Consider the following 136,340-nt stretch of genomic DNA (forward strand, 5'->3'; position numbering starts at 1 on the left):
AAGTGTGCGTGTTGGTGTGGAAGTTCTGCCCGTACCTGGATGTCCTCTCTGCTGAGCCGGCTGCTGTTGAGCTGGAAGGCCTCCGGCTGGTCCCACGTCCCCTGCCCGCTCTCCGGGTTGTAGAAGTAGCCGTGGCCGTCCTTGAGCACGTGTCTCACCCACGCGCTCTCAATGCCTCCTGGAGCTGCGGCCAAGACACGCGCATGAGAGACGCCACACAGCAGGAAGTACTTTCACTCTCTAGAATTTTGTTATACAGCATATTAGTATTATTATGAGGACGAGGAGAAGGAGAATGAGGAGAAGTATTGCTAGTAGTATTGTTTGTATTATTATTAGACATGCTGGACTGTGAATTACCTGAGGTAGTATTGAAGTTTTGTTTCTGGGCCAGTTGGCCCTGGTAGGCGTCGGCACATTCTGACAGCACCCCTCGGAGACCCGCGCCCGGCGCCTGCAGAGCCTGCAGGGTATTCTGGGAGTCCCCCCGCGCCACCTCTCTGTTGATGTCCGCCACCGCCCCGGCCACTGTCGCCAAGGAGACAAACAAGCAACGCTCTCAACCAGACAGAAAAGTAATCGGTTTGATTATGTTAATATCATAGAATACAATAGTAGTCTTATTGTGGGAGTTTTGTGTGTGTTAAGGTGAAAGGTTGTGTTCGCAAACAAGCAGTTTGGTTTGGCGTACAGGTGAGAGCGTCCACTTCATTTTGATTGGCTGTGTGTATGGCCTCTTGGATCTGGTCCAACCACAGGACTGAAGACTCATCCCCAGAGCTCTAGAACCACACAGTACACAGTCAGTCTAGACTACAGTCACACACAGTTCACAGTCTAGACTACAGTCACACAGACTACAGTCACACACAGTACACAGTCAGTCTAGACTACAGTCAAACAGAATAGAGTCACACACAGTTCACAGTCAGTCTATTCTAGTCTACATTCCACAGAAAAGCAATCGGCAGAGGCTACTAGCGAAAATATAAAACGTACATATATGCTTGCACACACACAAAGCAGTACCATTTCCTCTCTGTCCAGGTGTAAGACCTGTAGGAGTGTGGGGGTTCAAACACTATTGTTAGTGTTTCACCAAAACATCCTCACACGCATGTTGCTGACTGAACTTGTTCCAGAACAACCAGAAAGGAAGACCAAGACCCAAAGAGATTCCATTCCCTCCCAACCCCCCCAAAAAAAGAGTCCATGTTAAAACGGCTCACGTCAGACTTGTTCAGGAACCGGTCTGGGCTGCGTTTCCCGAAAGTGTCCTAAGCCTAAGTTGAGCGTAGAATCCATCGTACGACGAATCTTAGTTTTACGGGCCGTTCCCAAAGACATCGTAGCTAAAGTGTCTCTTGAAAATTCGTAGCTATTGAAAGCGCATAGATTAGCCTACGCCTTACGAGCATGTTTGGGAAACGCAAGTAAGAAATATCGATGGTTTCGTTTTTTCGCTCGATCGTTGCTACGATCCATCGTTATCGGGAAACGCAGCCCTGATCTGGTTCAGGGCAGGCGTGATGGTTGAAGGGGCAGGTGTGATGGTGGAGGAGGAGGGTGGGGGGTTACCTTGCAGAGCTGCAGCTTGGTGCTCAGCAGCAGGTCGTGGTAGTGTCTGGCCGTGGGGGGGTTGACGGCCTGCAGCTGGGCTGTAGGGAGGAGCAGGGCGGCCAGGGTCTGGAGAGGGTCGCCCGAGTTCAGCGCCTCGTTGATCTCCGCGATGGCTATGATGCCTGGAGAAACAAAAGGGAGAAAGTGGTGTCGTTAGAACGGACTATATCTATTTTACTTTGGTGTTTATATATATTTAGCAAATGTTTTCATGTCGTAACAATATCTGAGGGGATATTAAAGAAATACGGAATCGATTTCCAACTAGAATTGTGGTCTCATTGGAGTTTGCACATGAGGTCAAAGTTCAGCCCAGTCTCCATGCAGGCGCCCTCTACAGTCTGCCGGCGGTACTCACGTTCGTGCTCCTCGTGCACCTGGAGGTTGACCTTGTCGATGCTCTTCTGGACGTCGTTCCAGGTGAGGAACTCCTGTCCCTGGGCCAGCCCCTCGGCTCGGAGCCTGATGAGGGTGTCAGCGTACCTGGGGGAGGGGAGGGAGGGGAGGAGGAAGTTGAGGGAGAGGACCACACACACACACACCGGGCAAAAACCCTAACGCTGTTCGTGACAACCCCTGTGGGGGGCTGTTGATGGGTGCTCCTGTAAGGAAGCGGGGGTGGTTGTGTGTGTGTGTGTGTGTGTGTGTGTGTGTGGGGTCTTGCCTGTGCAGGTTGTCCTGGTCCATGTTGCTGAAGCCCAAGGGGGAGTCACACAGCTGCTCGGTGACAGCCTGGGGGTCCTTGGTGTCCAACACCTCGTTCAGCACCGCCACCGCCGACAGCATCTCCACGGCGACGCACAGCTCCGCGTGGCTCAGCCCCGCCTGCTGAAAACCCGAGGGAAGGGGGGGGTCACCGACCTGTACGTGCCGGGATCAGATATGGCACATGGCACATACATGCGTGTGTGTGTGTCAGTACCCTGGTGCCCTGGATCTGCAGGCTGAAGAGCTCGCCCTGGTACAGGTTGGCAGCGCTCTGGTACACGACGGGCAGCCGCGCCTCGGGGTTCAGCAGCTCCTCGGCCGTCTCCTCCGCGTTGCCGCGGCGAATGGCCGCGTTGATGGCGTCCACGGCCGCCAGCTCTGGAGCGGGGACGGCATCACGCGGCGGGTCAGGAGAGTCATCCACAACAACAACAACAACAACAACAACGACGACAACGACGACGACGGGAATTCCCGGGACAAAATGGCGGGGCTCACTTCTTCTCTCTGCCTCGGCGTAGTCGTTACAGGAGCTGACCAGCCTCTGGATCTCCTCCCTGTCCATCGTCGCGGCTCCTCCAGAGTCCTACACACCGGGGTGAAACATCTCCCTTAGTTTCCTGGCCCAGCCTATGGAGATCCACACTATATGTGCCGCACACAACCAACATGGTGCGTCCGTCTGAAGACTGCGCAGTCGGGGTCTTTGGATGTATTCATTTAGCAGAGACCATCATCCGATGCGACGTGGGGAGAGATTTGAACCCGCGATCTGCTGTCAAACAGCTCTAACCGCCGAGCTGTACCCTCCCCGCCCTTCTACGGTGGGTCACCTGGGTCTTGTGCTGGCGGTGGGAGGAGAGGTGCTCCAGGTACCAGCGGGCATGGGCCTCCTGCACCCCCAGCAGCGCCAGGGCCGGCAGACGGAGAGCGGCCAGGAGCGACGCCTCGTCCCCGGCAGAGACCGCCTCGTTCACCTGCCTCACCGCTGCCTGGCCTGGAGGCCGGGGGAGGGAGGGAGGGGGGAGATCAGAGGGTTAAAGGAGACCCGTTTTAAGAGCAGTTTTATTTGTCATTTTCCTACCCAATTCATTCCATACATCCTAGTTCATTGGATCCATCCGAGTTCGATGGAACATCAACGGTTACTTTCTCTTTAAGGAGGGACAGTAGTGACGGTGTGCGTCTGTGGTTTCTCACTGTTGACGAAGTCCACGCTGGCCTGGATCTCCTGCTGGGTCAGCAGCTCCTCGTACACATCCCTCTCCTCCGACGCCACGGACGAGCGCTGGGGGAGGCAGGACGGATGACGGGCGGGATGACAGGAGGGAGGGACACGCATGCAATTAGGCGGACGGCTTTGGTGCGCCCGTTTGTCCAGCAGGCTTTTTTCTAGCTTGCTGTCGGATGTCTGCATTGCACCTCGCTAGCTACATTAATGGACAATGTGCTGACTGGTGCAGAGGCATCGCGCCAGTCATGTTTTCCTAAAGCCAGCCGGAGTATGGGAGGTTAGGAGGAGGGATGCCAGTAGGGGTGTGTGTGTGTGTGTGTGTGTGTGTGTGTGTGTGTGTGTGTGTGTGAGTGAGTGTGTGTGTGTGAGAGCGAGAGAGACAGGGAAGGGGGGTACCAGAGGTGCAGAAGGAGTTAAGCTAATGCAGCAGCTACAGGAATGTTATGGGGACTCTCTGAGCTAAACGCTAAAGTGCCAACAACCAGATCTCAGTATTCTTCACACTGAATTCTGACCAGTGAAGCAATGACTTGCCAAGACATACTGATCCCAAGTCAGTTGTACTAAAGGCTGTGTGAGGTAACTCTTGACCCTGTGCCTACAGACATCCAGCCTTGCTATCCAGCCTTCCTATTCAAGCCCCGCCCTCCCTCCCCCCAGGAGGTGTTAGCTCCCTCACCCTGCCCGAGGCCTGGTCCTCCTTTCTGGCCTTGGCCTGGCTGAGGGTGTCCTGGTAGTCCTGGGCCAGGCTGTCCATGGTGTTCCTCAGCAGGGCGTTGGGGTTCCTCAGGGCCCCCATGGTCCCCTCGGCCTCGCCGCGCTCCACCGCCTCGTTGATGGCAAACACGGCGGCGTGCACTGGAGGAGGGCGGGGCAGGAGAGAAGAGGGGCGGGGCGGGAGAGGGGCAGGGCAGGGTTCGTGAGAGGTTAGCGCTAGCATCGGTTTTAAGGTCGATTGTAATACAAACTCAGCTGAAGTCAACAGGTTGGTTTAGGTGCAGTTCTATGAGGCATGTGTGAAGCCCTCGGTGACACTGCTTGTAAAAAATGGCTGTACAAATACACATTTTGATTTGATTAAAAGTCATAGCAGCCCTGCTTCATGGGGTCAGCATGTATGTGTCGTTACAAATTGGTATCAGTCCACTACTACTACTTTGCTTGGCAGTTGTGCCCCCTCTGCCCAGCTCCAGTATCACCGTTGGCAAACTGACCACAGCGCCGGATAGGCTCGTACTCACGGGCAGCCTCGTCCACAGAGAGCTCGTTGGCCAGGATGCCCCCGATCTTACTGAAGGTGGGCATCTGGATGCCGTACTTCTCCAGCTCCTTCCTCATGTTGTTGATCTCCTCCTCTGGGGAGGGGGCGAGGCGAGAGAACATGTCAGTGGGAGGGGGGGGGGGGGGGATGGATGAGGGGGACCGCATGTGGATGAGTCTGGTGACAAGAGTTCGTCAGAGGGCTTGGTTCTTACCTGTGAAGGCCACTTTACCCAGCAGATCCTGGATCTGTGGCGCGATGCCCAGCTTGTACAGATATAAGCTGAAATGGAGCGGGACAGGAGTTTGTGGTCAGAGGTCACGGTGGACGTTAGCACAGAGTTGTGTCGTCCTACAACAGAGGGCAAACTACAGGAGTGAAAGGACCCCGTCTCCCGCCCTCCTTGACAGTATCTCACCACGCCGAGGCTGCGGTTCAATATGCTAGGCTTCGTCCGCACGCTCGTGGTGAAGAAGCCCATCAACTGCCCCGACATCGCCACAAGAGGGCAGCCCCGTGCTCGGATACGACTCTTAAAAACGGAGACCTGTTTCAAGTCCACCCTGACACGCACGCAGGCGGTTGGAAACGGCATTAAACTTTCATCTTCCCGCCATCTCCCTGATAGAGTGGCTGTAAATTATAGATAGCGCTAGCTGCGTTCCATCAGCCATTCTGAATGAGGGGAGACCCATTTGACCCGTCGGTGCGTGTTTAGGTGTGCGTGTAGGTGTGTTTAGGTGTGTGCGTGTGTTTGTTTGTATGTGTGTGTGCATAAACAAGGACACCTGTGTCTCTCTCTGATCAGTGACTCCTCTGGGTGGTGCTAGCTGTGCTGACAGAGCGAAGTTAAAAAGGCTGAAGACATTTGACCCCTGTTACTCAGCCATGGAGCCCAGGAAGGCTTCATTTCACTTCCACTGTGAACTGGAGCAAAGGACAAAAAAAAAACTGCTCTCTCCTCCTCTCACACTCCACACACGCACACACACACACGCGTATCAGAAGCACCAGCCGATATCACAAAATGGAAAGTGGAACGACTGGGATTTTGCAGTGTGCCTCTTTTCGGACGTCCGTCGGGTCGAACACAAAAGAGCAGCGTTGGTCCTTGCTGGCTCTCTTTGTGTTGACGCTCCTCAGAGCTACCCTCTATCCCCCGCCCGCCCGCCCGCCAGGAAGGAAGAGCACGTGTGTGTGTGCGCGCCCGGCCAGGGAAGGAAGCCGCCACTCGCGGGCCTGACCAAACACTACGGAGCGCCGTGGAAACAAGACTATAGGAGGGCCTCAACTGTTTCGCTCTGTCGCTACAAAGGCGGCCTGGCCCCGGACGCTGGAAACGGGGCCGATTCGTTTGCGCCGCTCGTTTTTAAATAAACAGGAAGGCGTCATTGCGGGGCTGGCATCCTTGGGGTGGATACTGGTTCTGCGCTTTGTCCGCTACAGAGCCGAGGACGTGAGGACATACTGATTGGCTGGTGCTCTGAGGATGAGTAAATCAGTGCTTAAGAGGCACAGAGATAACGGTCCAATCAGAAGTTGCTAAACCTGTGACTGAACCTTGCAAAACTATATAGGGAACAACACAGGGCTTCTCAGTGCCATAACTCAGTGGCTTATCTATCCATCTATTTATCATCCGTCTATCACTTTCATCTATCACTTCCATCTGTCAACTGTTGTAGCTGAGGGCCAACTTTGAACTCTGCGTTGCTTGTGTTAGCATAGGAAAGAGAGCGCCTGGATTCTGCTACAGGTGTGACCAGGCCGACAGGGAGTGTCCCCCACAGGGGCTCTGCTCTGGGACACGTCAGCCTCGACTTAAGAAGCAAACGATTGTACGTTATTGCTCCTCCCAAGGTTTCTTCCATTTTTTTTTTCTCCTGTTGAGAGTTTTTTGGGAGTTTTTCCTTGTCTTCCTTGAGGGTTTCGGTTGGTTGAGGGGCAGTTCTATGGGCATATGTGAAGCCCTCTGTGACATGCTTGCGTGTAAAAAGGGCTATACAAATAAATTTGATTTGATTTTGATTTGAAGCAAACGCACTCCGCGCTCGAGTTCAGCTGAACGTGTTTCAGTTCCCCTTTCAGACCACTGAGCCCACATGGCTATTAAAGGTGTTTTGCTTCCCGGCTCGAAACCGGGACAGTGGACATTTGAAAGCCATGAACCGAATGCTGCACAGTGAGATGGAAAAAAAGCGAGCGAGACAGAGAGAAGGGTAAACTCAGACTATAAGGGCCATCTGGCTTCCTTCTGGGGGACTGATGCTGTGGAGGGACTATGTTGTGAGTGTGACATCATGCCGGAACCCTCCGGCGGAGCACAGACAGCTCTGTATCACCCGCTCCGGCAGTATAGATAGCAGCTGCCTGTTGACAGGAAATGACTCAGAGCAGGCAGGAAGTTACCCATCAGCAGGCAGGAAGTTACCCATCTGTCCAAGAGGGGCGGGGTTTGTCTGGGACGATACAAGAGTGTAGATAACGTACAATCGCGAAAGCATGACCGTGTTTTGTAACAGCAAAGTGACTGAAGCATCCCAAATTATTTCTTAAGGCGCAAACGGTCCTTTAAAAGCATCACATGCCGATTTCGCTTCAGATTGTCTTTCTAAATACGACTTCCTTGGCAATCTTTCCAATATTACTGTTGTGTTGTGTTATGTGTTTATTGTATCTATGTACTGTTTGTGTTTGAGAGGCTCTGAACAGACTGTGGCAACACGTCTCCTTGGAAAAGGACTGTAAAGACTCTATTTTTTGAGTCCCGTGTAGTTTTGAGGCCAATGGGGCAGGTAATCCAAGGCTTAATGTTGATACATCAAGGACTCCTATAATTACCAGCCAGAAGTGATTCTCTGCCAAAGCACTGGGGGAACGAGGGATGGAAATACAGCAGGTTTGCCCGACTGTGAGGAGCGTTCTGGCTGCGGATCGAGTCGATAAATCTTTTCAGTTCTCTCTCTCTCTCTGGCTCTCTTACCTGAGCGCGTGTATGCAGTATACCACCTTGGGCATGTTTTTGCGATCATACACGTCAGTCGTTTCGGGATAAAATATCTGAAAGTAGAAACCAGAGCGGGCATTAGTCATCCTTCTTTTCTCAGAGCCCGCCGAGGGTCTTTAATGTGCTGGAACAAACGTGAAAAAGAGTCGTCTCTCTCATCCTGACTGGAAGTACATCTAAATGATTTACTTAGGCCTAGCTAACTAGACAGCAGCAATGTAAGAACTATGATTCTTCTTTCTTCTTCTTCTCCAGCCCAAAAATCAGACACTGAGGTCAGCGGTTGAAATCTTGACACCACAATCCCCCACCCCTGCAAGCGTTTATGTCACTTGTATGTTCTATTAAGAGTTGTCTTTAAAAATGTTGTTGCTTTTGTGGTAAAGTAACTCCTGTGAAAGTTCATGCGCCCCTATGTGCACGCGCACACACACACACACACACACTTACAAGCAATGACAGAACCTCGGGTCACTAAGGTGCTGAGAGCTTAAGTTGTGAGAGAAAACTTGGGGTCGAATTTGGGCACGCATGATGTGACATTGTTACATTTACATTTAGTCATTTAGCAGACGCTCTTATCCAGAGCGACTTACAGTAAGTACAGGGACATTTCCCCCGAGGCAAGTAGGGTGAAGTGCCTTGCCCAAGGACACAACGTCATTTTGCACGGCCGGGAATCGAACTGGCAACCTTCAGATTACTAGCCCGATTCCTTAACCGCTCAGCCACCTGACTCCCTTGTTGCCCTCGGGTCTTTGCTATTCCTGATTCTTCTTTTTTTATACACCTGAATGCAGTCAACACATTTTTGGGAGTTTTGGTTTGTGTGAAAACGTTGACAGCAATAACATAGTCCCCATGTGAACGTGAACAAAATCCCAAATTGAGTTGACAAGGTAAAGACAGGTCCCATTGCATCGCAGTAACAATTGGGTGTTGATGATGATTGTACGCTAGCGTTTCCCCATCCATGTTAAACTCCCGAGGGAACATCCTTTGTAAGTGCTTAACTTAACTGGCTTGGTGAAAGTAATCAAAAAGAGTGTGTGTTTTACGTTTGGAAGACAGGTGTGGCACCTTTATTACACACACTACTGATAAGATTATACCAGGAAAGGACAAGGGCCCTCATTTGACTTGAATACAGTTGTAAAAACAACGCAACAATGCATATTTATGGGTTGTAATCCATAAGGTTAATGGTGTGTTGGGGAACAGTATGTATGTGTGTTTGCGCGTGTGTGTGTCTACCGCATGTATCCGTTAGCCTTACCTTGGGCAGGCCTACTGACTCCATAGCTCTGAGCCACTGCACTGTGTTGTCGGTGTGTCTGAAGTGGAGGCCTGTGCGCTGGAGGCAAACAGACGTATTAGATCCTGGCACTCACACACACACAATCAGTAAAGGCACTCACAGATCACGATGGCAAGCGTCAAGCTCGTTACAGTGCATTGTGTGGCAGCAACAGATGTGGTGGAGAAAACATTCGATGAAAATGTCATTACAGTACCTACTGCCTTTTCTTTTAGAAAGGAGAAGAAAAAAGTCTAACGGGGCGACAAAGCGCGCACACACACACACGCGCGCGCGTGTGCAAGTGTATTTTAACAGCTGCTGGTTGTAACTTCATGGGTCCAACACCCCACTCCCCCCACCCCCGACTCTATCTCTCTCTCTCAGGGGGAGAAGTCGACAGGATGCAGGGATGTCTGCGATGAATCGGGGATTACTGGCTTCCTGTCTGACACCATGGAGGTGTGGAGGAGACGAGGGGGAGAGCAGGGGGAGGGGAAAGGGCCGAGTCTGAGGGAAAACATGCTTCAGTGAAGTGACACAGCGTTCCTAATCGAAGCCTTGACGAGACGCAAGTTAAACCAAAAACAAACCAAATAGAAAAAAGTCATCTCAGATTCCATACCCCTCGGCTTCAACTGTGAAGCTCCAGTGAGCACTTGGAGTGCATGGCGATCGGAAGCTCCCAGCCGTGAAAAATGAGTTTTAGAGACGCACCTTGTAGCGGGCCTGGTCTCGGTCGTAGATCCTCTTCTCGGAGACCGTCTTGGGGGCGAAGAACTTGGCCAGTTTGCCCAGGTAGACCCCGTTCCTCAGCCCCTCCTCCAGCTCTGTGGTGGGGGGCAGGTCCTCCTCCAGACACGCCTCCATCCACCTGGGGGGGGGGGGGGGGGGCGACAGCACAGACCTCAGGGCAGGTCTAGGACGGGAGGCGTTCTTGTAGGGTTACAGTACCTGGGTTAGGGATCTCTCAACATCTAGCGTGACCTTCTCGTTGGGGGGGGGGGGAGACGGCTGACCAATCAGTTACATCAGTTAAAACTAAAAGGTCACGCTCCCAAACTACACCCCAAACTTTGGACCGGCTCCTTTTTAGTCTCCGAGCTAACTTTCCACTCAATAGCAAGGCGGTTGCCGTGGATACGGTGGGTTATAAACAAACAGAACCTTGGTCTGTTGATCACCTCGCAAGGCCTGAGACGAGAGAGCGGCGGCATGCAAGTCTTATCGGACGCCCACGTTGGGTCCTTGGCTGGTCAATATTGGCTTCACTGTCCCTGTACAAAACAGCATGACATCTAGATCTCGTGTTATGAGGTTGTGGTCGACTGGATAGCCTGCTTTATGGCAGTTCCATTATCTATGAATGCATTTTTCGGTTTTTATATTGTTTATGCGTTCATATCTAATTCAACAACCGTAAGCAGCTGAATGAAGAAGACCCAACACCTAACAATTCGCCTAGCGCCTAACCCTCCAGAATGCCTGCTTGACTGTCAGGGGTAAGGGCAGGGCCTAGGCATCATGTAGCTGCCCAGTGGGCCACTGGGCTGGCTACTGAAGAGATTGTGAGCAAAGCACGTTCAATGGTTAAATCGGACTGGGGTGCATGTTGCATGTGAACAAAAGCCATGAATTATTGCCGACCGTGTCCATGACTGTACGCATCATCCTTCCTGTTGCCTTGCAGTGCTGAAGGATTAGGCCAGCGTACACGAGTGAGTGAGTGAGTGAGTGAGAGTGTGTGTGTGTGTAGAGGGGGGGGGGGGGGGGGGCAAGTGGCTGAGTTTGTCCTCTGGGACTACAGTACAAGGCCAACTTACACACCTGGTACACAGGGAACATTTCACATTCACACAAGACCTGCAGAGGACAGGGACTAGCTAACTAGCTTCTGAGTAAAGAAAGACCGACACAGAGAGAAGTGTTCGAGCAGTTAATAAGACACAGGGGGGTTCATATCTGGAGGACTAAGTGGCTGTGTTTGTTTCCAGGCCTAGAAATTCACACGAGCGCTATGACGACTGGAGCGAAAACCTCAAATTTAGCACCAGTTTCACACCGTATGGCGCGAGCTAGCACCCGGTTCCTGGTGTAATGTCTCACTGCTTTTCATCAAGTCAAACAGTGACTCGATTAACACGGGACTAATGATGCAACGCAAGGACAACCCAACTACACGACCATCAGCAGACACAGGATCAGGGTAGGGAATGTCCTTGTACATGTCTGGACATTCATTCGGCCTGGTGGTCAAAAGCAGGTCTATTGACTACTAGCCTAGTTCAGTAGCCTGGTAAACAAGATATGTACGCCATTTTTCCACTGCTTTATGGAGATTCACTCTCTGAGCAGTAGGACGGGGAAGTAGGCCTCACGTTTCCTTACCATGTGACTTGCATTCCACTTGTTCTTCATCTCTTTCATGGAAGGGGGGGGGGGGAGTGACCTTCCCTCCTGTGAGTGTGTCATACTCCTGTCTAAACACCCCCCACACACACACCCTTGTTTGTGCTAATAAGAGATGTGTGGAGGATGGGGGGGGGGGGGGGCACAGCAGACGTGACACTGTCTAAACAGGCATCAGCATGCTCCAACTATCAACCAACACACCCGCACAACACACACCGTCCCCCTCCATCAACACAAACCCATTTGGTAGGCTAACCACAACAAACGGCAAGGAGAGCCGGTAAAGTCAGGTCAGGTCTTCACACCAGTCTCTGCTCCACTTCGCCGCCACGGTTTTGTTGTGGTTGATGTCATTCTCTTTTCTTTTTGCATTGTCACAATGATTCTTACCTTGCTGCTGTGGCCCGAGATATTGGCTTCTACTCTACTATCAAAGGCCCGGGGAACGACTTGAAACGTGGATGGATAGGAAGCGCCCTCCTGCTTTCGGCCCTGGTCCTCCACACGGCCTAACGAAGAACTGCTAGCACAGAGGGGATCAATGGGATTTCTTGACTTCACTCTGACATCATGGTGGGATTCAGCCTAGTGGACAAAAGGCTGGGTATAGCAGCCGACTGTGTTGCTGCAGGCATTTAGGGGGCTTGTGATATTGAAGGGGAACACGCAAGCAGGATGAACAACACAGAAAGAATGAGAGGGAGGGAGGGAAACAATATTCATGGTAGAAGGGACAAGAATAACCGTGCCTCTTACCCGGGCTAAAAATGAAAGAAAACAAAAGAGAAACTGGAAAATGAAGTTTAGAACCAAACACATGCAGGTCTATTTTGGCTGAATCAAGACTTTATAGGGGGACAGCCACCGGGATCAGCTAGACACAGTGAAATCTGATCCCAAACGGCCTTCATGATATGCATGGCCAGTCACGAGTCCCCAAGGAAATCAAGTTACCTTGTGGTTCAGGAACTAAGTGAAAAAAGCCCTGGCTTTGGGTCTTTTTCCATGTTTATGTGTCCAGCTACCATTACACAGAGTTGTCAAGCCTTCACAAATCTCAAATGAACGTCTTAAAGTAAACGGCGTCGGTGACGTTAGCGAAGGACAACGGTTCTTTCGGGAGAGTAGAGCGCTTGTGTCCCGAGTCCCTCGGGTGTGTCGGGCGGACGCACTCGAGCGCCGACGCGACATTAACCGGAGGCCCTGGGAGCGGGTCGCGGCCACGCCGCCTGCCCGTACACCGACCGGGAGGAGGAGAGCCCCAACCAGCATGGAGCTCGCCAAAGGCTGACTAAACCAGGACTCTGAATAGGGAGGTTGTGAGTGGGGAGTCTGTGTAGGAGTTTGAAGGTGAGGTAAGCGGAATGTCGTCACAGTGCCTGCCTGATGACCCTGAACACTTTGGCGTTGCAGACTGGCCGGTCGGACACAAGGGAGAGCACCCACATGTCTGCTTTTGGAAACGGCTGATGTCGAAACAAAAAGGAGAGAAAGACCCTTAGAGGGGCGGTGAGAGAGAGAGAGAGAGAGAGAGAGAGAGAGAGAGAGAGAGAGAGAGAGAGAGAGAGAGAGAGAGAGAGAGAGAGAGAGAGAGAGAGAGAGAGAGAGAGAGAGAGAGAGAGAGAGAGAGAGCTCCAAGTGGGTCTCCCTCTGAAGGTCCACTTCCTGCAGTTGAACAATGTGGCAGGGTTGCAACAGTCTGATGGTCCACAACCACCGCAGCCCTGTTTACAGCCCCCCCACCAGGCCTTCCTGTCATTGTCAAACCTTGAGCCAGGCCAAACCATTATGTGGGCCACAGGGAGCCTGGAAATCTCTGGCCCACACCAGCAGTATATTAGGAAACATGTTACACCGTTTAGCAAAGTGCCACTGCAGGCTGTTAGATTTGGATTGTGAGATTTTGAACGATTAGCAAAACTGCTTCGTGGCAATTACAGTTTTTATGACGGAAATCTGATTCAACTACCTAAAGCAGGAAACTGTTGCGTGATACAGAGCTGTGTCAAAAGAAACCGGTGAAAAAAAAATCAGTGGGAAAAAAAAGAAGGAAATGATTCCCTATCTGAAAAGAAAAAAAAAAAACGGACTGTTTACTCAACGCTGCAGGTACAAAGTCTCCAAAGTTAAGACCACAGACCGTGTGTGTGTGTGTGTGTGTGTGTGTGTGTGTGTGTGAGTGAGTGAGTGAGTGAGTGAGTGAGTGAGTGAGTGAGTGAGTGAGTGAGAGAGAGAGAGAGAGAGAGAGAGAGAGAGAGTAATTGACGGGTGTGTGTGTCGTCCAGATGACGGGTAAAAAGTCTGCATCATGGCACACGCCATGCGGCCACCAGCATCCCCCGTCGCTGCCCTGAGACACACAACCCCTACGGTCGCTCCAGCCAGCATACGGCTTTCAGTCAGCCTCTGCAGTCAGGGCAGTGAACCAGGGTTGTGCGAGGAGCAGATTACCACCATGTACAATCATGGAGAACATCCCATGTACAAAGACAAAAAGACACTTGCGTTCCTAAAAAACACTTAAGCGGTTTCTCTCGAGGTGTACTCCAACCTGCCGTTTACCGGTGACACTTCCTGACTCCTGACTCTGAGAGCAGAGCGGGGTTAGGCTGTGCGGGCCCTAATCCTATGCCCTCTCTCGAAATTAGAAGCTAGCGCTGTAATCTAGAGCTGTAATCTTAATCCCAGATGACAGGCTTCCCAGAATAGAGGCGCTCGGCAACAGGCTGAGGAGAAACGGGAAGTTGGGTTGTACTGGGAGGAAACAACACAGGAAGTGAGGTGTGTGTGTGTGTGTGTTTGGCAAGACTGGTGTGTGGGGGAGGGTCGGTGGCCAGTGTGTGTACTGGTAAGGGGTTGAAAAGATGGTCGGTATGAGGTTAACCAGAAACTAAAGGGGGTTCACCACATTGACTTGACACATATTACTTTCTGTGACAGCCTCCTATAGCACTCGCAGTATCGTCAGAAAGATGCAAGTATCACGCAGACCGCTGTGAATTGCAAAAAAGAGGATCTTAGCGATGATCGTAACAAGGCGTCATGGAGAGTGAATCCACTAGAACTGCCTCACAAATAACGCATGGTGTGACACTGTTCTGTGAAGCATAGCCTTGATGGTTATACAGTCTCCGGGTGATAAAACTACAGTCATAGTCTTTTAACATAGTAAAGTCCAAACTGGTCAGTGGAGAAAGGCTAACTTAATGGCTTTTAGCTGCGGAGGGATCAGAGATGTGGAGGCATACAAGATCTCGGTGAACTTTGACCTCAAGACCCACCGCTCCCCTACATCCCCAGGGAGTTAACCATGGTACAGATAGAGCACGCTTGCTAGATGAGGTTTGCGATTACTCTTTGATGCACGAAGCTGCAGAAAGGGGTGGGGCGGTCCCAGGCACGGCACGCCAAAACGCACTTCCTGTCAGGTGACGCGGCGCATTCGCGGGGACAACAGGACGTGGCGACGGGTGAGCTTAAGGACTCAAAGTGAAAGCAGAGAGGTTTCAGGCTCACGGCCTGAAACGAAACCGCGAATCCGTTTGAAAAACAGGTTCACTGCAAGTTTCCCCCCCACTCGCAGACCTATCCATCATGCTCTTCCAGCTTCTCCTCCCCTCCCTCCTGTCTCTCCCTCTCTGCACCCTCTCATCCTCCTCCACACACACACACACACACACACACACCCCCAGACCTTCCCCCGACCTCCCCTGCCTCCCAGCCCTGTGTGGTGGAGCCCGGCCTTACCGCTTGGCCTCCTCCAGGTGACACAGGTACTCGTAGGCGATGTTCTGCCGGCGCCTCTCGTCCATCTCCTCGGCCGAGAGCCTCTCGTCATCCTGGATGGCTGGCGGGGAGAAAGAAAGCAAGCATGGGAACCAGGCGAATGACTGTCAACGGGTTTGGATGGATCGCAGGAGATTGGGGTTTTCACTGGTTGGTGTCAACAATGCTGTGGTCTGATTGGGCGGATGCGGGGACCGTCGGGCAATCGGACTACTGTGGCGCCGACTGTGGCACAACGCGTTGCAGACATAACAGAAGTGAGGGATGTCTTCATAGGGGGTCATGTTGGTTGCGGCTGAACTATCTCAAAAGGTTCAAGCTGAGCACATGCTCAGTTCTGCGTCTGTGGGGTTCACCAGCACTTTTGAACATTATGGACGTATTAGAAAGTGTCACTGTGATATGGAACCACGCAAAACCACTTTCTAGCTTCCTCCCAAACAAACCAGTCTCAAACTCTGGGGGTCTATCCTTCTGCATTTGACTCCCCTAGCCCTGGGTGAAGGTGCAGAGTACGTCGACATATCAGCGCTAAGGGTAGACCCGTATCTGTCGATGCTGCATGGGAAAGAAATCTGGTTCCCTGTCTGACAAGTGACTTCTGCAGAGTTGACCTTTTACGAGATGACTAATGAGGTTCATTCCCCCTGGCTCTCCACCACCCCCTTAATCCAATTAGATCCCTTTACTTCTGGCTGAGTGGAGCCCTAGTCCTGGTTTTGGTACAGCCCCAGGAGTCGAATCCAGCATACCTTGAGGCCAAGTGGCAGTGTGTATGGTATGTTGGGGTCCGGGTCTATGTGAGTTAATGAACACACACACAAACACCAACATTTTTAGAGGCTTCCTAGTGAGCTTACAGATCATTAGCAGCAATGAAGAGCTAAACTATAGACTGATTGATCAACACAATCCTCGGTGACTGGAGCGTGGGTCAGGCTACCGTTATTCCCTCACTAGTCTAGACTATATTGACTTCAAGATGAGCTCTTAGGACAGCCAGGCTCTTAGACACAGCTCTTTCTGTGAAGGTCCACTTCAATACGTGATAAGACAAGATTCTTGCTGACACGGTGCCTCACTGTTCAATGGGCGGAACCTTAATCCACTTCCCTGGTGTGCCGAGTCACCTGTTTACACTCTGGTCAGCCATGCCGGCCTAACAAATCCCTGCAGACTTAATTAAGGCACATCAGTTCTGTCATATGCGAGTCAGGGACTCTGTGGCCAACTCCAGTGACCCGCTCTCACTGGAAGGGTACAACCAGGGTGACACGCGAGAAGCTCTGACAGCTGCAATACCACAGACGCCACCACAACTCTACTTCTCACCAGGTACTATGGCTGGACATGATGTAGGCTAGGCCTGAAGGGCTGAAAGAGTCACTGCCACACACACACCGCACGACACACACGTTCTGTGACAGGCAGAGACAGTCCACGATACACACAAACACACATTCCCCTCACACACACAGGCATAATCCGTGACAAACACACACTCACAGTTCCAGACACACACAGACTGTCCAACTCAGGGCTCTCCGTCCCCAGGCTGGTGTGTCCGTCAGCCTGAAGGCCGCTGGCCCAGCTGTGCGACCGAAGAGGACGTGAGTGTGTAAACACTCAGCCCAGAGGCGTGGGATCCCCAGCACAGCCATTGGACACACTCCACACTGACTCACAGACACATACTTCCTGAAAGGCCCGCACAGCCAGAGCTATGGACGAGGTCTATATTTAATCTGGTGGACTAGCTGTCAGAGCATGGCTGGATGTGATTTGTGAGCTCCATGTTGACGTGGTCCTTTGTTTAGGGGATGCATTTGAGTGAACCCCAGGCTACAGGGAGCAACAAATCAAGTTAGACTATGCAAATGTCTAATGAAGGACTCCATAACCTGAGGTTGCGCTAGCATAATTAGGTTAGCAGTTGAAATGTTTTAGGGAAGGGATAAACCTCAGAGTTGCTCTACTCCCTGGTAAGGAGGTTTAGGGTGGATAAGGCCAGCATTGCCTCTCATTGGAGTTTTAAAAGCACTTATCAGCACCATAAGACAATCCTGCCAATAACAAACAATCCATTTCCAATGTACTAAACAGACACACACCAATACCTAGGTCCCATGGAGAAAGGCAGGCTTCATGTTCAACCAGTAAACATTGTCTCTCACTCTGACAAGGTTGAGAAATGTGGAGATTTGGCAGAGATTTACACTTTGGATCCAAATGCATCTCTTTGTCAAACAATACCATACTGCTGAAGAAGCTAAAGGCAATCGATTGATTATAGACTGCACTTTGAAAGCACACCATTGCAATTCGAGACACTTTAACGATATATTGACTCGAATTCCTGGGATAGCCTCACGCTGAAGTCAGGTGTGCAGTTCTTAACGAAGGTTACAGACAAAGTTAATGGTTAACATCACAGAAAGGTTCGTTGATCTGTCAACTATGTGAAACAGAGACTGTCACACGGCACTCGACGGGCAGAAAGGTATTAAATATGTATTTCTTGAAAGCAAATATTATGTGGCCTAATTAATTCGGCTATGGGACTAATCATATATTTTAACATCCGTGTTAGTGTTATGGCATTCTAGCACAATCCACGGATAACTCAACACACAATGAAATCATCCTGAGATGCAATGTCAGTTTAAGAATTTTTAGAAGCCGTAACATTGATAATTATGTTGGCCTTCTAGTTATATGGAAGATGCTCGAACACCTGTGGCTGGTTTGACATTACGCTACACACTGTGCGCCTGCTTGTTACCTGCGCTTCCTAACAGACCACGTCTATTTTCCATACAATATATGAAACATACAGGCTAGCCTACCATGTGTGATACTTACATCCATAATGTGGCTTGAGAGAATTTGCGTTGTCTTCATAGTACATCCTGGCTTGGTTCAACTAAAGCTATGTCCTAATGAGAATCGCAACTAACTTAGCAGCAAACCATATGCGTGCGCGTTTAGTATAATATGTTTAGCTGAATTTAAAGAAAGTTTCCGGAACGAGGTTAGAAAAGAACTTTTTAAAGTTAATGTTCGACCAAAAGCACCATATGTCTCATGTCAATGCCAAAGCATATGCCACCTTATCTCGACTCATGACGGAAAACGTCCTCTTGTCAACTTGCTCCAGTCTATGTACTGGATCTGTCACTGTGCGCTGCGCTCTGATCAGGAACAGCAGAACCATTATCAACCCTTACACCACCTGGTGGTCACTTCACCTGGTACAGTGAACCAAATCAATGGGCATCTGAAGAGGGAGAGGAGTAGCCTATCTTCACATGCGATAGGCTCTATGCAAGAGGTTGTAATAGTACATTTTGGGCCTGCTAGTACGTGTAGTATACGTTTATAGGAACAGATAGGCCGACTAACAAGTTCGCCTGGACTAGATAAGACAAATCTGCTGCCCCACAATGCAGTGTCTTGATACTGGTACTGATTCATATTTTTTGTTGGAGCCTTTGGAAAGCCTCATATGGTCCCTAAATGTAAGTAGGCCTATTAGCTAGAAGTGCGATATTTACAGGGCATTATGTCATTGATGGTTTGGTTAAGGCTACAGTTCTGCCGCGGCATCACTATTGAAACTAGAGAGGGTACAATTTCTGGGGAAATTGTAGGGTGTGCTTGCTTGCGTCGGTTGCACAGGGGTCTGTATATTTTATATAAAAATGCATAGGGCCTACTTATTATTTATAAAGATTACATAGATTTAAAAGCATCTTTTTTTTGCTGCTTATTTACAACTCAAAATACGAGTGAAGTGTAGAATGAAATATGATGTCTTCTCATTTCCCCTGCAAGAGGCAGCCTCATAGCTGAATCAAAACGAATACATTTGGCAGACCGGTGTAAAAATTGACCTAATCTCTATGACTTAAACGTCCTTTTAACCCTTGTGTTATCTTCGGGTCATTCTGACCCATCAGTCATTGTGACCCACCGTCGTATTGCGACAAATTTACCTCATACAAAAACAAAGTGAAGCATTTTCTTTTAACTGTCGGGCTGTGTCAGACCCCCCACATTGGAATGGTTAAAAGAAAATTATTTGTATTTGTTTTTGTATTGGGTAAAATTGGGTAAACACAACGATGGTTCGTTATGAACCTTTGGGTCATGTGACCCGAAGGCAGCACGAGGGTTAAGTTTTCCCTTCTCGTGATATTTTCAGGCATTTAGCCTACTCATATTGCATTCATTCATTAATAAAGAACCCCCTTTGAAGATTATTCTACGACGTTACCCGCAGAAGATAGACTCGCGATTCAAACAGTACCATCTGCTAACTGAAAATATGCCCCCAAAAACGTAAATAAGCTTGACGTTTATTTAGTGGAAAATCGCTCCTTCATAAAAAGCTCACTGGTAGCGATCATTGTCAGTAACAACGCAAAATGCGATATAGCCCTGTGTGGAGAAGCTGCCCCTGTAAATTCTACTACAGTACTAGACTACTGCTGTGTTCGTCTTGGTAGCGATTGCGTTGGTTGAATTCGATTTAACGTTCCGTTGTACGGTTTAGGCTGAAATGAATTATTTTCATGAACAGATTGACAAAGTTTAGGCTGTGGCAATGAAGTTCAGGTTAGTAGTCAGATAGTTTCACCTATTGAAAGACTTTTGGTTTAAGTAAGGGGAGTGCCGAACATGTTCTGTCGCCGTTTGACTTCCTACAGCTGTGTCGATGTTTTTGTAGTGTCTCGCGTAGGCTACAGCGTTGCAGTGAGCAACACTGGTTTGAAACCACAGGTAATGATAATTTCACCCACAAATCATTTACTTGTAATGTAATGTCATAATAAATCCTACAACGAAAATGTATTTGTGAGGAATGTTTATTTTAATGATTGAAAACAGATGCATCATAGACCACTGTAGTATGTGTTGCCCGGGTAACAGAGGCTAATGTCATGCTAATGCCTCAGTGAAATAGTAGACTACTGTACCGTTTCCGAAAGTAGATGTGGGCCTACTTCCTTAATAATATCAGCTAATATTGTACATTACATTTTACAATTGTGTTTCACATCACAAAGTAAAATAAGTAAATAGTTATCACCCTGGCCTCTTTGCTTGTGGCGTTTCTGCAGCTGCCTTGCAGTAAAGCTATAGTTAGCCTAGCTATCCCCCAAGTTAACAGATGCGAAACGAATGTTCTGCTACAGGTAGTCACGCGTGTTTTCGTGACGTTAGTGACGTAGTGACGTTAGTAACGTCAGTGACTGTGGCTAGCAAATTAGCCACCGTTAGCTTCACTTTTCGCCACAAAAACTTAATTTCCACTTAAACCATGCAACGGAACGTAAATAAAAATACAAGCAACTCAATCGCTACCAAGACGAAACTTTTGACACCTAGGTTGTCTATGTAGGCCAAATATTGACAAAGATTTAGGGGGGCAAAAATAAATAATAACTAGAAACGGCTGTTCCTGCGAAACAGCAGTGAGAATGCTGAAAACCTGAATGGGGATAGCTGACCATGCTAAAAAAGCTGAAAAGTGAAAATTTAGTAGAAAGTTATAAGCTGAAGCTTTAACCCTCGTGCTGCCTTCGGGTCACATGACCCAAAGGTTCATAACGAACCATTGTTGTGTTTACCCAATTTTACCCAATACAAAAACAAATTAAAATAATTTTCTTTTAACCTTTGCAATGTGGGGGGTCTGAGACAGCCCAACGGTTAAAAGAAAATGCTTCACTTTGTCTTTGTATGCGGTAAATCTGTCGCAATACGACGGTGGGTCACAATGACTGATGGGTCAGAATGACCCGAAGATAACACAAGGGTTAAAGCAACCGAAAGGTATTTTTGAAAGGGGCTGGAGCAGCATTCCAACAATGATTTGAAAGGATTTACCATTACTTTTAAAGGGAGAATAATTTGCACAAAAACCTTAATATTTTAAAAAGTATAAAAGTGAAAAATGAGAAAATACCCGCAAGCTGAAATGAATTTCAAAAATGTGTGAGTCACACAAAAGAGGCAGTGTGGAAGCTGAACTGCATCATCTTAACAAAGCTAAGAGCTAAAATAGCCTACAATGTGGGAGAAGCTGAAAGCTGAACTGTTAAACAGAAGAAGAAGTAGGCTAGCTAGTCGTAACAAGAATATTATCGTTTTAACAGATTAAATTATAGTTGGGATAGTATTAGCAGTAGCAGATGTAGCCTATGCGTTTACTCGGCTTTCTTAGTTGGATTCAATGTGTTGATGGAATGAAACATACAGCAGTAGAGCCGATACAGGAAGACACGGCGACACTTTGTTGCAGAAGGATGTTGGTGCAAGTTTTGTCCGTGGAGCATACAACGATTAACTACTTCAGCATACTTTCAGCTAGAGACACCATTCAACCTTTAAAATGTTCACAAGACATTCAGCTATTCCCAAATGATTCATCTTTTTCAAATATTCAACCAATTTTGAATTATGACAGTTTGAAATACATTAAAATGTTTGCTCCTTCTTGATTTTTATGAATGAGCAGCCAGCAGAGTGGCACACTCTGCTGGCTGCTCTTTTTCTGATATTCAACTAATTTGTCTAACGTTCATATAGTTTAACTTACAGAAACAAGTTATACCTTAAAATGTAGGAAGAATTGTCCTCTTTCAGCCAATGTAACTACTAAAGAGCTCACATTTACAGAATTTCAGCTATGAGCCTTGAAGCGAGAGCAGCCTTTCAAATTCTCTCACTAACTTCAATGGAGAGGTGAGTAAAATCAGTCAGAGAAAGCAAGAAGGAACAAGATTTTGAAACTGCCGATAGAGTCGTATTTCTGACCGCACAGACATATAAAGGACATATCTGGTTTCGGCAGAGTCTTGGGTCTCGGAAAATATCCTTATATTTTGGATTGGACGTATAGTTTTGCGTCTAGGTCAACTTGTTTGAGGTGTGGATGCTAGGTAAATGTTCGTTTTTCTCTCTGCCTAGCTCGTTAGCTATCACAGCTGCGCCATCACCGTGGCAACCAAACAAACACGCACCAGGAAAGCAAAAGGAACAAGTTTTTGAAACTTCAGGTAGAGTCGTATTTCTGACTGCACAGACATATAAAGAATATCTCTGGTTTCGGCAGAGTCTTGGGTCTCGGAAAATATCCTTAGATTTTGGATTGGACGTACAGTTTTGCGTCTAGGTTAACTTGTTTGAGGTGTGGATTGTAGCTACATTTCTGTTATTCTCTGCCCTCAGCGCTTTAGCAATCATAGCTACACCATCACCGTGGCATCGACAGACACGCACCACTCAGTCTCTCACACAGGTGATTGGTACGTTTACTTGACCATGAGAAACACGATTACTAGCAATTGTCGGTTTATGCCAATAATATGATTACTCCGTTTACATGTGTAATTAGTTATGCGATTACTCAATAAACACGTCTACATGAGGCCAAAAAACGGCGGAAGAACTAAGAAGTTGAAAAACAATAGTGAGAATGCTGAACAGCATTCTCACAATAATAAATATATCTGTAAGAGAACAAAGGTTGTGCTCTCGCCGAAGGCTTGAGCACACCCAATTAACCGGGAGGGTGCAGGTCAGTGGGTCAGTGGTAGAGCATTTGATAGACGTTTGCAGATCAAGGTCGCAGGCTCAAAATCTCCCCTCCTGTGCTGTAGGATAAAAGCGTCAGCTAAATAAATGGAGAAAAAGTTAGTGGGCTAGTCTCACGTATTTCATTATGCAGTGGAGTTTTTCGAACAACTCCTATTGCTGCATGCATGTGAGAGTAGGGGAAATGCCGCCTGAGATGTCTACTGAAAGGAGTTTATTTAGCCTATCTGTTAAGTCGGAAAACATTGAGCTTTCGTTTACAGTTATTTTGCAATGCAGAAAATGTTTTTGGATAAACGACACTAGGTGGCAGTAGTACGCTTATACATTCTTGTGTCCCCTTTATTTCGTCCGCTGCAGTCCCACAACCAAAACTCAAGAAACTGGAATTTGGTGCTGGACAATTTTTAGTTATTGAAGTAGACAACAGTTTCGTTTCCCTTAGATATGCCGTCCGTAAAGAATCTACTATTGAGTTACGATGCCATTAATGAACAGAGGACGTTCTCGGAGGGAGATTGTATAACAGGGAGAGTCACTTTACAATTAGAAAAAGAGACCAAGATTCAAAGCCTTTGTATTAAAGCTAAATGCGATGCAAATGTACGTTGGACAGAAAAACGTAATGACAAAACCCACAGCTATACTTCGCACGAAAGATTTTATAAGCTTAAAGATTTCATGATTCAAGAAACTTCGAATGGTAAGGACTATCTGTTGACGCAATCAACCAGGGCGTATCTTGGGTTGTGCCATAGCCTGTGCAGTAAATATGCTGGAAATATAATATATGTCTATGAAACACAATTGTCATGTAAATGCACAGTATTAAAATAACTGAGATTGTGTGAACGTTTACCACTGCTAGCCTACAAGCAAAGAGTATGACTTAGTATAGTTAGTAGGCTATAGAGTATGTCTTCGCCTATATATTTCGAGGTCAGATCGGAACTATAGGTTATGCGAAGCCACATAGGCTTTCATGGAAAGTTTGGGTGTGTGCGAGTTGTTGTGACTGCCAATACTCAACATCGAGCCTCTGCTCATTTTAATACAAAACTATCAAGTCAAATATGTAGCCTACTATCGGATGTACGTTATTTACCTCGATAGTGACCGGAAAAAGAAAACGGGTGTTATCCGGCAAACGGAAAATGCGAGGGGTCATCATCATGCAGCAAGAATCAGTAGGCCTATTAGGCTATTCGTCAACAAGATAAGCTTGTTGGACTTGTTGGAATTCTGTCTATTACTTACTGTCAGGCAAATCATGCAACACCTGCCTGCAATATATTTCCTCATAACGTTTGTTTCACAGAGAATGTGATTCCCCGTGGAACTCATGTCTTTCCGTTTAGCCTCCGAATACCCATGGGGTGAGTAGAAAAGTGAGAAGGGATCAGGACAATTGTCACTTACAGTGATCATAAGTATCATCACATTAATCTAAACCTGATTGGAGGCATTTACACTTGTTTTCCTTAAACCTTGAACGACCAAGCTATAACGACTGTCACCGTTTTTATATTATTTTTTAACAGAAGCATACCATCATCATTCAGAGGTCGCCATGGGAAAGTAGTACACATGCTAGAAACTGTACTGAGCAGAAGTTGGAAGATGGACTGCACAGAAACTCAGGAATTAAACTTTGTCTCCAAGTCTAACATGAATTATACTGGCCCACTCATGGTATGTGCATTATAGTCAAAGGCCTATTAATAACCCCAATGTGTCTTTAAAAACACCAAAAATATTTTAGTGTGTTTATGAAGATGAGTGGATCTTTGGGCTGTAGTATTTTCTGTAAATTGTAAATAGTCTTACTAATAATGTTGTCCATGCACACCTCCTGAAGTCTCCTCAGGTTCTTGCAATAGAAAAGGACTTCACCTTCTCCTCAGGAAAAATCAACATGGACGTCCACGTCGAAAAGATGGGTTTTACACTAGGTAACACATTCTACATCTCCAGAGTTTACGTTGAATATCTGTAGTTATTATTTATTTGCATGGGCAATGCAAATAGAATGCGGACACAGTTCCATCACGGATATGTACCAACATACACTAAAACGACAAATACAGACTTCTATTTCACATGTCCCAGATCATCAATTCATTCAAATGATTCCTTTGCTGCAGGTGAAGTGGTACATGTCCGTGCCAACATTGACAATTCTTCTTCCAAAGAACTTACACCCAAATTCAGCCTGACTCAGACAGTGGTGTTCAAGGCTCAAGGCTCCAGGAATGTTAATAAGAATACAATCTTTAAAGCTGTTGGGGACTGCATCTCTGGAAACACCCAACAGACTGTTAATGTGGCTTTGAAGATTCCTGATGACCAACCTCCGACCATTCTAAATTGTAGCAACATCACAGTAGAGTACAAGCTAAAGGTAAGTTGCACTTGGTAGGGGTCTTTAGGAGTTCATTTCCATGATCCATATATCAATAGATATCAGAGAACTCATACAAAGATAACTAATGTACTGTATTTTTGTGTTTGTTTCGATTTGGTTTATAGGTGTATTTGGATATCAGTTTTCACCGAGATCCAGAGGTGAAGTTTCCCATGGTTCTCATACCTGTTGACTACCAAGCTAACATGGGTGGAGCAATGGGGCTCAACCCATCTGGGGTCCCAATCTACAGTGACTTCTCCACCCTTGCTCTATTTGGACCACACACTCAACCACAACAATCCCCTTACCCATTGGCCCCCACATCTCATTCACCACGTAAAGTCATTCATCCACCCCCTGCCCCCATGTATAACCCTACCCCGTATGCTCCAGTGTACAACCCTACCCCAACTGCCCCCATGTTCAACCCTACCCCAACTGGCCCCATGTTCAACCCTACCCCAACTGCCCCCATGTTCAACCCTACCCCAACTGCCCCCATGTTCAACCCTACCCCAACTGCCCCCATGTTCAACCCTACCCCAACTGCCCCCATGTTCAACCCTACCCCAACTGCCCCCATGTTCAACCCTACCCCAACTGGCCCCATGTTCAACCCTACCCCAACTGGCCCCATGTACTCTTCCCCATATGAGGCTTCAAATCTGGAGCTACCCCCTTCTTATTCCTCCCTTTTCACTCCGTCTACACCTCAGTCAGATCCCCCGAGCTACAGTGACGCCAAATAGACTTCTGAACCACCTCAAAAATGTCTCCAACACACACACACCTCAGTGTTGTGACTGTGTCAGTTTCAACAGATGTCATGAAGAAGTTACATTCTAAGTATGCCTTACTGACGAGCTTACCATCTAACCCATAGAGTCAAATAACTGTAATTCCATTGGTATTGGCATCATTTGGTTAATGTTAACCCTTGTGCTGCCTTCGGGTCACATGACCCAAAGGTTCATAATGAACCATCATTGTGTTTACCCAATTTTACCCAATACAAAAACAAATAAAAATAATTTTCTTTTAACCTTTGCAATGTGGGGGGTCTGAGACAGCCCAACGGTTAAAAGAAAATGCTTCACTTTGTTTTTGTATGCGGTAAAGTTGTCGCAATACGACGGTGGGTCACAATGACTGATGGGTCAGAATGACCCGAAGATAACACAAGGGTTAAAACACTGTTTAGTTTCCCATCTTCCTTTAAACATCGGGGAATAGTTTGGGTTGTTTGGCCAATATTAAAACCCCTACACTCATTAGAAGTTACATTCTAAATATGCCTTACTGAAGAGCTGGCCAGTAGAATGTGCGGCAGCTTTGCAGTTTACTGGCTTCACTAGGTACTGTACAGTCTGTGTCAAATGTATATGTTAACAATACTAACAGGTAAAACATTTCAAGAAAAATTTACTATTTGTTTTCCTAACAACTAACATAAGTCTACCTTCGATCTTAGTAAACAAAACAAACCAAAAAGGATTTGTTGCACTGCAGTCAAACAAAAGCAATTAATGGGCTACATTGTTATTTTCACTGAAATGTGCCTTAACTGTTCAACAAATCTGACATGGTAGTGTAGCATGGAAGGAGACATGACCGATGATGTGCAAATGTTCAATATCACCCAGGGGATCATGTTGCATGTGCGTTTGTATGTAAATACAATTTTTCAATGCAAAGAGAAAGGTAGCTGATAAATATCAGTCCCCACCAACACCGTGTGATGTTTCATTTCAGCTACCAAAAGAACATCTGTGGGCTTTTGTGTGGTCATTTGTGACCTTGTTTGTAAAAACGTCTGTCCAAATACATTGTTTTGATCATTGTTATCTTTATTACAATAAAATAAAGCAACGTAGGCCTGTAGATTCCTCGTGAGATTTTTTTGCTTTACACCCACTGAGAAAAACATCACATGAAAGACCAGGCTCTTAAAACTGTCGCATTCTTCTCCTTTTCATGGGTGTCTGTTTTTCACATTCAGATGGAAGCGCTGTTTTCCCCTCTTCACAGGTTTATGTACTTCAGATCTCATTGGTATTCCATGTAGCGGGAGCACTATACTCTTCTCTTTGTTCCAAATAGACATTCTGTCCACAAACAACCCATGACCTAGATGGTCCGGTTGTGGTGTGATGGTTTGAAGCCATGTAGCTATACCCCCCACATAGCCAGTCATCTGCAAGGATCTCGTTGTACTAGGAATGGTTTCTGGACTACACAAATTATCAAGCCCAATTAAACATTCTGAAGCAGTTGCATGGCTGTCTTTTATCGTTAGGAATTATTTGTCTATGCCATTTGCATTTAAATCTAGCTCCACAGATTGGAGGATGGGATGGGGTATGCATAGTTCTGTCCACACGCCCACTTGTGCAGTAATAGACAGGTTGTTGCCAAGAGACCACAGACTCCTGCTAGAACGACCATGGGGAACAGGTTGCAGAATTTCCCACTTACTCTTTTTCTATTCGTTGTTTTCCACGGTAAGAACTTTTTGGTGATGTGGTGTTGTTTTGCTATTTCGTCATATCAGATACTTAATCGTCTGTTTTAGAAATGTAACTTTTGTAACTTTAAACTGCTTGTTTAGCTGGTTAGAGTAGCTATTCGAGCTAGCTAACTAGCTAGCATTGGACCTTTAGCGAAACATGAAGACAATACCCCCCTCTGACTGTCTGCATTATAGTGTAGAATATTTACATCCCAAGATAGATAGCTAGCTAGCTAGCCAACTAGCCTAAATCAGTTAATAAGACCAAACTAAAAGGTAGATAACCTCTAGCCAACTTTCGAATTATAATTATGTAACTGAACAAAGGCAAGCTAACTAGCCTTGTTTCTGAAAAACTTCTATTCAAGTTCTATTTTTAACTCCTCATGCCACCCTCTCTCCTGCTACAGGAGTGACTGGCTTCAGCATCAGAAACGAGCTGCTGGGCAAGTGTGTGCAGGTCCAGGATGGGCGTCCCCGAGGTGGCAGAGTAGTTCTGGAGGAGTGTAGCCCAGCCTCCCCCCTCCAGGAGTGGCAGTGGCTCCCCGAGACCCAAGCCCTCAGCAGTGTCTACACCGGGGACTGTCTGACCGCCCTGCGGGTCCAGCAGCATGAGAGTGTCCGACTGCAAGGCTGCAGCAGATCTGGGGTCTATTCTGGGGTGGATGGGGGGGTTGCTGGTGGGGAGAAAGAGGAAGACGACAAGGATGTTCAGTCGTGGATGTGCACCAAAAAGGGCCATCTTGCCCTTCAGGGGAAGGGGCTCCACTTGAGTGTGAGGCAGGACTCCAGCAAGATCTTTCTCTCCAAGGAACGAGGACAGGTCAGCAAGTGGAGGTTCGTGGGAAACGGCACAGGGTGTAATGAGAGGGGCGACGGCCATCGTCACCACCACCACCATCATCACGTTGTGGCGTCCTCGCTTATTGAGCGCTCACTGGGTGTGTCTACCTCATCCAACCAGTCTCAGCCAGGTAAAAACCTTCGTCTAGGGTCCCTGTGACAACATTTTGAAAGCTTGAACATTGTAGTCAATAGTGGGCATTCCGGCTCTTTTTCGTGTGCCGGCTCGTATGGCTCAGCTCACTAAAAAGAGCCGGCTCTTTTGGCTCCCTAACGGCTCTTTAAAAAATACATGTTTTAACTATGAATTTGACTATGATAGGTGTGAAAACAATTTGATTAAATTATGAAATGAAATCATACTCGACCGTAACCACATATCTTTAAAAATGCATTGATTTGTCATGGCTCTCCTCCGAGTTTTGACTACTCTCTGACTGTGTGAGTTGGCTCGGCCCTCCCTCATGCAGGATTGACAGGGATGACAGCGATGATCGTGTGCGCCTTTAAGCGTACAAGTATTTTTTCGTTGTTCTTTGAATTAGTCAATTATTTTAAATACAATTAAAATTCATTATTTCATAATCATTTAGTTGTTATAGGCTGTATTAATCTATTAAAAATAGAGTCGGCTCTTCAGATATGCGAGCCAGCTCCCGACGTTCACCTTCAAGAGCCGGCTCTTAGAGCCGGATCGTTCGCGAACGACCCATCACTAGTAGTCAATGTTTCGTAAATGAACTGAACACCGTCCCCCTAAGCGCCATACACCTTTAATCCATGTGTGTTTATTTAAGGATGGTAAGTAAACGTTTTGAATGTGCACAAATAAACAAAAGTGGTGCATACTCCCATGTTTTTCTAAGACAAGCTTTCCTACCTGTTTCCTGTACCAGGGGGATCTGACCAGAACACCACAGATCCATGGTCAGAGCGGTTGCCAAGGCCACAGAGCACAGCGGTGCCCGAGGAACCCTCCATAATGTACTTCAGTATGGACTATGGTAAACTGGGAATCTTCGTGTCTTAATTAAGGCTATCTTGGCATACAATTAGTGAGTACCACTGGATTTAGGAATGTGGACCAGATGTTGAATTAAGGAGAAGAAAATCGGTGCCTGTCTTTCTGTGCATCTGTCACAAGGTGGCGGCAGGGCCACAGCAAACACAAGCAAAGCTAGGAGTTTGTGTTGTGAGGGTGTGTTCATGTCAGACAACAACATGTGTGTGTGTGCGTGTGTGTGTGTGTGTGGTCGACAGGGATGGGCTGGAAGGTGACAATGCTCGTGCTGAGCTCCTTGGCCCTGGTGCTGGGAGCGTTGATTCTCATCCTCAACGTCCACCACAACAGGTGAGACGGCATGCACTGGCCCCCCCACAGACCCGAGAGGAACCATCCGAGGTTCACTCGAAGGTTCACACGATGGCTCGCCAGCGAAAAACACTTGAGAAGACCCTTCATGCTGCTGTGTGTCCCCATGTCCCCAGGAGGAGGAAGGTGGTGTGCGTGTTGAAATCCTACACCCCTGCGGGGGAACTCAGTCCGCCGGGGTCACCCGTGCCCAGCGAGAGGGCCCCCCTCACCCGGAACGCCCTTCGCCCCCCTCGCTCTCCCACCCCGCAGCGCGGCGAGATCCTGATCGAGTGGAAGGACGGCACCGTCACGCCCCTGTTTGAGAGCTGCCTCGTCGAGTGAGGCCGTGTGTGCGCGTTTGTGTGTCCCTGTATGCGATGGACAGGCAGGGACGAGAGTCATAGAAAGAGAAAGAAAGATTAGGAACCCGAGAACGCTTCATTACATGGTACCGACGACTCCCTCCGTATTTCATCACTTAATACTAAAAAGCATGTGAAGGTTTGTCGATCGTATCACATCTCCAGCAGGCCTGCTTTTCACCCAGTGTAACCCAGATGGAATTTCAGCAATGCCCGTAGGCTAGCTCCCTCTGAAGGATGTTGCCAGGCCGAGATGAAAGGTTTCAAAGGGGGGGCCAGAGAATACTGACGGACCTGAGTGATTTACAGTGAACCACACAACCCAGATGGGCTGCATTAGCGTGCTGCACCTTGAAGCTACTGAGACCTGTAGCCAAGGGCTCTGCAGTCCAGGACCCCAAAAATGTGGATGCCGAATTGGTAAACAACAAAAGGCAGCGATAACGGTGCAAGCAGTTACACTGGAGATGTACGTCAGTTCAGTGTGTGGAGACGGGATCGCGTTGGGGTTACGCTAATGTTGTCTTTAGAGACGCTTAGTTATGTTAATGATACTCAAGAATGTAGCTTCTAAAGCCTTTTTGACTCAAATGGAAGCTTTTGAAATGGATAACTTACTAACGACTTGCATATCATAGGAAATGCTGATCAACGGAGGAATCTATTGTAATTGCTGAATACCAGATGCACTTTCTTAGTACTAATGTAGATTTCTTGTCGACACAGTTTACGGTGCTTTTAAAAAAAGTCATGCTTTATTAAATAATTATTTGTTGTTATGAGTTATTTTCATCATCCACCTGGAGAAGTGTACGATGTTGCAAAAACTTCAATAAACGAAGTAGTGTGCACAAAATGCTTCTGTGTATTTTGGCCACTGTGCGTAAATCGATGCTCTGTCACATGACTTCTCTATATCAGGTTAGTTCCAGTTAAGAGTGGTGCAGCTTTTACCGCCATTCCCTTAGTGGGGCATTAACCCTCGTGCTGCCTTCGGGTCACATGACCCAAAGGTTCATAACGAACCATCGTTGTGTTTACCCAATTTTACCCAATACAAAAACAAATTAAAATAATTTTATTTTAACCTTTGCAATGTGGGGGGTCTGAGACAGCCCAACGGTTAAAAGAAAATGCTTCACTTTGTCTTTGTATGCGGTAAATCTGTTGCAATACGACGGTGGGTCACACACATACAAAAACAAAGTGAAGCATTTTCTTTTAACCGTCGGGCTGTCTCAGACCCTCCACATTGCGAAGGTTAAAAGAAAATGATTTTTATTTGTTTTTGTATTGGGTAAAATTGGGTAAACACAACGATGGTTCGTTATGAACCTTTGGGTCATGTGACCCGAAGGCAGCACAAGGGTTAAAGGAGCTGTAGGTTACGGACACAGTCAGGCTGAGGATGAGGTTTAATGAACCGGATATTTTCCAACGGCACATAAGCTCTCTGCGGGAGTTGTATGTTTACAGTTAGTTTGAGGGAGCAGGAAGTAATGTACAGACTATGTCCTGTTTTATATCTCAGCTTGATACATACCCTAAGGGTGTACAGATCTAAAGATGTACTGTACAGTGTGTAGACTGTATAACAGGACACAAGTGGTAAACAGCATTTGCTCTATATGTTTGAGTTTACTGCCCATCTATAAACTTTCTCTGGCCAGCCTCCCCTTTGACTCATGCTGTGAATGTGTGTGTATGCAGGAGGGCTGTACGGGTTGGCACGTCGTAAAACATCACTGGTGATACCGACACACCAGCTCCCCTCTCCATGACAACCACTCTTTACCGTGTGTTCCTGCCACATTTTCAGGAAGGCCTAAACGCTAAAACTTGGTTCATTTAACTCTGCAATTACATTTAAAGTCCCTGTAAAGCAGGACTGAAAATGAGTTTTAAGTTCATCACACCACAGAAGAATGTGTTGTTAACTACCCATCCAAATTCGAATGGAAAAAAAACACTGACAAGTATGTTAAATTAGGCTTTGAAATCATGACAAAATCAGCAGTCTTTTCTGCTTGATACTGGGGGGGGCGTGTCGCCTGAAGGAGCTGAAGCTCCGCCCCCTCAAATTGACTGAATTTAGCAACAACAGCAACAACTAGCTAAATCAATTGCAGATATCAGAACAGACTTACCTGCAGTCTCTGAGTGTTTTGTGTTAATTACTTTGTCTTTGCATCGTAACAGCTAAGTAACAGAATGCAGGTTATATAAACCTTCTGTGACGTGGATAGGTGGCTGTGAGATAGATAGATTGGGTTTTGCCTCGCCTAAACAAAACTTGAGCAAAAAAAAAAGGGGGGAGAAACTGTTCAACGGTCTAACTCCACATTTCAGTGCGACAAAGTTTTAGAGCTTTCCACATGCGTTCAGCAACTCATTTCACAAGTATATAATGTACTGAGAAGCAAATCATGGAATTTGCTTTACAGCATCTTTAATTCCCTGTATCACATCCACTAATACTGTCCATTGTCATTTGGACTTGTCACGGTTGTCAGAGGTTAGGCGATGATTATGTTTTTGTGTCACTCTCAGCCCACACCCAGTGTTGTTAATGTTGTTAGAATGTTGTGTCATAGTGAGAGGTGTGTCCTGGGCATGTGAATAAGGTGTGTGTGTGTGTGTGTGTGGTGAAACTCTGGGGTATGGGGGGGATTCGTTCCGTGTGATGTAGGGAAGGATAGGATATGCAAAGCTAGCAATAACCAGCTTTGTGCAGAAGGTGAGCGTGCATCATCGGTTTCCCATTGAGTAGGTGTTAGAGGAACAAGTGCATCCTAATACCCATTCTACCATACCATTTAGTGTGCCAGAAAAATATTTTGCATATCCAAATACATTGTGTGTGAAATGCAGGATGTCCCAAAAAAATACCAGGATTTCCTTTTGCATCCATCAAATGCAATGTGCATGCAGCATGCTTCTCTGTTTTTTTCTTACCCACAATCCTCTGAACCAGAGCCATGTGAAGATCCTCTTGGACCTGTCCAAACAGTAAAAGTAACAACAGAACTATCCCGGTATGCTTTCTGACAGCATGTGTGTCTCCTCACCTCTATGTTTTGATTGTATCTGTGTTTTGTCTCCCAGGTGAAAGATTTCGCACTAAACATTTTGCAACCAAAACGTACACCTTTTGTCTCACAAACTGACAAAATAAGCGGGTCAAAGTTCAAGGCGCAACTTTATGACAAAGTAGGATGTCGTCATTGTATGCATACTCCATGCAAGAGTATGTTATTTGGTGGTGGACAGTGTCTCAGCCTGACTGTGACACTGTCTGACCCGGACCAGTTTCCCAGCACAAGTTGCCATAGTAACTGAGCGTGAGCCATGTTGAATTTGTTTTTAGGAACTGAACCAACTGATTATGAGTCAGACTAACTGAAACATGCCTAGAAAAATAAACTCGCTTGACTCACACTGGAATCTGAAATCGTCCCCATTTTAAAAACTGCCTAACCAAAGACTTGTATTGAACTTTAAGACTAGCAGTGTGAACATGTTTGTTAAATAAGACAGCATTCAGGCATTTAATTTCGTCCTTCCCATAGGGAACATCTACACAAGTGATCGATGTCAAGGAACACAGTTATTTCAAAGTCAGGGAACGTTTTTGAAGGGGGACGTTTTTGTAGTTATCTTGACGATGTCAAGATCTCAAAGTGTATAAGGAGCTGTGCATGTGAAGGTCATGGAACCCATGGACCAGCCAGTCCACCTTCAATTTTATCTCCATGCCTGCCACAAGGATGTTACAATCCCCTGAGAAGGATGCTCTCTGATAAACACACAATTGCTTCGACAATTTCCTCAATTTTCCTAAATGCTTTCTAGGTTTGGTCAAACATCCAGAAGTGCCTTTTCCTCCTGATCGTTTCCTCTCTTATCTCCTAGCTCCCGTCTCAGACGGTCTGGTTCTTGAAGAGCAGTCATCACACTATCGTGCTGCCAGATCTACATAGACACTGACAGATACTAGACAGTTCCATACCTGTCTAATATGTGGGAAGTTTCTGTGAGGAAAAAGTTTAGACTTTGTCCCTTCTTATACGAGAATGTGGATTAAGATCTACATTGTTAATTGATCTTGGAGTACCTGGACTGATATAAACATAAGACTATTTGTCAACCCAAATTTGCTATTTAGTTCTGCCAAACTAAACACATCAACATCATGACAGGCAAAACCTCATTTTCACCCCATCCACCATATGGATTCTTCAAAGCACCTGAAACTGATCATGGACATGTTATTCATCCCCTTTGTTAGGGAGAAACTACCCGGTAAGAAACTACCCGGTATGAACAAGAACAGACAGGACCGAATACTCTGCCAGGTCAATCCTATCCAAGGGAGTTCTGGGAAGAGAGATCTGACCGGTTTTAGAACAGGTACACATGATCAGACCTGCATTGTGGTGGAGTGTTAATCTCCATAACAGAACTGTAAAGCGTCTCCATTTGATAAACTAACATGATGTGATGATATGAGTGGAGCTTAAACCCCTTCACACCTTAACTGCATACCCAATTCAACATCATCTGTTACAAATCACCCACAACAGGGCGCAAAAAGGATACCTGATTAAGCACTGCAGTATCGACTCTCCCTAAAACTATTTTGAAGACACTCCCATCTGATCCCGATTCCCAGAAAATTCCGGGAAAAGGTCAACTCGACGTTCATCTTCCTGACAGACCCATTTCATCCATGGGCTGGAGGCAGCTTCTGTAGTGAACGCTGTATCTTCAGAGGCAGTTTGCAACAGGGGTCCCAGGGAAGACTGTGTGACTCAAGCTCTGGGGTCCTCTCAGGCTACACAAATGACACTGGGAGAGCCTTCTGTCTGTCCCTGGCTGACCTCAGTCCAGATCACTGCACAGATGTGAAAGAAACAATATGACAAAGGAACCAATTTGGACTAAATTGTGCGGCGTTTATCTGTAAACAAAATCTGGAACAAAAAGTATTCACAATTAAATAGGGAACAGCAGTAGGTATCATGTCCCCTGTTTATCAGCCATGTTCACATGGCAAATCCTGGATTGACAGATCGTGCAACCCTATACAGCTATCAGTGGGTTCCTGGAGATTCCCAACCATTTCCAGGAAAGCAGTGTAATGCGTTAGGTAAGCTGGTGGAAGGAGCTTCCGACACCACGCTGTAACATGTTTACTTGTAAATCAAGCATAGAAGGTGACAGGCAGCCAAATGAATGGTTGAGAGCAATCCTCAGGCTACAACAGGAACAGACAGGTCTGAAGGACGGACCAGCCCCGTTGTATAAAGGGATTTTATTCAGAGACAATGGCAGCTATACAGCCTTATAATAAACGGAATATGCAAATAAAAGTTATAGTGTGGGATGTGGAGTGCTGAATCATTCAGCAAATAGAACAGATTATTTTTTCACTGAAAGTTAATTCCTGAAATCAGTCAAGAGAGCTTTGGGGGGTTTTACAAGCTACCACACAAGACACCACCCACACAAGTAAAGGTATGAAAAGCTGTACTATTGCCAGACAACACTTAATGATAAGTGTGAGGGGAATAAAGTTCATTTAGTGTCAGGTCAGGTCAACCCACTTTCTTTTGCTGCTCTTTCCTTTTCAAACAACCCCCCCCCCCCTCCAAAAAAAAGATGAAAAAGAAGTTAACAATTGACGTTGATCACACCATATCCTAAAAATGCAGTGTTGTTGTATTACATGTGGGTATCTTAATAGGCTGAAGCAGGGAATTACTGCTACTAGTGTCAGAACATTTGAACGACAACAGATGTGAAGATAAATAGGACAATAATTCATCAAATGGGTGTGGTACAGTTAACATAGGACGAGGAGAGGGCGCGACCTGACATACACATTGTAACTGAATGAGAGGCACGACAATGTCACAGCGATACCACTGAACGGCCCGGCCCAACCCAACTAGTGGGCTACACCTCACACGTTTAGGTCCTCCCCGCCCAACAATCAATAGCCGACCACCTGAATTCACTTCATCAATTAGTGATGATGAGTCCGCGTCACAGTGTTTTGCAAACTCCATGTGCTCCACAATAAATACAAATCCCTAAAAACATGGGTCTTTTGTATGTTTGTATAATCAAGAATAAAACACTAATGAAAAAACAACTGAAAATGTTTTCCCTCAAAATGCTGCCTTCGAGAGAAAGATTTCGGTCCAAGCACCTTTTGGAGAAATGTAGCTGTTTCCTCCAAACCATGCCGTCTTTGTTGTTGTTTTTTGTTGTATTTTAGGTTCACGGCGTTGCCTTTCATATCCGTCTTATCGTTGTTTTTGTCGGAATAGAGTATAAAAGTAATACATTAAGAACGCATAGAAGATAACAAGCCTGCTGCTAAGTCATCATGAACCAACGACATGTATAGAACTGTTACTGTAATGATTTTATAACAGCTGGTATAAACAGTCAGGCTTTCAAAATAGTTTACTGCAGTGACATGGGGATGTGTATTGAGACTAATTTTGTAGGTATGATTTGTGAACAGGTTCTAAATACCTGTGTGACCTGTGGATACACAATGTGTAAGTGAGATGTGTAAGTGATTTAAAAAAATTCTGTCTACATTTCAAACGCTATGAGTGGGTACAGGAATGCAATGTTCCCTAATAAAAAGTTGAGCACCCAGTTAAGAACAGGAAACGCAACGCCCCCCCCACACACACACACACACACACACACTAACACACACACACACTAACACACCACCGTCGCAAAAAAATTGCATGGCCATGACATTTACACAACAATAACAAGGTTTATTATGGCAGGATAATACAGATCTCCTCAGACTGATACGTTCCTCTAGGTCCATCCAGGCAGGTCATGAGTAGTTTAGGATTTCATTTAGTCATTTAGCAGACGCTCTTATCCAGAGCGATTTACAGTAAGTACAGGGACATTCCCCCTAAGGCACTTCGTCACAAGGCACAATGTCATTTTGCACGGCCAAGAATCGAACCGGCAAACCTTCTGATTAATAGCCCGATTCCCTAACCGCTCAGCCATCTGACCCCCGGAGGATTACATTTTGTTAGACACAGTGTGTTGATTCTCATATAAGATACTACAAGCTAAATCAAAACTAAATTAAAACGTCATGCATTTCATGCTCAAGCCCAACATTGAACAGATAACCAAAGGACTGCTAGATAATATACAAGCATAGTCATCAATCATCTCAAATTAAATATTAATCAGTGAATATCAAAAATACAGAGTAGTCTGCTCAGTCCAAGGAGAATGTAGAGGAGAATGCTGTGAAATCAAATCCTCAAAGCTTTAAGTATAATAAGCAAAGAAAAAAAAAATCTGATCAGGATACACATGTACATCTATAAATAAAACTAAATTAGAGAAACAACCATGTAAAAAAAAAGGTAAAAAATACAATACTGTCCAAATAAGAGATACTAAAATACAAACGTTCATTCTTTTTAAGAATTAATGTAATTCTGTGTTGGTAAAGGTTTGATGCTGTCTTCTTATGTTCGAGTGACTACGACACTGCAGTTGCCTTTGAAGTTGTGCTGAACTGTGTGTGTGTGTGTGTGTGTGTGTGTTTGGAGGAAGGATTATCATGACTCATTCCATTTCCTTGGAAGAACCTTTCGACTGGTCGTTGCTGGAGGAGACGTTGGTCAGTTTCACCCTTTCGTCGGACATCCTGGCCTTGTCGCGGACCTCACCTTCCTGATGAAATCCAACCATAAACTGGTAGACCATCACTCCAAAGATGGTACCGAGGAACGGAGCGAAGATCGGGACCAGGAACCAGTAGTCATGAGCACTGAAGGAAAACGCAAAGAAAGGTATCAATGAGTGTGCCTAACAACGAACGCAGATAGGATAAGACAGACGTTAGAGGACAGAGAGGCTCTTTGTGTCCGATAGTAGCGTTGGCTGACTGACCTGAAGACCTCCGAGCCCCAGCCTGCTATGGCGGTGAAGAGGCGGGGGCCCAGGTCCCTGGCGGGGTTGACGGCGTAGCCCGAGTTGAGGCCCATGGACAGGCCGATGACCAGCACCACAAAGCCCACAGTGAAAGCTTCCAGACCCGGGGGGATGGGGTTGTTGTAGGGGTCCACGATGGCCAGGATACACACGATCAGCGCCGCGGTGCCAATCATCTTGAGACAGAGATCGTTTGAACATGATGCTTATGAACTTTATTCACTAGCTACCATAGTGATATCACTAATGGTACGAGTAGAATATACCGTACGCTGTATATCGTTCCAAATGTTTTTAAGATGCTTTTTTCGATATACCTGGTCAAAGAAGCCATTGACGAGAGTCAGGTGTTTGCCAGGGTACGTAGCGAAGATACCAGCCGTAGCGTTATCTCCAGTTACGGCAAGAACTCCTTTGAAGTCCCACAGAGCATCTGGGAGAGAAAACACACAAATAGTTCAGACATGACAGGGTTTTGTTTAGGCCATGACCACACCCGAGCAAGACTCCAACTCACAGATAATTCAGTTCCCCACGTAAAAAATATCTGTTTAAGGCACAGCTCGGCCCTCACCGTAGTACAGGCCGAAGATAACCCCTGAGCCTAGGAAAGCGCCGAGCGTTTGGAAGGCGAAGTACACTGGGAACTTGATCCAGCGCTCTCTCCCCAGCAGGCAGAGGGCAAAGGTCACCGCCGGGTTCAGATGGCCTCCTAGAAAATGCACAATGACAGGATGTCACCACAAAGGTATCTCAACCAATATGAATACATACAACCACAAAAAATCGACATGATTCTTTGTTTACACTATATTTAGTTGTGTTGGTGAATTGGCAAAACATAAGGATAGCAACCACACCTAATAAAATATGAAATATTTGAGACTGATACAAATACTAGTAGATTACGTTGGTTTTATCTTATTCCGACTGGTAATGTTTTACTAGAATGTTCCTACCTGATACCTGCCCACAGACAAGGATCCCCAGGGTGGCAGCGAAGCCGAACGCAAAGTTGACGGTGAGGAACAACCCGTGAGATCCCCCGCTAAGCACCAGCTGGGCCACGGCACCACAACCAAACATCTGGGGGAGGGAGAGACAACATGAGAAGGCTAAATCCAACCCCCATGTACACCACCACAAGCCCAGACATTTACACCTGGAAGACGGGATGAAATTCAGATGGAAAACAGATGTGGTTCAAAGACTTCAATGTTTCAATACTGAATGAGGTGAACTGCAGCGGAGAGACACGTTTTAGGACATCCCTGAAGGTCATGTCTAGACTGAGGAGATGGGACACGGCTGTTGCAAGAGATAGTCAAAGCTGGAATTGCTTGAACTGAGCTCCATTGTTGCATAAACTTCCTCGCTGCAACATGTACTAGGAACTATAAAATGTCCCTATATATTGACATCTCTCTCTCTCTCTCTCTCTCTCTCTGTCTGGCCCTTTCTGTCCAACTTTCTCCCTCCTTCTCTCTCTTCCTCTTTCCTTCTCACTGCCTCCTTCTCTCTGTCTCGCTCCCTCTTTCCCTGGTCACATTATGTCCACCAACACAAATGATCCCTTTGTCGACAGGTCCAACATCCCCACAGTGACCCCCAGAGACAAAGAGAGACTGTTGGCTCACCTTGGACCACACACACATGCAAGCACGCACATGCAGTTGTGAACACACACTGGCAGCAACACACACACGCCCACAATTTTCAACATACCACAGCGACATGCTGTGCCCAAATTGATGATGTGGTTTCCTGAGTGCTTACAGACAGCCGAACACCGAAAAATCTGGTCTCCACGAATGCTGGTGGGGTTTTGGAAGGTGTCGCTTGTGAAAAGCATACAGTAAACTCTCCTTTCCCCCCCTCTCTCCAATTATCTTTTTTGTTCACCTTTTTTTCCTTTCGTTCTTTTAACGGGGCCAAGGTGGGGCCAGTGTTTAATCAGAGGGACACATTAAAAAACCTGGGGACCAGGTACATTTTTCCAGGGGTACTGGCCCCTGTAGGCCCCTGTGTAGAACCACCACTGTCTGTGCTCCCCTCCTGTGAGTCACCTGACGGTTCTCTCATTAGTCTACAATCCGAGGAAAACAAAGAGGAGGAACTATCAGAGAAAGACACATCCCGTTGAGGTGGGGGGGGGGGGGGGGGTTGGGTAGCGGGGGGTAGGGGGAAGTACAATACGAGGTATGCAAGGTACTTCATGAGCCATTATTGGGTTGTTCCTGTCCTTCCTGTTGTTTCCGTCCACATGGAACATATCTGTTAAATTAATCTCAGTGCCCTAGCCAGAAAAGCCAAACATCACAAACATGCCATATCATCTCTGACACTAAAGTAACTGCTTTGAAACGGGTATGGTGTACCAGCTGATGATTGGCAACATGATAGTGAGTGTTAGTGGGTTTGTCGGGCCAGGATCAGGCTTGGGTGGTAAGACAGTAATCCAAAACGGATAACCCTAATGCAGTATGTACTCGGAAACACCATGTTAAACCCAGAGGTGTCAGCCAGCAAGATCATTAGGATAATAGACTACCGAGTCATCCCAGCTGAAACGGTGAAAGTAATCCCAAGGTTTTATATTGGTCCGATTGTCTTGAAGCTACTTTCAATATTATCCCTCATTTACATTTAGTCATTTAGCAGATGCTCTTATCTTCTTATTTCCACAATAAGTCATCCATAGCCAGTAGACAGGAAGAGACAGGAAGTCCCAACATGTAGGGCGGTGTCTCTGCGGAACCCGGTCAAGGATTGTTTACTTAAATTGGTTTTTGTTTGTTTACTTGTATATCTTGGTGGACAGCCAGGTGTCTGGATTTCTTTATTTTAGTGATAGAGGGGAAAGTAACTTCACCTACAGAGTCGGTCATCCTCACCAGGAGATAATGGTCTGGACAAACTTGGGCTGTAATTCAGCTGAACATTTGGATACGTTTTTCAGAAGTTCAAATTCAAGTTCAATTGAAAGTTCAATTTCCATTTTATGTCATACTGTAGGTCTGAAAATACTCTAAAGTGTGGGGTGTAACAGAAAAATATAACTAGCACCAACCTGACAATGACATGAACTGAAGCATATAGAATATGATTTGTTCATAATTATGAGCAAACACACAAAAACTGACTTACTTAGAGGCCAAAATAGAACTCATGCCTGCATTATACGAGGGGTTATATATATTAGTTATACGGGTTGCGATGTGAGTCATGTATCCTGGAATAAAGTACAATCTATTATGTGTTTCTTATGTCAACAAATGGATGAAACATCATTCACAATTGCCCTTTCACTAAATTGTTCTCTCAATACTCCCTGTCAATATTATACTTTGACACACTTGAGAGTATACAACTATTACCTCCAAAGATTTACTGCAAACATTCTCACACCATTCAAATATGGAGGCTATGCTTACACTGGCAGTGTAACCTGTATCGTAATGCACACAGAACCCTAACCCTAATAGTGCTCAGCCTTCGCACACACACACACACACACACACACACACACACACACACACACACACAGCAGTCAGAACTACTGACTTATTTTGTAGTAAATGCCACTATAGCCATGTGTTGCATGCTGGAATGTGCAAGAGGCTGCACCGGTGGGTTCTGAACAAGGGAAGTGAAGTGAAGAGAGACAGAACATGTGGAGATCGCTCTTACCACCAGGATGAGCGTGCCCAGACACTCGGCCAGGGCCTGGCGAAGGAGCAGGTTGCGGATCTGGAAGGACTGAGACAACTTCTCCAGGTAAAGCTTCTGTCTTCCCATGATGTCGAATTGCTCAGCGAGTCCCTAGGAATATATGGGAGTATCTATGCGACAGCAGTGAGCTGCGAGTGATAGCGATCAAGTAGTAGGTATGTATGTTCCTTCCCGAGCCGAGGGGGCTGTGGTGTCTGATGCAGCGGCCATCCTCCTCTTATAGAGCCCCAACCTGTCTGTCAGTCACCGGTAAAACCAGCCTCCTCGAAACCAACCACCCCACCCTGTCGGCCAAGCCCAGCTGTCCCTCCCTCTCTCTCTCTAGGTGCCCTCCAGAACATATCCTCCTTTTCTGTCTCTGTGAGAAGGAAGTATTTAGTAGTTTATTCAGTTGAAATGACAGATATCGAATCTCCCCGGAAGAGCCCTGTCACCATCTCTCTCACTTTCTCTCCCTCTTCAGGATCAGACCCGTTCCCCAATTTCTTTCTTTGTTCTATGTGTGAAATGTTATCACCCTTTAATTCTTGCTTTGTTTGCTTTGAATGGAGTAGAAGTCACATTACCACATTAAAAACTCCCCCCAACCCAGTTGTATGGAAATATTTTTATGGTTATTGTTTTTATTCCCTCAAGATTTTTCTGTCTTTCGTTTCAACGTCTTGGGACATTCTACCTTTTGTTACGGCGCTGCCACCGTCAAATCGCAGTGTTCTCTTTGTCATTGTGTTTGTGTACAGGTATTCAAATACTAAGAAGAAACCAACAGCATTGTGTTAAAACAATAGCAATATCATCTATTACTGTGTCTCCGTGTTATCAGTGTTACATCAGATATTGGGAATGAAGTTAGACTGAGGAGTCACACCAGGGAATGCATCCCATCTTCCTAACAATTGCTCAAGTCATCCAACTTGATCAAAACTGTCTTCCGTAGTTCTTAGGAAGAGAAGTGCACAAAATCAGCAACCTGTGAAAGTATGTATTTTTCCATGAAACCATTACTCAATTTCCTCTATTCCAGCTCAGTCTTGCCCAGCCCAAGCCCAGCCCGTTTTAGGAAGCACAGACCAGATTGGTCTTTCATAGGGGCAGGGCACTGACAAATCCACACAGGTCAACAGAGGTGACCACAAATGCCAAGGGCAAGGGAGCACTAGCAAACGTCCAAAGCTGATTTTCGACCCCCTAAAGGTTATGAAACAAGCATTCAGGACATCCACAAAGATGCTCGGTTTCCAGAACACCCTGTACACTCATAAACCCACCATATCTTCAATCTTCAATGATGTTGAATGTGTCCAATGTATTTGTCCTTTCTTTAAACGATTCACCTGCAACCTGTTTTAAACTTGATTTATCAGCGTTCATGCGAGCGTCTGATTTGTGTATTAGTGTATCCCAGATGTGCAGGGGGTATTTCTTTCTAAGGTCTGCAGATGGAATGCTGGATGCAGATGGAATGCAGATGGGTGAGGCGCTAATCAACAGTTCTCAAAAGATCTGGCTGGAAGCCCAGCCCCCGCTGTGACACTTACATCGGCAATTTGAGTTACTGGCTGCTGTGTAAACTGGCTGCTGTGTAAAAAACAACAGGGCAGTGCAATTTGTTCGGAACAAAGTGTTCATTCGGTGGTTTGGGACACCAAATCTCCTGTTTGGCTGTTACTCCATGTTCGGGAGAGATCTTCAGGCATGCAAGTTCACCTGATGTGCTTTAGGCTAGCAGTGAGTCAGTCCAGGACACTGGTAAACAACCTGGGAATAGACGCTGGGTTTTGCAGTGGGAAAACATTTGTGGGATCTGAATGGTTGTGATTGGAGATTAAACATTAGATTAGATTAGTCTATTAGAATTTGCTCGGATTAATTTTGTGGCACATTCCAGGATTACCTTTTATCAGAATACAAATTATATGGAATTTATTCCAACTAGTAACATAATCCATTGGATTACCATTTATATTGATCTAATCTGATATCTTTTGATTAGCCTACTTCAGTTGGCTGTTTATTTTGTGTATATGTTCTTGTTGCAGGGGTCAGATGGCTGAGCGTTTAGGGAGTCGGGTTATTAATCAGAAAGTTGCAGATTCGATTCCCAATCATGCAAAATTACGTCGTGTCCTTGGGCAACTTCACCCTACTTGCCTCGGGGAGAACGTCCCTGTACTTACCTTAAATCGCTCTGGATAAGAGCGTCTGCCAAATTTAAATGCTGTTTTATGCAATCTGGCCACCTGAGAAGAGCAATTTATTTTGATATAGCCTACAGTCGTTTGGCTACTTTTAGGCTAATAGGCCGACTACATAAAATCCGTTACTACGCGACTGTAGCAGGCAAAATTGAGGAAGAGAGACAACGTAAGCTAGTGTGCAGCGGCCAGCACACATATTTATGGGTAATAGAAAACACGCGTACATTTATTGAGCACAGAATAGATTTTTTGAGTACAGTAATGTGTGTGAGGACATGGACAACAGTGCCCCTTTGGAATCTTAAAATGTTGAAAACTTGGGAGGATTTTGTCAACGAAAATCTTTAACATAAGAATGACGGTGAGCACTTCCAAAATATGTACTACTGTAGCTACTACTACAGTACATAAGAAATTATGCATGTAGATAGCTACACAGGTTTTAATCGGCTTCTGAAATTTTAGTGTACTGAGCATGTTAATTAAATGACACCATAATGGCTGGCCAGATCTGTAGACCGTAACCAAACCAAACCAATGTAGGATGTAACACACTAAGAACGCAAGGATACAAGAATAGACTAGGTAAATTGACCAATTCGTAATATACAATAATGCATTTGTATCCATTTTGCACCTGTATGGTGTTCAAGCCTGCACACTTCAGATGCAGCATCAGTGTTTGTTTTAGTCTGTCTTAGGAGGCAATGGACTCATACTTGCACACTCACACACAGATGTATGTAAACAGTTTAATCGTTTTGTTTGTTTCACAGGGTCTGCGGCAGGGTGAATTCCCAGGCTTTCAAGGAGTGGAGTGGAGTCTAGTGGAGTGGATTAACTTTGAAATAGAAACATCTCAGTGCGCCAGGAGGCACAGATCTGTCTGCCTTGAGGAGTGAACTGAGGAGACATAGTCAATCTTAGGCACACAGACCAGCCATGAAGATGGAAATTTGAAAGTTTGAGGCCCTGGGAAAGCAATGAAGGTCTTGAGACAGTAAAACCTGAAAAAAAGGAAGCCAACTTTTGAACAGCTTACTACTTGGCCAGGAAAATCAGGCCCTTTTCTGATCACGAGCCATCATTTGTTTTACATTTATTCATTTAGCAGAATTTTACAAATAAAATCCTTCTAAACGTTTGGCATTGTGTTTCTTTGGGGTCAAATCGACCCTGAACATACAGTAACACACGTTACTATCCTTGATAATAAATATAGTTTGCCTTTCCAAATAACAAAAACTTGTACTTAAATAATATAAAGCTATCAAAACTTAACAAAAATCGGACAAAAGAATGAAGGAATAGCTGCAGCTGTTAAAGTAAGCTCACAATTTCTTCAAATTGGCAGAGTGCTAGGTTGTTGGTTTGCCGGTTGTTTTCGTAGAGTTAATGCTGTCTAGACTGCACTTGTGCAGAACTTCACAAAAGCCTCTGTAGATGATAAGACAACACTGAGACTAATGCACAAGAGTTTATTAGAATGTGTGGAGAGTCCTGAATGTCTGTGTGATCTTGGGCTTGCACATGATACAACGGACCAAGCACCCTGTCACGGAAGCTTCGGAAACTTCACCAATTTGTAAACAAGATGAGACGTGAAGAAATGTGTGTAGGGCAATTTAACAGTTTCAGTTCTAGGAAAATCTCTCTAAGAACATGTGATTGAGAACTGGTCATACAGGTTGTTCCAAATGCAGTTACAAAAGTTAACTGACAAAATAACCTACCTTTAAAATACCAACAATACAACTATATAAAACAGGTTCCTGTGAAACCATTTCCCTTAAACCTTATTTACCCGGCACTGAGTATCTGAGCATCTTTCCCCTCAGTACGCCTACTAAACACTGTGTACAAACAGTGTACACATTAAAAATATACCCCCCCTGCTGGTCACCAAACAAATGGCCTATACCAACAGTTGACCAAGTCCTTGGTCAAATCAATACTTATATATCTTACCTCTATGGCAATAAGTGTTATTTAATGATATATGTATTCAAGAAGTATTTAATGAGATGTTATTAGACACCAACATGGCCAAAGATCACATGGTTAGAGGCATGCATCTACACAAGTGTGCAGTATTTTCATACTGTTGGGTAGGTTACATATCGTTTCAATTGTCTTCATTATACAAAATTGGAGACCAAGTCTTATATAGATAAGGGATCAAGTCTGCCTGTCTGTGGTGGTATATCAATACCACCCTTACAAATATGGAATTGTGTCAGTGGTCCACACAGAGAAGCAAGGTTTACGTATGCTAGTGCACATCTAGTGAACATGTACATGCACACGTATGCTTGCATCTGTTTATCAGCGGCTGGGTAAGGCATAGCTCCTAAGTCTACACCATCCATTTTTCTGTCCTGGCATCCACTGACTTGACCAGGCCCTTTCCCATGACTCGGAAGTCCTCCAACATGGCCTCGACGTTGGGTACGCTATGGGCCTCGTCCCCGCTCACCTCCACGTGGCGAGCGGCTATCTGGGAAGTCTGGGAGAGGTGTTTATATTGGAGGGTTGGCAAAGAGAGAAAGACAAAGAACGGAAGGAAGGAGAAAGTTCAAGACAAATGTAATAAGAATCAAATCATAGAATTCCAAAGCTGATGTCATAAATGTCTCAAGTCTATCATCTATACTACCTTGAATGGCTGGGGGCTGAAGGCTTTTGGTTTCCACAGGACCGCGATCACAGTGCCGCCATAGGGGTCACAGAAGAACAGAGCCAAGTCCCCAAATGCGTCCTAGGAGAGATTCAGGAGTATGAATGGTGGCCGTCAGGTCCTTAAAATGACCATTACTCCTTTGTATTCCTCCTAGACCAGGAATACTGGTGCCTGATACATGTTTTGGCCATGTAATATTCTAATTAGCATATGTGCTCGATAGATAAGTGATTACAAGTACAATTATATATTAAAGCAATTGGTTACAACTTACAAGCATATTTATGCGAAAAATAAGTACAATTTCCCTTAAGTAATTGCATATTTCTCCTTTCTCATATCGTTTTGCCTAATGTTGGTGTGTTCTTTAAATTCCAATAAAGATTACATTTATTAGAACTGTGTGGTACTGTAAAATTTGATAAAACAGGGCTGCCACGTGAAGGTTCAGTACCGCTAATACCTTTTATTTTTTTGTGTTTTATTTTTAATATATATATTTTTTTATAGTGCATTTTTTGTTTCCTCATTTTCTGGTTTATTATACTTTTTTGCACTGTGACCTTCACTAGATTTACTATTAGTCGTCATACTCTTCCTCCCATAGAGGTTGATTATAGTGATTCTCACAATTCCCAACTTGACATGGTCAACAAGCAGGCAAGCTTCCGCCAACACTGCTGCCTTGGTCCCATGGTCCTCTATGACATTCCTTGCTTGATGTGGGAGCAGAAACACATTTGCACAGGACTGGATGGTTGATTCACCATTCTCAAGTTTCAGGACTGCAGTCTGTTTTCCAACACAAAAAATGCGGGAAGTTGTATCACATCCTGTGACGTCGTTTACATCTCTAGTTCACCTTAAAGATAAAACCTTACTCACAACATCATGTATTCCATAAGTATGTAATCATGTCAGTGCAATTTAGACAAGCCCAATGGATTCATAGATGAGGTGGGGTTAGACACCAAGATTACTTGGCTCGGTCAAATAATGAAGGAGTCAGGATATTTTAAAGGCTTCCTGCCCATCTTGGACGCCATCTTGAAAATTACACCTTTCTAGTGGTCAAACTTTGGTGAACTTTTAGTATGTTATTAAGGACACAATACTACAAAAAACAGCTGAGAAACATTTCGTTGGAATTTTTTTAGGGTTAGGTGTTTGTTTTTTCCATATATGCAGTCGCCTATACTGCAAGAGACACATCTAGATGATAAAGAGCATCTAGCAGCTAAGGCATAATTGGATTGGTCAGATTTTCTTTTCCTCTTTCGCAACTTGCAGCAGAGGGTTTTGCGGCCATTATCATTAATAATAATACTCCATTCAAACAGATAAAAAGTGATAAAGACCATCTTGGCAGATATGTTTACATTAATGGATCTCATTACCATAGGCATTTTTCCCACTCATCTTATCTCTACAAGTTCTACATTTTCTGACCAACATGCATAATTTGAGGACTTTTACTGCTTGATGGACCCTCTAATGGATAAATGGCCTTTTAGAAATATATTTCAGACCAGGCAGATCAGGGCATTAGCTGCCACCTAGATGTTTGGCAAGCTTTAAACTCTACAAAGAGGGATTTCACTTTTTACACTGCACCGCATCAATGCCACACTAGAATGTACTACTTTGTTGTTAAGGTACTCCTGCGTGGCATCCTGTAAGGTGGGTAATATCCTGGTTTCGGACCGTGCTGCACTATTTTTAAATATTACCTAGCAGTAGTGAGCGCATTTGTGTCTTGCTGAGTGTACATCGTGACTGTCATCTTACCTGTAAGTAATCAGACTTTGTTTAATTTATTGTGTTTAGCTAAAACGTAGACTCATGGGCAGAGCTTAAGGGGATAGCCGCTAAATAGGTCAATAAGTAGCTAAGTAGCTAACTAGCGATCGAGTTTCTGGGTACTTGCCGCCAAGCGAAACCGGGCTTTGTTGACATTATTTGGGTCGTTGATAGTAGTTGGTTAAATAGCTCCTGGCATCTGTACTCAAGCCAGAGCGCATCTGTGTCTTGCTGAGTGTACATCGTGACTGTCATCTTACCTGTAATTAATCTGACTTGGTTTCATTTATTGTGTTTAGCTAAAACTTAGTCTCACGGGCAGAGCTTAAGGGGATAGCAGCTAAATAGGTTAATGAGTAGCTAACTAGCGATCGAGTTTCTGCGTACTTGCCGCCATGCGAGACCGGGCTTTGTTGACATTATTTGGGTCGTTGATAGTAGTTGGTTAACCCTCGTGCTGCCTTCGGGTCACATGACCCAAAGGTTCATAATGAACCATCGTTGTGTTTACCCAATTTTACCCAATACAAAAACAAATTAAAATAATTTTCTTTTAACCTTTGCAATGTGGGGGGTCTGAGACAGCCTAGCTGTTAAAAGAAAATGCTTCACTTTGTCTTTGTATGCAGTAAATCTGTCGCAATACGACGGTGGGTCACAATGACTGATGGGTCAGAATGACCCGAAGATAACACAAGGGTTAAATAGCTCCTGGCATCTGTACTCAAGCCAGAGCGCATTTGTGTCTTGCTGAGTGTACATTGTGACTGTCATCTTACCTGTAAGTAATCAGACTTTGTTTCATTTATTGTGTTTAGCTAGGATCGAGGCCTGCCTCACAGACATCTCCACCTGGATGACCAAGCACCACCTCCAACTGAACCTCGCCAAAACAGAACTTATCATCCCGGCCAAACCCTCCATCTCCCACGATCTCTCAATCACCCTGGGATTTGCGACGGTGACCCCTTCATCCTCTGCCAGGAACCTCAGGGTTACCATGGATGACGAGCTCTCCCTCACAGCCCACATTGCTGCAGTCTCCCGGTCGTGTAGATTGACCCTCTACAACATCCGGAAGATCAGGAGATACCTGTCTGAGCATTCCACCCAGCTGCTAGTCCAAGCACTTGTCCTCTCAAAGTTGGACTACTGCAACTCGCTGCTCGCCGGTCTCCCAGCATGCGCAACCCGCCCTCTCCAGAGGATTCAGAACAGAGCAGCCCGCCTGGTCTTCAATCTACCCAGACGCTCCCATGTTACCCCGCTCCTCATCTCACTCCACTGGCTTCCCATCACGGCCCGTATCAGATTCAAGACCCTGGTACTGACCTTCCGTGCGGTGAACGGGACTGCACCCGACTACATCAAGTCTCTCCTCCAGCCTTACACCCCCACCCGCCACCTACGGTCTTCTTCTGACAACCGTCTGGTGGTCCCACCGCTCAAGAACGCCCGGTCCCAGCACAAGCTCTTCTCCTGTCTGGCCCCCCAATGGTAGAATCAACTCCCCACCTCCAACAGAGACACTGACTGTCTCCCCACCTTCAAGAAAAGGCTCAAGACGCACTTGTTCCGGTAGTACAACAGTACTTAGGAATGATTTGCTGGACCTGATGTTAGTTTCCTCCAGGATCACAATGACTCTTATTGAGAGACTTGTTGCTCTTGTTGGTTAGATGTAACTGATTTAAAATTCTTGTACTCGCTGTGAAATATATTATTGTTGCTTGCTTTTCTACAGGTACACTCTTGAGGTTCATGTTGTTTAATTGTAACTTGTTTAACTACATGCTCTTATGGTTCTTCCCTTTGGCACTTATTTGTTTTTTCACAATGTATGCTTCATGTTTTGGCTGCCCGCAATGTTTGGGGCTATCTCGTTGTTATGATCAGTGACCTATGCACTTTTGTAAAGCTCTCTCTTGGAAGTCGCTTTGGATAAAAGCGTCTGCTAAATGAATAAATGTAATGTAGCAGTACAAGAAGCACCACGACAAATTAAGAGGTGGCATTTTAATGCCATCTACCATCTCTTTTTTTTTTTCTTCCTTTCCATAAATTCTACAGCAACAACTAACCCATCCCTCGCATGGGAAACCTGCAAAGCATATATTAGAGGGCTCATAATATCATACTCATATAAACAAAGCAGAGGCGAGGGTGCAAGACAGAAAATCCTTGAACAAGATTTACATTTAGTCATTTAGCAGACGCTCTTATCCAGAGCGACTTACAGTAAGTACAGGAACATTCCCCCGAGGCAAGTAGGGTAAAATGCCTTGCCCACGGACACAACGTAATTTTGCACGGCCGGGAATCGAACTGGCAACCTTCCGATTAATAGCCCGATTCCCTAACCGCTCAGCCCTCTGACACAACGGATTCCGCAATACTTGAGAGAATATTTAATATCAGGACGTCGTTATATTTGTTATTACAAAAAGCTAATATGAACCTTCTCTATTCTAAACAGAAATTGTATGGGCATGGTAGTAAACCCAGTAAATACCTGCCGCAACATGAGTCTCCAAGAGGGTCAAGCACCGGGTCAGGACGGCATAAGCTCCAAATTACACAAAGAATTCCATCATGTCCTAATAGACCCCCTCTACGACATGATGCCTGCTTCTCTTAGACAGGCAGACATCGAGCTGATCCTTAAGAAGGGGAAAGATCTAGAAGATTGTGGATCCTACAGGCCCACAGCATTGCTTAATTCTAAAATACTCACTCAGGCTAGAATGGGTCCAACCAACTGATTCATGCAGACTTATTAAAAAAGGTCCAGCAATAACATCCGAAGGCTTTTAAATTGATATTTCTCAAAAATAAATAACCTCAATACACTGATTATATCACTAGACAGGGAGAAGGCCTATGACCACATAGAGTGGCCTTATTTATTCAATGAAATTTGGGCTGGTGGGTAAATTCTTGAGATGGGTGCAGTTATATCATCAGCCTTTCGCTGCTGTTATAGCTAATAGGTTCAGATCCAAGAGTTGTCTTCTGGGCAGGAGCACCCTGCATGTCTGACACCTCTCACCACTGTGGTTTACTCTGTTGAGCCCCTGGCAGAGGCAATAAAAGGTGCAAATCTTGTGATTACTGACCCAACAAATGAAAGACATTGCCATGTCATCCATTGAATACAGTTCTGCTACTAAATCCAATTGTATTTGGAAAAGATTGGACGCCACATTGGAAATATCCTGGATATAAATCTGGATCTTGATCCCTGTACACTTATTGTAGGACTTGCTACTGTAAGGATAATAAAAACACAAAATAAAGACTGTTTGCCTACAGTTCCATACAGATATGCCTAAATGATCTATACCAAGTAGCCTGCACATACTTTGTATCTATGCAGCTGTTTATTTGACCCACTTTCTCTCTCTCTCACTCTCATCCATTTCTCATTCTTCTCTGAGGTGTAAGACAGGTGGATATTATGGTCTTTGTTCAACTTGCCTGGACTTTGTTGCTGTGTTGTGTCACTATTTTTTCAGTTTGGGATTGTACTCTTAAAGTCCTTGTAAAGCAGAACTGAAAACTAGTTTTAAGTTCATCACACCACAGAAGAATGTGTTGTTAAGTACCCATCCAAATTCCCCCCCAAAAAACTGACAAATATGTTGAATTAGGCTTTGAAATCGTGAGAAAATCAGCAGTCTTCTCTGCTTGATACTGGGGGGGCGTGTCACCTGAAATGAGCTGAAGCTCTGCCCCCTTGAATTTAGCAACAACAGCAACAACTAGCTAAATCAATTGCAGATATCAGAACCGACCTACCTGCAGTCTCTGAGTTTTATGTGTTAATGACTTTGTCTTTGCATCGTACCAGCTGAGTAACAGAATGCAGGTTATATAAACCGTCTGTGATCTGACGTAGATAGGTGGCTGTGATGTAGATAGGTTGGGTTTCGCCCCGCCTAAACAAAACCTGAGCTGAAAACGGGTGAGAAACTGTTCAATGGTCTAACTCTAATGTGCTTCCCAGCATCTTTAGACACACACACACACACACACACTCACTCTGAGCTCGGCCAGGTAGCAGCTGACGGGGTTGAAGTCGATGACCGGCATGGCCCCTCCGGGTCGGTGGGTTTTGCCTGACAGGGTTCCCCGGCTGAAGGTGGTGCTGGGCAAGTCCACTGCCTGGCTGAGCAGGGGAACCTGCTTGGGGTTCAGGTGGATCAGGACGTCATAGGCGTCCAACGGTGGGCGGATGGCCACCTACACACACGCACACATTTGGAATGACGCTCTCAAAGTGACTCATGGTTTTGGCAGCGCTTCTGTTGAGGCGTCGCGTCGGGGCGCGGTCTTCGGAAGCGCCGTTGGGTGCCGCCTACCTTGACGTCTTGCACCTGACCCGCATCCATCAGCTGGGGCTCCAGGACCTTGAGGCTCTCGGCGGCCACCATCACCACGCGCTGCAGCATCTGATCGCACAAGACACACACACACACTCATCAGACACACACACACACCGCTCTACTACACACACACACACACCTCAGCTCCCCCGTTCATGCCAACTCGAGTCCTGACGGGATTGGGATTTATTTGGAACGACAAGCTTACGTTGCCAAGTTTCTGACGCACAACATGGAACCACAGCTCCACCCTAATTGAAAGCGAATGGCATTAAACGGCTGTTGTGGCGTTGCCAAGCCTCCCAAATTCCTGGGTGTAGGCAAAAATACTTCCTTGTTAAAGTCCTCGAGGGTACAAAGAGTTTGGGATTTAGATTGATGCATCAAGTCCACCTAGATTTGGTCAGTCGCTAAAGGCAATCCTACACGCTAGGACTAGACTTAACCAGCAGTGCCAAGATACACTTTGACAGAGTGCCAAGTTGGCACTGCCAACGGTGTTTTGCTTTGGCTACAACTTCAATTAACTGCTTAAATATCCCTCTTATTTTGAATAGGACTTGCCTAATTTGGCCTTGTATGATTTGAATCGATACCTTTAGGGACTAATAAAGAACGTTCTTTTGTTTTGTTTTCTGTAGTGCTCTACCACCGTTTTGCAGAAAGAATGGAGTATTGAAGTGTTCCCACGCAGGTAAGAATGACAAAAAGTAGTACATGTTCAAGGTCATGTACGCGGCCATGGGAGAAACATGAAAAGGAGGAACGCCGGTCTCCACTTAACGAATACGCGAGGCGTCTTCCTTACGCATGGCCAACATGGCCCCGACGACGAACCGCCTTTCACCTCCGTAAAAAAAAAAAAAAAAAAAAAAAAACGAAAGGTTTGCCATTTCGTCGTTCCGTCCTCGCCGAAGATACCCACATTCTGTGGGTCACGTGGTCTTGACGTGGTTAGTGGGAGTCGGTCAGTGACAGGAGTGGCCGCTGTGGCTGCGCAGCCCTTTATAAATCCCCTTGGTCCTGACACAGGGTTCCAGTGTTGATCCAGGAGCTGAGGCAGGGAAGCAGGAAGTTTATCTGGGTCAGTAGCACCATGCTGGGCAGCGGTCGCCACCTTCCACTCCTCCTCTGGGTCACTGTGATGGTGGTCAGCGTGCTGGGACACGCTGGCGACCTCAAGTCAAGGTCTCTGACCGGTTTTGCTTTGGCGGAAGAACGACAGCTGGTAAGGATTTGTGTGATGCAATGACCGGTGTGTGTGTGTGTGTGTGTGTGTGGGAAGGTGTTTGTTGTGAATAAAGTGACGCCTTTATTTGGGCCTCATTTCACAGATCAACGACCTACAAGGGGTTTTGGAGAGATTGAAAAACAAGCGCTTTCTGCCTCACGCGAAGAAACACAGCCTGTTGCCCATGGTAAGTGAGTCACACTGGCGATCTGGGGAAAAAAATAAAGACGTCGATACATTTTGCATCATCGCAAAAACGGGTGAATTCAGACGGCTTTGTTTGTCAAGTCCATGGTAAGAGAGCCTTGGTGTCCCCAGTGTGACGCAGGAGAGCAGTGTGCGCTGAGGAAAGGAGCCCGGATCGGGAAGCTGTGTGACTGTCAACAGCCGAGAGCCTGCAGCTCCTTCATGCTGCGCTGCCTGTGACGGGACCTGCCGTGTGGTTGATTACCGTTGGCTTTTGCCACTTCAAAATGGCCTCAAAACCTGGGAATGGGCGAGGACTGGGGATGGGTGTAACACCACCACGCCTGGAACTTAATAGCGATTATCGTATCCATATGTCCTTAATGGCAGTTGCTAAATGATGTGTTATTGTGATTGTTGTGATTAAAGCCATATTTACACTGCTGTTTGCTGTGAATATGCATTCTAACCTGTACAGATGGGGCCTGCTTGGTCCAGATGGACAACTTCCTGTCTTTGGGCGTGGCTAAAAACATGACGGGCAGGGACTCCCTGGAGGCCATGAAGTCGTTCTTGATCTCAGTGTAGTCAGCCGCTACGGGGCAAAGCACAGAACGAACGGGTTAACAGCTCTACGTTCGGGTGTGTGAACGGGTTTTCGATGCACGTGTGCGTTTGTTGTGCGTGCGTGTGCCTGTGCATTTACCAGTTAGCTGGTTGTTTAGGTTTACTACAAGGGGGTTGTTCCTCCAGTCGAAGGAGGAGAGCAGATGGAGGAAACGAAGGAAGCCCACCTGAGGAGAACTGAGAGAGGGGGCGGGAGAGAAAGAAAAAGAAAGGAAAGTGCAAAAAAAAAAAAATTACAATGGAATTCCATGGGAGGGAGGGAGGGAGGTTAGAGGGAGGTAGGTTAGAGGGAGAGAGGGGAGGGAGGGAGGTTAGAGGGAGGGGCGGGAGCGTTACCCAGGAGGCGCGAAGGGGGCGGGCTGCAGGAAGAGCGACGCCACCAGCAGATCCACCGTGTCCTCTGAGATGTCATCGCTGAAGAGCTGAGCCCCCAGCCACCGCTTGGCCAGACGACACGCCGCCCCAAAACATGGGTGCTGCTGCTGGAGCCTGTCTCCCCCACACACACACACACACACACACACACACACACACACACACACACACAGACACATTATGTTTGGGAACCAGATCCGAAACAGGGAAACAAGAGGCTTCATGTTAGTTGACAGCCTAAGGGGGTTTATCCCGGCTCCATTAAGCCACAACTACAGGACCCGGTGTGGAGGGTGAAAGCCTGTAGCCCTCACCCGTGCAGGGTGCTGGTCAGGAGGGGTTTGTGGATGGTCTCCATCTCCAGGGCCTGGGCCTCCTCGTTGTCCCTGACCACCAGCAGTCCCTCCGGGCTCACACTCTCCCTCAGCACCTGGGGCTCGCGGTGGTACGCCACCTGGATACGGAACAGCAAGCCATTCTGTGGAGGACAGAAGAAAAAAAATGAAAAAACACAACAAAAAAAAAAGGAAAAACCGGAGACGAGGGCTAAACCCGTTGACGCCCGGTAAACAAGCCGGCGGCGGGGGGGGGGGGGGCGTGGTTCCTACCTTCCAGACGTCCAGGTGGGTGGGGGCGGGCCGGCAGACGTAGCGCTGCTGCGCGCTCAGCAGCTCCCCCAGCTGCACGTGGAAGGCGGCCTTGATGTGGCGGAGGGCCTGCCTGTCGTGGGGCCACTTCCCGCTGCCCTCCATGTGACAGATCACTGAGGAGAGGGGGGGGACAGTCACTAGGAGAGCCCCTGACTCCCAGCGCGCACTCTGGAAGAGGCGTAACTCTCGCTTGGACGGACAGGCGCTCACACGATCACACACACTGACTCTCTGTGTCTCTCTCTGTCTCTCTCTGTCTCTCTCTCTCTCTGTCTGTGTCTCTCTCTGTGTCTCTCTCTGTGTCTCTCTCTGTGTCTCTCTCTGTGTCTCTCTCTGTGTCTCTCTCTGTGTCTCTCTCTGTGTCTCTCTGTCTCAGTACCTTTGATCGGGGTGATGTAGGCTGGACACGGCTTGCCTTCCTGAGGCAGTAGGGATTTGGTCAGCTTGTCTTTGTCGAAGACGGAGTAGTCCAGCACCAGGGGCGTGGGGGGGAACACCTGTGTGTGGGAGGGAGGAAGGGAGGGGGTTAGACAACATCACTCCTGCAAAGATACAATGACCTGAACACCCAAATAACTGGTGGGTCATTGCAGCACGTTGTCAATGGGGTTGGGTCAGAGGATGTCAGGGTAGAGAGAGAGAGTGTGTGTGGAGGACTACCTGGGTGTAGCGGAGCGCGGGGTGTGCTCCCTGGACTGAGGTGATGGACAGAGGAAGTCCTCCCAGAGCCCAGAGTTTCCTGCTCAGGTCGTCATACACCTGGACAACCTTCAGACTCTCCTCATCCCCTGTGCTGCACACCTGGAAGTCACACACACACACGTTATCAACTTTTAATATGAAATCCAATCAGATGACGCATTGGCGCCCTCTTCTGGGGAAACCGAAAAACCCCAAACTTAGCAATACCTCGCGTCCCACTTTGATGACATCATCCAGCATCCCACCTACGTAGCGCACGCACGACTCAGGTATGTCAGCATGCCTTAGGATAGGAGGAACATGTGTGTGTGGGGGGGGGGGAAATACAGTTACCATGTTATTGTTTGGATAAAGACAGAATGCATGTCTACCAACCCCCCCCCCTCCAGGTACGTACAGCTGCAGCAGGTGTGTGATGACCTGCCGGGGGACCAGCCTCTTCTGCCAGGTGCTCTCCCCCTCCCACAGGACAGCCTCGGTGATGGCCCCGTCCTGGAAGCGACGCAGCTCGGAGCGAGGGCCCCACAGCTGCCGGAACTCCACAGCCTGCCACACACACACACACACACACACACACACAAGAAGTGTACACACACACAAGAAGTGTACACACACACAAAGTGTACACACACACAAAGTGTACACACACACAAAGTGTACACACACACACAGAGACAAGCTTGAAGTTTCGAGCCGGCACGACTACACCATCGTCCATACCAAACACATTGGCCAGATCATATTGTGCCAGGTGAACCCCAATTGAATGTATCTCTGTTTTTTAAGCTCTTGGGGCAATAAAGGTTTTTTTTCCCATTCACACAGGCAGGGGGAGGGAGAAGGGAGGTTACCTGGGGGCTGTCTGCTGAGGGGCCTCTCTCCAGCACGGAGGCGGCGTGCTCTGGGACCAGCAGCAGGCCGAAGGACAGCGGAGGCTGGGTCTTGTGTTTCGGTGCTTCGCTGTCCACCGACCACTGCCATTGAAAAGCAATCGGTTGCTACTCAATTTCAAAAATTCTCGGACAGGCCATTTTGAAACCATACATTTGTGTATTTGTCGTGTATTGTTGTAAAAATCGGCCTCCCTTCAGGCGGTTTTGTCAGTGGAATTGTGCGCGTGCTCACCTCGGGGTCTGGGGAGAGCGAGTGGGTGAGGAGGTGGATCCTTTGCCCGAGCCCTCGTTGCAGGAGGGACAGGATAAAAGGGAGCGCAGTCTGGATGTAGTTTCCGCCGTGGTCCATGAGCTCCCCGAGGAGGTTCATCTTCTTACAGCTGGACTGCAGCTTGACCAGCTCACACAGCCTGGACACCCACACAGGGTTAGGGAGGGGAGAGACACAGGGAGGCGAAACCTTTTTAAAAGCCACTGCTGAGAGTGTAGACCCTTCACAAGAATTTGTGTTTATTTTCACAAATAATATATTTAATTGTGCTTGTTCGAAGATCTCTGGCACAATGGTGCATGATGAATTATCGAAATATCTACAGCACTTTTTCACCTCAATGCGGCATAGACGACAACAACAAAGATCACTTAAATAATAATGTTACTTGTTAAACAAACAAACATTAAATGACAGAATGACAGGCGATTCTGAACACCATTCCATTTTTACTGACGCAATTAGTGGTCACTCATCCCTGAATTTGTGCCTTTTGAGCTTATATGTAACTAGCAGCCTAGTGCCCATCCCCGAACAGTACTACTGAAGCATTATGGATGAAGTTGTGTGTACGTGAGTGGATCCAAGATTCGGAAAATGTGAGAGACTGAGGGGGGGGGGGTCTTACTGGAACACGTGGTCCGCGGTTCTGATCATGGGTTTAGGGGTCATCAGCAGAGCGTGGAACCCGTCCACCGTAGGGTCGTCCCAGAACTGCAGCGAAAGCGTCGCCTCGTGCTGTACCTGACAGCCAGAGAGAGCAAAACAGACCAATCAGGAAGCCTGTTGCCACCAACCGGCCGATAGAACGGCGTCTTCGATTGGGCCGCTCACTTGTTTATAGGTGAAGGTGGTCATGTCGGCGCACATGTTGAGGTGGCCTGAGGGGTCGACGAACACGACGTGGAAGGCACTGTGGAAGTCTGATAAAGACGGCTGGGGAGGGAGAGACGCGATGAGACGGGAAGAGGAGAACAAAAGTATGCCCGTGACATTTTAAAACTTAAAAAAAAGATTTGACTCACCGCTGTTGAATCCGGGTCTTTGGCCAGGGTGATTCCATTCACTGTGAGATCGGTGGAGGCTAAGGAATGACAGGGGTCGAGGTTCAACACCGGAAACTTCGGCAAAACAGTTCAGATATACAAAAATTCGAATGATCTGTGACGTGTTCAATAGTCATGCAACAGATTGAGGAAACCAGCCCTCATTACCCAGGAAGTGCAGGCTGTTTCGAAGCAGCTGATAGGCTGTCATGGTGTTACTGATTCTGTGCGTGGAGAGAAGATAGGCCAGCAACATGGAGCCCAGGAAGCCACTGAAACACCCAGTGCCCTGGTGGCGACACAGGAGACATGGAACTGTTAGCAACCCTGAGAAACGCGTGTGCTCTCCAGCAGCCTGTACCACCACTGAACTAGCAAGACAGGTGACCAGTTAGCCTAGCCTAGCCGCCTACCTGGTCCAGCTCCCTCTGTCGGAGCCACACCCTGAGCAGGGCCTGGCCCTGGGGGAAGGCCGGGCACTGGGAGCTGACTGCAGACAGGAACTGCAGGTGGGCTCGGGGCAGCAGGTCCCCCAGCACAGAGCTGTTGTAGTGGGGGGTGGGGGGCTCGCTGGACTCTGCTGGGCGGGAACAAGGAAACTCAGCATGAGGAAACCAATCCCTGCTGCACTTTGGCATCGTTATACAGCACTTTGTTAAATAGACTTCTGGAATCTGGTTGAAGCCTTCATTGCACCATCATTGAAAAAGTCATAGCAAATGGTAGGGAGGAGTATTCTCCCAGTCGACGGTTTTCCATTATATTTACATTTAGTCATTTAGCAGACGCTCTTATCCAGAGCGACTTACAGTAAGTACAGGGACATTCCCCCGAGGCAAGTAGGGTGAAGTGCCTTACCCAAGGACACAACGTCATCTGGCAGAGCCGGGGATCGAACCAGCAACCTTCTGATTACAAGCCCGCTTCCCTAACCGCTCTGCCACCTGACTCCCCATATTTGAGGTGTTATCAACGTAATTGTCCTACAACTGCTAATAGAACAGACTGCTTGTGTATGTCCGGGATCTGACCTGACTGGGAGGCTTCCAAGCCGGTGTACCACTCCGTCCGGATGTTGTTCCTCTGGGGGTGGAAGCGGCTGGGCTTGAAGAAGCTGGGAGGGGGGCAGGCGTGGAGACGCACCGTGAAGCTGGAGTCTTTACCTGGTGAGGCGGCCATGATTGTTAACGTCTCACTGGTGTGTGCACACAAAACTCTCATACACACAATATACTGTTGCTGCTAATGACAGTGTAGGAAACAGTTATTACTGACAGACACTGCCTCAGTTGTCACTTTCCCGCCAGTACAGATGAAGAGATACGAACCTGGGGGGGTTAGCAGCAGAAGGGGGCGAAGGCGGTTGCCGTGGAGACATGAGTAGCTCATGGTCCCGATGGCTGGGGAAGAGGCCAGGTGCTGAGCCAGACCGGCCAGGTAGAGAGCCCTCTTCCTGGGGTAGCGCTGGTTCAGGGCGTCCTTAGGGTGGAGCACGTCCTGATGGAGACAAACAGCAAAAGAGTTCACCCTTAAGTAGGTATGTAATGCCTGTGAACAGACCCGTATTCCCCATAACAGTCACCAATCTACAGGTGGTCTCTGATCGTGTCCTAAGGCATGTTACTACTTACAGCAGGGATGGTGACCGCTAGGTCGATTGAGATCCGAGGTTTGGTGCAGGTGCCCAGAGGGTAGCTGCCAATCACATTGACAGAGGCGGGAGGGACCATGTGGAACTTGCCCTTGGCAGCCTTGGGCACCAGGAGAAACGGCACCTTTACCCCACCAGACAACCACGACAGGTCACTCAGCTGGGGAGAAAGAAGGAAAAGATAGAACGGAAAGATTTCGTTTACGTTAATGCCGGTGACACATTGACAGAACCTCCCCAGTTTAACAAAGTGTCTCACCGCCACACAGGGGAGACAACTTAGCCAAGAGGTCACCTTTATCCAGGGACAAGTATGAGTTCCACTTCCATCCTCCTCCTCTCTACTCCGAGGAGTGTAGTAATAGTATCACACACACACACAAAACTCACCTCCACCTCTGGAGACTCAGGAACATCGTGTAACAGCTCAGTGATCTTCTGGACAAAAGAGTCAATCTGCTGCTTCCTGCGTTCACTCAGGGCGACTTCCTTCAACAGCTCCTCCATCTGTTATCACAGACAGAACTGAGTTCATAATAATATACTCCCTGCTGATGCGGTGTGCACATGGGCCCATTGAGAAACATAGGAATGGTATGATCATTAGGTCTCATCTATGCTCTGATAAACTCATGTTCTATGGTGAACCTCACCTGCATCTTGAGAAGACTGCAATGGAACAGGCTCTCTGCCTCCTTCAACTGGTTCAGCTCCTCCGCCGTGGGAGGCCGGTAAAGGTCGCCCCGGGACATCTTCACTGGACGGACGAACCCTTCCTCACCGCCTGTTCCGGGCTTGGTCCTTTTGGCCTTCGCGGGCCCCTCATCCTGGTCTTCCTCCTCGCCATTGGAAGAATCTGACGGATCCTTCTTTATTTGCAATTCATGTGAGAAAGATGTTAGCTAGTTTGTAAGCAAAACGCGTCCGATGCTGCTTGGCTTTTAGCTGGTTAATTATATCCCCAAAACTACTCAGTTGTTCCTATCTTAACAACATTTACTGTACATAGTTAAAATAATCTGAAATCGACCTAAAAAAGAAATTACTGTGAACCTAGTCTGCAAACTTGATCTTCACAGAGCTTGCCAGCTAGCTAACTGTAAGACTTCAGAAACATGCATGGCTAACTAGCAACTTCTCTAGCTATCTTTTCAGCTAAGTATTGTGTTATCGCAGCATCCACTTTCAATATCAGACCGATTTCAAGTACCTCCTCTGTTTCCTCAGTTGTAGTAGTCCTCTTTTTGTTCATGTTTTCTTAGTACGATTATTAAATATCTGAAATTATCTGCTTACACCTTCAGTCAGTACATTCTCACATGTGCAATGGGTCAACTTAACTTGTTTCCAAAACACTTTTCTGATTGGCTACTATCCTTCTCGTAGGTCTAACACCGCCCACTTTTGTCAAGATGAGTTGCATGAGCACAAGTGACTCTCTGCCGCCCCTAGCGTGGGAGAAGTGGAAAACCAACACATTTTTACAGATGCAAAACATTTGTACAGATGCAAAACCTTTGTACAGATGCAAATACTTTCTACAGATGCAAAATATGTTTGGCCCTTACTTGATAACATACGGCACAGGCCAACCTCACAGCCATAGTTTCTTCAGAGCCAACTCATTACAACTATGAATCTTACATTGTCAGTAGTAATGCAGTGCCCGTGATGTCACACTGAAGGACTCCTTGCCCCAACCCACCATCAGTGTCAGACAGGGACAGGGTCTTGAAAGTTGTATCGTTTTTAATATTTTAAACCTTTCTGTTAATATTCCCTGTCACAACCATGATGTCAACACCCTCTTGCAAATTCTGCGGAAAGTATTTGAAATGTTTAGATTAGATTGTATTCTCCTATTGTAGGTTATAATAGCATCTAGCCTCAACAGAAAAAAAACTAAATGGCAATGTCAGTGAATGTCTTTTGTGAAAGAAACACCTAATGTGTCAACAACATCATTACATGTTAAATACATAGGCTAATAATTTGTCTAATCAGAAGGTTCTTTTTTCAATATTTTTTTTAGTCATTTAGCAGACGCCATATTCCATATTCCACCCTGTTTTGCCCCACTTCTCACGCCACGAGTATATTCGATGGGCCTGGATTGTAGGTGGCCTATATTATTTTTATTTCCTGTTATTTTATCTAACCTGATTTTAATGTAAATTCCTTGTGGAATGTATTGAATTTGCCATGTTCCTTGAGGCACAAGGGTGATACTATGTCATAATGACATCATAATAGATTTCATGACAGCACACAGTTCCACAAAGCTACATGTGCATCATTTTAAAACCAACAGATCATTGCTGCAAACTTTTTGAAGTAGCCTACATTTCTAGTCCATTTTCTTATGAACTCACTAGATAATAATTATTCAACGATAGCCTGCAAATCAATGCACTCTCCCACCTCAAAATGAGTGAGTATTACAATATTAACTGCTGTAGTATTTTTCAAATGCCTTCAAATATTGTACAACATCATCAGATGTCACCACCATCTGATTTACACACTGTCATTTCACATATTTAGTGTTTATACATTATTAGAAAACACTAAACACCATTTTTGTATTTCATATTATTATAATGACTTGAAAACCACAAAAACATGATCACTTCACGATGAATGTCAAGTCCGTCATTGCCCCGTCACCACCATCAGACAAAAATATGAATTATTGTGGTTTAGGAGTCTGATAGTGTTGACACAAAGTGATGGCAAAGTAAAAAACATTTTGATAAAAAGAGAAAGGTTGGGAGATTGTATCAAAGAGTAGCTAAGGAGCTTAGTAGATGTTAAATACATCGGCTACTAATTTGTCTGAGCAAAGGGTTTTATTTAAATAAATATTGCACCCTGTTTATTCCCACTTCTCATGGCACAGACATTGAACTAATATATTTTATGGAGCTGGATTGTAGGCTACCTATATTCTTGTTTTATTTTTTACAATATTATCTAACCTGATGTGAATGTCCCTTTCTTGTGGATTTTATTGAATTTGCCATGTTTCATGAGGCACAAGGTTAATCCTACATCTTTGACATCATAATTGATTCCATGACAACAGCATACCATTCTACAACACTCTACATGTCTGCATTTTACAATCTCACTGCAAATCAAGGCTACATTGCTTTTAAAAAGTGAAACGTTAATTAACTCAATAGATAGTAATTATATCACAATAACGTGTATATCAATGCACTCCCACCTTGAAACATGAGTGAGTATGACGATATTAACTGCTCTAGTATTTTTCAAATGCCTTACAATATTGTAGAACACAACACATTCAATTAAATGACTATAGCTACATAGTGATGCATATAGTAACAACATAGTTAAAGATGATAGCTAAGGTAGCTAGATTTAAACATACAACATAATAAAGACAGAAATATTCATTCTACATGAATGTGTGTGTGTGTGTGTACTCTCTAGGATTGTTTGAGGAGAAGTACGTGGAACTGAGCTGTCTTGGCCAAGGTGGCTTCGGCTCAGTCTACGCTGGACTCCGTATAGAGGACAACCTGCCTGTAAGAATGACATAACACACACATACAAAAATATACACACACTCACACACAGAGCAGTATATCATTTATATAAATCAACATGTGTTTCCCCTCACCCATCTCTTTTGATAGGTGGCAGTCAAGCATGTTCCCATTGATAAGGTGATAAACACACCTGTGGTGAGTGGACCAATCCCCCTTTTTAGTCCTACTAACCTACTCAGAATTCATATATTCCATTTTAGATTCTCATTCTGAATTGTCTGTGTCATCCAAAACCACAGTCTTCCAACAGATAACAGATCCCTATTGCAGCATGAACTCTACCTGGTTGTTGTGTTCTCTGTGTTTTAGACCCTGGGTGGGAAGCTGGGCCAGCTCCCCCTGGAGGTGGTGCTCCTACTGATTGTAGGACAGGGTGGGGCGGACATGGCTGAGAAGGCCAGGGGTAAGGAGGTGAGGGGTGAGGCCAGGTTTGGAGGGGGAGGAGACGGTCAGGCAGCAGTGGAGCTGCTGGACTGGTACGAGCTGGACCAAGAGCTCATTATAGTTATGGAGAGGCCTGTACCTGCCGTGGAACTGTTTGACTATATCCAGGAGAGAGGAGGATATCTCCCAGAGGATCAGGCCAAGGTGAGTGTGTGCAGACAAGTTCGTCACGGCCATCCACCTCCAAAGAGCTATTTGTGAGTCAACATTCATCACCATTTGCCTTCCCTCTCCCAACTGTCCTTCATCTTTCTCTCTGTCTCTTTCTGTAGATCATTCTGAGGCAGCTGGTTGAGGCCATGGTCAATTTTCATTCTTGGGGTGTCCTCCACCGAGATATTAAGCCAGAGAACCTTCTGGTCGAGACCGGTTCTGCAGTTCCACGGATTAGGGTTCTGGACTTTGGCTGTGGCTGCATTATTCAAGAAGCACCCTACACCGAGTTCCTTGGTACGTTCCCTACTCTTGTATTTTCTCTCTCTCTCTCTCCCCCCCCCCCAATCCATATTAAAGAGCAATATATCATCGAAGATTTACCATGATGACAAACACAAGGACTTGAGCGGAAATAAAGAATGGACTCAGTTGCAATTGCACCCAATCACATGCGTTCACACACGTCCATGTGTGGCTTTACTAAGGTTGTTTTGTGTGTGTGTGTGTCAGGGACCAAAATGTACATCCCTCCTGAATGGTACCTCCATGGTTCCTACCAGGCGGTTCCATCCGCTGTCTGGCAGCTGGGGGTACTGTTATATAACATGCTGTCTGGGATATTCCCCTTTCGCACACCCGACCACGTCCTTTATTGTGATCCTATCCCTACCATGGATGGGTTTTCCAGCCGTAAGCCACGCATCCACACGCAGACGAGAAAAATAAACACACTCATACAGAGGCACACACATGCTTTCTGTCTGTATGTGAAACTGACCACAGTTTCCTCCACTTCTTTCATATTCTCTGCTATCTCTCGCTCTCACTCTCTCTTTCTTTCTCTCTTCAGAATGTAAGAACCTGCTGAAATTGTGTTTGGCAAAGTGCCCCAAAGACCGGCCTACTCTAGAGCAAGTCCTTCTCCACCCGTGGCTGCATCCAGAGGAGGAGAGGAAAGCAGGGAGACAGAAAAAGAGAAAGGAAAGAAGAGATGCAGAGAGCAGCAGAGGAGGGGAGAGAAAGAGGAAGAGAGTGCTGGAAGAGAGACAGGATTCGGGGGAGTCTTCGACCGCACTGTCCCTTGAGGACGCCTCGTCTTCGTCCTCCCTCTCCCTGTCCCAGGGCAACACCAAGAGGTGTAGGGTAGATCCCAGGAGCCCCGAGGTGTCCCCTAAAAACACCACTTCCACAACAATGACCTCACATGGTACACATGGAAGAGGTAAGACACACAAACACAGACAGTCACAGCCACGCACCAGTTTAAGTTCTCCTGGTCTTCCTTGCCCCTGGTGTTTTCTGTCTGTCTCCGTGTGTGTGTGTTCTGGTCTTGGTTTGGTCTCTCCAGGCTCCCTGCACTCATGTGTCTCGTTCCAATCACCTTTTCTAGAGTTTGGCAAATAACTACTTTGGTTTTATAATCCTGTTTTGCTTTTCCCTGCTTTTGTGTCCATCCCCTACTACTGACAGTGGGATGCGGCCTAGACAAGGACCCAGAGGCGAAGCAGGGCTACATGGAAAGGGAGACAGAACTTGGCAGGTCAGTGGTAAACCTCTACAACTTTGAACCTCATCAACTGAGTTTTCAGATGAAGCATTGATTCTGCGAAAGGCCATGAGTGAGTAATGTTGTTCTCCCCAGGGCCCGTGCTGTGTCCACCATCCCAGAAATGAGTGATACAGCACTGCTGCCCAGAGTCCCTCTGCCTGTGCTGCCCAGAGACCCTCTGCCCGTGCTGCCCAGAGACCCTCTGCCCGTGCTGCCCAGAGACCTGATGCCTGTGCTGCCCAGAGGCCCTCTGCCTGTGCTGCCCAGAGACCCTCTGCCCGTGCTGCCCAGAGGCCTGATGCCTGTGCTGCCCAGAGGCCCTCTGCCTGTGCTGCCCAGAGGCCTGGTGCCTGTGCTGCCCAGAGGCCTGGTGCCCGTGCTGCCCAGCAACGAGCCCTCTGCTCCTCCTGAGCCCCCAGCAGAGTCCTGGTCGACTCCAGCACCCCCTGAGCACCTCTGCACATCCAGACGTCCTCCAGGTCTGCCTCCAGAGCTGCCCCGGCTTTTCACCCTGCCTCCTGGCCGGCCTCCAGAATTGCCCTGGCCTTCGTCCCTGCCCCCCGGTCGTCCTCCCGACCTCCCCACTGTCCCTTTCTACCCCCCGCCCTCCTGACCCCCGCCCCCCCCAAACATTCAGGAGAGGAGGATATCTCCCTGAGGATCAGGTCAAGGTGAGTGTGTTTACAAGTTCATACTCACTAACCCGGTTAGGGTTAGCCAGGGTTAACCCCGACTCTGGAATAATACAAAATCCTGTAGAAAACAATTACAGATCACAGAGCACAGACCCTGGATCCAAAAAAACTGTCAAAGGAAGGTTGGAACAAGGTTCTTATGGAGTCAGATGAACACCGGATTGGACGGGAACAGACACGTGAATGATGTTGGACAGCATGAATGAAGCTGACAAGTCCATGGAAAATGGACACCTGAATGAATGATGCTAGTGGGGAGAAACAGAAGGGAAGACCAACACACAACTACACAGGCACAGCCATATGCATACATACAGTACACACATGTTCCTATGGTGTACGTAACACCAGGAGAGAGGAAGACATCCCCCAGAGGATCAAGCCGAAGATATCTCCCAGGGATTTCCAAGCCGTAAGACACGCATCCACACGCAGGAAATGACATGCACACTCAGACGAGACACACATCGTCTGTATCTAGCCGACCACAATCCCCTCCACTTCTCTCATGTTCTCTGCTATCTGTCGTTCTCTCTTTACTTTTCTCTCTTCAGAAGATATGGACCTACAGAAGGAGGCGGTTTGACAAAGACCTGCCCACTCTGGAGGGAATTCTGCTCCACCCTTGGCTGCAGTGGTCCATCCCCTCCCCTTCACCTCTGGGACACACCATGGGTCGGTGTGCAGCTCATCCACTGCCTCACCACAGACCACCTGGGACAGAACATTCTTTTTTTTTTTTCAAATGTCCCAAGCATATTTACGACACACTAAATAAATAACACATTATATGCCCAACTAGTCTGTTTATTTCTGGGAATTTAAATCTCCAAATACTGATTTCAAATGAAAGTGATCTCCTGTCCTTTTGAGCTCATACTAGGATAGTGCCCATGTCCGTGATGCAGACGGTGATTGAGATGTTGGTAAGTTAATTCAATGACAGACAGGCAGCCATTATTATCAAGTTATCGATACAGTGCTCGTCACGGCTCTCACTACTGCAGTCTCAATCTGCGTTTGTCGTGTGTCTAACCTCTTCCATGTGTGAGATGTTCTCTAGTACATTTCCCTAGTTTTTAAAAATAACTTCCTCATTGGGATCCAGGTACTTATAGTTATTCCATGACTGGGTCAGGTGAACAAAACGGCCACTCCACATAGCTGAAAGCCCACAAAGTCATGTAAGTCCATTCTTCCACTACTGATAGGGGTTGTACATTGGAAACCGTACCTGAACGGGAGGGGCAGCAGATTGGAGAGTTGGTGTAGGCATTGAGGATGGTAGCATCCAGCTCCCTCATGAAGTTTATGTATGGTAGATGAACCACCCTATTCCCAGGGTCCACAGTCAGTTTGTCATCCTTCGTATGAAACGGAAATTATGCTCCAAAGAAAACTCCCTTGTCTTTCATACCCTCCATTTAACCTTAACCCTTGTGCTGCCTTCGGGTCACATGACCCAAAGGTTCATAACGAACCATCGTTGTGTTTACCCAATTTTACCCAATACAAAAACAAATAAAAATAATTGTCAGGCTATCGTCTTTGAAAATAGGACAATAAACCCTTTTGTTTCAGAACCATCCAGTCTCATGACCCTTTACAAATGTAAATACAGAGAAGTGCGTCCGTATTCTTCAACAATGGATCAGTGTGCATTGGACGACTGATCAAATTCAAATACAATTTATTTGTATAACCCTTTTTACAAGCAATGTCAGAGGGCTTCACATACACCCGTAGAACTTCCCCTCAACCAACCAAAACCCTCAAGGAAGACAAGGAACATTTTAGAAAAAAAAGAAAAAACCTTGGGAAAAGAAGTTCAGTGCTCCCCTCCTCCAACAAATACAGTTGGTGAAAGAGAGGTGCAGGACACAGGCTGTTACGTCCCTCGCCATGTTTGCATGCGTGTTCTGTCTTGTGTGTTTCTTTAGTGTTACGGCCTTTCCCCCTAGACAAGGTTCATAACACAGGCTAAACAGTCTTACATCAATAAAAGTTACGACAACAAAATGGAAGAAACTTGGGAGGAGCAGTCTAACAGCAGAGGATTTTTGATTTTTTAGTTGTAGGCCGGTAGTTCTTCCAGGTGTGGGTCATACAGAAGTTCTCTCAGGTGGTGACTGCTGGGACAGCCTGGCCCCAGACATCACTGCTTTGAAGTTTTTCTATAGTGAACACGCAGGTGACTCTTCAGATGGTCATTTGTTTTACCTGAATAGTCACACAGGTCACAGCTGTAGGGCTTCTCTCCAGAGTGGATTTTGCAGTGAACTGTCAAACTACTATCACGGCTAAAGGTTTTACCACAGAGGTCACAGCTGTAGGGCTTCTCTCCAGTGTGGATCCTGCTGTGAACTGTGAAACTGCTAACACGGCTAAAGGTTTTACCACAGAGGTCACAGCTGTAGGGCTTTTCTCCAGTGTGGATTCTGCGGTGATCTTTGAAACTGCTAGCATGGGTAAAGGTTTTACCACAGAAGTCACAGCTGTAGGGCTTCTCTCCAGTGTGGATCCTGCTATGAGCCTTGAAATGGACAGCCTGGCTAAAGGTTTTACCACAGAGGTCACAGATGTAGGGCTTCTCTCCAGAGTGGATCCTGCTGTGAACTGTGAAACTGCTAGCATGGGTAAAGGTCTTACCACAGAGGTCACATCTGTAGGGCTTCTCTCCAGTGTGGATTCTGCGATGAACTGTCAAACTGCTATCACTGCTAAAGGTTTTACAACAGAAGTCACAGCTGTAGGGCTTCTCTCCAGTATGGATCCTCCTGTGATGTCTGAAATTGCCAATCTGGCTAAAGGTTTTACCACAGAGGTCACAGCTGTAGGGCTTCTCTCCAGTGTGGATTCTGCTGTGAGTTGTGAAAGTGCTAGCACGGCTAAAGGTTTTACCACAGACGTCACAGCTGTAGGGCTTCTCTGCCGTGTGGATCCTACTATGAGCTCTGAAATGGCCAGCCTGGCTAAAGGTTTTACCACAGAGGTCACAGCTGTAGGGCTTCTCTCCAGTGTGGATCCTCATGTGGTTCTTGAGGCTAGTGTAGGAGGAAAGGCTCTTCCCACATGTATCACAGTGATGTGTCTCCATAACTCAGCTCTCTCTTTGTTCTCTGTCTGGTCTCTCTGGATCCTGTCTTGTATCTAGTCTCTGGAAGCTTGTCTCTCTCTGGTTGATCCTTTACTGCTGTTTCTGGTTGAGTCTCTCTCTTTAGTCTCTCTAGAGCCTTAAGGTGTCTTCTCTTTCTAGTCTCCGCCCATGATCAAGTATGATTGGCCAGTAGGAGATCTGGAAGAAACAGTTCCAAGTTAAAGGCAGGGTAGGCAAGTTGCGCGAAGCTAGCTATTTTAGCTTCTTTTTGACACGATTCAAACCAAAATATCCCACCTCCTACCTTCAAAGCAACTCCCACAAAACTACAGTAACGAGCATTGAGTGGAGGGGCAGAGTGCAAGCAGGTAGGTAGACAGACAAGTATCCCGTCCAATCACTAGTCAGGGTACCCCTTAATGATTGGTTGTGTTTATTACAGTATTGTAACGCCCACAGATGTCGGAATGATTTCATATTAACGTCCAACTTTTAGATATATTGGTTGCTATCAAGACATGAAGTTACTTTGGGCAAATATGACAAAAAGTGCTTCTCAACAACATGGCCTACCCTGCCTTTAATTACTACACAATAAGCATTACATGTAAATTAACAATAAAATGACTACATCCAATAATATTAATAAACGATTGCATGTGCATTTTTCTATTTAATGACGGATAGTTTCAATATAGAAAATAAATCACGGAATGTTTATGAGCACTCAACTTAAATTCGCTCCACTGCAGTAATACAGAAGCACAATATCTTTATGCTGCCCACGAGGGCGGTCAAATTAAAGTTCACAAAACTGGTGTACGTACCTTGAGACTCACAACACTGTCTGCATCTAAATAACAAAAAAAGTATATTACATACAATTTTCACAACGTACTAACATATCCACATTAATAAAGACAAACACTGAATCTAGCTAACAAAACAATCGAAGTAAAGCTAGCTAGCTATCACCGAAATGAGTTTAAAAACAAGCACAAAGGCGCAAATCCTGGATACAACGTCAAAAGCAACGCATATAACGATTGCACTTACCTTCATAGCTGTTAGAACTGCAACAGAGCTTTGATCTTAAAATACATTAACGCTAGGTCTCAAAATGTTAAAACGTAGGGACACTTCACTTTACGTATCGCCATGATAAACTACATTGATTTAGAGCTCACGTAACCGTGGATACAAACCAATGACTGTAAAATACTTTTTAAAGTCAATGATACAAACAATCGAGATGCAGTTTCACATTTGAAACACCAGGTGGCACCAAAACTGTAAAAAGGCTACAATGATAGGATTCTTCTCACCAGATCACTGTTGATACAGCTGACAATATGAATCAGTTTACATTTCATACTGGTTGAAGCTGTTTTCTTCAAGATGGTAGCCTTGGTAATCACATTTGAGAAAAAGTTGACCAAATGTGTTCCTTTCTACTTATGTAGTTTATGTGATGGATGGGCTGGTAGGAGATCAGTCTGATTGCTGTTCACCCCTACTGGTCACAGAGGCTGTGACCGTGCTTGCTGGTTACCTGCAAGTCTGTGAACATTTACTATTATATTCCTAACTTGTTTTATCCAAAGCTCATTCAGCAAACATACTTGATTATTATGCTTTATTTTATCCTCTACTGATTTATTTACAAGGACACAGTAGTATTAGATTCAGCAACTGCAGTATTTTGTTTTGTAAATTGGCTGTAGCTTTTAATCATGTAGATTACCAAAATGGAAAGGTTTTAAAACAAGTGTCTGCCAAGGATGGTGCACATAAGCACCTTTTGGTAGCAGGGGACACTTCACCAAGCAGTATAGAGTATATCAGTACAGTTTAGTACGTAAAGGCTTTCAGTGCCTCATTAAAGAACTTGAAGTAAACTGAGGGGAAAACTTGAAGAATCCCAAACAAGCATAACTGTTTAAAACAGAAGTGAACTGGTGCTATATAGTTTATGACATCATTTATTACATGCAGTATGTACAACATCTCATGTGGACTTGGTTTTGATTTCGAAAGTAAACAGAAATACATAGTGACTGAAATGTTCAGTCTCTTTTGGTTTGATACCTCAGCAGCACAATTCAAAGACAGCTAAACTTGCTCTTCATTTGGGTAGGCCAGAGTACTCTGCTATCTTGTGAATTACACTGATGTGTTGCTGAATCAGATCAGGTATATTGTAATAGTGAATCATCAAATTATTGGATAATATTCCATCTGCAGATATTATACACAGCAGATTCTCAACTAACTATCAAACGTATTAATTAGTCATCTCCACGTTACTTTAATGCTGAACAGTTGCTGTCTGCATAAAAATGGTTTCCTTTTTGAGCATCTACAGAAAATCTACAGGGGATATTTTAAAGTTTTAATATTAATTATTCTACGTCACCTCACTCCCCTGCTTTGTCGGACATGAACATGTTGTACCCACCAAATGCTCTTTTTGTATCCCAGATGCACCCCCAGAGCTCCCTGCACATAAGAAGCCAGGCCTTGGTCACCACCACCGGCGGCCTCCAGGTCTGCCTCCAGAGCTGCCCCGGCTTTTCACCCTGCCTCCTGGCCGGCCTCCAGAACTGCCCTGGCCTTCGTCCCTGCCCACCGGTCGTCCTCCCGACCTGTGTGTAGACAAAGTTCATTACAGCCATCCACACCCATAGAGCTTGAGAAAGTAAATATGTATCACTATTTTCTCTCCCTCACCCAACTCTACATCTTTCTCTCTGTCTCTGTTTCTGTAGGTCATTCTGAGGCAGCTCGGCTGTCGAAGGAATGTCGGAACTGGGTTCTTATGGAGTCAGATGAACACCGGATTGGACGGGAACAGACACGTGAATGATGTTGAACAGAAATGAATGAAGCAGACAAGCCCAGGGTAAATGGACACCTGAATGAATGATGCTAGTGGGGAGAAACAGAAGGGAAGACAAACACACAACTACACAGGCACAGCCATATACATACATACAGTACACACATGTTCCTATGGTGTACTTAACACCAGGAGGATATCTCCCAGAGGATCAAGCCGAAGATATCTCCCACGGATTTCCAAGACTCATCCACACGCAGAAAAAATAAAAGAATGCACACTCACACGAGACACACATTCAGATGTGGTTTAGTTGATTCGTTGACACACAGAAACACAGACTGAGATTCCTGGAATTATAGAAGTAAAGTGCGCGTTGTCCCCCCGTGCCAACCCCTTGCCCTCCCTTGACCGGCGCCACATCAGACATTTGAATAATTTTCTTCTGGTTTCTGACTTTTTTTAGACAAGTTAGTGACTTTTATTTTGAAAGAAGGTCAATGGCTCTTATCACCACCAATCAGTTCCGCAAACGTCTATTGGCTGTGCCAATAGCCAATGAACATACATGTTGGTAGTTATCTCATAGTATCACATGTGTAAGACTTCCAGCAGATCATCAGAATGGTATGAAGGTTTCTTATTATTTACTCATAACTGAATATTTTGGCTATTTGAGGCCAGTTGTCTATGAATGGGAAAATGTGTTATAGGAAAAATTGCTTTATTTGTGAATAACTACTGTGGTTGGTAGTTTACCGGAACAATCGTATGCTCGTTAGCTCGGAGGCTAGCTTGAAAATATTTTAAGAAACTCAGTCTAAGTTAAGAAGCATCCTGCTAACATGTTTTGTCGTTATAGCTATGCACATTTCTACTTTATTGTTGACGCTTACCTTTTGTTACGGTTGTAGAGTGATTGGCTTTGTCTGAGAAGCCAGTTCATAAAAAGTCATTAATTTGTAAAGTGATGTATGAATAGTGCTTTGAACGTGATGGTGTCCAATGCTAAGGAGATTATATTGTCTCTACACTACAGCTTCGTCGAGAGACGAGACTTAGACGGGAGTACCTGTACAGGAAAGCCCAAGAAGACAGAGTACGCACTATTGAGGAGAAGAAACAGAAGCTGAAGTCTGCACTAGATGGTATGACTGGTCACGCATGCATCCCAAGTGTCTTACATGTTATATGTAGTCTTGATAATAAATCAAATCATTGAATGGGCGTTTTTCCCTATGTGAGATGGGCCTGACATTTTATAGTCTATTAATATCAATATTTTTCTTGTTGACAAACTGTGTTTTCTTGTTTATGGATGCTTCAACTTAAATGGATTTTCATTTTGCACAGACAACCGTCTCATTCCAACTGAGGTCCGCAGAGAAGCTGTGCAGCTACAGAAGTTACTAGAATATGACGATGAAGGAGCTGAGGGTTTGTGACATAGTTACTTCTGTCTAAGAATGTATTGAATGCACCGCTTCGTGTCTAGCATGCTGTGTGATAGTGCCCAATATTCATCAAGAAGGGTCTGTCCAGGTGTCAGCTCCCATATGGATGACGAGTATAAGTGGGCTGGAGTGGAGGATCCCAAGGTCATGGTCACTACGTCAAGAGACCCTAGCTCAAGGCTGAAAATGTTTACCAAGGTCAGTCCCATTTATTTCTGGGATCCCGTCCTGTAATTACATATTGCGTGTGTCACTGATGTAGCTGGACTTTCTTTTGGTGTGACAGGAGGTGAAGTTGGTCTTCCCGGGTGCTCAACGCATGAACAGGGGAAATCATGAAATCAATTCCCTGGTGCAAGCTTGCAAAGCCAACAATGTAACAGATCTGGTCATTGTGCACGAGACTAGAGGACAGCCAGGTAAGCAAAGCAACATTCATTTACCGAGCGCATTCAAATAACAACCGTTTTTAATTGATTTGACATGTGTCCCTTTTAGACGGCCTTGTGGTGTGCCACCTACCGTTTGGACCAACAGCCTACTTCACCCTGTACAATGTAGTCATGAGACACGACGTACCAGACATTGGTACCATGTCTGAAGCTTTTCCCCACCTCATTTTTCACAACTTTTCCTCACGACTTGGTCAAAGGGTGAGATACTTGACAATTAACTTGCAATTTGTTCTGTTAATCTAAAATGTTTGGTTGCGCTAAGAATTGCTGTCACTTTCAGGTGTCCAACATCCTAAAGTACCTGTTTCCAGTACCCAAAGAGGACAGTAAACGTGTCATCACATTTGCCAACCAGGAGGATTTCATTTCTTTCAGGTTAATAATGCAGCACTTCTGTAAAGGAAATATCAGCATACATTCTTAAGTCTAACAGAAAGTGTAGAAATGGGTTTGATTCACCAAGTCTTGATTCATGTCTTCATTTCACAGACACCACACATATAAGAACACAAATCACAAAAATGTTGAGTTGACAGAAGTGGGGCCCAGATTTGAAATGAAATGTAAGTACTGAAAGTTTACTCTTGTATTGTATAGCACTTTTGGAACCCAGTGTTTAAAAAAAATGATTTACTAATTCTACTTTCTTTCTATAGTGTATATGATTAAGCTTGGTACCCTGGAGAATGAGAGCACAGCGGACGTTGAATGGCGCCATCACTCATACACGCACACTGCTAAAAAGAGAAAGTTTCTCAGTGTGGAGTAGTGTTCTAGTGTCCGTTACTCTAAACATGGGGATGTATTTGGCCATTTCATTTGTGCTGCATGGAAATGTGACCTGATATTTCTTGGGGCTTTGTCATGGTCAGAGGTATCCATGTACTTTATCCATTTAGCCCCTCCCCCCTCATACCTTTTTGTGCAATCTACCATATTTTGTACCTTGGGTTTATTTACATCCATTGAAATGGATAACCTTTCTAAATAAACACTGCTTTAAATCATCCATTTGGCTTTGTGCTTTTTTTCAAGCAATCGATATAGTTACACATTTGTATATTTATATTACAGTATTTTAGTTCAGTTATTAGCCTGATGAAGTAGCACAACATTACATCTACGACTGTCCAGTGGGCGGCGGTAATGCGGGTTTTCAGGTTGCCGAAACCCCCTAAATGTCAGATACACAAGAAGAAGACGAAGAAGGAGTCGCCCATCGTTACTTCAGAGAGAATCTTGTTGAGAGAATTCAAGATGGCAGTTTCAGGTGAGACTTGATCCCCGAGATAAATAACATCAAACTGTTTATTTGTGACGATTGAGAAAGTGTACACGGTCAACTGTTTAGTGCAATGTATTACTGTGCAAAATAGAATTCAGTTGCGTTTAAGTTGATGGGAACGAATGGTAGATGTGGCTAGCTGGCGCGGTAGGCTAGACTAGCTATTCCAATAGTAGCTAGCTAGCGTTAGCCAGTTAATCCCTTTCTGCTGTAAATCTAGTAAGTACTTGTTGAGTATAGCACGAAGAAACACCCGACAAAAATTAAGAAGCAAATAATAACGAAGCCTCGTCGATGCAGTAATGTCACTTAGGTAAAATGACACTAATAGTTACACTAAGCCTCATTCACCAGGGGACCACTGTCAAACATGGCCTCCAAAATGTCGAAATGTCATATTGCTAGCCAAGCAGTCAAATCCTTCTATGCTAAGCTACGATTCCTATTGCTCTGTCAGTTAATTTTAGTGACTTGCGGCCACATGTGATGCCAAATAGTACATCAGCTCAGACCTATGTCGAATGAGAAACGAAGGTCTGTCGGATATATTGAAGTTAGCCAGCCTTTCAAGTACTAGATCAGCAGGTAGCTGTCAAATCAGAAGTCTAGCACACGGCACGATAAGAGTTCCAGATTGCACGCCACACTAACTAGCTGGTCTAATGTAGCTATTACTAAATGCCCATATAGTGGCAGCAATCTTATCCGTAGTTTGTCTGATTGCAAGGTTTTTCTCTATTTTGGCTGTGTTTGAGTCGCACACTCATACACCCCCAAATTGTAATCAGGATTGTATTGGGAGCTGCAGTCGATCTGTAATCAGAGGCTTCATTTGTACATACTTTTTCTGTTCATCATCCCTATTTACATAGTAACAAAGTAACTTCACTTAAGTATTATGCAGTTCCAAGAAAAAGCAAATCTTTTAAGAAGAATAATTAGTCTGTCTGTCCAATCTATGGGCCTTATGCCAAATGTAATCTGTAGTGTCTGCACTATAATACAATTGTACCTATAACAGTCCTTCCTAAATTATCTGGAACTCAAAGGATGTTGCCGTGACCTCATTAATGCAAATATAAATACATACTGGAGTGGGTTGACAACACATCTAATCAAGTGTTGTCTCAGGTTCCAGGTAAAGGGCTCACTCCCTTGGTCTCCCCAGTGCATGAAGTTGTCCTGCAGTTGACGTGACTTAGTGCTGCTGCCTCCTGTTCTCCTACCTTCCCTGCCTTTCACCATGTCCTCCACCTCCTCCTCCTGCTCCTCCTCTGGAGAGACCAGCCCAGAGGATGTACCCAGAGGTGGGGGCACCATCAGAGTCTACCTCCCCAATAAGCAGAGGACAGTGGTAAGACAGGGAGATCGCCCAGGCAGTGGAGCGTGTTCAGTCGCTCATGTCTTTGCAGTGAAAATGTCTCAACAAGCTTGCCGTTTTTCACAACTTTAGAGCTGCCAACAGTTGGTGTTACATTTGCCAGCTGGTGCTTGCTTCTGTGTCTTATGAAATGTTCTTCCTTTGAGAAAGCTTAGAAACGGTCTGCCTTGTATATTAGTATTCAAACAGATATGGTGTGTGGCATTCATGTAAAAAAATAACATTATCTATATAAAATGCATATACACTGGCATCACTTAGCTATAGGATAACCAGAATTGCTGAGCGTTTTCATGAAAGGCATTGAAATGTTATACATTGTGTGCGAAAACAGGTGAATGTTCGCTCAGGACAGACGGTGTTTGACAGCCTGGACAAAGCTCTCAAAGTGAGGGGCCTCAGCCAGGACTGCTGCGCTGTATTTCGCCTCCTAGAGGGGTAAGTTTGTCAGTCTTCTCTCGCTCCACAGAGGAGCAGTCGTAGGGTGCACTCTAAAAGGACTGCAGCCCCTAGTGTACCCCAATATGTCTGGTGTTGTAGTCTCGGAATCCTCTTGGGAATGGTTTGAAAAAGAGAAAATTCAGTGGGGAAAAAAAGTAGTGTTGTTAACGTGTGTGTGTTTGTCCTCTGTCCTCCCTCTCATGGTTCTTCCCGCCGTCCTCACAGGCGCAAGAGACTGACGGAATGGAACACTGACATCACCCCGTTGGTGGGGGAGGAGCTTCTGGTGGAGGTGTTGGACGATGTCCCTCTCACCATGCACAACTTTGTAAGTTGGTGCTCTCTCGTGTCAGAACCTTGGGGTGGGGGATTAAAGATGGCCCGGGGCAGGTTTCAGGACGGTGAACCACAGGCTTTTGTCCTGACCGTCATTCTCAGGAAATGTTTGGCGTTTTGTTTCGTGGCAATTCCGTGCCATTGTCCTTTTTTTTTTTTTTTTTTTTTTTACATTTTATTGCAACCATCTAAATCTTGGTGTGCTTTGTAGATTTTGTGATACTGGGTGAAATAAACCTGCTCCAGGTCGACTCCAGTATCTGTATACTTCAGACCCACTGGCTGGGTTAAAAAAAGAAAGGAAAAATAAATATTTTGACTTGGTGTGTTGCCAAGGATTGTCTCATCATCCAGGCTCATCCCATGACATGTTTCCAGGTACGTAAAACCTTCTTCAAGCTGGCCTATTGCGACTTCTGCCACAAGTTCCTCTTCAACGGCTTCAGATGCCAGACGTGCGGCTACAAGTTCCACCAGCACTGCAGCAGCAAGGTGCCCACCGTGTGTGTGGACATGGACACCATGACCAAGCGGTGAGTCCTCCTCGGAAATGCAGGCTACGTCAACACGACCACCACCGCCCCTCCTCCTCCTCCTCCTTCCCATCAGTGCAGTTTAGATACACCCCCCCCCCCCCCCCCCCGATGTCCGTGTTCTCGTTGTGCATCGCCACCTGTCCGCCCGTCACCTTTTATGTGTTTCATCTGTGTGCTGTATGTTCCTTGTGTCCAGGTGTGGGCCCAACCCCTGCACAGATGAGGGGTATCCTCAGATATCCATACTGTTGCCAGACAACTCCATATCCCAGAGTGACATAGCCTTAACCCCAGAGCCTCCTGGGTAAGCACTCGTTCACGGCAGATAAGATGAGGAGCGTAAGCGAAAGCTCCTCGAGTGATAGCGCGCGGAGGCTGCGAAGGGGGGACCAAGTTGGGTTGACGTTCCCCCCCCCCCCCCCCCCCGGGTGTTTTTTTTTTGTTGCGTTTCCCGCAGGCTTAATCTGCTGTCCCCCACTTCGGCCTTCCGCTTCCCCCTCCCTGGCGCCGAGGGCCAGTCCCTGCAGAGGCATCGCTCCACCTCCACCCCCAACGTCCACATGGTCAGCACTGTGGGGCCGGCGGGCACCAGCATCATCGAGGTCAGCCCACAACCCCCAACGCCCCAGTGCGACGACACGCACGCAGCTGCGTCTTTGCGATCCAAGTGCGAATGTCGTCTTGTAACGCCTTTTTTTCTTTCTTTTCCTGTGTCTTTTTCTCTGCTCTCCGTAGGAAGCGCTAAAGCTCAACAGCACCATGGGTAGGAGTTCGCATTTAACTTTTCCACTTTACCGCCACGATCCTGCAGTCCATCACGGCTGTATTGCCATTTTGTTTCATAAATGATCAACATTCTTTCTTTTTTTTTTGTATCCCCAGGTCCTGAGCCTTCACCCAAGCCCTCCACCAGCCCCCCCTCTTCCCTGGGCTCCCCAGGCAGAAGACCTCCTAAGTCCCCCTCGGAGCACAAAGAGCGCAAGCAGTCCTCCTCAGACGACAAGAAGAAAGTGGTATGTGCTCCCAAACCCCCTCTCGCCTCCCCCACTTCCCCTAATACTCATGTGTCTCTGGAGGGCAGTGCTAAGTGTCCTGTATGTTCTAGCACCGTGGCTACAGAGACTCTAGTTACTACTGGGAGGTCCACTGGCGGGAGGTCAACATGCAGAAGAGGATAGGCGCCGGCTCCTTCGGGACTGTTTTCAAGGGCAAGTGGCACGGAGACGTGGCCATAAAGATCCTCAAAGTGACAGAGCCGACGCCTGAGCAACTGCAGGCTTTCAAAAACGAAATGCAAGTCCTGCGGTAAGCCACTGTTGTTTTTTTTTGTTTGTTTGTTTTTTCTTCCTCTTCCCCTGCGGAATCAACCGAGATTACAGTTGTGTGAAAGTGGTCGATCGCGACGTCAGTGCTCTGGGGGAGATTTTTTTGTTTTTGCATAAGAGGTGACTAATGCTCGCCTGTTATTGGATGTCGTCTCCCCCCCCGCCCCCCCCCCCCCCCCTCTGTGCAGAAAGACACGCCATGTCAACATTCTGCTGTTTATGGGCTTCATGACTAAGCCCAACTTCGCCATAATCACCCAGTGGTGTGAGGGCAGCAGCCTGTACCGCCATCTGCACGTCAGCGAGACCAAGTTCGACACCATGCGCCGCATCGACGTCGCCAGGCAAACGGCGCAGGGCATGGAGTAAGACAGACTTCATGTCACTCTTTATACTGGTCTTCTGAATTCATAGTTCACCGTTAAAATGATATATATATCAATCTTGTGTATTGATTTAGATTTTTTTTTAACCAAATTTTGCTTTGCTTTTCCAAGCATTTCTACAAATTGTGTTGACATTGATCATTGACAATCTATTGACTTTTTTTCAGCTATCTTCATGCCAAGAACATAATTCATAGAGACCTGAAATCCAACAGTATCCTTTTTTCATGCCGGGCATGTACTTTTCAGAGAGATTTAATTTGAAATGTATTAAGACACTGAATCTTGGCCTTGTGCAGTAAGGAACTGCATATTAGATGGCTCACGGAAAGCAGAACATCTCTTCAGACTTCAGAGTAAACAGATCCGCCATAGCTGCTCTCACCACAAACAACTGCTCTTCGTCTGTCACCTGAAATGTGACTTCTTGGTTTACATCTATTGCAATGTCAAGCCACCGGGGGACCATAGGCAGGATAGGGGAACTCATATGAATGTAAAAAAAAAACTCATAAAGTGACATTTTCATGCCATGGGATCTTTAAGAGAGCTCGGTTTCCATGCGTGCGTGTTGTCCATCCCTGTCGCCTTGTTCCTTAGCACGGCCGCCAGACATCTTCCTCCACGAAGGTTGGACCGTGAAGATCGGGGACTTTGGGCTGGCCACGGTCAAGTCTCGCTGGACCGGCTCACAGCAGGTAGAACAGCCCAGCGGGTCCATTCTCTGGATGGTGAGTCACTAGCCCCCAGAAATCATCTCATCAGCCCCGTTCAGGTTTTGCTTGACGGTTCTGCTGTTATGTCAAGTATGGCGACTTTACCCCCATCAGTGTTTTCTGAAAGCACCGAGCTCGTCGTGTGTTTGCATCGCAGGCCCCAGAGGTGATCCGAATGCAGGATACCAACCCCTATACGTTCCAGTCAGACGTGTACGGATATGGGGTGGTGCTATTCGAGCTAATGTCAGGGACCCTGCCTTACACCAGCATCAACAACAGAGACCAGGTAAAGTCATTTTCAAGCCTTCCAAAGCAGCAGCAACAAGAAAAAATGAAAAAATATTTTCACTGACTGTCACCCACTCCTCTTCCTCCTTTTTCGTGCCAATCAGATCCTCTTCATGGTCGGGCGTGGCTACTTGTCCCCAGACCTCAGTAAGATGTACAGCACCTCCCCCAAGTCCATGAAGAGGCTCATCATTGACTGCCTGAAGTTCAAACGCGACGAGAGGCCTCTCTTCCCTCAGGTAAACCCAACACCAAACACCGCTCACCTGGCGGATCGTTCTGGAACCGTCGTGGGAAACCTTTCTTCTCCAAATTGCAGATTTGAATCATGGTTGAATTATTTGTCATATATATTGATTATTTTAATAATCAAGCAGTCGCCGCTTGGTGAAAAAAATAATGTTTTTTGTCATTTTAATTTTGTAATTTTATGTTTACTCGTAATATCTTTTGGGATTTTGACTTTTGTTGTTGTTAATGTGTCCCCAGATACTGGTAAGCATTGAGCAGGTCCAGGACCTGTTGCCAAAAATCGAGCGGAGCGCCTCGGAGCCCTCGCTGCACAGGGCTGTCCACGCAGAGGACCTGAACCCACTCCTGTTCCACACCACCCGGATCATGCCCCTGTGAAGCCCCACCACGGGAGCCAAGAGCTGGTTGGCCGAGCGACCATCACCCACCAATGCTGCAGCATTCTCACGGTGGAGACACACACAGAGAGAGAGGAAGCACTGACAGCAGTCCATTCCACCACACATTCCTCCCCCCCTATCCGCCCCCCTCATGCCCCTTTCGCCCCCTCCCCTGGGCAAAAGCTGGAGCATTGCCCAAGTCGGGTGGCGCCACTAGATGGAGCCCCATCGACGTGGTGCATCTGGCAGGCTGACTGAAGGCTGTCCCTTCCCCCCTGCTGATTGCCCAGGCAGTTTGGTGTGTGGTCCGCGCCGGAGACCCATACATTCCTGTTAGGCGATGGATTTCTCAAGGCTGCTTTTGGGGTGGACACTTTTTTTTATTTTATTTTTTAGTACCATCGGAATTTCATGGTGAGCTTTCAAGGAGCAGGAGAGACAAGATCGCTCTGAATCTGATGTAAAAAAAAAAAAAAAAAAAAAAAAAAAAAGTGGTTGTCCATATACCACTGAGCTTTTGTTAATTCATAGTTCCTTGCAGTCTTAGTATACATACATATACATACGCATATATGTATGTGTGTATATACACACACAAATTTAGTTAAATTGCTGCTATAAAACATTGATTGGTATGCCACGGAGACCAGCAGTATGGGACTCAAGCAACACCGCACAATTGTCTGAGCACAGTAACATTTCCAAAAGGCTTGCACTGTCTCCATTCGACACATCGAGCTCCGCACAGCATTGAGTTACTACACGGCCACAAAAGCTGTAGTCTTAACAGCTACTGTAAGAGTATTCCTGAAAACGTGCTTACATTTAGCTTGATTTATACATTGCACCATGGAGCAGCTACTGATTGTTTTAAGGTGGTGTTAGGCCAACATTTCCTCACATATCATTTCCACTTTTCCTATATTTCATAGACTTCTGCAGGCTTTTTTGAAGATCGTCTTGCAAGAATCATGTGTAACCTGCATACCCAGAGCATATGAGAGGGCAAGTCCTTACCCTCCAAGAGACATATTTTCCCAGACTAATTTCTCCATGTCATGTGGCCTGGTGTTGCAATCTCGTCTTATTAAAGTGTTTATTTTTTCTTCTTCACCATAGGGAATGTTCACAGCTCAGGTGAATGGCATTGTCTGGTGCAAAGAGCAGTTTCTGAATGGGTGTTCAATATTGATTTGTTTGCTAGCTCCGGCAAGTGGTTTAAAACGAGCTGCCTTAATGTAAGTACTGGCTTCTTTACTCGTTGTACCCTAATGGCAGTGGTGGAAGTGCAGAGTAATCGGTTTTTATTCCAAATCGTTGTGGTATGGATTATTGGCAATCGTGATATCCCCCCCAAAAAAACACCAGCTTTTCAATTGAAGATACTTAATGGAACGTTCAAATACAAGCCACGTTTTTCTTTGCTGTTTTCTTTGAACTGGTGTTAATACACACAGCTGTCGCATAGGCTACAGCACAGGCCACTAGTTGCTGCTGAGCAATGCTTTCACTTATTGATGTCAGTGTACAGAAGATTTTTAGCGGTCACCTCAAATGAGGGATTTGGACAACCAGCCAGTTTATCATAAGGATGGGAGTTTCTTGTTGGGTGTATGCGGTGGTTGTAGGCTAGTTCCTCTCAAACGCGCGTTAACGTTATTTATAAGATATACGGTTGCTTATTTCACTGCTCCCTGGTGCAATGCAGAATGAATTCCTGTGTCGCTGAGGCTCATCAATGATCACTTTAGTTTTAGCATCTTGCGTTGGTCAAACTAACAGTAACTGTGATAGTAACCCAGAACGGGTATGCTTGGTGTTCTCTATGCTGGCAAATGGCTTGACGTTGGAGGGTGTGATTTGTCGATACTGTATTTGACGTGGTCAATTTAACAAGTGCAGAGCTTATCGGGGGGGGTTATTGAACATTGCAGGACTGACAGCTTTTGTAAGAAGCAGATACAGGTTTTTAGACCTAGATGTTTTCAAGTTTCAAATAAATAAGGGGAAGGGCTGGGTACCCTCCTCTGTTTTCTTATTCCAGTTATGTTGGTGGCTGTGGGTTGGGTAAGGATAGGGATAGGGTTGTCCGGGGCTTTGGTGACACGATGGTTGGGGAAAGGCTACTTTTTTTTCCTATCTTATTTATTGATGTCATTGCAGATTGCGTGAATCTGCTGTTCTTGGATCTTTTGGGGTGGGTGAGATGTTTGTTTACTGACAGAGATCCCTCTTTGCAACATTTAAGTCATCGTTGTGGTTCTTTCCGATTTAGAATGTTCTTCAAGGCACGGTACTGTCTCAAACTACTTCTCTAAACTAGCTTATTTCTCAAACTCAAGTGTGGCTAAAAATGGCAACCTAAGCACAGTAGATGGATATCAAGCAATAAAGTGTCATGAGCAATGCAAAGTGCAGAGAAAGACTAAATTAAATTTTCTTTCCAAGGGCATCTATCATTTTTTGTATTGTGTAGATTACAGGAGAAATTGAGTAGGCCAATGGCTGAAATGTATCTCTCCAAATAAAATCTATTTTACAGACTTGTAGCAATAGAGCTAGCAAGGAGAGATGAATTTGTTTTCCAGTGCATGTAGAAGTATACATGATGCAAGCATAGTATCTAATTTGTCTGGTGGCATTGCTTTACCATAGTGTAACATCATGTATTCCCTGATTTCTCTTGACTGAGGGCTCAGATTATATCATGTCTTTTTCATTGAAGAGGTGAACACGAGAGTATCGGAGTGTGAGTTTAGTTGACTGCATGCCTTTCTCTTCCAAAGAGGACAGCGTTTCGTCTGTTGAGAGGAGAGGCGGGGGACGGGGTAGGGGGTGCCACATTGACCAAAATTGAAAAGTAATATACGGACTTCCCTTAAAATCAAGTCTGCAATACGTGCATGATATCAGATAGAAGATACCACTTACTGTCTCAACAGAGTAATGGCAGGGGTCATTGGGGTGGGGACGGAAACCAGACAAACTCAACAGCTGTCTATTTTAAAGCAGAAATGAGAATGGGCGAGCTGTGTCAGTAGTTTTGCATATCTCTAGGTGAACTCCAATAATTGTGTGTGTATAGTTTCTGAGGTATCAGGGGTGTTCTGTTTGCAATAAGTGGTATATTCTGCTGTGTACAGTTACATTTTTTTTTTTTATTACAAAACTGTACCTTGTTTCTATTTTTGTGTGATGGTTTGAAAAGAACAAAATTATTTTAAAATGTAAAAGAAATCTTTAGTATTTTTGTAGGTTTTTGTCTTAAAATATTGAGGATGCAGGATTTTATTCTTTAAATAAAACTGTGGAATACTTATGGAAATCCTGTTTATCTTCTACAAACAATACAAAATGTCCTCCGTTGATTTCACAACAACAGTGAGTTTTACACTCTTCAAAGATGCCCATAACTAGCCCCTTTTTAGTCTAAACGAAACTGGTTTAGTTCGACTTGTCTTAAAGAAGAAGTGGCCATGCCCTGAGTTTAGCAGGTTATGACCGAGCGACAGGAAACAGTGATGTTTGTTTTTACCATTGGTTTCTCTGTGGTGTACAGCCAGCCATGATTAACAGAAAACAAATGGCAGATACACACAATCATGTAAATGACGCACTTGTTTAATTTGTTTCAACATTTTGGTCTTAAGGGAAAGAAATAAAGCATTACATGAAAAGAATCAGATGATATTTACAATCGTGGTCCGTATAATTTATCTCTGATCACACAACAAAAAACACGTAAATGTAAAAGGAAAAAACGATTTGATAGTAAATAATCTCTATAATTGTCCTCAAGTTCTTTGATTTCACAACCATGAATCATTGAGAAGCTTCCAAGCATTTATTTTTGATTACTGTATATGTTCACACCACCTGTTTTATAACACAAACATTAATATCTTATCTATATTTTTTATAAACCTTAAACTTGTTTGTTAAAGGCTTATTCTAGGTGTGTATTTGTATTAACAAAGACTTGAATATTACAGATGGGGGTGTTGTTAGTGGAATAGTTGCTTCATAATTTGTATCCGAGTCCAGATCGGCTGATGTGACAGAATAGAGTCATTGAGAAGCACATCCCCAGCACCTGCCAACACAGACAGATGTCAAGCTTTTATAGGTGTAGATGTAGGTGTTAGAATAGTACTAATAAATGGAAACAATGGTCATACCTCAATAACACAGAGCACTATCAGGCCAATCCCGACACTTAGAAAGTTATCATCAAACCAGTCCTTCAGTTTAGTGTAACAACCCTGTCATCAAGGACAGAATGAGTCATGATTTATCTTGGTTTGAGCCTATGCACTATGCATAGCCTATGCATGTATGCACTATGCATAGGCTATGCTAACCCCACCCACTGGCTTACATAGAAGAGATGTGACATCAGTAACATACCTTTTCCCACAATTTGTTACAAGGGGTTACCGGTGTTGAACAGCAAGAACCTGGTATTTTGTCCACCCAGTCAGAGGCATTGTAGATTCCACAGCAATTGAACTATATATATATATAATATATATATATATGTGAAAAGTTATGGCGAGGATATACACTTTTTGTTTATTAATATGTATGAAGCATGGGAATAATAATTGCCACTCACCGTTGTTTGAATAATATCCCAGTCATCTTCTGAGTAGGTAGAATTTCCACTTTTCTCAGATTTCATAGACTTCTGCAGGCTTCTTTGAAGATCGTCTTGCAAGAATTTGTCAATCTAAACATATAAACTCAAAAGGCTTATATAACAATTTGCTGATGGACAAATAAGGAGCGCCTGTCCATAGCATGTATCAGTGTATCTTAAAGGTACACTCTTGACAATGAATTGATATCCATGGACCAATTGTGTTCCTACCTCTCCCTCATAAACCAGCATAACACAGGCTGCAGCCAGCTCCACCACCATCAAGAGAAACAGCAGGATGAAAAACTGAAACGAGAAGGAGAAAAAAACACAGAGCATCCAAAAAGTATTTACTTTGAAGCATCAGTCATGCTTGTGTCGGTGTTAGTGACTTGTATTTAGAAGTGGGATTGAATCGTGTCGTGGTATCACTCACAGCGATGAGGAGACAGCGGTTCTCTTTCAGGGCACCGAGGAACCCCAGGAAGGACACACAGGTGATGATGATGCCAATGATGAAGAGAATGTTGGCCAGGTTCAAAGAAGCCAAGGAGGGAATGAGGGAGGATACCTTGGAGTTCATCATCATATACAGTCCGAAGCCAAACACAGCTGTTCCACACATCTGTCACAAATATGACACAGACATCAGGAAATATCATGATTGTGAAATGAAAGTACAATGAAAGTGTCATACTCCAATTGAGTAGGCTCAAGACGCACTTGTTCCGGGAGTACAACGGTACTTAGGAATGGTTCGCTTAACCCGATGTTAGTTTCCTCAAGGATCACAATGACTCTTGCTTAGAGACTTGTTGCTCTTCTGGTTAGTGGTAACTGACTTAAATTTTTTTACTCGCTGTGATATATTGTTTTTATTATTGTTGCTTGCTTTTTTCCACAGGTACACTTGCACTTATAGCAGTTCATGTTGTTTAATTGTAACTTGTTTAACTACATGCTCTTATGGTTCTTCCCTTTGGCACTTATTTTGGTTGTTCACAATGTGTGCTTCATGTTTTGGCTACTCGCAATGTTTTGTGGCTATCTCGTTGTTATGACCAGTGACCTATGCACTTTGTAAAGCTCTCTCTTGGAAGTCGCTTTGGATAAAAGCGTCTGCTAAATGAATAAATGTAAATGTAAATGTGAGTAAGTACCTCATCTCTGTGGAATATGTTTAAAATAATCAAACAAGATTAAACGTATGGTTTGATGTTTCGCATACTTACAAAGAACAGGAAGTTGACCAAACACATGGTGTATTTCAAACACTTGAGGCAAGTTTGAGCCATCTTCAAAAGTATATATTAAACCTGTGGAAGAAAGAAAGCAGCGTTCAGAGATACATATCCAAGTGTTTAGCTGTTTGACACTTCCTAGGTATTTACTTGAAGAGAAATTGAGATACCGAGAACATCAGATTCTAACTTCCTCTCTTCCCTTCACACAAAATGCATCGTGTTTTCCTGTCTCTCGTGAGGGTAACAAATGTCAAATCAAGAGGAAGTGAATGTTCTGTAACATATGATTTTCTTTCACACTGCTTTACATGTACCGAAACAACCAGGCACAACATTTATAACACAAACCAAACCATGTTTCACAAAAACCAATTAGGTTATCACAATGAGTAAAATGTGTCAAAATAAATAGTATAGCAACCAAAGTCACAGTTTTCAAATATATGGGTGGGGTTTTCATCTGTGTCACTGCCTACACAGATCAACTACAATATTAAATGTAAATTAACCTACTATTTATTACATGGCCAAAATGTTACAGTATGCTAATCATTTTAATTTATTACTGATAGTTAGAAATAAATAATAGAACAGTATCACACCTTCACTGTTTTATAACTTTGATAGAACCAGCCTCAAAAAATAATTCTTACCTTGTCAGCTGAAATTGTTTTCTCCTTTAAAAAAGAAAGATCTTAATTTATAAAGTGTGCTGCAATGTTCCTAATTTTACTGCCTGTACTTGTTACTTGCCTATTCTGCTCTGTTATCAAGGTGCTATGGTGTGTGAAAAGGCAGTGTTGACCAAGTGTTTGGTCTACTTCCTTATTTTTATGAACAGCAATACATGTATGACTGACAAAGAGTAAGGGGGTTTCTCAAAAGAAACAGCTGGGGAGAAAACAATGACATTAATTCAAATAATATTAGAGGGTATTATTGAACTATGATCATTCTTTTTTTTTTTTTTTACAAATATAAAATGTACTTCCTCTGTTTCAAAAATAGAAAGAATTTAGAAAGAACCACATTTTTTATTCCTATATATTTTTAAATGTTTTTATACATATGTTTTAGATAAACACAAAGCTATGTACGTTGATATTATACAATTTAAATTATGTATCCAATCCAAGTCGAGACACATGAGAAGCATTTTAATTAAGTACTCTGGGTACTTAATTGTCCCATTGTCTCTTTTCACTGGTAACCAAGACGATTTTTGCTGAAGTAGCAGAAGAGAGGGATGCTGAAACACATACAAATGAACTGCAAAAAAACAAAACAGGCATGTTTTAGAGTCAGGTATCAGCCATATCAAACAATATACTCAACACATGAAGCCATAGGCAGCTACTTTTAAAAGCCACCAAACGAAACAACATCAAACTCGCACAGTTTAGAAGAAAGGAGCCGGGAACGTCTAGTAAATCTTAATACATACAAATATCTACAGAACTGCAAATACTATACCCATATGCAAAAATACCACATAAATCGATGTGTACCTGTATAATGAACAGAGAGATGACCCCAGCACCAGTGCTTTGAAAATCTGTTGCAAACCAGTTCCTCAGCTTTGCATGACAGCCCTGGAACAGATTTTGTTTGTGCAATTTTTAATTAAATGAACTTGATTTTGATTTCTTGTTGGCCTATTTTGATTTGATTCTGTGTAGCAGCACTAATCATAAAGCTAGAGACAAGGTCTCGATGTGCCAAAGGGCTTTGTGGGGGATTATTAATGGAAGTGCAGACTAAACCATCCTGCCATGTCTATAATATGGTATTGCCTTTAAATATATGAAGACATTATCATATTACGGTACTAAGACAGATGAGGGCCTACCTCTGGCCAGTTGGGTTGAGGGAGGATGTTGCAGGGGTTTTTGGTACAGCATGACACAGGGATTCTTCCCTCCCAGTCTGCTTCTCCATGGACCCCACAGCACTTAAACTGGACAGAGCACAACACAGCAACTGCTTTTAACGAGCTCAGGCGTTCAATGGTTCGCATCTGACCAACCAAAGAATTTCATCCTAGGATTACATATATATATACACGGTATATTTCTTTTTAGGTGGTAGTTGCAGTAAATACTCACAGTGTGCTGGACTGCGTCAAACTCATTTTTCATGGCCAGATTCACGTCTGGGGAGGAATGCTTGTAAATCTCCAGACTTTTCATCAGGTCTTTCTCAAAGAAAGTATCTATCTGTGAAGGACATATGCTCAAGGTTGATATTACAAATGTAATACATTCATTTTTCATTCAGCCGATGGTTTTAATCAATGAACCACATTTTTTTTTGGGGGGGGGGTATGTGTCATCCCTTTGTTGTGACCTACCTCTCTGCTGTACACCAAAAAGACAAATGCCATAGCCAGCTCCACCAGCATCAGAATGAACAGAAGGGTGAAAAACTGCAATCATAACATCAAAAAGAAGAATTACCCGAGGCAACACACTATGTTCCATGACTGTTTCTCAACCTTGGTGAGAGGATAGAAAACGAGTAAACAAAAGGTAGTTAGAATACCGTGTTGAAGTGGGTGCACACTTACAGTTAAAAGCATGCAGCGATTTTCCTTCAGGGCACCTAGGAACCCGAGGTAGCACACACAGGTGACGATGGTGCCACTGACCACCAGGGTGTTGGCAGGTTGGATGGGCAAGAATGAGGTGATCAGGGAGCTGAACTTGGAGTGCATCATCTGGTACTCCCCAAACGCCACTACAAATGCGCCGCACAGCTAGACCACAATAGAGCACAGAAGCAACATCACGGCCTAATACTTGCATCCCCTCTGCAGGATGTTAAATATATTACACACAGCACACATTTATTATCTTATTATTACTACAATATTACTATTTTACCATATAACCTACATACCCAGCATAGGAAGTTAAGGAAAATCATCATGGTTTTCCAGCAGTTTACCCAGGAACGATTCATTCTTTTGCGGTTTGGATATCCGTCAGCAAAGTATGAAATAACCTGCTGATAATACTTTAGCTTTAAATCCAATTCAATAATAAATTTATTTTTAAACTCCTATCACCTTCTAACACATCTTCGAGAGTAGAGTAAAGGCAAGTGGCCATGATAATCCAGAGCTAAAGGTGGTGTAAGTGTTTACCAGACAACTGTGTTTGGTATGAAAACATTGAGCATGGTGCCACCAAGACCAATGCAGTTCTACTTATCTAAAGGGATCGGCTCATACGAACATTGCTCTATTTAATTCCAAAGTATCAGATCTTTACTTCATATATTTAATTTGTGAGGTCAAATTTAAGTATCGTGCATTTTACAAGTCTATTTCAGTTTAATCAGGTGAGATCAAATCAAAAAGGGCATTTGATGGATGAGGAAATGAACTGAACTTTAAACTGTTTTAAAATACACTCTTAGAAACTGGAATAAAAAATGTAGACCTACCTTTGATGAAACTATGCACTGGTCAACCGAGTTGCATCAGTTGAAGTGGTAGATACAGTATCCAGCTAACGTCTGTTGCTTGTTCCTCTAGCTTTATGACTGAAAGGTGAGGGCTGGAGGTGGCAGAAGAGGGAGGGTTGGAGGAGGCGGTATACAGTGTTCTTTTTCCAGCACATTCCACCATCCAGGCCTCAGAAGAGGACATTTAAATTTGTATAAAGAATGAATTACTCTTACCCGTACACCTGTACTAATACATACAGTGCCAAAGGGTTTAAGGTGACAAGGACATCAAAGCACTAAAAAGCTGGATTGAGTGGAGGTCGAACCATTATTCTAATAGTTTGTACCAATGCAAATAACCTTTCCATATACTGTGCTAATTGTGTGGCACCAAGAACCACTCTTACTGTTCTAAGTACTAAATCTGTGTTGCCTTGACCAGGCCAGAATTGTAAAAACGATATATAAATTCCTCATTAAGATCATACAAAGGTTTATTCAAAAAGGGTTTGACACAGTAACACACCAGTGCTCATTCTCATTAAAGACTAACAAAAGAACATCCAGCTATAGATTTAAAACAAGCTTTGATGAAACCCTATAAGCGTTCACATTTTCATCACCCCCGATCATACTTCTTTAACCCTCGTGCTGCCTTCGGGTCACATGACCCAAAGGTTCATAACGAACCATCGTTGTGTTTACCCAATTTTACCCAATACAAAAACAAATACAAATAATTTTCTTTTAACCATTCCAATGTGGGGGGTCTGAGACAGCCCGACAGTTAAAAGAAAATGCTTCACTTTGTTTTTGTATGAGGTAAATTTGTCGCAATACGACGGTGGGTCACAATGACTGATGGGTCAGAATGACCCGAAGATAACACAAGGGTTAAATAATCACGCATTTGTGTCACAACAAGATGGCTCAGGAAAGGACACAATAAATTATCCTCTCAAACCACAGGAATCCCCATCATACTGTCCAGTGATGAGCTATAAAAAGGGACAACATTGAAGTAAACATTTTGGATGTGGCAATACGCGAGGTCCCTTCCATAAATTCAGGACCAACGCATTTTGGGTAAGGCAACGGCAAATGAGTGTCCGGAGAAGATCTATACAGCGTCGAGACAGCAAACGGTATCCAATGCACTTGAAACTTTACACCACCTTCAGTGAGCCTGGGCATCCGACACTGGAGACCCTATGCTTTTCTTTTCACAAAACTACATACAAAGACGATGAAAAACAATGAATACTTTCACAGCAAAAAAAACTAACCCTAACTGATTCAATTGGCAAAACTAATGGATTGACAAGAGTGAATTATAAAAGGCATTACATTAATCAATTAGAATAAATATGCTCATCCTTCACTGGTAAGATAACAGCTTTACAACAAACTTTCTGCAGGATTACATTAGCGGTATGCTCCGCATTACAACTGACGGGGAAAACAACTAAAGTTTACATAATTGAAATTTGTTTTGTTCATCTCCAATGTATAGATCTAACAGAGAACTAAGGTAGACATGAATAACTGAGTGGTACATTGAAATGGGAGACAATGAAAATATAGTTTCACAAAGACAAGGTTCCTCAAACCATCACTACAAGTTAGGGTATACCTAGTTTAGGTCCAGAACTAGGCACTTAATACACATAACTCATTACCCATTGGACACATGATACTGGGCACATCATATCAGTGCAATTGGAAAGCATAACACAAAACAGATCAGAAACAATTTACATAAAGAGAACAGAGCACTTTTGTTACAGCCATTATGTTCACTGTCTAAATGTTGATACGGCCACTCAGTCCTAGTTTGCAGCTAATAGGTCTTTCTCTTTAGTATAGCAGTAAGAGATGACCTTTAACACTGAGGCGAAAATAACTGGTTGAGATGATTATGGAAATTTACAATGAACGGGTTCACTTTCCAGTACTTTCTGCTGTGTTGTTCAGGTTTTTGAGGTCAGTTTTCTCAATCGAAGTATCGAAGCGAGGGGGTTTTGTTTGGTAAAGCTACGTCAGGAAAAGTGATCGGCGCACTGTATGTTGATTTAAAAAAAAAAAAGAAAAAAAAAAGGTGTGGATTCTCAAACTCCCTCTCGTCCTCAAGTGCTCGATCGGGTCTCAGTAGAATCTCTTGCGGCTGTTCTCCTTCCAGCGTCCGTACACGACGACAGCGACCACGCCCAGGACGAAGAGCCCGAGGACGGAAAAGATAATGGTGAAGAAGAGTTGGACTCCACTCATTCCCTCCTCCTGCACCTCCACTGAAAGACAAGCGCACAGAAACGTCAACGGAGCGACCTTGGAGCCGCCGCTTGAACAAAGGGCCGCGTGTCGAAATCTGACAGGTGGATTTGCTTTCGAGGACTAATCGGAAGGACAACGGCGTCGCTGTTGTGCTGCACCTTTGAACTGCCCCATGTTGTCCACACTGGGGACGGTGACCTCCTCCTCCTGCTCTTCCTCCAGAGATCGCTCCACGCTCAGCTGGTACAGCTTCATGGAGATGAGATCATGGTTGTCTGGAAACACAGTAACAACGAGTGTCCGTACAAAACCACATCCACCAGTCAGAATACCCATTAAAAGGGTTTGCTGCCAGTATCAGCATGGTCAGTAGTTATTTATGACTAGTTACAATGATATATGTGATCAAACAGTCCAATGCTGAAGAAGATACTGCCACCTGAAATGTTTGTTCAACCTTTATATTATTGGGAGCACATGGTTGTGTGACAGTTTATATCCATGCAGATAGTGAACCCACAGCGACTTGGTAACCATGGAAAGCACCGTAAGTGGTTGTACCTGAGAGGTCACCAGTTACAGAGGAGGCTCCAAAAAAGTATCCTTGAGGCAGCCGAACACCTGACACATCAAAACAGTCCTTCCACTCGCGGTTGCCATCTATGTCCAGCATTACCTGCAGAACGGGAGATGGAACGGAGTATGTATCATACTTTGCGTGCGTCTGCGCCAGAATCATTGCTCTATATGGCTCTGGTCTGTGCAAAGCAGGGAAACCGGAAGGTGTGTGTGTGTGTGTGTGTGAGAGAGAGAGCTCTCACAGTCAGCCTGTTTTTGGAGTATCTGACGAGGAGGAAGGTCTCGTGGTTGACGTTGCGCACCAGGGCGGTGCATCCACCGACCTCGGTGGGCAACCCATCGCGATCGTGGTCGTAGGCCAGAGTCCCGTTCCCCACCATCGCTGACACGTATGGGAACACCCGCTGTGGGCGGGAGGGAGATGGAACAGAACAGAGGTATAACCGTGTTATGGAGGGAACTGAACCGTACGGGAATTTGAACCTCAGGATAACAGGAATGTCGGGGGCAAAGGCATTCAATTGCACTTTGGTTCCAGGTTTCATGCAGCAAATGGCGATTAGCGATTCCCTATGAAACTTCTACCAAACACCACAGACACGTTTCGAATGTGGATTGACGGACTCAAACTGAATGGAGTGTGGGTGGAGGTAGATAGGGGACAGTTCATGGAGTGATGGGGTTGGGTTGTTAATTTAACATAGCTACCTGAGTTGCAGGATTTTGCTTCTTCTGCATCTCCCAGTTGGTAGTGAAGAAATACAGGGTGAACTTGTGATCATTGGTAGGGAATGGATAGATGTGTGTGCAGTAACAGTAACCACGGTCATCATTCGAGTGTGGGGGACTGTATAGGGTGTGAAGGATAGGAAAATCACCTCATGGTTCTTGTTTTCATTGGGGTAAGTGTCCAGAAATACCCCAAGGCCCGTGAACAGGTTGATGTTCCCAAACACCGGACCTGCACAAAATGTAATCTGTGATGAGTTTTTCATGAAAACCACTGATATGAAAGCAAGACAGTAGCGTCATAATTGGTGTCCTTGATTTTGTTTTAACTGTGAGAGGGACCCTCGAGGGACATGGCAGACTTGGTACCTATTTGCATGCGTTCTTTGGTGAACCATAAAGCCATTCCATCTCCATGGAGATTCTTCTTCCCCTGACCGTGAATCTTGAAGTGCACCTGGAGCTCCCAGTCTCGCAAGTAACAGGGCTAGATGCACAAGATACACACACATGCGCACACCCATGCACACAAACAAAACCGAGATGATAGGCTGTTAGTGGTGTGAAACCAGGGTCTGGGGTGATGTGACATTCTGAAGCATTGTAGACCGAGTTACCAGTGTTCTGGAGCACTGAAACAGGATTCAAGTCATGGGGTTAATCTGCTTGTGTTTTAGGTTGTAGTTCAAAACTCACAATGCGGCTCCACACAGCTCCTTGCCTGCTCTGTAAGTCGGGGGTCAGACGAACAGTCTCGGTAGTGATCATTGCAGTACCCATTAGATCCCAATGAGAAGAACTGGAGGAGCCCAGCCCTGGAATTACAATTAGAAATAATTCACTTGGAAAATTCGACATATAATGTGACCTATGGTTCCTTGTCCAACAGCCTAATTTCAAGATATGTTTATGATTAACTCTCAAATATTTGTAATTACATGGTATGCCGCTTCCGCGTACGCCATTGCGCAATCAAATGCCGTAAGTGGTGTCACTTGTCACTTGAGTTCTGCTAACTGCCTGAGGCTGCCCAACCAAACTGTTTTACACAATATTTTAAAGTCCTAATTCAAAAACCTCACTGTTACTGTATCGTATAATACACTTTCAATATTGTCAACCGAAACAATAGCAGAACAGTCTAATGTCTAATGTGATTACAACAACTAACATTAGCTAGCTCACTAGCTAATAGCTACAGTACCTTGATATGGCTTTGTCAGCGAGTACTCCCTCTTTAAAAAGTCTTCCATCTCGTATCCGTTGTCTGCCAACGATGAGCCAACCAAAAAACACATAACAACGAACATACAGGTTAATTCATTAATGTTTCGGAAATTAAACATTGAATATAATTTCCGAAGACTACTCATTCGAGACAGAATATACTTTTCCATGGTGGCAGCCATATTGACTAATAATTCTACGACCGCCCATATTTTCTATTGGCTTGCCGATTTAAAGGTACATTCATGTCCCAACATACCCATACTATTACGTAAGTGTACAAAATAAAGAGTGGTAAATCCAAACACATAACCTGCCTGCCAAATCGCACTATTTTTACTTTTAGTAGCCTAGGTAGCCTACTGCAGTTGCATTTACAAGTATGTACTGTTGCATGATGAAGTATGCATGCAATTAGGACATAGGCTACTTTAGGCCAACAGTCTCAGAAGTCCTAAACTTTCATTTTGTCTCCTGGAGACCATCCAAGTCCAGAAGAAATGTGAGAAGAAATAAAAAGAATTCAATAAGCAACACCCCTATACAGCTGTTGCCTCTACATGGAGCTGCTCTTGATGGTTAAGGACAAACACACATAGCCATTAGGGGTGGGGGAAAAATCGATTTGCATTTGAATCGCGATAGTCTTCTAGCGATTGATATCGATTCAAAAATGTCAAAAATCGTTATTTTTGGTTTTTCCTTTTTATAACAATGACTTTACTAAACTGCAAGAAAAACAATACATTTCAAGGTTTTGATGCAGTGGGATTTTTTTCTTCAACACTTAACTGCCTATCACAGTCAAATAGAAACAAGTAACACTAAACAGCAAACTGGAATCAAATGTAAGTTTGCTCTATATTGAATAGAAATTTGATTAAATATCGAAAAAATCATGCATCTAAAAAATCGTGAAGCGATTTTTTATCGAATCGTGACCCCAAGAATTGATTTGAATCGAATCGTGAGGTACCAAAATATTCCCACCCCTAGTAGCCATGGAGTGAAAGTGGTGGTTTTGAAGTAAGTGATTAGGTATCTTCACAATGTCTAATGTGTTTGGTAAAATGGTACAATCAGCTTGCATCAGCCACAGAGAACAGATATCCATGGTTATCACAAGAGTGACAGTAAGTGGAGAAAAGTTAGCATACATTTCTGAGAACCCGATAAGGTCCATGTCAGTTATTTGTCAGTGGAGAGCTTTGCATAGAGAACTCCTGCAAAACATTTTAAGAATTTTGTTGGACATAACTGGAGATTAGTTGGTTACATTTCTTTATTCTCTTTACCACATACATTCAACACTTTAATCTTGAATGTATGTGTGTTCCACAATCCTTGCATTGAATAATCATTGTTGATCAATTGATTTTAAAGTGGTCTTCAAAGAAATAAAACATAAAAACGGAAAAGTTAACTTCTTCAACTCTGACTTTTCTTTCTGATTTGTGTGCTTGCCTATCCCCACTGTTTCTTAAAAAGTGGATAGTAGGTGCGATTAACGAGGTGAACTATTGACAGCTAATTGGCGCCACTAGGCTTTCCCTCAGCATCCTGGGAGGAATCACACTAATGCAGTTTACTTCCAGTTTATGGCTCCCCAGAGAGGCTTCTTTAAGAAACAAATAGACAGAGAGAGGAAGTGAGAGAACAAAATGGAGGTGTTAATATAGCCGCAGATCAGATGTTTTGGATCCAGCATTGTATTTCATTCATTAGTATTATGACTATGTGTCCCGTGAGGACAATATTGTTAATGCAGAATTTCAGTTTACAGCTGAAATGTGAAACATCCCAGCCAGTCTGCCACATCTTCTGACACCCACACAGCACCATATGTGTTTTCTATATAATTCTAGTTCCAGACAGGCTACACACTGAGTCTGGTTGTCATAAAGGACAGACACACTATATTGTGCAATGTTTAGGTACCCTCTCAGCTCTTTTAGTAAAGCAGGATTGCAGAGTATGCTGTTTACTGACTGCTCCTACTGTGTTAGTCTTCCACTTAATCCATATTGGTAATGTAAGGAGATATTATAGTGTTTTGCGGCTCCAGTCCCAGGCATACTCCATTTACAGTGATCTGATGAAGGTAGCACCTGTTCACATTGAATGAGTTGGATGGGATTTGATATTGTGATGTCTAGAGAGGCAAGACAGTTGTCGAAAACGGGACTCTTATTTTTATTTTGCTATTTAAAAATCGCTGTGGTAAAATGCATGAAAAATAAATGAAAAGGCAGTGATTTCATGTCGTTCAGAAACACTCAAGCAACACTTTTGGTCCAGGGAGTCGACTTGTTTATGTCCTGTTGTCCCTGTAGACTGCATTTAAGTTAGTCACAGTGACTGGATATGGACCCACACTCTCCTTTCATCGGTCCGTGACAACTGTCATGACCACATGGGAAACAGTACTGGGCCGTGCGAAGCATTAAAACTTTATGTTACTGTCCTGCTCTTATTTTGAAAGTGCCTTGCTTTCCTTATACCTCAGCATCCGATCGGATTCAGTTAATATACGAGGATTGACACTAACTGGCAAATATTACCGTCTTTAGTTCTGCCATTCTCCTCTTTTGCATCAGCCTTTCATTTTCAATAGCCATGTTTTTCCTCCATCAGATTTATGTTGAATGTGTTTTATTATCATTGCACAATGAAAATGTATACGTTTGGCATTCATTCAGACATTTTGCAGTCACGTGTAGGACATGCATTAACAATAGACGGGGATAGAGTTCATCTGGCGTTTACACTGTACAATAGAGCCACATCCACTGTCTATGTACCTGAGAATGATTAGATAATGAAGAGTCCTTAATGCTTTCTCTGGCAGGACAAGCTTCCTACAATCCATAGCCACTTATCCCAGCAATAGCTGTCCTCTTTATCTTCTTAAAGACGGCAGACATTAAGAACAGGCAAACACCTCTGGACATAAATATTCACACTATTCAAATCAACAGCCCCGAGAGAATATTGTCAGGCCGTTCAACGGGATGACAGATAGTTGGCCTTGTGTGTCAGGTGGCCTTTAATGTGCTTCTTCATTCTCAGTTGTTTGTGCTGACAAAAAGAAAGGCACATCTTCTTAATTGAAGAGCTCATTTCCTAACTACACTCTATTAGGGATGTGTTACGCAGGCACTTAAGTCAATATTTCACTGCCACAGTGACCTCATAAATGCTATTGGTAAGCACTCAATCAGTTAGAGTGTAAAATGGAAACCTGAAAAGTGAAATGCAACCTATTTGAACTGCTTTTATTGCCTTTTTCATAGGTTGACTCCCTGATGTTTAATGTAAACATTTGTTCTGGAGAATCCAGCATTATCCAAGTTAGATGCACACCCTTTAATTGAATTAAAAGGAACCGTTTTGAGATTTAGCTAATTTGTAACCCTACAAAAAAACTCATGCTCCCCCAAAAAAAGATGTGTATTGACTTCTCTCTACAGTGAAAAGCTACTTTTGAAAATTGCCACATGGCTGCCAGACTCAGTAAATTCCAAAGGGCTGCCGGCACACTTCAGGCTAGAAACTCAGTTAATGAAAGTCAGGAAATGTAAATGGAATGGATTGTTACAGTTCGAAAAACAATTACATTTCAGAGATGTCCCTTTTTTCCTCTTGACACATATTGTTAAGACAAGTAAACGAATATTTGAATGTTCCAGATAGTTTCTTGAGATTATATACATTCTGTTCATACTATATGCAACTATACTATATTTACTATAGTTGCTTTAAAGATACTTTAGGTTAATTAACAGCTTGAGCAGTTAAAAAATGTGCACCAACTTTAATGGTCAGAATTGAGAACCATGGTCACATACATCGTGGACTGCTTTCTCGAAAACAGGACAACTGTCTTTCCTGTCTGTAGAAAACAGGACAACTGTCTATTCTGTCTGTAGGAAAACAGGACAACTGTCTATCCTGTCTGTAGAAAAACAGGACAACTGTATGTCCTGTTTGTAGAAAAACAGGACAACTGTCTGTCCTGTCTGTAGGAAAACAGGACAACTGTCTATCCTGTCTGTAGGAAACAGGACCACTGTCTGTCCTGTCTGTAGGAAACAGGACAACTGTCTATCCTGTCTGTAGAACAACAGGACAACTGTCTATCCTGTCTGTAGAACAACAGGACAACTGTCTGTCCTGTCTGTAGGAAACACAGGACAACTGTCTATCCTGTTTGTAGAAAAACAGGACACCTGTCTATCCTGTCTGTAGGAAAACAGGTCAACTGTCTGTCCTGTCTGTAGAAAAACAGGACAACTGTCTGTCCTGTCTATAGTAAAACAGGACAACTGTCTGTCCTGTCTGTAGAAAAACAGGACAACTGTCTGTCCTGTCTGTATGAAAACAGGACAACTGTCTGTCCTGTCTGTAGAAAAACAGGACAACTGTCTGTCCTGTCTGTAGAAAAACAGGACAACTGTCTATCCTGTCTATAGGAAAACAGGACAACTGTCTATCCTGTCTGTAGGAAACACATAAGAGATACATGCAAACACAAATTCACACACAAACATATATACTGTATATCCCCATCATCAATGTGCAGATGGAGACACTGTTTCACAGGTACAATTCCCTTTAACGTCTAGTCTTTAATCTGTCACCCACCTCTCAATAAGCTAATAGTTCTAATGTGTGAAAATTGATTTCTAGAGACCCGCTGTCTCCTTCCTCAGTGCTTTTTCATTCACTTTCTTCTCCCACTTGGCTTTAAAAAAGATTTATTGACTTGTTTTTATTGATAAACTGAAATCAATTTTGCTTGGCAATAAACATTTGTTTTGTGTTAAGTTTGTGCCGCAAGGAAACAGTTCTTGCTGAATTCCCAAGCTTTTTTAAGGGCAAACCGGTTTTGACTTTCATAGAGTTCATAATTTCACTCTTTGTCAGCTTCAGAACTTACAACATTAGACTCTGAAGTCTAGCTAAATGACATGTTAGACATACATTGACCTCTCTGTCCATTGAGAGCACTAGATATGATCTGTAAATGGCCAGAGAGAAACAGCTGTGTCAAGATGTGGTTGCTGGTACGAACCCCTGGGGATTTAAACCAAAACCCAGCTGTTAATTTATTGCTTTTACTCTGACGCTCAAAAAGGCAACTGTATAATGAAATACAAAACAACCCTTTTGTCGAAGAACGTCCCTTCAGTACCGCACATTACGCATGAACGACAATGTTTCTTCGTTATGGGCATGGGCTTTAAATAAAAAAGTATTCATTCTAATAGATTCCCCACAAATATGTCCCCTCGAAAGCAAAAGAGTGTTGTTTTTATGGCCCATACTTTAAATATTAGAGTGTTTGGTTGCATGCAGAAGGTTTTAACATATTGTGGACTGGGCACCAGAGAATGCCTAATGGTCCTAGCATCCTAATGGCCTGTGCTGAGTATAGCTTTCAGGATTCTGTGACAGTCCCATGAGTGGTATGGAATATCCAGGGAAATCTCTGTTCACAGAGATTTTTAGTGCATTAATTTCAGTGTACTGTAAATAGCACACTATGCTCTACTGGTTGCTTTTAAGCCAAATCCCTAAGATTTCTTGTCAAATTCCATCCCAAGGTATGCATTACCACACTCATCTACTCAAATCTACAAATGCTAGCACAAAGAGTAAATTACTGTTGCTAATTTCACGTCATGGTCAGGAGGAGGATTGAAATCAATTTGGAATTATTTCTCCCCACCTTAAAAAGATTTGAGGCTTTGAGAACTTCATGGAATTTTTCACATGACCTTATGAATTCACCAGCCCACTGCCTTCTAACACCTTTGACTTTTTGGCAACGTACCCATTAGAATGGAGACGAAGGTATTACTTTGGTTGTGCAACGTGTAGTGGGGTCCCCTGGCCCTCCCCTCGTCTTGCCACTGGTCTGCTGTAGCTCTACATTTTGATACATTTGGGTCAAACATCTGCTCACAGGGGAAGTACAGACTGACGATTGTGGTGATTTTACAGTCGCTGGGTTTTGAAAACACACATCTATGGCTGTGCATCTCCCTGGGTTCCAGACCCTCCACTGAACTGTGCTGAATGTGTAGCAGTTGGAGTGCAGCACTAACGTGACCCTGTCCATGAGTTTCCCACGGGTGTTCAAGCAAGCAATGCTCTTGAAGAGCAGTCGTAAGTCACCCGCAACGCGTGGATGCTGATGTCTATTTAATCATGCGGTCATCAAGCTCACTTCCACCTGTCGTCGTAGTCCACAGACAGGGTGACAAACAGGCCAGGAGTTATCTAGTTTACAAATACATTGGCATGAATTCAGCTGTTCCATCTGTCCTGTTAACATTCCCATTTCAAAAGCACAACTTTATCTTTGTGTTGATGATCGAGTGAGCACAAAGGCAATTGTATAAGGGAGAGAACTCAGAAATACAGAGATTCCTTGCTGTGTGTCGTCCACCTACGCACCATGCTGCTGGGTGATATATGTGCCCTGTGGCTGTCTCTCCAGCCTCTAGCACCTCTGCTCCTCTGTTTAACTACATTCCTCCCACTTCCAAAGTCCAAAAATGTTCAGTAACACTGACGTGCTACCATTAGACCATTCATCAACGTTCAAACTGTCCAAACATCAGAGGTGTTGAGGAGACGGCGTGGCCACAGTGCTTTGGAGGCTCACCAGTGGCCCTGGCTGTGAACTGAGATTCCCCGGCAGAGGGACATGCTGGGGCTGCCGTGAGACACTGAAACGTGTTTTCATTTGCCAGCGAGTTGAATTACTTGTTAAGCAGCACTGCAATAAGTAAGTATAAGTCCGGCTATATGATGACAGTTCTGTAGTACTGTCCTAGTCTGTAGAAAGATAACTGTCTCAGTAGCCTCCTGGTAGCTTTTGATCTGTCCAAACCATGCCCACCTCCTTTCACCAGTGGTAAAGCACTGAGCGAGGACACAGATGGACCCCCTTACTCAAAGTCCTCCCAAGAAGTTCCGTTTTCACTCAAACTTTGGGCCGCCTGTGCCCGAGTAACAGGGAACATCCAGTAATAGCGTTTTTACAGGGACAGGACTTTGCTGGGCAGAGACCCAGTGGAGATCTGCAGCTTTATCCCGTGTGACAGGTTTCACACACAGTTTGTGGCCAAGCCCACAAATAACAGCCAGGCGTCTTGTTTGCCATCCTTCCCTGGCCTGTTTCAGATTACTGACTGACTCTTTGATGTTAGCTGATGGACAGGCAGGGTTTTCCCCTGCTCCCCTGCCAGAAAAAGATTGGGTCATCATCAGTCCCACACCCTGTGCATATCTTTGTAACCCCCAGTGTAAAAAAAGGATTTGATCAAATACAAATTGAGAAAGGTTAACAAAAGTTAAAAAAATACCTCGTGCTGAGGTATTTTCGGATTTAACAGCAAGGTCTTTTGTGCCACATTAGTCATGAAACAAAGAAAGCTAATCAAATGTTTCCTTGTTGCTCACTAGCTGGTTTGTGAGTTATAGATAGCATGCCCATTGAAAGCATGAAGGGGCATCGGTTTAGAAACAGCAATGCCCCCATCCCTGAGTGTTAGAGCTCCATGAGAGATGACCTAAATATCCCCACGTTTAAAGCAAACCAGTGTAACAGGTGCAGTACTGTGATCTGCAGCCAACATAGCAAACTTATTGATCATTCATAATCGAAGGAGTGCCACATTCAAGGCTTCAAAGCCATGTTCACAACTCCTTACGATATCAGGCTAATCAAATTGACATCACAACCACACCAGCACATGCACACAGGCTAGCGGTGGGAGGCTGGTGTGCCCTGAACCTGGCGCTCTCAGTCAGTGAGGCGTTTCACTGGGACGTTCCTAGCCTGCCATGGACCTTTGAGCAATAAAAAGCCTGTAACTAAATCCAGAGACTAATCCAGCTTGGACAATCGCTGGCAGACCTTGGTCTCGTAGAGCAGAATCCCTGCAGACTGTCCCCAGCGCTGTTCTCATGTCACAAGGCTGCCGGCCCAGCGTGGGCTGAGGAGGCATGGGCTATAGGAATGAAGTGGGAACCACTGAGACGGACTCACGTCAGGGAAAGCACTCTTTTACATACCAACATTTAGAGCTAGTCACATTTCACTGACGGTGCATTTATTCAGTAGGTGTCCTTGATCTATGTTGCATTGTTAATTATGGATGTATTGGAGGGTTCCACAACACAACACTTGAATAAATACAGAAAGATTTTCAGCTTAAAAGAAAATTGCGTCAAGTATTAAGTTGAAAGTTTGACAGGATTCCCCAGCCATGCATTCTTCTATTTCAGCACTTTGCTCACTAGAACAGCTCCTGAGAGCGAATTTGACGATGATTTGTGGTTTCAAGACCCATCAGATTTCAGTAGATCATTCAGATGATTTATGGTGCAAATTAGGCTAATTGATATTGCTGTCTGCATTGTCCTTTACGTCGAAACCCTTGCAGCCACGCCCACAATTGAGTGTCAGACACATTGGTCAAGGCGTGTCAGGAAGCCAATCAACTCGACCTCAGGATGAACAGACTACAACATTTTCGCTTAGTTGGGAACTCTGAGCCATGAGTGAGCGAGCCAGATGCACGAGGTTCCGTTGTTTCTAGTTATCCGTTTTGTCTTTTAAAATCTATCAAGAAAACACACGTATATGTCCTTTGGGGTCCGGTTTGAAAATCCCACCAGCATTTTCCAAGATGACACAGGATTATATTTTATCCAAAACACTTGGCAAATTATAGGCTGTACCGAAAATTTTATGTTTAATTTGTACAACATTTGTACTACTATTTTGCAATACGTTTGAGTCGTTCATCTTCAGTTTGAACGCGGAAAACACTGCGTAAAGAAACGGAATCAGATGCGTGCGTAAAAGTGAACTCGTCGGATTTCACAGGAGATGATGCGAATAAATCGTTTCGACATAGGGCCAGGTGGAGATGTGACTTTACCGCCATTATTACCGAACCTTGACATGGGCCTCGGTGCAATCCTGGTCCCGCAACATCCTTTTTTGCGAAACCTTTCATTAACTTCCCACACATCTCTGCCATTGCCGGTTGGGAATTCTTCCTTGGATAATGCCGAGACGAGCATTCGCATATCCTCTCAAGCACAGCAGACGGCCGCACAGTACGTCAAATGCAGTCTCCAGAAGTTATTGGAGACCGAGGAGCTCATCGAGAACGACCCAAAAGTTCACTTGGAGGCGATGGGCCTTTGGAAACAGTTTCACAAGTGCGGCACTGAAATGATCATAACAAAGTCAGGACGGTAGGATAAATAGTCGTAATTGACATATAAACAAATGAATTCGCATGTTTCTAGCCTATAGGCACTTTTTCATTGATTATTGATTTTCTATTTACACTGTTTTCTTTTCATCCAGGCGCATGTTTCCACCGTTCAAAGTAAGATGTACTGGATTGGACAAAAAGGCTAAATATATTTTGCTGATGGATATTGTGGCGGCGGATGAATGTAGGTACAAATTTTATAACTCTCACTGGATGGTGGCAGGAAAGGCGGACCCCGAAATGCCAAAGCGAATGTACATTCACCCGGACAGTCCAGCAACAGGCGAACAATGGATGTCAAAAGTGGGCAATTTCCACAAAATGAAATTGACAAACAACATCTCTGACAAGCATGGGTTTGTAAGTTGTTTAAAATTGTGATTTAGGAATTGACTGAATGAGTTCTATTTGCTTTAGCAAACTTTAGTATACAGCCTAGATAATTTAGGCAAGTTGTAAGTAATAATCTAAAAAGAAAAAAAAGAAGAACACAAGTAAAGACAAAAAGAGAACGAATAAGACAATACATCTGTTCAGATGCAGTTATTTCAGCAATAATCCTCAATTTTCATTTAATTTTGTTTTTACAGACAATTCTTAACTCAATGCACAAATACCAACCGAGATTCCATATTGTGAGGGCCAATGATATCCTGAAACTACCTTATAGCACATTTAGGACGTATGTTTTCTCTGAAACGGAATTCATCGCTGTAACCGCATACCAAAATGATAAGGTAAGCATTTTGAATGTGTGAATTGTTTAACGGTCAAATGTTAAAGTTACTTTTACGGGTCTAATATTGATCCAATAGGCTATTGACTCTTCAGGAGTTGCCTACAGCAGATAATAACGTAATAAAAAAGAACGCGTTATTCATTAAACATTCGTTTCAAACGTTGGTTACTGTAGGCCTATGTGATTAATAGTGCCTATATGCATTTTTTTGTAAAGGACTACATTGAGTTTTGTCGGCCTGGTTTTTGATAGGTCCACAGTTGGGACTTTGCACGGATTTTGGGACTTTGCATCTAATTTGATAGGCTATATAGACATATGATTGAACATTTAATTTCGCTCTCAATTTTTAGATCACACAGTTGAAAATTGATAACAATCCTTTCGCAAAGGGATTCCGAGACACTGGAAACGGAAGAAGAGAAAAAAGGTAGGGTAATACACACATTTTATAAACAAATATTGTTTATTGTTTAACATGTTCTGAACATTTAATGTAGCCTATTTGACATTTATTTTTACTTGCAGGAAACAACTGGGAATGCCTTCACAAAAAAAATATGAAATTCTAAAAGGAGTCCGGGCCCCTGAGTGTCAGACTGAAGATTCATTGAAAACCCACAAATCAACAGGTAGGCCTAGTCGAGGCTTTAAGATACAATAAATCAAAATAAAATAAATCAGGGATGGCATTTAGTTGCAGGCTGTTATCAAGTTCTGAACACATGCACTATTATAGATTAGACTTTATGCCATTTAATTATAGCCTATTTGTCTATAGGCACCTGTTTTCAGGGAGTGTACCTATTTTAATATGTAACAAACGTTATATTTTATATAATGTCCTCAGAGGCCTACGAAAGTGAAAGCGATCAGGACAGCAAGGATGGAGGCGCCATTGAAAATGTCACCTCCCCCATCGAGGAACCAAATTGTAATCCACATGTTCCAAGGCATGATACAGGTCAGCCACGAAGGGAAATGTCAAGGACCGATCATTTAGAAGATGAGCCTACAGAAAAGAGTAACGTTTTAACTGGGGAAGAGCGTTCCCTCGAACCAGAGGACGCGAAGACAACGGACATCTTCGAGCCTCCAAATGTGGAAATTGATCCAAGTGTTCATGTACACAACAACGGTATCTCGCCATACTATTCATATCCAACGGAATTAACGAGACACTTCTACCCAATTAGTGTCACTCAACGCCTCCTACACCAAGCGCACTTCGGGGCGAAGTTTGGCGCTGCAGGGAGATCTATGGACCAGGTAGTCGGCTCATCTGGGATGGCTGGCGAGACTGGTATCGCATCTGTAAGAATACCAGGATTGCCGCTGACCATTCAGCAACATACTCTGCTTTCACAGGTGTGCAAACAATTTTGTTAATGTTAAAATGGAATAGGCCCTATATATGTTTTCAATTGAATTGGCTAAGCCTATCAATGAGTTAGGATATGACCCTAGGTTCTGATTGTCTTTACCTTCCTTTGTTATACAGAGTTTGGCGGCATCCCACTTTGGAGGGCCTTTTACCTATCCAAACTCCTATTTGACAGCCGCTGCTGTCACCAACGCACCATCGATTTCAGCGGTCCACCCAGTGCGCGCTCATGCCAGATTCAGGCCCTATTACATTCATAAAACTGTCGAAGACGACAACCTGATCTCACCAGCATCTACTCGCCCCTTGACCAACATTGACTTAAAATATCGAAATTCTTTGATCAATGTCCAACCGGGCAATACATTTGAAGTGAAGAGCGTGTCTTCGATTTCAGGTTATGTAGGCCCAACGGCTTTACAATAGCAAATGCATAACCCACCAGTTCCCAAATATGCAACATGGTCAGATGTTTATCAGACTCCAATCAAGACTAATCTTCCACTTGAAGTAATGAACTTTATTAATGCCCTGCTATGTACATTGCATTTTCATTGATTTATCAAATAACATCACAATTGTGTGGTATTTGGTGAACTTTTGTGTGTGTGTGAGAGGGAAGGGGGGGGGGGGGTTAGGGTTAGGCAAAATTTGTTTAGGCTACATTTCTTTTTGCATGGTGGAAAAAAGCAATACATGCACGATTAACTTTGAATTAGCCTATAACGGTTAAAATGAACTCTACTGTTTATTACAGTATCAAATCAGACCGTTTGCCCCCCGGCATATCCCCTATTTCTTACATTGTTGAAAGTAAATCTGTCTCAATCTATGACAGTTTTTTAAATCTAATTGATCCTATTGGACAGTGACTTAGGAATTATTGAACATGTTTTTGTTTGTCCATGAATTATAATTAGTTTGTCTATATATGTATTTAGTTTGTAGCCTACCAGTTAATTTAAGTTAGCTGTGTGGTAGCCTTAAGGATTGTAGTAGTTAAGTGACTTTAGGAGTCCTATTAATTCATTTGTTCCATGTATTAATTGTTCATATTGCTTCACATTATTAGGGCGTTATTAGTTTAGTGGTAAATTGTGTATGATCTAGGGTAGCACATGCTATGGCAGATTTGAACTAGCCTACTGATTTTGTTTGGTCTACTGGAACTGTAATGTTTGGTCAACTGTAATGAAACATAATAAAGTCACTGCATGTCATACGTGAATATTTCTTTGACATGTCTTATAATTGGTATGCATGTGTTCCTGACTTATACGAAAGCAAAAAATCACATTCCACGTCAATAATACAATAGCTGACATTTAGTTAAAGCGTATACAGTAGCATAATTTGATGTCCTCGTGTAGTAATCATGTAGGCCAGAAGGTGGAGGCATTGGAACACATTAAAAACAGCGCTTGTTTTTGACGTCATATTAAATGGACGGAACACCGACACAACGCTAGCTGGACAAATATATTACAATGTTGGTCTTCACATCGACGGGATAACATACGGGAGTGCAAGCAAAATCAAATGTTAATTGCGACAATTTTGTTTATCAGACTAGCCAAAACAAGATTAGATAGAGCTAGCTAACAGGGCAAGTAGTGGTGCTGTTATACGGCTTGCTACTACCTACCTGTACCAGTTAGCTGGACTCATTAAAATGGCTATGATCTCAGTTAATTACATTCTTCTTTGCGGGCAACTTATTTTGCTGCTGACAGTGTTGCTCTTGCAGTGTTTGGAAGGAATTCACTCCCAGAATTCATCTGAAATTCCCGGACAGAGAGTAACTACTGCCGCGTTCAGTGAACAACCGCAGGACAATGTGACATATCAGTATCATGTCACACCCGTTAGCGTTGGTTCAGTGAATTATTCAGATCAGTATGAATACAGGCCTCCGTCTCCAGTTGTCCTCTGCAAATACCTGTAAGTTTTTGATTCGTGCTTTTCAGTCAGTCTCGGTTCTATCGCTGTTTACTTTTTTTAGAACTAGTTCCTCAATGCTAGCATGTAAATGTCTTGCTGCCGATCAATGAGTGTTCTCTTCAGCTAACCAGCTGCGACAGAATAAACAACAGTGTCTGGCACAAATGTATGTGAGGTGGATTTCATAATGATTGTATCGTTTCTTTTAGACCAGAGGAGTTCATATTGTGTGAAGATCCCGTGGACCATGCAGGAAACAGCACAGCTCTCCAGGAGTTGGGTCACGGCTGTATTGGGGTATGAGACGGTCCGACTGTATCACCATCCACATGTCTGTCGTGTCTTATGTAGATATAGATATTATGGAACTTCCAATTCAACCTTTTTCTCTCTTAGTTTGGAGGCCAGGTGCACAAAGACGTGAACCACACAGAGGTCATGTGCACTGCACTGGAGGACATTGAGTGTGCTGGACCAAGAGAGTTTCTAAGAGGAAATGTTCCTTGTATCAAGTAAGTGAGGGGATTCTTGAAAGGAAACCCAGTCCCATTTGACACGATATGGTCCATAATATGGAAGCCAGCATTGCTCCACCACTAGAGTGCAGTATAGATATTTAGACGTCATTTGAAATTAAGCGCAACATATATTCAAAAACAGGCTCATTTATGTTGATAAGGTTCCTAATCTTACATCATTCAAGCATTCTTTGTCAAAAATAACACTACCGCTTGTGTTTTCAGGTACACGGGCCACTATTTTATCACCACTCTGCTGTACTCCTTCTTCTTGGGCTGCTTTGGAGTGGACCGCTTCTGCCTGGGCCACACTGGCACTGCCGTGGGCAAGCTGCTGACCCTGGGAGGCCTGGGCATCTGGTGGTTCGTCGACCTAATCCTCCTCATCACAGGGGGGCTGATGCCCAGTGACAACAGCAACTGGTGCACTTTCTACTGAGGTCAGCCAAGCTGTCTCTTCGAAGCCCCCTCCTCCCCCTAAGTGTGTAAATTGAAATTCTGTCTGCCGAGTTATCTAATTTACACCTCCACACTGCGGTGGTTATAAGGCGAACGTTCTGTACCTTTTTGTAATGGTACGTTGCTGTACCCTCCCTTTTACAGAATGTGCCAGACATATAAAAAGGATACTAAAAAATTACATGAGGAATGTGTTAAGTGGTAAACACATTCATACAACTTTGACCTGGAGACAAGTATGTGCATGTGCTCCTGGTTGAGGTAACTCGTAGGCTAATCTTGGTAATTGGAATACAATTGTGTTTGAAACACTGTCATTATGGTTCAGATGTGTACATAAGCCAAATTGTAAATAATATCTGTATATACCTGTTAAAGTTGTACATATGTTAATGTATTTGCTGCTTGTCTCACCTTTGCTTTTAATTACAAATTCTTCACATTATAATATTGCATTAACCAAAAATTATTTATACAGTCAGGTCACTCTGCTCTTTCACAAATTCAGATGTATTTCTGTGATTGTAATGTGAAACATGCATACAGTGAGGTTAAAATACTGTTTACAGCTTTCTGAATTCTTGTACACATTGAATACCCCATTCATATTAAATGTTTTTTCATTCCAACATGCAGTGAGCTGTTAAGCTATTTGTTTTCCATATTTCACATATTTACTTGAGTAAAGATTTTCATTTCAGTCAAAAGCATAACTTTTATTTTCAGACTACAGCTCACCTGGTCTAGCTTGAAAGGGCAAAAAGTATTCATAGACCTAATTCAAACAGATTTAGGCACTGAACATATTCTCATGAATTAATATCACTTAAGAGACTTTCTGTTTGTAAAAGGATATGTGTTCAGAAAATATATGTTCACTTGTGTAATGTGAATAAAATGTTTGTGCAGGGTGAAAACACATGGTGTTTGTGCGGGTGAAAAATAATTCACTGGAAAGCCGCGCAGGGGAAATGCCACTTAATCAATATCTTCAGGGACAACAGTTAGTGTGACGTCTTCATTAGCACGCCGCACCACGACAGAAAGTGGCTGTTCTGCCTGAACTGCCTTGCTCACGTCCTCTGTAGTGTGAACCGACTGGTCGTTGATGCTCATGATTACATCGTTGTTGAGCATGCCGGCGCTAGGGAACAACAGAGACATACAGTCGTTTGGCCTAATCACTCACAGCTTTCCTCAACATTCACAGCACACAACATTCCTCTCATATTTCCTCTTTCACCTTCAGGATAACAACAGTGACCTTCAGACACGCTGGGTCTTGATCAAACAGAGAAGGAGATGGTGGAAGGGAGATGATGGCAGACAGAGCTGTGAATCCATGTTTTTAAGTAACGTCATGGGGTTCTGGAAAGCTTATTTGGACTCATGATACAGTAGTCACTTGGAATGGCATTCATACCATACTGCAGCATGCTGTTCAGGGCCTATGCTCCACTGATAGGGGGAATATGTTTGTGTGAAGAATACAGTGAGTATGGAATCAGTCAGGTAGATGGGAGATGGCTGTTAAGGGAGGAGGGCATTACAGCTTTGCCTGACGGTGTCTGAAGTGTTATGGTAAACTAGAATATGATTCAATCCGTGCCCTTGAGAACCACAAGAGGTTCCTGTGCCTTGAATATTGTGTTGCCTCCAAACTCACTGCATCTCCCTTTCCATCTGGTAATAGACAGCGGTAAGCATCCCAATATGGATCATGCAGAGCAGTTTAAGGTTACATCTAAAACCTGAGTTAATATGAAACCAACTTTGTAACCAACATTCCTAATGTTATAAAGCATGGATGGGTGTTTTAGTATCTGCGTAATAGAATTACACATTGTCTTGAGGGTGTTAGAGCTGCACCTAAGATTGGGGAGCTGATTTACCTGGAGGCAGCGGTTCCAGGGATCACTTCATAAACGTACACTCCTGAAATCACGTCTGGGAAATCACTTTCCCGCTTTTTCATATCACGAATCAAACTGGGAAGAAACAGGCAAGAAAGACATTCGATTATAATATGAAAGACTTGGAAATGCTCACCAAACATGAATTCCTGTCTAACCCACGTTCCAATAAAAGTAACAAATTGATTTACATCTCACTATAATTTATTCTTAGATTGAAAGTTGTTTACTCACGCAGCCGAGAGTTGCAGCATTCGAACCCCCATGTATTTCTTTCTGGGAAATGTCTTTCCTGTTGTCCATGTACACAAAGGATTTCGGAAAAGTAAATCATTTCAATAAAATGCCATATGACTTTAGCAGAATAAGTAATAACATTGAACCGACCCTCAATGGTAAATTAGAATTGTTAAGTGAGATTAACTACAGACCTTTTATTTGTCTGGTGTAAGATTCTGAAAGGAACTGGCGTATTTTGTCCGCTGGTATGGCAAAGGATATTCCAGCTGTAACCTTCAAAGTATTTATGCCAATAACATTCCCATCCTTGAGACACAAGAAAAGGAAAAAACGGCCTTATTTTTATGTCCAGAATACACAGTTACAATTAGGAAACTAAAGTAAGACAGTACCTTGTTACCAATACCCTAATTAGAGCACTGCTGTATTTCATATCTGCCTTAATATAAGAATGAGCATGTAATTTAAAAACTCCACACCACTCCAATGTTCTCGATACGAATCCTTGTATTCCACTCTCAGTACTCATGAAAAAAGGAAGGACTGCTTTGAAAAAGCAGTTGTGGAAGTATGTTTTATTTCTCCTTTTGCGATCAATAGGCATACATAAGTCATCACCATTAGTAGAAGCCGGGCATAATATATTCAGTTTCCAGAGGCAAATTTGAAACAACAGAAATGGTGCAGTAAAATGCAGAACAGGGACCTTGAGCACTAAGCATATAAAACTGAATTATGACCTTGGTCCTCTCGGTTCTGAATAAAACAAGAAAGATGACCTACATCACAATCCATTTGACAAATGTGCTGATTATGTATTACAATCCTCTTAAATACAATATAACTCAATAAATCCTCTTACCAAGTTAACAAGTGGTCCCCCTGAGTTTCCGTACTGTGGGAGAACAAGCACATTAAACCTGATTAAACGTTATTGTTTATAACTGAGGAATTTACTTAAAAGGGAAGAGTGGGTCATGAGGAAAAAACGAGAGAAGTTACAGCAACAAAAAAGAATGTAATCGCTGGAACTTTTACGGAGGGGACTTGCATTGATGATTGCATCGGTTTGGATGTACTCCATGTCTGAATCCTTGAGGCCTAACTCGTGACCGTTGCGTTGAGTGGTGCTTATGATACCAGTGGTGACTGTGTTTTGAAGGGAGAAGGGACTGCCCACTGCCACCACAAACTCTCCTGGTCGCAGGTCAGATGAACTTCCTAACAGGAGCACTGGTAGAGGTGTCTAGAAAAACAGAGATACCATCCACAATATGAGAATGCTGATAACTAATTTTTATGACTGATTTTATTACTGATGACAGCTTTTTTTACTGACTTGTCAAAATACTAGGAGGATTTTTGAGTATATCTGGCACCATAACAAAATAATACCTACAACCAGTCAACAGTGAAGCCTACATGGTACTCAGGTACTGTTTCTACCTGCCTTATCTTGTCCTACACTGGCCTGAGGTAGTTTCATCTCTGGAATCTGACTACATTTGTGCTTTATTACCACCTAGGGAGTTGGAGTCTTGTTCCATCAGAGTCTCCCTATACAGGTCTGTTACAAGTATGAGGGTTTACCATCTGACACCACGATCCCTCTTTGGCTTTTCATTAAATGTTAGTCAATGGATCAAAATGCTTTGACTTCAGTTCTATGTTTTCCTGAATAGGCTTTGTAATGGACATTTTTGGGGGTTAAAATCCTTTAATGCCACACAGAGGAACTATTAACACTACTAGAGGTCTGGGCTGTGACAAATGTTTTAGTAAAAGAAACACTTGCAAACACTGGGAAAAAAATAACATTTGATGCTGTGAATTTATAAGAGTAGAACCAATGGGCCTTGGAGAAAATCTGACGACAAATCGACCATGTCAAGGACGGGAATCTTATTTTAGTGCGCGAAGGCCCTTGCTGACTCTGTCCATGGAACATCTGCTAGACTGTCTCAGTAGGATTAATTCACTCACTGCCTCCTTGATGTTAGTCATAGCTGACAGGGTAGCAGGGCCAGTATAAAACACAAAATGGGATTTAAAGTGGGGACCTAGGGGAGCCAACTGGCAATGAAACTGCCTCTTTTCAACAAGGACTCACATCAGACTCTATTTTAATGAGGGCGATGTCCAGTTTCGGGTCCACGTCCTTGATTGTGGCGTCTAACTGCACCCCACTCTTCAGCTCCACTTTAATTCGCTGCTTGTTAGAGAGGACGTGAGCGTTGGTGACGATCCATCCATCTTCTGATACGATGAACCCTGAACCACTTGAGACGGGGACTTCCTGGTTGGAGAATGGCAGTCTGGTGGAAAAGTTTGATGAGTTATAATACCTTATTTTCATGTACATATGGATTGCTAATAGTTAAATGTACAATGCAGGCTGTGAATGACAATCATTTCAATACTGTTTGCAGTTTCTTGGTTTCACAGCACCTTCTGAACAGCTCTAGATGAACTACCGCTGGAGCTATCTTATCCACCACATCAGCGATGAAGTTAAATTTGTAACGCATACTGTCAGGGTTCCTGAAACCTGTGAGAACACAACAAGGGAATTCTGGATATACAACAAAATTGGATTGTAGAGAAATGATTTAGTAGTAAACTCAGATTGAGACTGACATTGGCTGGAGTACTGTATATTTGGATATGTGGTTTAGGTAATTTGTCTGTAGGGTAATTGACAGATAAGAAGCTGTGACTCCATTCAGGCAAGTATGGACAGATCCAAAAATGTAAGCAAATCAGAGCTTACCATCCAAATGTTATACAAATACAAGCTAGAGCCACAGAATAGCTTTATTAATTTAAGCTTAAATTTTTAATTGATGTCAGTGAGTGATTGCCAAGCTTTTGCCAGCTGAAGCCAGCCACATTGGCCACATGGCAAGTACAGGACTCAATACACACATAAAACGAATCAGCCTTTAGGCCATAGGGTGTATGCTGGCAGCAGGTGAAGCTCGCATCAGAGATAACACTCTGTTATCTCCTTCCACATCAAAAATATACCCTCCAAGCCTCTACCCCAAGGTTGCATTTTCCCTTTCATTTCACATTTCCCCTTTACTTTTAGACAGCTCACTTTCCTGAAGTCTGCATTCTTCAATGCTGTGAAAGGTTACTTAGGTATTGCATGGCAGCATAAATACTATACTCTCTGCTGAATGATCCTTAAATGCAAATGACTTAAGTGCTTCTATTGCCAACACATACCTTGGCAAGAAAATGTTTCCGCCATGATCACATTCAAACGAGCAACCGATCATGTAGAGAGAACCATGCTCTCTCTCTATCTCTTAACTAAGGTTTATGGGATTCATAGGGAGTAAAGGATGTTAATGGACAGGCTTAGATATCTGTATTGGTCTAGGTGGTCTTCGGTACCAATGGGATTTCATTACACTCATTCCTTATTTTGACAGTCATACATTCATGGCCTGTGGTATTTATACCGTATTACCATGACAACTGTATAACATGGCATACGTTCGGGAATGTACAGCCTCTAATCAACCTGCAGCTAGGTGCACACACTGCCAACAGCTGTCTATGTCTTACAATGAGCAGAAAGTTGTCAACACCTGGTGTCAACATATTTTTTTACCTGACACTGACAGGTGACTAGAGGCTGAGAGTCTTTCCCTTTACCTGCACACCTACTCTGCAAATCACATGACTACTGATTAAACTACTGGCTTAATGCTGTAGATGCACATGTTCTAAACTGTCTGTCACTGAGGATGGAACACTGATGTAAAATCCTGCAGCCCTCATAAACCCTAAACGTGTCCAAATATGCCTGTAGGCAACCTCTAATTCATGCCATTATTCAGTCCAATCACCCTATTGTTGTGTCAGTCACTTGAAATTTATGTGACACCCTCCAGAACGTAGAGTAATTGGAGAGCAATGTGGTTTGCACACCTGTGTTTCTGGAAACCCAGGAGGGTTACTAATGAATGATAAATTATTCTGTTCCAAATCTTCTGTGAGTTACAATGATATGAAACTGTGATGCTAAGGATGCACATCTATGCTATTAGAAATATGTAAGGTGATCTTAACCTTGAATAATACAGTGACTGTCAAAGGTATATGTATTTCTTGTCAATTTTAGGACCAAATACTCACTACAGCATAGCCTGCTATAACATCATTTATATTATTGTTCTCATTCTATCAATACCATTATTGGGCCTCTGATTCTCAGCCTATCAACTCATGTTTTAAATCATATTTATGCATGCAGTCTATTTCACTTTCAATTTTAAAGACGTTTTGTCGTCTCATGACAGGGAGTCTGCATAAAGTTCTTGGAAAATTACTTAAATTGTCTTCATATGCAGTTAGGGTTTTCACTTACTTGATGGTTTTGTAATACGTATACAATATCAAATCAAATGTATTTGTATAGCCCTTTTTACACGCAAGCATGTCACAGAGGGCTTCACATATGCCCATAGAACTGCCCCTCAACCAACCTAAACCCTCAAGGAAGACAAGGAAAAACTCCCAAAAAACTCTCAACAGGAGAAAAAAATGGAAGAAACCTTGGGGACAATATTATACATAACTAGTGTAGTTTTAAGGCGAAGGCTTACTTACTTACCAAACGGTTTCTGTGACATGTTGATGCGTTTACCCACCTGAATGACAGTGGCCTTTTTGGATCAAGATGACCTGGGGAGTTCCATTGAGCTTTGCTCTCCTATTTTCGGCTCTCAAACGGCAACTACTTGGATAAGTTCTTCCATCACTCCCGCATACAGGTTCTGAATTGAGGCAAACGCACAGACCGCGGATTTTGCGGTTTCCTTCTTCATAATCACACCTCAACCCCTCGCCACAAAGGCTATTCCCGTGCTCTCCGCAAAGGTCACCCTCCCCGGATGCACACACCGAGCAGCATCCACAGTCGTCCTTTACTAAACCGTAATAGCATGGCTCTGGCGGGGCCGGGCACCGTGAAGCATAACAAACTTGCAGACAGAGAGATCGCCTCTTTCGAAGTAATCGCGCATGAACTGCAGATGCCAGGATTATATAAACTACAACTAATTTAACCATATTCCAAACCAGTTGGTCCGTTTGAACATCTAAATTCTTAGTTCACGCGTTCATGGACTTTAGTGTCAAACAATCGAAACTTTATACTTGTCTGATAGTCATGTGACAGTTATCCTATAATTGCGTAATAACTGCAATATGAGAAGTTCAAATTCACATTAACATTTCTTTAAATGGCATTGTAATGATGCCAGTACTAGCAAGTTAACATCCAGATATCCTCAACGGTGTTGGGTCTTCCAGGTGAGCTTCAGCAAAGCAGAACCGTCGAGATGTTAAAGTAGCTTACCTTTGAGAAGTGTACCAAGGGGGGAAGACTCATAAACTTGAACCCTCAAAAATGTCAGTCAACATGATTTATAGACAGCATATTTTTGGCCTTATTGAATGGGTGATAGGGTATTTTTAGTTTTACGTATTTTATGGGGGCAACTAACAAATGTATGCAAAAATACATAACTTTTAAATGAAACATTTCATGGGCTAGACTGGTTGGATAATGGAAACGTAATTTGCATGAACATTTACAAACACAAGCAAAAAACAGCACATATAGCCCATAGTCATTAGGTATACAGAAAAATCGGAAAAGCAGCAATAATCCAGAAGAATAGGCAACATGGTCATAATGATCTCCTTTGAGGTAAGTGACTTGAAGCACTTGTGGTTGTAGCCTCCCTAGGTAGGAAGTACTGTTACCACAGTCATTCTAGAACATATCTGTGCTTGCTCCTAATCATTTTGCAGTAACAAAGTGTTCACATAGCCTAATACTGTTTAATGTTTTGTGGAAAAACTGTTAATCTCATTGCTAGGTACAGTTTATGAGGCTTATAAACTGTATTCAGAATGTTAGTTATATGTGAAACACACAGAGTAACAACAGTAACTGTTGTTTAAAATTATAGACAAGTGATACAGATAGTTTTTTGTCATTACCAAAGCTGCAACATCTTTAGGTTTGGTTTTTAATTACATTGATGTGTTGAAAGGCATTCAGCTTCCTTTATGAGAAACCTTGGTCATTAGCGAACACCAGATGGACAGAAAAGACTGTGAGAATCCTTTGATTGTAGTGAAGTGGTCTTGCTTGACAAACAAAAACATGTACGGAAATCTGATTTGTCCAGGTAAGATGAGGGACAGTCCAGTTGAACCTGATCATTTACATTGTTTACATACTATGTTTCAGTTGACAGACCATTATACGTCATATATGGTCAGACTATACTTCAAAGCAATTTATACTCACTAGATTTAAACCTCTGTTTATTAAGCACCAATAAAGTGAATTTTGTCACTTTGTATTGTACACCCCTAATATTAAATAGTATAATAAGCTTGAATATATACAGTGCATTTCTTGTCCTGAACAGATTGGATAATGACTAAACTGAGGGGAAATAAAAGCCTACAGTGATGGAATTCAATGTAGTGATTATTCTGTTATGATTACAGTTATTGTATGTTCACACTAGCAAATATATTGCATTTAACATTGTAAAGTTAAAAACCTTAACATCTGAGGGAAAAATAATGACATGACATTTCCATAATGGTTGAGTGAAACTGCTTAAGCATTTTATTCATTTAAAGCAAATGCCATTTCGACGGCTCGCTCTGCATATAAATCCATGATTTCCTCTGGAAAACTCATAATTCATAAGCTCATTATAGAGGCTGTGAATTAAAAAGCTGTTAGGCCTTTGTGCAATTTCCAGATCAAGAGTGGCCTAGTTTTGAAAGTCAAGAACCGTTTCAAAAATGTTTTCTTTGGCTCAAGTGCTTTGACTCTTCAAATGACTTTGAGAAGCCTATAGCATGTCCTCCAGTACATAGTCCCCATCTCATTTGAGCTGCTACAGAGATGGCATCCACATGTGTTGAATGTACCCTTCCATTGCTGTCTTTTTATATAAATCAATCTACCATAACCTGGTACAGAATACAGTCTAGTATCTAGTACATCTATTAATTGTATCTAATGAATCCTCTGTTGTTGGCCTTGGGTTCAATCCTGGATATTGACAGTAAATATCCAAGTAAGCAGTAGGGGGCAGAAGTGTTCCATATTTCCCCAAAACCCTAGTATTCCGTTTGTACTTTTGGGGACAAGGTGTAGTGTTGAGATTGCTCTTGACCTCTACTGACTGGGGCTGTACAGACACAGATGTATGGGGGAGGGGGGAACCGCTCATGGGTTTGGCAACCGCGGGACTCCCCCTGCTCACCAAACACCCATGACCGCAGGACTAATTGGCTGTGTGTTGATGCTGTAACTGAAATGATGGCACCTAATCAAGAGGACAGCTTTCTGTGACATCGGAGACTCCATTGTGAGCTGTCTTGATACAACGACTTGTTTCACATTTTATTACTCTTGTCTGCAGTTGTCTCTGGTGGATGAGATGTGGTGGTGGTATGTGGTACTTAAGATCATCTCAGGATCCCGACCCTGGTTTTGTTGTTTCTGTCAGACAAACCCCATAGACAAAAGCTTAGACATGAAGTATACTGAAATCACATTCACTGTGTGTCTGTGTGTGTGTTTGTGTTACGTAGACTGCTGAATTCTACACGTCTTCTGATTGAGGCAGAGGAATTGTAAAGCTTCGAAAACAAGAAAAAAATACATGAAAACGATGCGTCTAGAAGCCTATTGCTGAGAAAGCTCTACATTCCCTGAGGAGTGCACACTTAAGAGCCTTTCACAGGAGGGTATTACAAGGTCTAACTTCCTGTTCTTTTTAGTCTTCCTAGCAGCAGAGTTCTATCAAAGGTTTGATAGTAGTCAGCCATCTTGTTCTTTTCTTCTGTAGTCTAGTCTTTGCATATGCCACATCTTGTCTGTGAGACAGGAAAGCATGAGGTCAGTTTTATTTCTGCCAAACTGAGACATGGAAACCCAAGAAACACTAGCCAACCAACTTTGGGTTGCCTGAAAAAATTTACTGTAAAAACCTTCGAGTCTAACAGAGAGAATTTATGTCCGAAATCATTTTTATCTGACAGGCGGCTGACTGAAGATTCATCTTTGTTGTTCTGTAGCTTATTGGATTTCACTTCATTTTATGTGAAAGGTTTCTGAACTGTTAGCTCCTAGACTTTTGGTGTCTGTTTGATAAGGGACAGCGATAATGATTTTGAGCTGCAATTACTCTTTGAAAGTTGGCAACACTGACAGTTGTAAAAGGACACAAGCCGTCTACCATTGGGGCTGCAGAGGCAGGATATGGCGCCTGTGGCAATAGTGCTGTAGGGGGCAGGACGTCACTGATGGAAAGAGGGCGTGCTCCAGTCAGAACACCTCATTCATGATTCCTTACCATCTCCCCTGGAGAACTGTCCAATTACACCCCCACAGCAGTATCTACAACCGGCCTGACATTATTCCTCTATCGGATAAAGCAATTAAAACTTTTGCTTGTAAATTTACGAGTCACTGTCTTTCCTCTAATGGCAAAAGATTTCCATCTGATGCTTCATAAATAAAGATGAGGATGTAAACAAGACTATTTACGAAATAAAGCAGTTGCGGCGTATGTGCAACATCTGCAAAAGCCAGTGAGAGGAGTGTACCGGAGTGGCTCGTTGGGCGTGTACATGCAGGAGAGGTATCAGAATGTTCTGTTATTTCCCAATGACACATCATTGGGCTGCTCTTTTTCCACAGACTGTCGGCTAACAGGTGTGTGCTACCATGACAGTCAATTGGCTTTTATTTGCCCCCATGTCTCACAAGTAGTGGTGGTGTGTGTGTGTGTGTGTGTGGGGGGGGGGGGGGGGGGAGCGAACAGTTCATTGACCTCATATTCCTGACAAATCTATCTGCACATCGAAAGTATGTTTGCACCATCCCCAGGCAGCATGCAGTGGTATAAAATATATTTTTTGAAAGGGGTTTATAGGGATGGGCACCACGTTGTCTACAGACTCCTTGAGACATCTGAACACTCCTTAAACCAGAGGACAACCCCGGTGATATATAACTTCTGAGCAACAGGCTGTTTGTGCTCCACAGAGGCACAGCCCTGACTGGAACCTCATGAAATTTTCAACACCTTTACTGTTGCCGGTCTCAACCGGCAAAATCCACTCGTTACTTCTCCTTGTCTTCGCCTGCTGTGCTCACTGCTGGGAAGGGTGCTTGAGATTTTTGCTTCTGCTCTAAATGTACTGATCCAAGATAATCCATCCTAGACTAGCTCTGCCTGTTCAGCATTACGGTGTTGCACGAGAACCCTGTGGGAGTCGAGAAGTTGTTTATCAGCGATAGGACTAATACTAGTGCGTTCTCTGTTTTGTTGTGCATAGAAAGAAAGTGAAGGAGGAAGACGGAGACAGATTGACACCTTTATGAGCCGTGCATTTCTGTGTGTCCGCCCTCAGGCTCCACAGCGTGGGTTGCGGGAGGTTGAGAGAGAATTCACATTTTGTGCTCTGTGGGGTATCGTCTGTGTTACCTACACTACTCCTACAGGTATTTGCATCCCTTGTTATGTACCCAATGCAAATGTGTAGGAAGTGAGTGAGTGGCAGAACTTGGAGGTAATGGAGGTCATTTTCTCGAATTCTGGTCTTGTCTTGGCACTGTAGGCCTACTACTTACACGTGACCAAGTTGACAGTGATGAATATCTTGTGGCAGTGACAAATAGGACAGAGATATCACTGACCTTCTATAATTAGCCACAAACGTCCTTTAGTTCCTGCATGTGGGCCCTGGTGTGTGTGTGGGTCACCATGTTCACCCCCAACTCCCATCCTAAAACCAGCCCAGCTGTCCTTATTGCCCCAGCGAATCTCAATTCAATTCAATTCAACTTTATTTCGCAGATACGTATGTATACAGATACTATGAATTTGAGTTGGTATTCTCCATGCAGGCTATAGCATCACAAATAGAACAACAAGACAAAACAGAAAAAACAATACAAGGACAGATCGTACCAGTATGAGCAATGAATCGAGCACTCAAAATGTCAGACACGACAGTATTTCCACTCCAGACAGGAGTCAGTGCATCTGTAATCACTGGCCACTGTTCTTTAGGCACATGGAGTGTTGTACCAAAGTATCTTGTGGACTATAGGTTGCTTCCCTGTGCTTTTCCTGTCCTACTCCAACAGTTGACTGTGAATGGGAGAAGCTCAATTGAGGGGGTGAGAGCGCGAGCAGCAGATTGTGATTGATGGATGGCGTGTCTGCTGAGACGTGGGCGGAGGAGGCCTGTGATGGCACCGACAGCCTCAACAGATGGGAGGTGATTTGGAGATGCAGCCTCACTCGAGATAGGTTAATTAGGCTGATAAGCAAAAAATGTGTTGGGTTTGGCACCTTGTCTGCTGATCATTTGATATTGCCTTCATATGGTCTCCCCTCATCTTCCCCCAACCTTCACTAACCCTTACACATAGGCTTCCATATCCCGACTGTTGAGGATTCTCGTATGCATGCCAATCCCTGCCTTCCCTCCATCTCTCTCTTCTCTCTCTCTTTCTCTCTCTGACTCTCTTTGAGAAGGAATGGTTTTTCCTATATGGTGAACAGTGGTCATGGTAATATTAGATAATGGATGGTAGAGTACTCCGAAGACCCTACATGCATACGTGAATCGAATAGTAATCTAAACAAGAAACAACCTTTTTAAAATGAGGTTGAATAGGCAGTGAATATTTCATCAATATATAAAACTGTGGCAATGTCTGTTTTCTACAGAATAACCTTGAGAGAAAACCTGTTGTGTTACTACTGTTGTGCTACTGCTGGCCAACTAAGGCTTTAAAAAAAATATTTGTGCTCATTACCTAATACCTGCTGGCAATGTGATTTCCTTGGATACATATTTGCATATAGATGTATTGCATTTCAATTGACGTATTGTTAGTGGATTATTGTGAGCAGTTTTGTTTGTATCACCTAAACACATTCTGACTGTTGGTCTCATCAGGGTGATATCTCTGGTATTAAGACATCAGACTGTCAGCACAGTGCACCGAATGGGATAGGAGATTTGATACACTTGTTTGATGGTGTTTGTAGCTTCAAACGCTTAAACGAGCATACTGGATTCAAACAAGCCTTTCATGTGCCAAAGAAAATGATTGAGAGAGACGTCCCTCGCCATACAGAATGTTCTTCCGTGTTGCATGACCTTGGATCTACTCGTGCTCATGTATTTGTCTCAATTAGCAGCACTTTCTACATTTGCTGCAGCAGAGAGGGAGAAAATATATCCACAGTGCCTCTGCTACCTGCAGTATTCAGGGAGACATTTCAGTAGCTCACCTACTGAGGAGGATCAATAAAACACCACAGGGCCCGGTTTTCTGTCGATTCATCGTACCGTGTCAGATTTGCTTAATGTAATGCAAAACTTTCGGGCTAACCCTAGCCTTAGCCTTGGTGTGTGCATGCACAGTAAGCCCTGCTAGTACATTCTTACGGAGAGGATAACAAGTTAGGATACCGGCTCTTTTAAGTGAACGATGGGAGTCAATTTATCTTATCAGATTTTGGAACCAAGCTCAAAAATGTAGGGCTGGCCCTCAACCCTAACCTTTCTGTGCACAAGTGCAGAACCTTTTGGTTGCATGTTCCGATGGGTAGCACAAAAACAATAGGACACCAGGTCCCATCTGAGAGACAATTACTCATTTTTTATTATTATTAAGACAGAATAATAGGATTATCTTTTTGTCTCACTGCACTGACTTCATGAGGGGTGTTTCAATGTGTAGGCCATGTGCGTGTGACCAATCACGTGAGATGACGCTCTCCTGGTTCTCCACCAGCACGCACCTACGCATCAACAAAACATTCAGTAAGTGCATCGCATGGTATTCTGAAAGCACAATTACATTGAATCGGCTTAAGTGATAAAGGTGCCAATCATAGGTCAAAATATTGCTAAATGTGCCTGAATAACATAAGCCAGAAGTGATACCAACTAGAGCCTAGATACTAACTAGAGCATTTTGGGAACCGAAAAGACAGGTGTCCTGACAAATATGACACAGTGACAGCACATCCAGTGGGTAGACCTATTGCATTTGTGCACATCATCAGTTAAAGAAAATCAGCACCCACGACATTGCTCAGACTAGAACTCGTACAACTTCCCGTGCTGTTTTGGAGTTTCATCAGAGCTACATCTTTTCACTCATGCCTAGAAGAAGGTAAAATGTGACTCCTTCTATGTTTGTGAGAGTCTTTTTGCTGTTCCACAGGGCTCAAAGCTTGGAAGGTTTGACACGGTTGATGCTGGTTGTTTTCATCCTGAGAGTAATCTATAAATGTTGTTCAGAGCACCACCTTGTTCAGAGCAATGTGTTCAGAGCACCTTCATGTTGGAGATGATCTTATTCCAATTGTATGTGGGAATCCCTAGAGATTTGTTAGAAAGTTAGAAAAGTGATTCATTCAGCCTTGTAAGTATAAGCCTGCAGTCACATTGTGAAGACCGTTCAAAGTTTAACTTTGTCTCATAATGGCCCTGCAAAATACCCAATTTTAATGCATTTCAGTGTTTCAAGTTGTAAACATAAATGGTGCTTGTATGTTGTCATGTTAGGCAAGGCATTCTGTTGTCATTCGTATCATACAAAAAACCCCACATGCAACTCCCTTAGCTTGCCTTCTTCCATTGTCCCGACTCCAAAAATGGCAGCACTAAGACCACATGAGAATGTTCCAGTCCGGAATGCATTGTTTACTTTGGAGAATCCCTCCATGTTGTTTTAATCTCTCAATCAAAGTGCTTCCTGTGTAGCACGAAGCTAGCGGGCCTGTCCTCTACTGATGGAGGGAATTATATTCTTGGGCACAGGCCTGGCCTACAGATCAATACCGGCGCCCGGTGAATCTTCTCAGGTGAATCAGCGGCAGCACTCGTGGATGTATTACTTTGCTCAGCATGAGCGTCTCTGCGGCTGATGAATAAGACGGATGCACAGGAACTGCTCTTTTGGGTCGCCAGAGGTTGCCAGCACTGGAAGGATTCAGTGAGGCAATAACCTACCCTTACAGAAGACAGGACCATATTTAAACTTGTCAGGATCCCGCCTGTTGGATGGTCCACGTTGGTGCAAATTACAAGGGTGATATTGATAGGTGATTTTTCACCTGCCATCGAGGGATTGGTTTTTATTCCAGTGGGAGCACTCTGTAACTGCTCTGGGTCTGTACTACCCAACAACCAGGATAGGGTGGGGTGTCACTTGTCAAAGTTCTGCATGTACAGTTTGAGTTAAGGCTGTTTTCCACAAACTGTCCTTTCACTCAAAGAGATTCTCCTTTGAAAGAACTTGAAAAGCTCCCAACTATTTTCTTTTCAAGCTCAAACACCTACCTTTTTCTCTACTCATCTTACTGAAATTGAATTGTCCACTGGTCTGGAACATGTCATAGAATATGTTAAACAGCCTTGAGCTAAATATCCCTTTCAACATCATTTTCCATCACTGTATGAATAGCCCAATTTAAGCAAGATCTCTATGAGCCAAATAAAAATATTTGCTTAGATTACACAGGCAATACTGTTGATGTTTCCATATATTTATTTGGACCAATCACAAGATTGATTTTGATGGATAGTTATTTTGATAATGCATGATCTACCTTTATTTAAACATAATAACTTATTCCTCCTCCTGACTTGGAGTATCCTCATTCGTCTGTTAGTCTGTGGGCTACACAAGCTAACTCATTACAAATGCGTAACAATCCCCCAAATTGAGCCCTGCTGCCTCATGCCAGCTGCTTAATCTGGCTGCAGATCATTCTCAATCCCATTCATCAATGTGTTGACAGATATTCCCTAGTTATGCTACTGTTTTATCGATTGCTATTTTAACATTTAAAAGACAGAGGCTTTACTTCTGTCCTCTGTACTCAGTCCAATGTTTCTGCTTTACTATTTACATTTCATTAACTTGCTCACCCCAGACATAAATCAATATGTAGATTAAACAAACTGGCAGCGTTTGGCTCATGTTTGCAAAATCACAACCCAAACAACTTGAGTTTACAGACAGTTATATGGATCAAGCTTAATTTAGAGTAGGTCAGGGCTCTCATTAAAAGTGAGTCAGGGGAATCACACTCACCACTGAATTCTCACATAACTACCAAATGTCTTGGTCTTGGATTTTGTTATAATGAAGCTGACTCTGTCAATTATCAATGGTGAGATAATGGTCGAATATGGTCCACCTTGCTGCAAAAAAGCCAGCTGTAAAAGCCAGTAAAAGCTGGGGCATTTACTGGTGGTGGATCTGTTTTGGAAGGATTGTGGTCAAGGTTCTGCCATATCCCCTCAGGAAATGTCTCTCCAGATATTTCTTCTTCTTCAACTGTATGTTGTTGCTAATTGGTTTGGTGACCTGCTGCAGAAATTGGATGCTGCAATACTTCAAATATGATCACACAAATGACATTGGCCCCAACCTCATATCATTCTAGTGATGTCAAATGGCAGTGGTACTTCCTTCAATTTCTTTGATACTTACTGTACAGTAATCCTTAAGTCCATGAGTTTCATTTGTGTTAAAGTGGTAAAGTTATGGACTGTTATTCAGCGGGAGCTGGATGTGGAAGCCCCCGGGACTCTTACTGTGGGATATTACTGTTGGAGTGCCTGTGACTCGTACAAGCAGCATGCGGATCATTGTGGCCATGATTGAGCACGTGAATGTTTCTGTGTGGCAGGTGACCCACACATGATACAGCTCTCTACCCAATGAAGGACTGGGGTAATCCAGTCTGTGCATAATCAATTGAAATAGCCATTACTGGTCCAAGACTTGAAATGAAATTGACTTTGATTTGAGCTTTTAAATACTTTTTGAGGGAATATAGCTTCCATCTGATTTACCTTGGAAAACATGGCGTTCTCTTCCTGCTCAAAGGCTGTTGAGAGACGATCTATCTTCCTGTTTCCCAGGTTGCCAGCCACTGCCTGGGTAATGAGACCCTGAGAGGGGCTTGGGAACTACCTTTTTTGTCACATTCCTTGTTTGTTCATTCACATGTCCCTACGTGCAAGCGAACAGCGACAACACCTTTCCAGAAAATAGAACAGGGTAGGTGCTTGCTCAAAGATGAAAATTGCCTCTGATGTTTCGTTTTTGTAATCAATGTTGATACAATTCATTTGGCTTAGTTCATTCAAATCCCATCGACAGAGCAGGAGTCTCATTCCCCCAGCACCATAATGATATTGTATTGATCTTCTGATAATCACTGTTTATTGGAACAAGGCTTAGTGGAATGGTTTTCCACTTATATCATTTTCATTGTTTTACGAATGGTACTGTAGTCTGTTCACTATGCCAATGTTTTACACCTCTAAAGTAGCTTTATTTTCCTTTGAGGTGCCATCTGCTCATTTGGAGATGCTACCATAGATGTTTGTTTAGATGTTTACTGTATGTTGATGGATGAAAATACAGCAATACTGAATAGCTGCTTCTTTCTTCCATCCATCCATCATCTTCCGCTTGTCCGGGGGTCGGGTCGCGGGGGCAGCAACCTAAGCAGGGAGGCCCAGACTTTCCTCTCCCCGGCCACTTCCACCAGCTCTTCCTGGGGGACCCCGAGGCGTTCCCAGGCCAGCCGAGAGACATAGTCCCTCCAGCGTGTCCTGGGTCTTCCCCGGGGCCTCTTCCCAGTGGGACGTGCCCAGAACACCTCACCAGGGAGGCGTCCAGGAGGCATCCTTATCAGATGCCAGAGCCACCTCAACTGGCCCCTCTCGACGCGGAGGAGCAGCGGTTCTACTCTGAGCCCCTCCCGGATGACCGAGCTTCTCACCCTATCTCTAAGGGAGAGCCCGGACACCCTGCGGAGAAAACTCATTTCGGCCGCTTGTATTCGCGATCTCGTTCTTTCGGTCACTACCCACAGTTCGTGACCATAGGTGAGGGTAGGAACGTAGATCGACTGGTAAATAGAGAGCTTCGCCTTTCGACTCAGCTCCTTCTTCACCACAACGGACCGATGCAGAGCCCGCATCACTGCGGACGCCGCACCGATCCGCCTGTCGATCTCGCGCTCCATCCTTCCCTCACTCGTGAACAAGACCCCGAGATACTTGAACTCCTCCGCTTGGGACAAGATCTCCTCCCCGACCCGGAGATTGCACTCCACCTTTTTCCGGTCGATAACCATGGCCTCAGATTTGGAGGTGCTGATTCCCATCCCAGCCGCTTCGCATTCGGTTGCGAACCGCTCCAGTGAGAGCTGGAGGTCACGGCCCGATGAAGCCAACAGGACCACATCATCCGCAAAAAGCAGTGACCCGATCCTGAGGTCCCCAAACCGGACCCCCTCAACGCCCTGGCTGCGCCTAGAAATTCTGTCCATATAAGTTATGAACAGAATCGGTGACAAAGGGCAGCCCTGGCGGAGTCCAACCCTCACCGGGAACAAGTTCGACTTACTACCGGCAATGCGGACCAAACTCTGGCACCGGTCGTACAGGGACCGAACAGCCCCGATCAGGGAGTCCGGTACCCCGTACTCCCGGAGCACCCCCCACATGAGCCCCCGAGGGACACGGTCGAACGCCTTTTCCAAATCCACAAAACATGTGTAGACTGGTTGGGCGAACTCCCATGCACCCTCCAGAACCCTGCCGAGGGTATAGAGCTGGTCCACAGTTCCACGGCCAGGACGAAAACCACATTGCTCCTCCTGAATCCAAGGTTCGAAAATCCGACGGACCCTCCTCTCCAGCACCCCTGAATAGCCCAGGGAGGCTGAGGAGTGTGATCCCCCTAAAGTTGGAGCACACCCTCCGGTCCCCCTTTTTAAAGAGGGGAACCACCACCCCGGTCTGCCAGTCCAGAGGCACTGTCCCTGATGTCCACGCGATGTTGCAGAGTCGTGCCAACCAAGACAGCCCTACAACATCCAGAGCCTTAAGGAACTCCGGGCGGACCTCATCCACCCCAGGGGCCTTTCCACCGCGGAGCTTTTCAACCACCTCGGCGACCTCAGCCCCAGAGATAGAAGGGCCCCCCCCAATGTCCCCAGACTCTGCCTCCACGTCGGAACGCGTGTTGGTGGGATTAAGGAGGTCTTCAAAGTATTCCTTCCACCGATCCAGGACGTCCCCCATCGAGGTCAGCAGCGCACCATCCCCACCATATACAGCGTTGACAGTGCACTGCTTCCCCCTCCTCGAGTCGCCGGATGGTGGTCCAGAACCTTTTCGAAGCCGTTCGGAAGTCATTCTCCATGGCCTCGCCGAACTCCTCCAACGCCCGGGTTTTTGCCTCCGCGACCGCCAAAGCCGCATTCCGCTTGGCCTGCCGGTACACATCAGCTGCCTCTGGAGTCCTACCAGCCAACAAAGTCCGATAGGCCTCCTTCTTCAGCTTGACGGCTTCCCTCACCTCCGGCGTCCACCACCGAGTCCGAGGGTTACCGCCGCGACATGCACCGACCGCCTTGCGTCCGCAGCTCCGGTCAGCCGCCTCAACAATGGAGGCCCGGAACATGGCCCATTCGGACTCAATGTCCCCGGCCTCCCCCGAGACATGGTCGAAGCTCTCCCGGAGGTGGGAGTTGAAGCTCCTTCTGACAGGGGATTCTGCCAGCCGTTCCCAGCAGACCCTCACATTACGTTTGGGCCTGCCAGGCCTGACCGGCGTCTTCCCCCACCATCGTAGCCAACTCACCACCAGGTGGTGATCAGTTGACAGCTCCGCCCCTCTCCTCACCCGAGTGTCCAAGACATTCGGCCTCAGATCCGACGACACGACTACAAAGTCTATCATCAAACTGAGACCTCGGTGTCCTGGTGCCAAGTGCACATATGAACACCCTTATGCTTGAACATGGTGTTCGTTATGGACAAGCCGTGTCTAGCACAGAAGTCCAACAACAAAACACTGCTCGGGTTCAGATTGGGGGGGTCGTTCCTCCCAATCACGCCCCTCCAGGTCTCACTGTCATTGCCCACATGAGCATTGAAGGAGCCGATGCTGTGCGTCGAGGCGAGGCCGACTATATCTAGCCGGAACTTCTCTACCTCGCGCACCAGCTCCGGCTCCTTTCCCGCCAGCGAGGTGACGTTCCACGTCCCTAGAGCTAGCTTCTGCAGCCGAGGATCGGACCGCCAAGGCCCCCGCCTTCGGCCGCCGCCCGTCTCGCACTGCACCCGACCCCCATGACCCCTCCTGCGGATGGTGAGCCCACTGGAAGGGGGTCCCACGTTGTCTCTTCGGGCTGTGCCCGACCGGGCCCCATGGGAAAGGCCCGGCCACCAGGCGCTCGCCATCGAGCCCCACCCCCGGGCCTGGCTCCAGGGGGGGGCCCCGGTGACCCGCTTCCGGGCAGGGGCAACTGAGAACCATTGTTAGTTTTCTTCATGGTAGTTTTTGAGCCACGCTTTGTCTGATCCTTCGCCTGGAACCTGTTTGCCTTGGGTGACCCTACCAGGGGCATAAAGCCCCCGACAACATAGCTTCCAGGATCATTAGGACACGCAAACCCCTCCACCGCGGTAAGGTGGTGACTCAGGGAGGGGTGCTTCTTTCTTCAACAAGTAAATAGAAAATGATTTGGTGTTGAGATGAATCATAAACATGAATCATCCTATTCTCAATTACCACATGTATCTTTTCTTAGAAGGTGTTCTCGAGTTCAGAGGAAAGTCTTGATCTGAAGTATCTTTAGAGTTGCTCAAAGGTGGAATGAAAAGACAATGAAATGTTATTTTATGTTTAAAATATGAGGTACGTACTTTGAGGATGTATCTTTGATAAACACAAGGGAATGTAAAAGAATAATTTCTGTTTTGGTCAGTAATTCCCTCTGATGTTTGATGGTACTTTCATTGCTTTTGATGTTCATGCTTTCAGATGCCTGCTGATGTGTGAATCTTTTAAATAAGTTCTAGAATGAAACAAAAAGCGAAATCCTAAATGTTAAAAGTTCTCTTTATTTGTTCAGGTAAACTTTATTTGTTCATGACACTACTTGCCATTGTCATAGATGATGGAAGCTGCGAAGATTGTCTTGGTTGAACCACTCGTGAAAGATTGATGCCACTTGCCTCGGATAAACGTCAATTTACAAACACAAGGAATTCTTCAGTGAATGCATCTGTCTGTTCAGTCACCCTTTTCAGCTGGCATGCCTTTCATACATAAACATCTATGATAGACGTTCATGGAGTTCCACTTTTCAAAATCTAAAACTGTGCTTCATTATAAAGAGTCCTCGGTGTTGCATGATTCTGTTTGCTGTGTCCTTGGCTGCTGGAGTTCTAAAGCTAACTGTTAGAGGAGGACTAGACATGAAGAGAGAATTACCACCCCTGCAGGGGAAAGGCTGTACAGAATGATTATTGCCTAGAGATTTGCTCAGAAACCCAGCAATTTTTTATGTTCCCATTAGTCAAAAAGGAGCCATGCTTCTCAACTAAATACATTTATTAAATCTGTAAGATGTGGAGGCAATTATTTTTAAGAGCCATTTAGTGATACAGGGGGAATTCTCTCAATGCATTTAATCGAGGCTTGGTTGTGATGATGCATATCCATTGAGATTTTACTGTAGGACTGGTTTGTCCTAGGTCTAAAATTGCCCTGAGTAGAAGACCAGGATGTGTGCTTTCTGCAAATATACCATTAAAAACCATTCAAGCACCTTAACTTTGTATTCACAGACAGCATTGCCACACCAAAAAAAATGCATAAACATGCACAAATCCAACTCCACTTTCACCATTGGTGGTGGCGGACTGTTAAGGTTGTGCTGAAACAAGAAATAACAATACATCACAATGCAATCCAGAAAACCAACAGGGTAAAACGTGTCTGTTTCTGGGAAGGCAGATCAGATTCCTCTGGCGCATCGCAAAAGGTATGCATGAGTGTGTTCACGTCCAGGCCACCACTCATAAATGTAATCGTGTTCCCTGTGTCCTCTGAGAACACAGTCAGAAATACAATTTTTGCTTTTACCCTTATATTCAGCTCAGAATACAAACAACAGACGGAGACAGGCAACCCAGATGGAGACAGACAGGAGTTGGACAGGTCGCTTTCGAGAACAAACGTTTGAACACTTTAGTGGCATATGTAAACTGCCGATGTCTAATAATGATGCTCATTAGGACGGAACGGAAGAAAGAGAGCTTTATTGCGAAATCCGAGTAGCTATTCTGCATCCTTATCGTGTCTTTCTTCATCACGTCCATTGGGCTCATCACATCTTTTCTAATGGATATATTACTCACATTCGGTACTGCCTTTGGATGCGTTCACATTGTTGTTGGCGTTAATACAAATGCCATGAGACGTGTCGTCTTGGCATGTAGATTCGGTGCTCATGACATGCTGTCTATATTTTAATAGTCTCCATTGTCCCCCAGTCACAATGCCTTTCAGATTTGTGTCATTGCTGCCTTGCAGGTCTCAAGATGGATGCACACAGGTGAAGATGGAGAAGTGCGTGACATTTTCAAATAATTGTCACCCATTCTTTCCTCATAAGGGCAATGCTTACATGTAATGGTTGGAATTGAAACTTTTAAATGTCACCTGCAAGGAAAACCCCACTTGGAGCTTACAGCAAGGTAGAGCTTGCTGTTGACATGAGTTTTATTTCACAATACTACATCGCCCATAGTCTAAAGATTCGCAGCTGCAGATATGCAGCCTTTTCTGGGGTTGGTTGGCACAATTTTGATGCAGTCAACCATACATTAAAAAAATACTTGATAATGAAAAATGGTACTGGCCCAAATGAACTAATACAAACCCATGGAGCAGGCTCAGTGAGGGAGTTATTGAAGAGCTTTGTGGTAATCTACTTCGATAGTGGCTTGCCCTGGGAAGACACTGACACACATGCTGAGTTAAAAGCAGGAACAAATCCCTCCTCCAGATGTGCCCCTCTCAGTTCCCCTCTCTGACTGACAGTCATTGCAGTAAAATAAGAGGCTGCAGGCACTGCCAGAAGGAATAAAACCTCCATTGATTCTGATCCAATTTGCAGCAGGCAGGTTACAGACTTGTGCATCCATTGAAAAAGACAAGGGCTTGGAATTGGTATTCCAAAATGTCCTCAAATTGTGGGGTGAGTGGTGTTGCATTTGGTTGCATCGATGCTGTCTTTTGGCTGGATGTAGACCACTCACTTGTCACTCAGTGTCTGTGTGGCAGGGGTGATGGCTGGAATTCAGCTACAGATGAAGTAGAGGGTCTTAATCTCCCGCTAGAACCTGGTTTCTCCCAAGGGCTCCATTTCCCTGTGTTAGGGCTACCACTTCCCCTTCAGTAATTGGTATGGAAGGGTGTACCAGGGTGGATTGTAGGCTGTAGCTTAGGTGTTCAACCATGTATTTGTGCAGAGTCCACCTGTCCTGGTTTCAGGGGCGGTTCTACACGGGGGCCTACAGGGGCCAGTGTAGGCCCCCCCTGTGGCCCCCCCTGTGGCCCCCCTGAGCTGACTGAATATCTTTTTTATTTTTTTGACACGCTGATTTTCTTCTTCTAGTAGTCATCATGAAATGAGGAAGGGACATTGCAGCCTTTTTTGCCCCAGTAAATAAAAAAGTGAGAGAAACATGTCAAGGTATTGAGAGAGCTGAGGAGCTGGAAGAGGGAGAGCCAGAGCCGTTTTAGGATTAGTAAAACCGTCACTGTCTGGTTCGAATGCTCCCAAGATGTGATTTTGCTCAGTAACTGTAGTGCTCCATTATCAACATCTGGAGAAGTTGTATTGGGCCTGCGTATACATATATATATGCAGTATTTCCATGTGTATGTATATATATACGTACGTAACTGTATTTAACCTTGGCAATAATGATCTAGCTTGTAAGAGTTGTCTCCTTATCAATAGTTAAAGACTTCTCTTTGTCCTGTGGGGGAATGAAGTGCAGTCAGATGTTTGAGTAAAACCCCACCTGACTGGGGAAGGAATGTGTTTCTCAGGAAGCGGGCGACACACACCTCCTGTTTGATCCCCTGAGTGTCTCTCCTTCCAGCCATCACTCCTGATTGATGGAACCTGTCATCTGCTAAACAGATCTATTTTTCTCCCTCTGCACCATATGCTAAGGGAAGACTGTAGGCAAACATGCTGCTAGACTCCCTGTTACTGTGTTCTCACAATACCCACAATACCCCCCCCCCTCTCCAACCCCCCAAACTCCTGCCAGCCTTGATCAGCTGTTGGTCCACCAGTTAAAAAGTTATATCTGTGATTTTTAACGCCTGTTCTATTTGACGAAAGACAAGGGCGGCTTTTAAAGCTGTGATGTGTTGAGGTTCTGCATACCTGAGTGTTGTATGCAGGGTAACATGAATATTGAATAGTGGAAGCATGAAGGCCCTGACATAGGTTTCTCCTAAGGGTGAGACCATTAGCTCTAATTTATACCCCAGGTCCTAGTTTTCTCATCTTTGCTCAAATTAGTATGTTAGTACTCGATTAAATGGAGGACAGAAAATGAAGATTTGATACAGCTGGGCCCAGTGCCTCAGTAAAGCTTCTTATGTATTTGCCGTGGCGTCTCTGAATTCTAGCCTGCTTTTTCACATTCCCACGTTTCTTTATTCATGACAGCCCAGTGGTCTCTCTCTATTTTTGCTTTGCCGCTTTACCTTTTTACTAGGATGTTAATCTCTATAGAATTGAGAAAAAGCAAAACCACAGCTTGCTGGGCCCGCTCATTTGGTAGCTCCCTTCGACCGATCTCTTCTGGCTTACAGTGTTGCTCACTGTCACCTGTTGAGCATAGGAATGTCCTTGTTGGCTTTGCTCAAACCTCCAATGCAGGATCCTCAGGATGTGCTCCAATACTGAGGTCCAATTCACACCTATGTTTAAACAAATGTATTTAAGGTTGCATACATGTATACGCATCATTCTCACCTCTTCTGATGACCCAAAAAAGGGCCGCTCTGACTCACCGCTCAGCATTCCAAGCACAAGGTTATTTACGCACCATATGCGTCCATTTTCCATTTTGTTTCAATGCAAGGCAACAAAACTACGAGAATAAATATCTGGCTGTGAATAATATATGCTGTGCTCTGCCACCCCCAGCCATGAATACCAGAGATGTTCTGATCGGAGTGGTAGTGCAGACCTCCACTCCAGCAGGCTCTCTTCTGGCTCTGCACACAGTAGCCGAGTAAAACACACATCTAAGCTTCCCAACAGCTCCCT

General features: G+C 44.6%; 16 protein-coding genes and 2 long non-coding RNA genes across 27 annotated transcripts in view; 10 read left to right on the top strand and 8 right to left on the bottom strand.

The window, feature by feature from the left end:
• iqgap2 (IQ motif containing GTPase activating protein 2) overlaps positions 1-18,521 on the bottom strand; it is a 28,981-nt gene extending 10,460 nt beyond the window's left edge. The window contains 18 exon segments of the mRNA XM_062454091.1: positions 36-184; positions 361-528; positions 692-782; positions 1,579-1,742; positions 1,979-2,103; positions 2,285-2,448; positions 2,543-2,706; positions 2,827-2,914; positions 3,162-3,325; positions 3,529-3,616; positions 4,242-4,420; positions 4,804-4,917; positions 5,038-5,105; positions 7,807-7,883; positions 9,107-9,184; positions 9,845-10,001; positions 15,287-15,386; positions 18,188-18,521. Coding sequence (XP_062310075.1) covers positions 36-184; positions 361-528; positions 692-782; positions 1,579-1,742; positions 1,979-2,103; positions 2,285-2,448; positions 2,543-2,706; positions 2,827-2,914; positions 3,162-3,325; positions 3,529-3,616; positions 4,242-4,420; positions 4,804-4,917; positions 5,038-5,105; positions 7,807-7,883; positions 9,107-9,184; positions 9,845-10,001; positions 15,287-15,386; positions 18,188-18,233 — 2,184 coding nt within the window. The 5' untranslated portion in view covers positions 18,234-18,521.
• Positions 18,522-23,257: 4,736 nt separating this feature from the next.
• Positions 23,258-27,208, top strand: LOC134015054 (arrestin domain-containing protein 3-like). Of its 5 annotated transcripts, none has more exons than XM_062454353.1 (6): positions 23,258-23,630; positions 24,246-24,303; positions 24,469-24,619; positions 24,786-24,879; positions 25,072-25,328; positions 25,457-27,208. In XM_062454353.1, the coding sequence occupies exons 1-6, from the start codon at positions 23,375-23,377 to the stop codon at positions 26,081-26,083; spliced, it is 1,443 nt and encodes a 480-aa protein (XP_062310337.1). In that variant the 5' UTR covers positions 23,258-23,374; the 3' UTR covers positions 26,084-27,208. The 5 variants fall into 5 exon arrangements, with proteins under 5 accessions (XP_062310337.1, XP_062310342.1, XP_062310340.1 ...); XM_062454356.1 differs by having other exon boundaries at positions 23,490-23,630; positions 24,041-24,303; XM_062454358.1 differs by lacking the exon at positions 24,246-24,303 and having other exon boundaries at positions 23,489-23,630.
• A 387-nt stretch (positions 27,209-27,595) lies between these two features.
• Positions 27,596-31,210, top strand: si:dkey-245n4.2 (uncharacterized). Its single transcript, XM_062454359.1, has 5 exons — positions 27,596-27,835; positions 28,254-28,817; positions 29,583-29,690; positions 29,947-30,037; positions 30,175-31,210. Exons 1-5 carry the CDS (start codon positions 27,778-27,780, stop codon positions 30,380-30,382), a joined length of 1,029 nt encoding a protein of 342 aa, XP_062310343.1. The 5' UTR covers positions 27,596-27,777; the 3' UTR covers positions 30,383-31,210.
• Positions 31,211-37,187: 5,977 nt separating this feature from the next.
• Positions 37,188-42,326, bottom strand: LOC134015119 (aquaporin-3-like). Its single transcript, XM_062454461.1, has 6 exons — positions 42,094-42,326; positions 39,363-39,489; positions 38,978-39,115; positions 38,721-38,836; positions 38,362-38,579; positions 37,188-38,239 (listed from the first exon to the last, which is right to left on the bottom strand). The coding sequence occupies exons 1-6, from the start codon at positions 42,199-42,201 to the stop codon at positions 38,035-38,037; spliced, it is 912 nt and encodes a 303-aa protein (XP_062310445.1). The 5' UTR covers positions 42,202-42,326; the 3' UTR covers positions 37,188-38,034.
• A 1,969-nt stretch (positions 42,327-44,295) lies between these two features.
• LOC134015142 (uncharacterized) lies at positions 44,296-45,477 on the top strand. The gene is made up of 2 exons (XR_009929068.1): positions 44,296-44,694; positions 45,110-45,477. It is a non-coding gene; the product is annotated as an uncharacterized LOC134015142 (long non-coding RNA).
• Positions 45,478-45,797: 320 nt separating this feature from the next.
• Positions 45,798-62,174, bottom strand: nol6 (nucleolar protein 6 (RNA-associated)). Its single transcript, XM_062454488.1, has 26 exons — positions 62,041-62,174; positions 61,484-61,699; positions 61,221-61,337; positions 60,811-60,990; positions 60,508-60,676; positions 60,211-60,342; positions 59,593-59,756; positions 59,348-59,468; positions 59,159-59,217; positions 58,968-59,069; positions 58,762-58,877; positions 58,095-58,272; positions 57,821-57,943; positions 57,367-57,515; positions 57,177-57,252; positions 56,928-57,068; positions 56,647-56,764; positions 56,226-56,380; positions 55,932-56,095; positions 55,579-55,731; positions 55,322-55,419; positions 55,086-55,210; positions 53,175-53,264; positions 52,855-53,055; positions 46,990-47,091; positions 45,798-46,839 (listed from the first exon to the last, which is right to left on the bottom strand). The coding sequence occupies exons 1-26, from the start codon at positions 62,080-62,082 to the stop codon at positions 46,690-46,692; spliced, it is 3,441 nt and encodes a 1,146-aa protein (XP_062310472.1). The 5' UTR covers positions 62,083-62,174; the 3' UTR covers positions 45,798-46,689.
• LOC134015141 (cocaine- and amphetamine-regulated transcript protein-like) lies at positions 53,726-55,015 on the top strand. Its single transcript, XM_062454489.1, has 3 exons — positions 53,726-54,426; positions 54,533-54,616; positions 54,748-55,015. The coding sequence occupies exons 1-3, from the start codon at positions 54,295-54,297 to the stop codon at positions 54,853-54,855; spliced, it is 324 nt and encodes a 107-aa protein (XP_062310473.1). The 5' UTR covers positions 53,726-54,294; the 3' UTR covers positions 54,856-55,015.
• Positions 62,175-64,258: 2,084 nt separating the features above from the next.
• Positions 64,259-67,170, top strand: LOC134014912 (serine/threonine-protein kinase prk-2-like). Its single transcript, XM_062454092.1, has 8 exons — positions 64,259-64,384; positions 64,496-64,543; positions 64,718-64,996; positions 65,125-65,302; positions 65,519-65,698; positions 65,859-66,230; positions 66,479-66,548; positions 66,651-67,170. Exons 1-8 carry the CDS (start codon positions 64,259-64,261, stop codon positions 67,168-67,170), a joined length of 1,773 nt encoding a protein of 590 aa, XP_062310076.1.
• Positions 67,171-67,195: 25 nt separating this feature from the next.
• LOC134015139 (uncharacterized) lies at positions 67,196-67,955 on the top strand. Its single transcript, XR_009929067.1, has 3 exons — positions 67,196-67,228; positions 67,317-67,664; positions 67,807-67,955. It is a non-coding gene; the product is annotated as an uncharacterized LOC134015139 (long non-coding RNA).
• Positions 67,956-68,925: 970 nt separating this feature from the next.
• LOC134015089 (zinc finger protein 678-like) lies at positions 68,926-71,853 on the bottom strand. 2 transcript variants are annotated; one of them, XM_062454416.1, is made up of 3 exons: positions 71,675-71,853; positions 71,177-71,202; positions 68,926-70,547 (listed from the first exon to the last, which is right to left on the bottom strand). In XM_062454416.1, the coding sequence occupies exon 3, from the start codon at positions 70,347-70,349 to the stop codon at positions 69,408-69,410; it is 942 nt and encodes a 313-aa protein (XP_062310400.1). In that variant the 5' UTR covers positions 70,350-70,547; positions 71,177-71,202; positions 71,675-71,853; the 3' UTR covers positions 68,926-69,407. The 2 variants fall into 2 exon arrangements, with proteins under 2 accessions (XP_062310400.1, XP_062310401.1); XM_062454417.1 differs by lacking the exon at positions 71,675-71,853 and adding an exon at positions 71,406-71,663.
• Positions 71,854-73,683: 1,830 nt separating this feature from the next.
• On the top strand, positions 73,684-76,106 carry imp4 (IMP U3 small nucleolar ribonucleoprotein 4). Its single transcript, XM_062454365.1, has 9 exons — positions 73,684-73,815; positions 74,228-74,336; positions 74,542-74,625; positions 74,731-74,840; positions 74,929-75,061; positions 75,141-75,295; positions 75,378-75,472; positions 75,587-75,660; positions 75,754-76,106. The coding sequence occupies exons 1-9, from the start codon at positions 73,813-73,815 to the stop codon at positions 75,864-75,866; spliced, it is 876 nt and encodes a 291-aa protein (XP_062310349.1). The 5' UTR covers positions 73,684-73,812; the 3' UTR covers positions 75,867-76,106.
• A 151-nt stretch (positions 76,107-76,257) lies between these two features.
• On the top strand, positions 76,258-85,743 carry araf (A-Raf proto-oncogene, serine/threonine kinase). The gene is made up of 16 exons (XM_062454029.1): positions 76,258-76,367; positions 77,514-77,736; positions 78,098-78,201; positions 78,430-78,532; positions 78,919-79,073; positions 79,273-79,380; positions 79,534-79,678; positions 79,812-79,839; positions 79,959-80,089; positions 80,182-80,381; positions 80,590-80,766; positions 80,955-81,001; positions 81,400-81,518; positions 81,661-81,792; positions 81,899-82,033; positions 82,284-85,743. Exons 2-16 carry the CDS (start codon positions 77,626-77,628, stop codon positions 82,422-82,424), a joined length of 1,836 nt encoding a protein of 611 aa, XP_062310013.1. The 5' UTR covers positions 76,258-76,367; positions 77,514-77,625; the 3' UTR covers positions 82,425-85,743.
• A 281-nt stretch (positions 85,744-86,024) lies between these two features.
• Positions 86,025-89,098, bottom strand: LOC134014858 (leukocyte surface antigen CD53-like). Of its 3 annotated transcripts, none has more exons than XM_062454031.1 (8): positions 88,971-89,098; positions 88,298-88,383; positions 87,502-87,690; positions 87,297-87,371; positions 87,042-87,155; positions 86,834-86,935; positions 86,605-86,688; positions 86,025-86,519 (listed from the first exon to the last, which is right to left on the bottom strand). In XM_062454031.1, exons 2-8 carry the CDS (start codon positions 88,358-88,360, stop codon positions 86,448-86,450), a joined length of 699 nt encoding a protein of 232 aa, XP_062310015.1. In that variant the 5' UTR covers positions 88,361-88,383; positions 88,971-89,098; the 3' UTR covers positions 86,025-86,447. The 3 variants fall into 3 exon arrangements, with proteins under 3 accessions (XP_062310015.1, XP_062310014.1, XP_062310016.1); XM_062454030.1 differs by having other exon boundaries at positions 88,298-88,381; positions 88,963-89,095; XM_062454032.1 differs by lacking the exon at positions 88,971-89,098 and adding an exon at positions 88,477-88,513 and having other exon boundaries at positions 88,298-88,381.
• Positions 89,099-89,229: 131 nt separating this feature from the next.
• Positions 89,230-91,875, bottom strand: LOC134014859 (leukocyte surface antigen CD53-like). Of its 2 annotated transcripts, none has more exons than XM_062454033.1 (8): positions 91,757-91,875; positions 91,208-91,315; positions 90,876-91,064; positions 90,660-90,734; positions 90,415-90,525; positions 90,159-90,266; positions 89,818-89,901; positions 89,230-89,578 (listed from the first exon to the last, which is right to left on the bottom strand). In XM_062454033.1, the coding sequence occupies exons 2-8, from the start codon at positions 91,268-91,270 to the stop codon at positions 89,510-89,512; spliced, it is 699 nt and encodes a 232-aa protein (XP_062310017.1). In that variant the 5' UTR covers positions 91,271-91,315; positions 91,757-91,875; the 3' UTR covers positions 89,230-89,509. The 2 variants fall into 2 exon arrangements, with proteins under 2 accessions (XP_062310017.1, XP_062310018.1); XM_062454034.1 differs by having other exon boundaries at positions 91,208-91,312; positions 91,757-91,856.
• Positions 91,876-92,237: 362 nt separating this feature from the next.
• lman2lb (lectin, mannose-binding 2-like b) lies at positions 92,238-96,756 on the bottom strand. 2 transcript variants are annotated; one of them, XM_062454582.1, is made up of 10 exons: positions 96,543-96,756; positions 96,035-96,153; positions 95,708-95,825; positions 95,488-95,570; positions 95,318-95,341; positions 94,852-95,013; positions 94,592-94,706; positions 94,189-94,305; positions 92,649-94,047; positions 92,238-92,393 (listed from the first exon to the last, which is right to left on the bottom strand). In XM_062454582.1, the coding sequence occupies exons 1-9, from the start codon at positions 96,745-96,747 to the stop codon at positions 93,905-93,907; spliced, it is 1,086 nt and encodes a 361-aa protein (XP_062310566.1). In that variant the 5' UTR covers positions 96,748-96,756; the 3' UTR covers positions 92,238-92,393; positions 92,649-93,904. The 2 variants fall into 2 exon arrangements, with proteins under 2 accessions (XP_062310566.1, XP_062310567.1); XM_062454583.1 differs by lacking the exon at positions 95,318-95,341.
• An 8,334-nt stretch (positions 96,757-105,090) lies between these two features.
• tbx3b (T-box transcription factor 3b) lies at positions 105,091-108,600 on the top strand. Its single transcript, XM_062454469.1, has 7 exons — positions 105,091-105,847; positions 105,963-106,230; positions 106,461-106,607; positions 106,963-107,039; positions 107,138-107,241; positions 107,460-107,977; positions 108,111-108,600. The coding sequence occupies exons 1-7, from the start codon at positions 105,474-105,476 to the stop codon at positions 108,417-108,419; spliced, it is 1,797 nt and encodes a 598-aa protein (XP_062310453.1). The 5' UTR covers positions 105,091-105,473; the 3' UTR covers positions 108,420-108,600.
• Positions 108,601-109,412: 812 nt separating this feature from the next.
• Positions 109,413-111,519, top strand: tm2d2 (TM2 domain containing 2). The gene is made up of 4 exons (XM_062454505.1): positions 109,413-109,934; positions 110,144-110,231; positions 110,331-110,446; positions 110,678-111,519. Exons 1-4 carry the CDS (start codon positions 109,666-109,668, stop codon positions 110,889-110,891), a joined length of 687 nt encoding a protein of 228 aa, XP_062310489.1. The 5' UTR covers positions 109,413-109,665; the 3' UTR covers positions 110,892-111,519.
• On the bottom strand, positions 110,983-118,408 carry htra4 (HtrA serine peptidase 4). The gene is made up of 9 exons (XM_062454504.1): positions 117,729-118,408; positions 115,513-115,612; positions 115,175-115,379; positions 114,116-114,310; positions 113,927-113,959; positions 113,256-113,370; positions 113,059-113,116; positions 112,804-112,899; positions 110,983-112,055 (listed from the first exon to the last, which is right to left on the bottom strand). The coding sequence occupies exons 1-9, from the start codon at positions 118,147-118,149 to the stop codon at positions 111,890-111,892; spliced, it is 1,389 nt and encodes a 462-aa protein (XP_062310488.1). The 5' UTR covers positions 118,150-118,408; the 3' UTR covers positions 110,983-111,889.
• Between the last annotated feature and the right edge of the window lie 17,932 nt (positions 118,409-136,340).

This window comes from Osmerus eperlanus, chromosome 28 (genome assembly GCF_963692335.1).
Source record: "Osmerus eperlanus chromosome 28, fOsmEpe2.1, whole genome shotgun sequence".
Lineage (NCBI taxonomy): Eukaryota > Metazoa > Chordata > Actinopteri > Osmeriformes > Osmeridae > Osmerus > Osmerus eperlanus.

Excerpts from the sequence above, each read along its gene's own strand:
- LOC134015054 (XM_062454353.1), top strand. The coding sequence starts at position 23,375 with ATGCCGTCCGTAAAGAATCTACTATTGAGTTACGATGCCATTAATGAA. Across the intron at positions 23,631-24,245 it reads GATTCAAGAAACTTCGAATG|AGAATGTGATTCCCCGTGGA; the intron begins GTAAGGACTATC and ends TTTGTTTCACAG. Across the intron at positions 24,304-24,468 it reads AGCCTCCGAATACCCATGGG|AAGCATACCATCATCATTCA; the intron begins GTGAGTAGAAAA and ends ATTTTTTAACAG.
- si:dkey-245n4.2 (XM_062454359.1), top strand. The coding sequence starts at position 27,778 with ATGGGGAACAGGTTGCAGAATTTCCCACTTACTCTTTTTCTATTCGTT. Across the intron at positions 27,836-28,253 it reads TCTATTCGTTGTTTTCCACG|GAGTGACTGGCTTCAGCATC; the intron begins GTAAGAACTTTT and ends CTCCTGCTACAG. Across the intron at positions 30,038-30,174 it reads CTCAACGTCCACCACAACAG|GAGGAGGAAGGTGGTGTGCG; the intron begins GTGAGACGGCAT and ends CCATGTCCCCAG.
- LOC134015119 (XM_062454461.1), bottom strand. The coding sequence starts at position 42,201 with ATGGGAAGACAGAAGCTTTACCTGGAGAAGTTGTCTCAGTCCTTCCAG. Across the intron at positions 39,490-42,093 it reads TGGGCACGCTCATCCTGGTG|ATGTTTGGTTGTGGTGCCGT; the intron begins GTAAGAGCGATC and ends TCCCTCCCCCAG. Across the intron at positions 38,580-38,720 it reads TCAATGGCTTCTTTGACCAG|ATGATTGGCACCGCGGCGCT; the intron begins GTATATCGAAAA and ends CTCTGTCTCAAG.
- LOC134015141 (XM_062454489.1), top strand. The coding sequence starts at position 54,295 with ATGCTGGGCAGCGGTCGCCACCTTCCACTCCTCCTCTGGGTCACTGTG. Across the intron at positions 54,427-54,532 it reads TGGCGGAAGAACGACAGCTG|ATCAACGACCTACAAGGGGT; the intron begins GTAAGGATTTGT and ends CTCATTTCACAG. Across the intron at positions 54,617-54,747 it reads AACACAGCCTGTTGCCCATG|TGTGACGCAGGAGAGCAGTG; the intron begins GTAAGTGAGTCA and ends TGGTGTCCCCAG.
- nol6 (XM_062454488.1), bottom strand. The coding sequence starts at position 62,082 with ATGAACAAAAAGAGGACTACTACAACTGAGGAAACAGAGGAG. Across the intron at positions 58,878-58,967 it reads CCACCTTCACCTATAAACAA|GTACAGCACGAGGCGACGCT; the intron begins GTGAGCGGCCCA and ends TCTGGCTGTCAG. Across the intron at positions 56,765-56,927 it reads CCGCGCTCCGCTACACCCAG|GTGTTCCCCCCCACGCCCCT; the intron begins GTAGTCCTCCAC and ends TCCCACACACAG.
- LOC134014912 (XM_062454092.1), top strand. The coding sequence starts at position 64,259 with ATGAATGTGTGTGTGTGTGTGTACTCTCTAGGATTGTTTGAGGAGAAG. Across the intron at positions 64,997-65,124 it reads TCCCAGAGGATCAGGCCAAG|ATCATTCTGAGGCAGCTGGT; the intron begins GTGAGTGTGTGC and ends CTCTTTCTGTAG. Across the intron at positions 66,549-66,650 it reads AGGGAGACAGAACTTGGCAG|GGCCCGTGCTGTGTCCACCA; the intron begins GTCAGTGGTAAA and ends TGTTCTCCCCAG.
- LOC134015089 (XM_062454416.1), bottom strand. The coding sequence starts at position 70,349 with ATGGAGACACATCACTGTGATACATGTGGGAAGAGCCTTTCCTCCTAC.
- imp4 (XM_062454365.1), top strand. Across the intron at positions 74,841-74,928 it reads GGCTGAAAATGTTTACCAAG|GAGGTGAAGTTGGTCTTCCC; the intron begins GTCAGTCCCATT and ends TTGGTGTGACAG. Across the intron at positions 75,062-75,140 it reads CGAGACTAGAGGACAGCCAG|ACGGCCTTGTGGTGTGCCAC; the intron begins GTAAGCAAAGCA and ends TGTCCCTTTTAG.
- araf (XM_062454029.1), top strand. The coding sequence starts at position 77,626 with ATGTCCTCCACCTCCTCCTCCTGCTCCTCCTCTGGAGAGACCAGCCCA. Across the intron at positions 78,202-78,429 it reads GTATTTCGCCTCCTAGAGGG|GCGCAAGAGACTGACGGAAT; the intron begins GTAAGTTTGTCA and ends CCGTCCTCACAG. Across the intron at positions 79,074-79,272 it reads ATGGACACCATGACCAAGCG|GTGTGGGCCCAACCCCTGCA; the intron begins GTGAGTCCTCCT and ends CCTTGTGTCCAG.
- LOC134014858 (XM_062454031.1), bottom strand. The coding sequence starts at position 88,360 with ATGGCTCAAACTTGCCTCAAGTGTTTGAAATACACCATGTGTTTGGTC. Across the intron at positions 87,156-87,296 it reads TGCTGGTTTATGAGGGAGAG|ATTGACAAATTCTTGCAAGA; the intron begins GTAGGAACACAA and ends TTATATGTTTAG. Across the intron at positions 86,936-87,041 it reads GGGATATTATTCAAACAACG|TTCAATTGCTGTGGAATCTA; the intron begins GTGAGTGGCAAT and ends ATATATATATAG.
- LOC134014859 (XM_062454033.1), bottom strand. The coding sequence starts at position 91,270 with ATGAATCGTTCCTGGGTAAACTGCTGGAAAACCATGATGATTTTCCTT. Across the intron at positions 91,065-91,207 it reads TCCTTAACTTCCTATGCTGG|CTGTGCGGCGCATTTGTAGT; the intron begins GTATGTAGGTTA and ends ATTGTGGTCTAG. Across the intron at positions 89,579-89,817 it reads TCTCTCTGTTCATTATACAG|TTCATTTGTATGTGTTTCAG; the intron begins GTACACATCGAT and ends GTTTTTTTGCAG.
- lman2lb (XM_062454582.1), bottom strand. The coding sequence starts at position 96,747 with ATGGCTGCCACCATGGAAAAGTATATTCTGTCTCGAATGAGTAGTCTT. Across the intron at positions 94,707-94,851 it reads ACTCCAAAAACAGGCTGACT|GTAATGCTGGACATAGATGG; the intron begins GTGAGAGCTCTC and ends CCCGTTCTGCAG. Across the intron at positions 94,048-94,188 it reads CAACATGGGGCAGTTCAAAG|TGGAGGTGCAGGAGGAGGGA; the intron begins GTGCAGCACAAC and ends CTTGTCTTTCAG.
- tbx3b (XM_062454469.1), top strand. The coding sequence starts at position 105,474 with ATGATGCGAATAAATCGTTTCGACATAGGGCCAGGTGGAGATGTGACT. Across the intron at positions 106,608-106,962 it reads CCGCATACCAAAATGATAAG|ATCACACAGTTGAAAATTGA; the intron begins GTAAGCATTTTG and ends CTCAATTTTTAG. Across the intron at positions 107,040-107,137 it reads AACGGAAGAAGAGAAAAAAG|GAAACAACTGGGAATGCCTT; the intron begins GTAGGGTAATAC and ends TTTTACTTGCAG.
- tm2d2 (XM_062454505.1), top strand. The coding sequence starts at position 109,666 with ATGGCTATGATCTCAGTTAATTACATTCTTCTTTGCGGGCAACTTATT. Across the intron at positions 109,935-110,143 it reads GTTGTCCTCTGCAAATACCT|ACCAGAGGAGTTCATATTGT; the intron begins GTAAGTTTTTGA and ends CGTTTCTTTTAG. Across the intron at positions 110,232-110,330 it reads TGGGTCACGGCTGTATTGGG|TTTGGAGGCCAGGTGCACAA; the intron begins GTATGAGACGGT and ends TTTCTCTCTTAG.
- htra4 (XM_062454504.1), bottom strand. The coding sequence starts at position 118,149 with ATGGTTAAATTAGTTGTAGTTTATATAATCCTGGCATCTGCAGTTCAT. Across the intron at positions 113,960-114,115 it reads AAACCGATGCAATCATCAAT|TACGGAAACTCAGGGGGACC; the intron begins GCAAGTCCCCTC and ends GTTCTCCCACAG. Across the intron at positions 112,056-112,803 it reads CCTGGAACCGCTGCCTCCAG|CGCCGGCATGCTCAACAACG; the intron begins GTAAATCAGCTC and ends GTTGTTCCCTAG.